This window comes from Sus scrofa, chromosome 6 (assembly GCF_054392235.1).
Source record: "Sus scrofa isolate SSC_HxYL_T2T_F1_AM1 chromosome 6, Sscrofa_HxYL_maternal_Yorkshire_Landrace_v2.0, whole genome shotgun sequence".
Classification (NCBI taxonomy): Eukaryota; Metazoa; Chordata; class Mammalia; order Artiodactyla; family Suidae; genus Sus; species Sus scrofa.
In genome coordinates this window covers 77,287,029-77,393,146 of record NC_139388.1, presented here as the reverse complement: position 1 = coordinate 77,393,146, position 106,118 = coordinate 77,287,029, and the positions used below count along the sequence as shown (strand labels likewise).

General features: G+C 45.9%; 6 protein-coding genes and 2 pseudogenes across 6 annotated transcripts; 4 read left to right on the top strand and 4 right to left on the bottom strand.

The window, feature by feature from the left end:
* Window positions 1–17,629: 17,629 nt before the first annotated feature.
* Window positions 17,630–20,761, bottom strand: LOC100516915 (PRAME family member 15-like). Its single transcript, XM_021097595.2, has 3 exons — window positions 20,460–20,761; window positions 19,455–20,027; window positions 17,630–18,200 (listed from the first exon to the last, which is right to left on the bottom strand). The coding sequence occupies exons 1-3, from the start codon at window positions 20,753–20,755 to the stop codon at window positions 17,630–17,632; spliced, it is 1,440 nt and encodes a 479-aa protein (XP_020953254.2). The 5' UTR covers window positions 20,756–20,761.
* A 14,255-nt stretch (window positions 20,762–35,016) lies between these two features.
* On the top strand, window positions 35,017–38,306 carry LOC100624852 (melanoma antigen preferentially expressed in tumors-like). Its single transcript, XM_021097596.2, has 3 exons — window positions 35,017–35,438; window positions 35,890–36,456; window positions 37,454–38,306. The coding sequence occupies exons 1-3, from the start codon at window positions 35,152–35,154 to the stop codon at window positions 38,010–38,012; spliced, it is 1,413 nt and encodes a 470-aa protein (XP_020953255.2). The 5' UTR covers window positions 35,017–35,151; the 3' UTR covers window positions 38,013–38,306.
* Window positions 38,307–42,003: 3,697 nt separating this feature from the next.
* On the top strand, window positions 42,004–44,643 carry LOC100737881 (PRAME family member 12). Its single transcript, XM_005665016.3, has 3 exons — window positions 42,004–42,300; window positions 42,712–43,284; window positions 44,070–44,643. The coding sequence occupies exons 1-3, from the start codon at window positions 42,014–42,016 to the stop codon at window positions 44,641–44,643; spliced, it is 1,434 nt and encodes a 477-aa protein (XP_005665073.3). The 5' UTR covers window positions 42,004–42,013.
* An 8,143-nt stretch (window positions 44,644–52,786) lies between these two features.
* LOC100517287 (PRAME family member 27-like) lies at window positions 52,787–56,012 on the bottom strand. Its single transcript, XM_084965694.1, has 3 exons — window positions 55,705–56,012; window positions 54,345–54,923; window positions 52,787–53,360 (listed from the first exon to the last, which is right to left on the bottom strand). Exons 1-3 carry the CDS (start codon window positions 55,989–55,991, stop codon window positions 52,787–52,789), a joined length of 1,440 nt encoding a protein of 479 aa, XP_084821820.1. The 5' UTR covers window positions 55,992–56,012.
* An 8,788-nt stretch (window positions 56,013–64,800) lies between these two features.
* Window positions 64,801–67,661, bottom strand: LOC100517659 (PRAME family member 6-like). The gene is made up of 3 exons (XM_005665019.3): window positions 67,375–67,661; window positions 66,357–66,923; window positions 64,801–65,359 (listed from the first exon to the last, which is right to left on the bottom strand). Exons 1-3 carry the CDS (start codon window positions 67,659–67,661, stop codon window positions 64,801–64,803), a joined length of 1,413 nt encoding a protein of 470 aa, XP_005665076.3.
* Window positions 67,662–80,264: 12,603 nt separating this feature from the next.
* On the top strand, window positions 80,265–84,847 carry LOC100517830 (melanoma antigen preferentially expressed in tumors-like). Its single transcript, XM_003127616.3, has 4 exons — window positions 80,265–80,354; window positions 81,360–81,708; window positions 82,141–82,713; window positions 83,969–84,847. The coding sequence occupies exons 2-4, from the start codon at window positions 81,413–81,415 to the stop codon at window positions 84,537–84,539; spliced, it is 1,440 nt and encodes a 479-aa protein (XP_003127664.3). The 5' UTR covers window positions 80,265–80,354; window positions 81,360–81,412; the 3' UTR covers window positions 84,540–84,847.
* A 7,566-nt stretch (window positions 84,848–92,413) lies between these two features.
* LOC100737973 (PRAME family member 27 pseudogene) lies at window positions 92,414–95,244 on the top strand (annotated as a pseudogene).
* Window positions 95,245–99,838: 4,594 nt separating this feature from the next.
* On the bottom strand, window positions 99,839–102,883 carry LOC100737926 (PRAME family member 27 pseudogene; annotated as a pseudogene).
* Window positions 102,884–106,118: the final 3,235 nt, after the last annotated feature.

Here is a 106,118-nt window from a genome sequence, read left to right as displayed (position 1 = left end):
GGGAGCATTCTGTGAAGCCACACAGCCTCCACCCTCAGTTCCCACAGTTAACCAGGCTGGTAAAGGTTAAGGGGATATCCATGAAATGAATGCCATTTGCATAAACTAATTATTTTAAGTGTCAAGAAATAAAATTCCAAACAATCGGATGTTTTTCCATGAAAAAGAATATCTGCTTGGTTAAGACATTTAAAAATTATGTGACCAAACCACAAAACAAAATATAGGGGATAAGACAAAATTATGCTTAGAGGCAAAATCAAAATATTAAATCAGCTAATCTGAAAAAAATTAATTAAAACTTCCCCCTTCTACCTCAAGCTGCATGCCACCATTCAAGACCAACTGACCATGCCTAAGATAGGGGGCTCTTTGCTGAGGTGGGTGACTCACCAGCTTTGATGTGGTTGGCGGGGTGCCCAGATCAGATCTCAGACCAGGTGGAGGATCCAGGAGGTCCTTCTGGAGTCTGAAGATTCTGCATCAGGTTGTTGGTCACTGAGGTTTTTATAGACCTTTCTAATCACATCTTCCTGATTTCCAATGGCTAACTTCCAATCATAAGTGACACCTGATTAGATTCTGGGAGGTCCATCGGGTTAGTCCTGATTGGATCACTGTGTCACAAGAAGAATTGATTAAGTCAGATATTCTTTTAGGAAAGGGAAGAATGGGGGAGGGGTGGGGGGGAAATCAAAGACTTTTTTTTTTTTTTTTGTCTTTGCCTTTTCTAGGGCCTCTCCTGCAGCATATGGAGGCTCCCAGGCTAGGGGTCGAATCGGAGCTGTAGCCAGCGGCCTACGCCACAGCCACAGCAACTCGGGGATCTGAGCTGTGTCTGCAACCTACGCCACAGGTCATGGCAACGCTGGATCCTTAACCCGCTGAGCAAGGCCAGGGATCGAACCTGCAACCTCATGATTCCTAGTCAGATTCATTAACCACTGCACCACGACGGGAACTCCAAAGACTCATTCTTTGATTCACTTCACAAACATGGGTTGACTTTTGCTAATAGAGACAGTTATAGTCATGAATGTGAGACAGTGACGAGAGTATGTATGCCTTTGTGATACTGAACAAGAAACGAAACACTTGAGACCATCATTGTTGGGAGTCTTTGGCCATATCAGAATTATCTAGATGTCCCAGAATGAAAACAGTTTCATGAAGACAGTGGCGTTGTTCCCAAAGGGAACAAAATATATGTCCCTGTATCAGCTTGTCCCTTAGGTGTTACGTTGGAAGCGTAAGAGATCGTGAGCCTATCCAGGCAGCAAGGGAAGTGCTTTTGGGGCTGTGGTTGGTTTTCCAGCCTTAAGCCCCGCCTTCTCTAAAGGTGGACAGGACAAAATCACCATGTAAGCCTGGGGGCCTGGCAGTGTGCAGCTGGGCATTCATAAAGGGACCCCGTGTAAAACATAGCGCTTTTCCCTCCATGGGCTGGAGGGAGATTGAAAGATTATTCTCTGAGTCTTTCTCTGGAAATTAAATTAAATTAAAAGGCAGTGACTAAGAGGATACAGTGTCTTTTTTTTTGTCTTTTTTAGGGCCGCACCCGAGGCGTAAGAAATACCCAGGCAAGGGGTCAGAGTTGCAGAACCGGCTAACGCCACAGCCATAGTGATGCCAGATCCAAGCTGTGTCTTCATCTTATATCACAACTCTCGGCAATGCTGGATCCCTAGCCCACTGAGCGAGGCCAGCCATCGGACCCTATCTTGGATACTAGCTGGGTTTGCTACCACTGAACCATAGTGTCATCTCTGAGGGTGTTTCCTCCCAGAAAATTAGGGTCAGCACAGCAAACTGGCATAAAAAGATGAACTCTGGGGAGTTCCCGTCGTGGCACAGTGGTTAACGAATCTGACTAGGAACCATAAGGTTGCGGGTTCGATCCCTGGCCTTGCTCAGTGGGTTAAGGATCCAGTGTTGCCGTGAGCTGTGGTGTAGGTTGCAGACGCAGCTCGGATTCCGAGTTGCTGTGGCTGTGGTGTAGGCTGGCAGCTACAGCTCCGATTCGACCCCTAGCCTGGGAACCTCCATATGCCATGAGAACAGCCCAAGAAATGGCAAAAAGATTAAAAAAAAAAAAAAAAGGCAAACTCTGAGAATGTGATCAGAGCGAGAGGTGTGAGCCCTGGGAGATCAGGCATTTCCAAGACTGAGAGCCACTGAGGGTGGGCAGCGAGGGTTCTTTGGGAACTTGGATGCAGGGGAGAAATCAATATGCTCGGTCACAAGGAACTCTGTCCTCAAGGGCAGCTGCTAAGAAGAGATAGTTTCTTTTAGGTTTTCTCCCCACTGAGGACACTTCCCTGATGGAAAATAGCCCCACCCCTTTTCCAGGGGCCTTGAGAGATGAACCCTTATCCTGTTGGCACCTTTCCAGATATATTTTGGTAATTACTGTTTCCTCAAACCTAGGTAGCTTCGACACGGATTCTGATCAAGTGCATGTCATCAGGCACAGAAATAAAATTCTGGGAGTTCCCGTCGTGGCGCAGTGGTTAACGAATCTGACTAGGAACCATGAGGTTGCGGGTTCGGTCCCTGGCCTTGCTCAGTGGGTTAACGACCCGGCGTTGCCGTGAGCTGTGGTGTAGGTTGCAGACGCGGCTCAGATCCTGCGTTGCTGTGGCTCTGGCGTAGGCTGGTGGCTACAGCTCCGATTGGACCCCTAGCCTGGGAACCTCCATATGCCACGGGAGCAGCCCAAGAAATAGCAACAGCAACAACAACAACAACAAAAGACAAAAAGACAAAAGACAAAAAGACAAAAAAAAAAAAAAAGAAATAAAATTCTGTTGTTCTCTTCATACAAAGCTCTATTTGCAAATACCAACACCTTTCCAGCACTGAATGCATGTGATGCTTAAAGAATCTGCCGTGTTCCAGGATGACTCCCACCTTAGTCTGCATCACACGGAGATTCCTTGGAAGTTTCAGGACACAAAGAAACAATACCCTCCCTCCATTCCCAGAGTTTTCTATGTCCTCCCATGAAATAGGGTGCCCAAATGACTGTTATTTAGCACCGGCCACCAAGCCCAGGATTCTTGGACAGGGGTTCTCCATCTTGGTATCTTTTCTGAATCCTCTCTCATTACATTTCTACCATGTGTGTAGAGGACTTTTACATAAAGTTGGGTTAAATCGGATTACAATAATTGACTTTTTTCTTCTTTTCTTTTTTTGTTGTTTTTTAGGGATGCCCTTGCAGCATATGGAAGTTCCCGGGCTAGGGGTCTAATTGGAGCTGCCGTTGCTGGCCTACGCCACAGACATAGGAGCGCTGGATCTGAGCCATGTCTGTGACCTACACCACAGCTCAGGGTAACACCAGCTCTTTTAACCCACTAAACGAGGCGAGGGATTGAAACCGCGTCCTCATGGATACTAGTCGGGTTCTTAACCTGCTGAGCCACAATGGGAACTCCATATACTAATAGACTTTTTAAAAAGCTGCAATGGACTGCTCTTATGAACAACAGTAATCACAATCGTCTCTGTTTATTGAACAGCTGGTGAGCAATGGTGCCGGCGCTTTTTATTGCTAGTTCAGATAAACTTCAGAGAAAAGCTAGAGGTCACTGCTATTTTCCTCATTTTTAGCCTGGTGGACCTGAGTCCCTGCCCGGTCAAGGAATTTGCCACTTCCATGCAATGAATAATTGGTAGGTCCCGTTCGTTCAAGGCATCAGAAAGAAACCTGAGTTGTCAGACAATCCAAATATAGGAAAGGACTGAGAGAGATTCACCTGGATTTAGTGGAAAAGGAGAGATTGCAAAATCTAAGCTGGGGATATTTCCATGGCATCCTAGCCTCTATGAGAACCAAAAATAAATAAATAAATAAATAAAAAGAAAAGAAAATACAAAAAAGAAACAATTATTTTATTTTTTTTACCAAAAATAAAGTTTTATTTTTTTAATTTAAAAACAACTTTATTGAAGAAAAATTTACACCCATTAAAATGCGTTCATCTTAAGTATGTATTTTGATAGGTTTTTGACAATGGTATATGCCCATGAAACTATCACCACAATTAAGCTCTGGAACATTAAGAAACCATTGTTTTAGAGTGGCAAGTAGTACCTAATTCTTTGAAGGAAGCTCTAGGGATGATTTGGAAGGATACAAAGTTGGGCCTCTCTGGACATTTGGGAATTCACGACCAAAGTGTGGGGGGTTGGTGGCTGGAAAATTCCTAGGAGGAGATATCAGTTCTTGGGGGATTCCGGCTGCGCTAATGTAACCGGATTCTTACTGAAGTCAGCCCAGCGTGATCAGATACCAAGAGTGAGGACTGAAGGATGTTGATTGGATACCACGGGATATCAGGTATCCTAGGTGGGAAATCTTGTGAAACTGACTAATCAGGTCTCCTGCTAAAACTGGACTTTATAAGAATGTGCACAGATGGGCAGAAGGTCCTGGTGCCTGACTAGAGTTTGGTCAGTATTTATTCATTTTACTTTTTAGGGCCACACCCACGGCATATGGAGGTTCCCAGGCTAGGGGTCTCATCGGAGCTACAGCTGCCAGCCTATATCACAGCCACAGCAACGCCAGATCCAAGCCAAGTCTGTGACCTACACCACAGCTCATGGCAACACTGGATCCTTAACCCACTGAGCAAGGCCTGGGATCGAACCTGCAACCTCAGGGTTCCCAGTCGGATTCATTTCCACTATGCTGCGATGGGAACTCCTGGTCAGTATTTAAATGATGTCCCCTGAACTAATGAATAGAAGCCCAAAGCCTGTGTCTCTATAACTGGAATTTCATCCCCAACAGCCCTGGGTCTCACTGTGCACATTCCCTGAGGCCACCCTGGAACTCCTCCTACCCACGTTCTCAGGACAGAGTCCTGCAGACCTTGCACATGGGGATCGGGCTCATGGGGAGGGCTGGGATGCTGCAAGCTTGTCCCCAGGGATGTCTCAGCTCCCCAGATACCCGTCTTCCACTCCTATTAGCCTCACTGGCCCTCTGTGTGGTGTTCTGGTGCCACTTTCCTCTCCAGCAGCCCCTCATATCAAGCCTTGGCCCATGGAAGAGATGGGCAGCAGGAAGGAGGTGACCCAGAGTCCAGGACCCAGAAGGTTCCTTGATAACTGACCCAGACTCAGCCCAGCATCCTCTCTGCACCGATGTGGATGCTGGTCTGATGGGAGGTCCCAGAGAAGTGCTTTAGGTCCATCCTGACCTACGGCATTCCTGTTCCAGCTCCATTTCCATAATCCAGTGAGTAGGCACCGTCCCGTAAGGGACTCAGACTTTCCTCAGTCTAACACTCTCAGTCTTCTCCTAAACTTTTTCTCTTGAAGCTCTTTCCTCAAATCCACTCTCCTTTCCTCTCTCACCTGGCTTCCTCCAAGCCTCACCTTTTTTTCATCTGCCCTGATAATCTTATATCTCCAGCCACCAGAGGGCACTGTGAGCCTAGAATTAGCTGCAGTGCTGGGTCCCAGAAAGCAAATCCGAGGGATGGCTTGGTATTGAACCTGAGGGAAGCCAGGGAGAGGAGGCTGGGAGGGTAGGGAGGGACTGCCCAGGCAGGGGCTTGACTGGGGACCCCTGGAAGTTTGTTAGGAAGGTGGAGACATAACTTGATGGGTGTTTTCCTGTCCCCCTGGCTACTGTTGGACTGTGTTCTGGGGGAATTAACAAAGAATCAGGAACTCCAGCAAGAGACCCTTGGTTGCTCCTCGAGGCAGATACTGGCTTGCATTTGCGTGGTCCTGGGGCCAGCTTTGGGGACACTAGGAGACAGAAGAAGCAGCACTTTGCTCTCAGAGTGAAGGTGAGGTATGAAGTTAAGACAGCGATTGATGGACTTTCTAGAGCCTGGTCTTTACTTCCTGAGACTGGGAGGATGGGAAAGGAGCAGGTATGGAAATAGAAAGTATGGAGTCAGTTGGGCCATGTTAGACTTCAGGAGATTACATGGGTGTTTGGGGGGGGAGTAAAAAACTAATGCTGGCAATATAATTCTGTTTATATAAAATCACATGTATTCTTTTTTTTTTGGTCTTTTTGCTATTTCTTGGGCCACTCCTGCGGCATATGGAGGTTCCCAGGCTAGGGGTTGAATCGGAGCTGTAGCCACCAGCCTACGCCAGAGCCACAGCAACACGGGATCCGAGCCGCGTCTGCAACCTACACCACAGCTCACGGCAACGCCAGATCGTTAACCCACTGAGCAAGGCCAAGGATCGAATCCGCAACCTCATGGTTCCTAGTCGGATTTGTTAACCACTGCGCCACGACGGGAACTCCAAAATCACATGTATTCTTATTCAAGACCTATTTGCAAATGCCTCCCATGCACTTTATGTTTTTTACCTGGAGGTGCAGAATTGGATACAAGAGGCCTGGCAATTTTAAAGCCAGACATACTGACCAAGGTCAGTCCGGAAAAGCAAAGTTTTTCTTCTGGTATCGTCAGAGTCATTGTGGGTCAGGAAAGAATGCCATGCAGGATTCTTTTCCCATATCAGAGCCTACAGGGTGGCAGCCCAAAAGCCAAATGTGCCCCCAGAGACATGTTTTAGAACAAAGTTTTGACAAATATCATTTGTGGCCAGAGGTTAAAATCAAGTTTTATATTACAGTTTACTCTCCAATATCCCTGAGGAAAAATATTAAAAGAAAAATGTAGCAACACCAAACTCACATCTTTAAAGGGCATCACTGGGCATGATCGGAGAAGTAGCTTCCCTGAGGCAGGGTCCCATGACCTCAAGGTCTCCTTGGTCCCTGCCTGCAATTCTTTGCTCTCTCGCTGCCTGACCCTGGGTTCTGTGAGGTTCATGCATCGAATAAGAAGATGCCCAGACAATTTCACCTGAGTCTGAGACAGAAGGAAACCTTTCACCCCTTCCTTCAGGGGTCAAAGCGTAGGAAGACCCCAAGATGGGATTTGGACCCCAGCTTCCACAGTCAAAGCGTCACATTTTGGCAGAGGAAGCGGCCGACAGGTTATTGGACTCTGCTTCACATCTGGGTTGTCCCCTGTGTCCTTGGCTGCGCAGGCCTGTTGTCTTCGAGTGTCTAACAACAGCCAAGGCCATTTTTGGAGGATTTCTTCTGCAGCAAGTTCTGGGCTCAGAGTTTGTATCCGGGTTAGAGATCATCAAGGTACCCATTCAAAACAGAGGAAGAGATAGATACAGAGAGGAACAGAAATGTCTTCAAGAAGAGTTATAACTGGTGGAGCCAGAATCCTGTGGCACGTCCGTCAGCGCTCTTGACTGCGCCGTGCTATCCCAGCACCTGGCACAGAGCTGCTCACTGTAACCTTTGTAATAAAATTCTGGAGTCACTGGCTTCTTTCTTGCTGGAAGACCTGAGAGAGGATCTGGTCCAGATATCTACTTCCTTGTTTTAACAGCAGTATCTATTATTCCAAATAAATTGCACCAGTGTAGGGAGGGCGGGGCCAGATGGCAGAGGCGTAGGACATGGAGCGTAATTTCTCTAGTGAACACACCAGAGATACCTCTGCATGTGGAGCGGTTCTCATGGACCATCTACTGAACGCTGTCGGAAGATCTCTGATTTCCAAAAGGGCAAGACAGCTGAGTAGGACAAAAGAAAAAAACAAACAGAGAGAGAGAGAGAGACAGAGAGAGAGAGAGAGAGAGAGAGGAAGGAATCAGGACAGGACGGCACCCCTGGGAGGGAGCTGTGAAAGGGGAAAGGTCACCATACACCAGGAAGGCCCCTCACTGGCAGAGACCAGGGGGGACAGAGGGGACCTTCGAAGCCTTGGGGGGGGGCGCTGCAGCTGCCCATTTGCAGAGGGTAAACTGGAGAGAGTCCTGCTAAGTCAGTTGGTACCACTGCCCTGCACACCCCAGCCAGAGACACTGGAGCAGCAAGGTGGGCGGGACTGGACGCTGAGGCTTGGGCTTTGGAGGTTGGATCAGAGGAGAGGACTGGGGGTAGCTGTGAGGAGACAACGTGAGGGAGCTAGGGTGGGGTGCACCATAATCCAGAAAGACCAGGAGGAAGGCTGGGCCTGCCGGAGAGGCACGGTGCCATTGCTGGGGGGCAAGGCTTGAGAGGGGAGGGGTGGGACCATTGCAGATGCTCCTTTGCCCTGAGCCGGCTCTCAGGACTCAGAGCAGTGCTTGCATGAGTTCTCTCAGTGGGTGCTGGCCACTGCGGTCGTCATGCACTTCAGAGGCGGGAAGAGACCTCTGCCTCCACTGAGGGTCTTCTCAGGAGCAGGTGACAGTCACTGCTCCTTCCTGCTTGGGAACGCACGAGGCCCATTGCTTCCACTGCCCCCAAGGGGCTGGGACTGCGATCAGAGCAGGCGTCAACCCCTTCCCGCCCCTTTCCAGCAGCTCCCTGCTGCTGCTTGCAGGAGACCTCTCTGCTCCTACCAGAAAATGACTAAAACTTATCAATGAATTTGGTAAAGTGGCAGAACACAAAATTAGTACACAGAATTCTGTTGCATACCTGGAATTCCCGTTGTGGTTCCATGGAAAGGAACCTGACTAGTATCCATGAGAATGCAGGTTCCAGCCCTGGCCTTGATCAGTGGATTAGTGATCCAGCATTGTCCCCAAGCTGTGGTGTAGGTGGCAGACAAGGTTCGGATCCCGTGTTGCTGTGGCTGTGGCTTAGGCTGGCAGCTGCAGCTCTGATTTAACCCCTAGTCTGGGAACTTCCACATGCTGCGAGTGCAGCCCTACGAAGAAAAAAAAAAAAAGAAAGAAAGAAAGATGAAAAAAAAGGAAAGAAATCCGTTGCATTCTTATACACTAATAATGAAAGATTAGGAAGAGCTATTAAGGAAATAATCTCATTTACTATCCTATCGAAGGGAATAAAATACCCAGGAATAAACCTACCTAAAGAGGCAAAAGACCTCTATTCTGAAAACTGCAAGACACTGATGAAGAAAATCAAAGATGACAAAAGCAGATGGAAAGATATACCACGCTCTTGGCCTGGAAGAATCACCTTTCTCAAAATAACTATACTACCCAAGGCAATCTACACATGCAGCACAATCCCTGTCAAAATATCAATGGCATTTTTTCACAGAACTAAAAGAAAACGTTTTACAATCTTAGGGAAACACAAAAAAGTCCCCAAATAGCAAAAGCAATCCTGAGAAAGAAAAATGGAGCTGGAGGAATCAGGCTCCCTGACTTCAGACTATACTGCAAAGCTCCAGTCATGATACGGGCACAAAACCAGAAATATATCAACTGTGGACCAGCATAGAAAACCCAAAAATAAACCCATGCACCTATGGTCAATTAATCTGTGACAAAGGAGGCAAGAATATACGATGGAGAAAAGACAGACTCTTTAATAAATGGTGCTGGGAAAACCGGACAGTTACATATAAAAGAATGAAAAGGTCTTTAAGACCTGCCCTTAAGTGAAAAAAAAAAAAAAAAGAAGAAGAAGCAAGATGATCAAAAACACACTAAGACACTTTTATCTTATTTTATTTTTTTTTTGGTTTTTAGGGCCGCACCCGAGGCATGAGTAAGGTCCCAGGCTAAGGGTCACATCTGAGCTGTAGCTGGCCTATGACACAGCCACAGCAATGTCTGAGGCGCATCTGCAACCTACACCACAGCTCACAGCAATGCTGGATCCTTAACCCACTGAGCAAAGCCGGGGATCGAACCATGTCCTTATGGATTCTAGTCAGGTTCGTTGCTTCTAAGCCATGATGGAAACTCCCGAAACATTTTCAGTAAGGGAAGATCAACCATGTATTTATTTCTGTGTGCCTGTATGAATGTGTAGAGAGTCAGAGAGATGTCTGGAAAATTCACCAAACTGAGCCCTCTGAGGACCGTCTGGGAGGAGGAGGAAGTTCAGTAGATACACTTGTTCTGTCTGTGTCATTGGAATGTCATCTTGTACCACTTGGGTGACACCAAAAAAAGGATTGAAAACAAACGAACCTGTCTTTCATGTACATTTATGTACAAATATATTGACCACAAGTGCTGTTTCTTCCATATCAACTTACTTATGTCATAGATAAACAGCAAATGTTGATTTCACACAAATTTGGATTTCAATGAAAAGAATCACTTGTCTATAAACTGATGATAAAGATTTCCACACTCCTTGCAGGTTTTTTTTTGGCGGTTGATGTTGTTTTCAAATTTTTTTATTAAGAGTTCCTGTCATGGAGTTCCTGTCAGTGGAGCAGCAGAAACGTGTCCGACTGGGAACCATGAGGTTGCGGGTTCGATCCCTGGCCTCACTCAGCGGGTCAAGGATCCGGCGTTGCCATGAGCCGTGGCGTAGGTGGAAGACCCGGCTCAGATCCTGTGTTGCTGTGGCTGTCCTGTAGGCCGGCGGCCGTTGCTCCAATGGGACCCCTAGCCTGGGAACCTCCTATGCTGAGGGCATGGCTCTAAGAAGCAAAAAAAAAAAAAGGGGTTCCTGTTATGGATCAGTGGTAACAACCTGACTAGTCTCTATGAGGACTAGGGATTTGATCCCTGGCCTTGCTCAGTGGGTTAAGGATCCAGTGTTGCCGTGAGCTTAGCTCTAGTTCACAGACATGGCTTAGATCTGGCATTGCTGTGGCTGTGGTGTAGGCTGGCAGCTGCAGCTTCACTTCAGTCCCTCGCCTGGGAAACTCCATGTGCCTTGGGTGCGGCCCTAGAAAGACAAAAATAAATAAATAAATAAATAAACAAACAAACAAATAAAATAAAAAAGCATTACTAGGAGTTCCTGTTGTGGCTCAGTTGAAACGAATCTGACTAGTATCCATGAAGATGCTGGTTCAATCCCTGGCCTCGGTCAGTGGGTTAAGCATCCTGTGTTGCTGTGGCTGTGGTGTAGGCGGGCAGCCGCAGCTCTGATTCGACCCCTAGCCTGGGAACTTCCATATGCCATGGGTGCGGCCCTTAAAAAAAATAAATGAAAATTCCAAACAGATGTTTTTCATTAAGAAGTATATCTAGTTGGTTAAGATATTTAAAAATGGCAAAAATGAACGTGAAGACCCCTCCAAAAGTGCAGATCCAAATGCTTGGGACTAGGGCAAAACAAACACCTTAAATCCATTCATCTGAAAAGGAAGGAAAATGAAAAATCTCCCTGCCATCCCTAGCTGCATGCTCTCATTCGAGACCAGCGGACCACTGGTAAGATCAAGGGGTCCTTAACTGAGACTAACTTACCCACTCTGGCGTGGTTGGCAGGGTGTTCAGACCTCAGGTCCGGTGGAGAACCAGGCAGCGACTCCAGAGCGAGAAACTTCTGCATCTCTTCTTTGGTCCCTGAGGCTTTTGTACACCTTTCTAATCATATCATCTGCCTTTCCGACTGCTATCTTCCAATCAGAAAACTATACCTAATTAGAGTCTAGACCGTCCACCAGGTTAATTCTAATTGGATATTTGTCTTTCTTCATATGAGTTGATTGAATCAGACAATCATTCAAGAAAGAGAAGGAATGGCGGGGGCGGGGCAAGGAGTCATTCCTGGATTCACTCCTGAACATTATGGAGTTTTCCTAATATGAACAGTTCTGCCCTGGGGGTGAGACGGGACGGCTTTTTTTTCTTCCTGACAAGAGATGGAAAAGAAAGAAGGAAGGAAGGAAGGAAAAGAAAACCAAAGCATTATGTTGGGGGATCTTTAATCAGATCAAAATAATCAGAATCTCCCAGAACTAAAACAGCTTCCTGAAGACACTGTTTTCTTTCTCCCCCAACATGGATACAGAGGAGTCCTTGTATCAAGTTGCCACTTCAGTGTCCTGTTGGCGACACAGCAGATCCTGAGCCCATTCAGGCAGCAAGGGAAATGCAACCCGGGGGGTGGGGGGTCCTCCAGGCTTGAGTCATGGCTCCTCTGAAGGAGGTCAGGGTTGAAATCCCCATGAAGAGTAAGGATGGGGGCTGGGCAGTGCAGAGCTGGCCATTCTTAAAAGGACCTTGCGAAGGACCCAAACTTTCCATAAAACCACAAAATATGTTTTTTTCCCCCAATTTGGTAAGATGGAGATTAAAAGACTTTTTTTTCTAGATGCAATTAAGAAATTCCTAAAATGGAGTTCCCGTCGTGGCGCAGTGGTTAACGAATCCGACTAGGAACCATAAGGTTGCGGGTTCAGTCCCTGCCCTTGCTCAGTGGGTTAACGATCCGGCATTGCCGTGAGCTGTGGTGTAGGTTGCAGACGCGGCTCAGATCCTGCGTTGCTGTGGCTCTGGCGTAGGCCAGTGGCTACAGCTCCGATTAGACCCCTAGCCTGGGAACCTCCATATGCCGCGGGAGCGGCCCAAAGAAATAGCATAAAGAACCAAAAAAAAAAAAAAAAAAAAAGAAATTCCTAAAATGGAATAACTGGAGTTCTCATTGTGGCTCAGCAGTAACGAACCTGTTTAGTACTCATGATGACTCAGGTTTGATCCCTGGCCTTGCTCAGTGGGTCAGGGGTCAGGCATTGCCGTGAGCTATGGTGTAGGTCACAGATGCGGCTCTGATCTGGCATTGCTGTGGCTGTGGTATAGGCCAGCCACTGTAGCTCTGATTGGACCCCTAACCTGGGAATTGCCATATGCCTCGGGTGCAGCCCTAAAAAAAAAAAAAGAACTTGGAGAGAGAGTTGAAATAACCCTGATCAGTCACACATAATCTTGCCTTTGTACTGGCAGCTGCTATCAGGAGATATTTTGTTCTAGCCTCTTCCCACAGAGGATGCTTCCCCAAAGGCCATTAGCCCCAGCCATTTTCCAGGGGCCTTGGGAACCCAACCTTAATCCCACTGGCCCCTTTCCAATTATATCTTGATAATCCATTTCCCCAAACTTAGCTAAATTCAATACAGAATCTGATCAAGGTGCTGCCATTAGGCACAGAAATAAAATTCTCTTCTCCCCATCTTCCCTAGGGTTTGTCATCTCTTGCCTTTTTGTTCATAATCCTTCTAAAAGGTGTGAGGTGATGTCTCACTGAGGTTTCGAATTGCATCTGCCTGATGAGTGATGTTGAGCATCTTTTCATGCACTTGTTGACCATCTACATGTCTTCTTTGCCAGGATAATGTTTAATGTGAACCCCGAGGTCAGAAACATATAGTGACCTTCAACTAGACAGAAGGGAGAAAAATTCAGGATGCAGATAAACCTGCACTGTTGTTTTTTTGCAGGTTGAATCAAACCTGGGATCCGGGGTGGAGGTTCGGCTCTCACTCTGGAAACCTCTCAACCTTGAGACCTACTAGAATAAGTTCATCACTTATTTCATACCCAAGCCTAACAGCCAGCACAGTGGTACGTGAACTGGCCAGCTGTGCTGCCTTTTCTCTAGCATGGTTTACGCTTGGAACACAGGGTGCCCCCCAGAACACCACCAAAAACCCCTCGTCAAGAGACGTGACAAGGGTCCTGGAAAGTAAATGATGTTCCCCGAACTTATGAGTGAAGGAAAGCAGGTATGTTTTCAGCAAAAACGGGTTTGGAGAATGGACATGCATTTTGTTAAGGGGCAAAAAGGTGATTTGGTGCTAAAGTTCATTGTATGTGGAGAGGAAAGAAAAGTGGTAGAAGGTTTGTAAAAAGGGAGCCCTGAGAGAGGAGTTTTATGCAAAGTCCGGTTGTACCGGTATTTCTTTTTATCAGGTAAATGAAGATTGTTGTTGAGGGTGGGCAGGTGCTGGTCTGTATTTTATTTTTCTCTCTGTGTTAAGAGAAGAAAGTTTTCTTGGACTGTTGAACTACTTTTGACAAAAACAATTGTGAATTTCTTTGCCGTCTAATGATCTGTCTTTGCAAAAAATCTTTTGTTGTCACTCTCTTTGAATTTGTAAATATTGTTTCACAGCGACCTATGATTGTATTTGACCACGTGTTTTAAACCTTTGGATGTCTTTGAAAACCTTCCCCACTTCAAACTCTAAACAAAATTCTTTTGACCTCCGGCTACCTTTGAGGTTCTTCCAGCAGCCGCTGAAACATCCCAAAGAGAGATATTAAGTTTATTTAGTGATGTTAACTTACAAGGAAACTGTCAAATAAGCGGAGGTTAAATCTTCTTGGGTTACACTGTGTGGGTGAATTTCATTAATATAGGTATTCCAAAATTTGTATGGATTCCAAAATCTGATATATCCTGGTATAATGCTATCAGTCCTAATTCTAGTCCTTATCTTAAAATTTTGTATGTGGAGTTCCCGTCGTGGTGTAGCGGAGACTAATCCGACTAGGAACCATGAGGTTGCAGGTTCGATCCCTGGCCCCACTCAGCGGGTTAAGGATCTGATGTTGCCATGAGCTGTGGTGTGGTTCACAGACTCGGCTTGGATCTGGCGTTGCTGTGGCTGTGGTGTAGGCCGGCAGCTGTAGCTCCAATTTGGCCCCTAGCCTGGGAACCTCCAAATGCCTCGGATTTGTTTCCGCTATGCCACAGTGGGAACTCCTAATATTTGTTTTAAAGACTCTATTCTATTGAGGCTCCAAACAGAGTTCAACGGTTTTTTGGGAAATATCCACATGTATTCTGTAAAAGTACTAAATTTTCTTTGTAAGTTTATTTTATTTTTAAATTTTTACTGAAATATAGTTGATTTACAATGTTGTGTTAATTCCTGCTATTCAGCAAAAAGGTTCAGTTACACATACATATTTTATTTTATATATTTTTCCAGCACAGTTTATTATGCATATTGATATAGTACCCTGTGCCATTCAGAAACTATGTACTTTATAATTAAAAAAGAATAATACCCTCTATATTTATATAACACAGGACAATTATACATCATCGATTAGCATGTATGCATTACAGCCGCAGATTTTTTAATACTGAATGAATTTTATTACATTTATAGGTATACAGAAATCATCACAACCAAATTTTATAGCATTTACATCCCAAACCCTCAGTTTATCCCACCACCCTGTCTCCTTTGGTAACCATAAGTTTTTCAAAGTCTGTGAGTCAGTATCTGTTTTGCAAAGAAGTTCATTGTGTCCTTTTTTTAGATTCCACATGTAAGTAACAGCATTTGATGTTGGTGTCTCATTGTCTGACTGACTTTACTTAGCATGATAATTTCTAGGTCCATCCATGTTGCTGCAAGTGCCGTTATTTCTTTCCTTTTAATGGCTGAGTAATATTCCCTTGTGTATGTGTACTGAATCTTCTTGATCCACTCCTCTGTCGATGGACATTTAGGTTGTTTCCATATCTTGGCTATTGTATATACCTATAGTAGAGGTGCAGATTTTTAAGAATGCCGAACACTGCAGACCTGCATACAAAACGTCTTTTTTTTTAAGTCAGTGAATTTTACAGAACTTCTTTATATGCTTGGGTCTGATCTACCAGTTGTTGGCCTAGAAGTCCTGAAGCTCAGAAGGTCTATCACTAGAGATGAACGGAATCATTCATAAACCTTCCAGTTGCCCTTCCTGAGCTGACCGTGAAAGCAGCTTCGGTATATTACAATTCATTGGGGACCTCAGGTAAATATCGGGTCCTTCCTTCTTTCCTTCCTGTAGCAGGAAGAGGAGAAGCCTGAGGAATGAAGAATCCTGGAGACGTCTGCTATGAGGGGAAAAGAAGGAAAAGGCCCACGTGTTGAGCTCGAACTGCATGCCAGGTCCAGTGCCAAGCCCTCACCCTGCATTGTCTCGTTGACCCCATAGGAACCCCATATGCTGTGTTGCGTCCTTACCCACACTGCATGGGGAAGCTCTGCCTCTTGCCTGGGGTGCCCACACCCACTATCCACTCCATGCCTGAGCAGCACCAGCCTCTGGGTCCTCAGCAAGGAGCCTTCCTTCGAGTGCTCTTTGTCTGTGGTCGTTGCGATGATGAACTTCCTGTGACATTGACTGTGAGTGTTTCTGAGATGGTGTTTCTGGAAGAGATAGTTAGCATTTGAGTCCATCCACTGAGTGGGGAGAGCTGCCCTTGCCAGTGTGGGTGGCGTCACCCAATACCTTGGGGGCCTGAGTGGAAGAAGACTGCATGCACTCTCCCTCTTTCTCTTCTTGCCCATGAACAGTGGAGCTTCTGGCTCTTGAGACTTGAGATGGTGCAACTTCCACCAGTGGTGTCATTGTTCTCAGGCTTTTGGCCTTGGATTTGGAGTTGCATCATCAGCTCCCCTGGTTTTCCACCCTCAGTCTCAGTCAGAGCTATACATCTAACTTTGCTGGTTCTCTCGCTTGTAAGTGGCGGACTTTGGAATTCATCATCCTCTGGAACTGTGCAAGGCCACTCCCCTCAAAATTCCTAATGCATATACATGCTGCTATGTTCATGATAAAATACGCTAGACTAGTTTTCCCCGATAGGGAGAGATAGCCAATGATATGGGAGTGATGTCAATCTCTCCATGACATGACCTACCACCACAAAGGCTCTAACTCCTGACGTGGTGAGGAAATGCTAGGGAGTTCCTGTTGTGCCTCAGGGGCAATGAACCCAACTAGTATCCATGAGGAAGTGGGTTCGATTCCAGGCCTGGCTTAGTGGCTTAGGGATCCATCACTGCTCTGAGCTCTGTTATAGGTTGCACATACATCTCCAATCTGGCAATGCTGTGGCTGTGGTTGTGCCTGGCAGCTACAACTTCAATTCAACTCCTGGCCCGGGATCTTCCATATGCCTTGAGTGTGGCCCTAAAAAGATGAAAGAAAGAGAGAGAGAGAGAGAGAGAGAGAGAGAGAAAGAAAGAAAGAAAGAAAGAAAGAAAGAAAGAAAGAAAGAAAGAAAGAGAAAGAAAAATGCTAAAACCCTGTGACATGCTTGTACTGTTTTATAGTCTGCTTCAAAGGAATTTGGATGTCTTTGCTCATCACAATTCAAGAAAACACTACCCACTTCCATGGGTTGGTGAGGACAAGAGGCTCTGGCTCTTCTGTAGTGTGGTGGCCCCTTCTAGACCTGGGGAGTTCTCCTTGTGTAGTGACACCCTTGCCCAAAACACTCAAAGGCCAGGAACTGAGACTAATGGACCCAGGTGGAGGACCCAGGTGGAGAACCACAAGCAATGCTCATGTTCAGCGTCATGGCCTGAGTCAGCAGCGAGGGCCCTGCTTTTGTTTAAAGGTCTTCTTTCAAATGTCTCTTTGGCCACCAAGGATGTTCCCCTGACTGTGTACAATCACTCACTGAACAGCCACAGAAATAAGAAAAACGGTAAAAGATGCCCAAGACAGAACAGAGAACTGATGGGAAGAGTAGAGTTTCAGATCATAGACAATTCAGTGCATTTTGTCATTCATCAGTAACTAGAGGTGCCTAAGGTGTGAGCAGACAAAACAGGGTAATATATCAAGGAGAACACCAGTCCATGTGCACAAAGACTCTTTATTTGTGACCATTTCTTTACAAACCTCCACCCAGAGATAACTCCCACATGCGTGTGTCAATCCCAAATTTCTCTCCAGAAATTTAGATTCCCATGGCTGACCCTATAAACCCATGTGCCTGAAAGTCCCATCAACTCCCAGAATCCTGCACCCCTGCTAGACCTCCTCTCCTTTCCCCATTCACATTGAGCAGGTTGCTGAAGCCATGAGTCTGTGTTCCCTTCGCGATGCACCCATGTCCTAGATTTCAGTTTTCAAGTGTCCAGAAGACAGCTTTGGACGGAGGCACCGATTAGGCAGGTGTATAACAGTGGTAGAGAAAGGGCTCCTCATGATAGAACGTCTTATTGCCCCAGCGAGGACACGGGCTGGAGCTGAGCCAGATGGTCCTGGGACCGCCAAAGCCCCTCATCATCTCAATCAGCTGCGCCTTCAGCTGGGCAAGTCTCCCCAGGTGGAGGGCTCCACCGGAGCTGAAACTCTCCCGAGGGGCAGGATAAAACTCTTCCTTTAAACTGGACAGCCTGGCGGTGTGACTCAGCAGCTTCTCCATGATGGCCATGGAGAGGAGGTTCCCACACAGGCTGATGGTCCTGAGCTGGGAGCAGCGGCTCAGGGCAGGCAGGATGGCCTCCAGCTGGGAGTCCATGATCCCACACTGCTCTAAATTCAGTTCCTCGAGGTTGGATGCAACTTCCTCCAGCAGAACTTGGAGATCAGGAGTAAATTGGGTCAGCGTGATGCCACTCAGATCCAGGCCTTTGAGCCGGCTGATGTGTGGCCACTGGGACAGATGGGTCAAGTCTGATTCTGTTAGCTGGCAGTTAGTTATTATGAGGTTGTCCAAGGGGTTCCTCAGGCTCCTGGGGAGAAAACAAGCAATGGGTCTGAGAAACCAGTGTGGTAAGAGAGCTAAACTTGAAGAGACGAGTCTTTCGAACTGTCTTATGAAGATCAACACCCAGAATTCCTAGTCTCATTTTAGGCCGAGTTTTTCACCGTCCCTGTGTGGTTGGGTCAAGCTTACAGTATCTTGAAAACGCTACTCAGTAGCTAAGCAGAGTAAAACCTATTGCGCTTCGTTACAGTGATGAATGAAGAGAAGGGAATGGGCAAGAACATGGGCAGAGGAAAGCCTGACACCGAGTCTCGATCGAGTGTGGGCATCACTGAATTTTCCTATTAGGAGACAGAACATAAAATCCTTCAACTCAGGCTTCTTTCAGCCCATGCTCGTGCCCCAGGCACCTGTATGTCTAGGCCAGATGAGACGGGTGGGAGACATGGACAGAGAATCAAAGTGGGCAAGGTCCCACATCAACTGGAGGGGCCAGTCTGCAGGGGCCCACATCCATCCCTGCATCCTCTGCAAACCACTTACTACTTTTGATTTTTTGCTTTTTAGGGCCCCACCTGCGGCATAATGGAAGTTCCCAGGCTAGGGGTCCAATCGGAGCTACAGCTACTGGCCTACACTAGAACTGCGACAACGCCAGATCTGCTCTGTGCCTGTGACCTACACCATAGCTCACGGCAACACCGGATCCTTAACACACTGAGGAAGGCCAGGGATTGGACCGGCATCCTCACACATACTAGTTGGACTTGTTTCCGCTGAGCCCGGCCGACAAGAACTCCTACTTAGTCACTTTTGAATAGCCTGTTGCCTCCTGCTCCATGACCATCATCCCAGCATCATCCATTTCGTACCTATTCACTACCTTACCAGGAGCACGTTAACAACCATGTACAGATGGGGTAATTCGACAGAGGCTTGTTATGTAAACAAAAATGGTGAGCACAGCACCTCCTTTTAGAAAAATTCCTGTCTGATGGTTTTCCACCTTCAATGCCCCCTGTTTTCCTAAGTACTCTGAACGACATCGCTTCCTGAAGAAAAAAATCTCATACTCACACCCTCACTAGATTCAGCCCCCCACCACCTGTACCTTCCTCGTATGATGCCCTGCTCCAGAACCTCTATCCAAGTTTGTCTGCCTGCCTTGATTTCGGTGGTTGCGGGAGAGCACAGCTCAGAAGCGACCAGCAATGGAGATGGTGCATTTGACATATTAGTGTTCTGCTCACTGTTACTCGGCCAGTGGTGCCACCCTCACCTGAGCATCTGGTCCAGGTGACCTTTGAGGAAGACGGGGGAGTCCATATAGAGATCCCGGAGGTGGTGCAGCCTGAGGAACTGAGAGGTAAATTGGACAACATGCTGCTGCTCCTTCTCCTCAAGGGCGGACCTATGGATGTGGGAGAGATAGAGTCTCTGCACATTGATCATCTGGCCCAGGAGAGGAGCAAACGCGGCCAGAGTGGACAGCTGCCAGGTGCAGTTCACTTGCACCTCCTGGATACAGTCCAGCTGCACCTGAGCCAGGACCTTCATAATATTTTCCATGGGCATTGCAGAGATCTTCAGCTTCTTACAGCACAGGTGTATGGAAATTTTCCTCCGTTCCACCCAGCTGAGGAGATAGGTGGTGAAGTGATCCAGGGTCCTTTTCTTCAGGCAAAGATCTATGAACATATCCAAAGGGGCCACCGGCTGCTTTGTCCTTGACCTGACCTCAGCCACTGGTGCCACTTGTGATCTTGAGTAGATGTCATCACTGGATTCAGACCACATGATCCAGAAGTTCTGGCCAGTGCTCCGTAAATCCAGCACTTGCAGATTGCAGCCTCTGTGGGGAAAAAGGAGGTTGGTGGGGATGCGCTAAAATGCACACAGGATGAAGCCACAGCCTCAGAATTTGACAGCCTACTGCCCGTCTGTGCTGCTGCTACTGCACAGCTTGAGGTCAGGAGCTGCCTTGCCCTCTCCTTCTCTCTTGCCTCACTTTCCTCCATCTCCCTCTGCCCTTCCTGGGTCTCCCTTGCTGGCACCTCTAAGCCTTCCTGGGAGGAGGAGGGGGGGCTTGTTCTTTCAGGTCCCCTTCATCTCAGGCACCCCTGTGTGTCCAGAAGCTATTTCCCACAGTGAGCCAGCGACTCTGAGCTTCTTCATGGCATCATCAGATCCCTCTGGCCCACCCCTTGATCATCCACCTTCCCTCAGTGCCCTTGTCTCCTCTTGGATGCCCAGAACCCTACCAGGCTCCCTGGATCAGACTCACCTGGGGCGAACCTTCTGGGCCAGCAGAACATCAACCCCTTCCAGCACGGCTTGTATGGGCCTCCCGACCCTAACACGAGCCATGTCTCTCAGGCCCCCGAGAGGCAGGCGGACGAAGGGCCAGGCTTGCACCATGGCCTTCAGGGTCTGGCTGCGTCTCCTGTAGAAGGCCTTCATGAACAGTGCTGGGAAGAGCTCCCTGGGCAGAGAGTCCAGAGCAGAGATGGCCAAGGCTTCGTTCCTCAGCAGGCTGCTTTCTGCCAGGTCCAGGAGCCTCGGCGGGGTCCTCACGTTCATCCTCACTTGGCTCCAAATGGGATCCTGCAGAAACTGCCAGGGAGCAAGGGGGCCGTTTCAGACCAAGCATGAGCACGTGGTCTCCCCACCCCTCGGAGGAACCTATTCAGAGCCAAGGTCACTGCTCTTGCGGGGGTGGAAATGCCCTATTTACCCCCGCCGGTCCCCCCCAATTCCACTCTGGGCTCAGTGGACACAAAGCTCTAACTCCCTACTGGATCGAAAACATGCATCTCACTAGTTCCGATGGGGAAGAACGGCGACCACAAACCCATTAAGTTCCATCCCCTGCTGTACTGAATTCATGTCCACTGGGAAGATGGTACCAAGAGGACTGAAGGCTGACCCCAGTCTTTCCTTGGAAAAGCCTTTTGGGTTATCACTTAGAGCCCCAAACTGGGGGAATAGGACCATTTCGTGGATCAGCACAACCCACATTGTCAATTGCTGCAGTTACCTGGCTAGTAAAGATTAAGGAGAGAGCCCTAAAAGGAGTGTCACTTATGCACCAAATAAGTATTTTATTTTTGTTTAATTAATTCATTTATTTACTTAGTTTTGTTCTTTTTAAGGGCGCAGCTGTGGCAGATGGAAATTCCCAGGCTAGGGGTCCAATCAGAGCTACAGCTGCCTGCCTATACCACAGCCACAGCAATGCCACATCCGAGCTGCCTCTGGGACCTACACCACAGCTCTCCACAGCTCTCCGCAACACTGGATCCTTAACCCACTGAGCAAGGCCAGGGATCAAACTTGAGTCCTTATGGTTTTTGTTACCTCTGAGCCATGACAGGAACTACCTAGACAAGTACCAAATAAGTATTTTAAATGTCTAGAAATAAAATCCAAAACAGACACATTTCATTAAGAATATCTCCTTGGTTCGGACAGTGAAAATTGATGAAAGCCAAAGCACAAACCAAAATATTATGGGATTCAGACAATACCAAAATATAAACCTTTTCAGATGAACCTGTGGTGTAGGTTCATCTGAAAAGATATAATCATTTAATCCGCCCCCTCCTGAGTTACGTGCCACCATTCAACCCCAGCTGACCATAGGGAAGAAGAGGGTGCACCTTTCTGAGCTTGGGAACTTACTATGCCGATGCCTTCAGAGTGCTCGGGTCTCAGACCCATGGAGATAACTGGAGAACAAAACCGGTAACTCCAGAGCCAAAAGATTCTGCATTTCTTCTTTGGTGCCTGAGGTTTTATAGACCTTTCTAATCATATCATCCCTCTTTGCATCTGCTAACATCCAATCAGAAAGGGACACCTGATTAGATTCCAGATTGCTGATCAGATTAATTCTGATTGGATCCTTTTTTTTTTTTTTTTTTCTCTCAGATCACTTGGTTGAATGAGGTATCCCTCCAAGAAAGAGAAAGAATGATGGAGGCAGGAGGATCAAGATTGCATTCGTCCATTTACTCCAGGAACATTGATTGGATTCTACCAATAGGGGCAGTTATATTCCTGGGTGTGACCGGTAAAGAGATAATTGGTTTCTGACTTTAGATCAAAGGGGGGAAAAAAAAAAAAAAAGGAAAAAGAAAAAGAAAGAAAAGAAAAGAAAAAGAAATCATCACTGTTTGGGGATCTTTGGACACATCAAAATATCAACATGTCCCTGAATAAGACGTCCCCATTGTGTCTCTGCTGTACAGAAACCAACTAGTATCCATGAGGACATGGGTTCAGTCCCTGGCCTCGCTCAGTGGGTTAAGCATTTGGCATTGATGTTGAGCTGTGGTGTAGGCTGGCAGCTGCAGCTCCAATTCGACCCCTAACCTGGGATCTTCCCTATGCCACAGCTGCAGCCATAGAAAGAAGGAGAAAAAAAGAGGGCTCCTTCCGATTTAAGAAAGGATTAAAAAAAAAAAAAATGTCCTTGAATTTAAACAGCTTCCTGAAGACAGTGTTGTTTTTCCCAAAGGGGGAAAAAAAAAATACATCCCTGTATCAACTTGTCACTTAGGTGTTATGTCAGACATGTAGGAGACCGCAAGTCTATGCAGGCAGTAAGGGAAGCGCTTTTGGGGTATGTGCTTAAATTTGCAGCCTTAAGCCCAGCCTCCTCCTCCAAAGGTGGGCAGGTCAAAATCACCATGAGAAGTAAGGGCAAGGGCTGAGCAGTTTGGAGCTGCGCCTTCCTAAAGGGACCACATGAGTGATGGTAATAATGTAAATTAAGGGTTTTTTTCTTTTTTTTCCTTAGGAAAGAGAGATTTAAAGCTATTTCTCTGGGGAGTATTTAGATATTATTACAAGAGAGTGGCTAAGGGTGTTTCCTCCCCAAAAGGTGGGCTCAGCCCAGCATTCTGGTATAAAAAGACTTAATCGGAGAATGTGAGCAGAGGGAAATGTGTGAGCCCTGAGAAATCAGATTTTCAAGACCGAGAGCCACTGAGGGTGGGCGATGCAGGCTCTTTGGGAACTTGGAGCCAGAGAGCAAGTGCACGTGGGTCAGTCACACCTAACCCTGTCATCCAGACAGAAGACACTTTCTTCAATGTCTTTCCTATCGAGGACACTTTCCAGATGGCACATGGTCCCAGCCTATCTCCAGGTGCTTTGACAGCTGAAACGTTATCCCACTGGCTCCTTTCCAAGTGTATTTTGAGAGTTACCGTTTCCTCCAAATTAAGTTCAACACAGATTCTGATCAAGGGGACACCGAGAGACACAGAAATAAAATTCTGCTTTTCCCTTCATATCAAGCACTGTTCACAAATACTGTTGTCCCAATATCGGTGGCCTCTCTACACCGATGCCACCAAATAGCAACATGGAGAGAGAGTTGGAGGAAACAAAAAGGGGCTTCACCTGCCAGGCAAAGATGGGAAGACAGCAGGCTAGTGCCTCAAGGACTGTGCCTCCCTCCCCCCATCCTTAGAGGGGGTAGTGAGGAGTCTTAGTGTTTGAGGAGCAGGGCATGATCAGCTCCTGGGCGTTTTCCTGATTGGTGGGGGGTGAGCAGATTGGGAGGCGTCGTCCTCAACTTTCTGGTTCCAATCAGTCTGGGGTCCTCGTGCTTGTGGGCAGCACACAGTTGACTTCTTCCACCCAGTGGGGGCTTCAGCACCTGCAAAACTGCTCCAAGGACCTGGCTGAGAATATTATCTATAGTCTTTGAAGAAGAACTAACTAAAGGTCCTTAACTTTGCCAAATGGCTAAACTATCATTATTCTGCCTTGCTTGACTGTTTTCCTTTTCCTCTGTTTTTCTCACTCCTTTGATTAAGTTGATTCTTCGACTAAATTTTTTTTCTCTAGATAAAAAGGCAGGTGGAGGACATGAGTGGGGTCCCACTCTGGGAAGGCCTCACAGGGTCCTGCTCGGTTACAAAATCAATGCCTTTCCAGCACTAAATTCAGAAGCTATATTTGGTTTTTAAGGATTTGCCAATTCAAGGGCTGACTCCCACCCTGGGTGCACCAGGCGGAAATTCTCCTGAAGCTTGAGGCCACAAAAAAAGAAGGACCCTCTTTCCAAATCCAGTAACTTCTCATTTGCTCCCCACCCCCCATTAATTGAGTGCCCAGACAATTCTGATATAGCACTGGCTGTCAAGCTGCCAAGGAGAGGATTCTTTGAAGAGTCCTTCTTGGGAATGTTCCACAAGATTATTCTCAGCACACTTCTGCCCAGAGAGTAAATCACCTTTGTGAAGATAGGGTTAAGCTGGATTCTGCTCAATGGACATTTTAACTCCCAGGCCACCAAGCCCTCTCTCCCCTTTTTTCTTTATGATGCCCCCCCCACCCACGGCATATGGATGGTTCCAGGCTAGGGACTGAACCAGAGGTGCAGCTGAGGCCTATGCCACAGCCACAGCAACACCAAATCTGAGCACATCTTTGACCTATTTTTTACCTTGTGGCAGCACCAGATCCTTAATCCACTGAGTGAGGCCAGGGGTCTAACCCATATCCTCATGGAGACTGCACTGGATTCTTAACCTGCTGAGCCACAGCAGGAAATTGTGGGAAATTGTGGGATGTCCACAGTGGGATTCCACCAATTTAATTAATGACTGCAATTCAGTGAGATGAGTAACAATGATAATCACAAACTTCTCTGTGTATTAAACACAAGCTGAGTGTTAGCAAAAAGGGCTTTCAGCTTTTCACTATTGAGAATGAGGTTATCTGTGGGTTTGTCATATGTGGCCTTTATTATGTTGATGTAGTTTCCCTCTGAGTCCACATTTGAAGAGTTTATCTTAAATTGGTGTTAAATTTTGTTAAAAGCCTTTTCTGCAGCTATTGAGTGGATCAAATGGTTTTCATTCATCAATTTTTAACTCTTTATTACTTTATTTATTCATTTAGTTTTTGTCTTTTTCTAGGGCCATACCCATGACACATGGAGGGTCCCAAGCTACAGGTCTAATCGGAGTTGTAGCCGCCTGCCCACACCAGAGCCACAGCAACACCAGATCCTTAACCCACTTTGTGAGGCCAGGGATGGAACATGCATCCTCATAGTTACTAACAGGGTTCCTTATCACTGAGCTGCAATGGGAACTCCCTTGATCAATCTTGGAAGATTGTTCCTTCCTAAGAGTTTATCCATTTCTTCTAAAGTATCCATTTCCTTGGCATTTTGCCGCTTGTACTAGTCTCTTATGATCCTTTGTATGTCCATGGTGTCATTTGTTAACTATTCCTTTTTTCGTATCCAATTTTACTGACTTTTTCCTGCTCCCCTTGTTTTCCAGATGATTCTGACTAAAGGCTTATCAATTTTCTCAATCTTTTCAAAGATCCAGCTTTTAGTTTCCTTGATATTTTCTTTATTTTCTTCCTCTTTATTTCATTTATTTCTGCTCTGATCTTTAGAATGTCTTTCCTTCCATAAGTAGGGGTTTTGTTCTTTTCCTCTCCTTGCTTTGGGTGTAAGGTTAAGTTGTTTATTTGAGATTTTTCTTATTTTCTGAGGTAAGCTTGTATTACTATAAACTTCCATCTTACAACTGTTTTGTTGTGTTCCACAAGTTATGGATTTAGGTGTTTTTTTTTTCTTGATTTCCTCTTTAATTTCTTCAGTGATCTATTGGTTGTTTAGTAGCATATTGTTTAGTCTTCACATATTTGTGTTTCTTGCAGGTTTTTTTCTTGTGTTTTTCATGGTTAGATAAATTCCATTGTCCAAATACATTAGAGTTTATCCATTTATTCACTTACTGAAGAGCATCTGGGCTGCTTCCAGTTTTTGGCAACTTTGAAAAAAAACCTGTTACCAGCATCTGTGTGCATGTTTTTATGGGGACATAGATTTCAATGCATTTGCGTAGATACCAAGGAGGGAGAGTGACTTTAGAGGGGGCTGGTCTCCAGGGCCTCCCACCAGCTGGCACCGCTAGGAAGACTGAAGATTCATTGTCCTCCTCTGCAGCCCAGGAGAGGTGGCCTTCCTGCACTCCTGGGTGCCTCTACGCATCCAGAAGTGGACACCGGGGTTACTCATATTGTACAAAATAGCGCAGTAGAATTTGAGGAGAATTCCTTGATTCCTGATGACCCTGGGGGGAGAGTGTCCCAGCATTATAGACAGGTTCCAGGTTCCAAAAGGGGTGATGTTTGTGGGCTGCCAAGAGAGGGGGCTACTCTGTCAGCTCACACTGGGAGAAGAATTGGACACACAGAAATATTCTAAACTCCTGACCAAGGACCTCAGAGCAGATGATTTGGATTCTCCCTTGGGATCCAGTGACTAGAGAAGGGGGTCAGGACATCCCCTGGATGGATTCAGTGGGCTGCTCAGACTGGGCAGCAAAGGAGGTCATGAGAACAGGTGAGCAGGACAGGGGAGAAGTGACAAATTCAGGCTTCTCACCAGACCCTGGGAGTTGTGCTGGGCTGAGAACTGGGTGGGGAGGATGGACCTCTGTGCCAATGTGCTCCCTTGATGCCCAGTGTGCCCCCAAGAAAGTAGGTCCTATGTGGATGTGATAGAGAAATTCCCCTTGTCTCAGGGGGATGGGAGATCACTGAGCTTTTATAATTTCTAGAACATTCCAACACTTTGAACCCTGCGACCTCTCTGGTTCTCATGGAAGCTGGGATCCCATAGAGACACCTCCAGCTGAGTCCCTCACCTGAGGGAATCTACCAATTATTCCCTGCATGGAAGTGGGCAGGTTTCTCCCCAAGATCAGACCCAAGTCCACCAGGCGAAACATGGGGACAGAGCAGTGAGCTTTACGTTTTGTGGGAAGGGTATTTGACGTAGGGAGTGAAAAGTGCTGACACTTTTGTTCACTGAGTTTATGCTCAATAAACAGATATTTATGAATATCATGTGACTTATATCTCTCTACTGAAGCTCATTTATAAAAGCGATAGATGCCACAGGAGTTTAAAAAGTCTACTGAGATTGAAAGAAATGGAAAGATGTGCTATGCTCATGGATTGGAAGAATTAAAATTGTTCAAATGGCCATGCTACCCAAAGCAATCTACAGATTTAATGCAAAACCTATCAAATCGCCCATGACATTTTTCTCAGAAATAGAGCAAGTAATCCAAAAATTTATATGGAGCCATAAAAGATCCAGATGCCAGATGCCTGAGGGTGGGGAAACGCCAGGAGACATAACGCTCCCAGACTGCATACAATGCTACACAGCTACAGTAATCTACATCATGTGTGTTTATACAAAAACAAAAATACAAATCAACAGGAGACTAGGAAGCCCAGAAGGAAACCCAGACCCCTGAGGTCAATTAGACTTCAACAGAGGAGGCAAGAACATAAAATGGGAAAACGAGAGCCTCTTCAGCAAGCGTACATGGGAAAACTGGACAGCTGCATGTTAGTCAATGAAACTCGAACACACCCTCACACCATGCACGAAAAGAAACTCCAAATGGCATAAAGCCTTAAACATAAGGCATGATACCATAAAACTTCTGGAAGAGAACATAGGCAAAATATTCTCTGACATCAACCGTACAAATGTTTTAAGGAAAGTCTCCCACGGCAAGAAAAAGAAAAAGAAAAACAAACGAATGGTACCTATTCAAGCTTATAAGCTTTTGCACACAAAATAAACTATTAAAAAGAAAGAAAGGAGTTCCTGTTTTGGTGGAGCAGAAACGAATCCGATTAGGAACCATGAGGCTGGGGGTTCCATCCCTGGTCTTGCTCAGTGGGTTAAGGATCCGGTGTTGCTGTGAGCTGTGGGGTAGGTCACAGACACGGCTTGGATCTGGCGTTGCTGTGGCTGTGGTATAGGCCAGCAGCTACAGCTCCAATTAGACCCCTAGCCTGGGAACCTCCATATGCTGCAGGTGCGGTCCTCAAAAGACAAAAGACAAAAATAAAACAAAATAAAAATAAAATAAAAAAGAAAGAAAATATAATCTACAGTATGAAAGAAAATACAAACATTGCTTCAAATAGGGGCTTTATCTACAAAATATACACACAACTCATACACCTCAACAACAACAACAAAAAACAAACAACCCAATTGATAAATGGTGAGAAGACTTAAATAGACATTTCATCCACTTGTGGATGGCCAATAGGCACATGAAAAGATACTCAAAACCACTACTTACTGGAGAAATGGATCAGAACTACAAAGGCATCACCTCACACCAGTCAGAATGGCCATCATTAACGAGACTACAAATAACAAATGCTGGAGAGGGTGCGGAGAAAAGGAAACCCTCCTACACTGTCGGTGGGAATGTGAATTGCTACAGCCACTGTGGAAAGCGGTAGGAATATTCCTCAGAAAACTAAACATAGAACTGCCATATGATCCAGAAATCCCACTCCTGGACATCTATCTGGGCAAAACTACCATTCAAGAAGATAATGCACACCTATATTCACTGCAGCACAATTCACAATATTCAAGACATGGAAAGAACCTAAATATTCATTGACAGACGAGTGGATTAAGAAGATGGGGTACAAATAGACAATGGCATACTAATCAGCCACCAAAATCGAAAAAATAAAGACATTCAGAGCAACGTGGATGCATCTAGAGATTATCATACTAAATGAAGTATGTCAGAAAAGGCTAGTACCCTATGATATCATTGATACGTGGAATCTAAAATATGACACAAATGAACCTATCTATGATACAGCAATAGACTTTTGGATGTAGAGAACAGACCTGTGGTTGCCAAGGGGGTTGGGGAGAGAGTGGGATGGCCTGGGAGTTTGTGGTTAGTAGATGCAAACAATTACATTCAGAATGGATAACCAACAAGCTCCTCCTATAAAGCAGAGGGAACCAGAGCCATCTCCTGGGATAGACCACGATAGAAAATAATATTTTATAAAAAGGACATATATATATATGACTGGGTCACATTGCTTAATTGCTGTATGGAAGAAATCATCACAGGTTTTTCTGTTTTTGTTTTTGTTTTTTGTTTTTTGTTTTTGCTTTTTTAGGGCCGTATTTCTGGCATATGGGCATATGGAAGTTCCCAGGCTAGGGGTTTAATCAGATCTGCAGCTGCTGGCCTACACCACAGCCATAGCAATGCAGGATCCAAGCAGTGTCTGTAGACTACACCACAGCTCACAGCAATGCCAGATCCTTAACCCACTGAGCGAGGCCAAGGGTTGAACCCACCTCCTTGTGGATTTTAGTCAGATTCATTTCTGCTGTGCCACAATGGGAACTTCCTAACACAGCATTTTAAATCAACCATATGTTATTTTAAAATAAATAACATAAAATTTTAAAAAATTAATAAAATAAAAATCCACTGAGTATAATCCAGCTTAACTCAATTTTTTTTTTTTTTTGGTCTTTTTTCCTTTTCTGGAGCCACTCCCACAGCATATCGAAGTTCCCAGGCTAGGGGTAGAATCGGAGCTGTAGCCGCCGGCTTACTCCACAGCCACAGCAATGAGGGATCTGAGTCTCGTCTGCAACCTACACCACAGCTCACAACAACTCTGGATCCTTAACCCACTGAGCGAGGCCAGGGATCGAACCTGCAACCTCATGGTTCCTAGTCAGATTTGTTAACTACTGAGCCATGACGGGAACTCCCCATCCTTACTCTTTATTGTGATTTTGACCTGGCTTCCTTTAGTGAAACCTTAACTTAAGCCTGGAGGACCAGCCACATGTCCAGTTGCATCTCCTGTACTCCCTGAAGAGGCTCATTATCTGCTGTTTCTGATATAACACCTGACAGCTTGATAGAGATGAGTTTATTTTATTTCCTTTGGGAATGACACAGCTATCTTTTTGAAGCTGTTTTAATTCTGGGACATTTTGATTGTTTTGATCTTTCCAAAGATGTCCCAACAATGAATGATTTCAAGTTTTTTTTTCTCTCAATGTCAAGAATCAATCCCTCTCTTCCCCTTCTCACGACTATGGATCTAACTGTTCCAATTAATAAAACTGAATCCACGTTTGTGGAGTAAATCAGTGAATGACTCCTTGACTAATGCTCCCCCCCCATTTTCTCTCTTTCAAGAATGAATAAAATAAATTAGTGTAACCACTGTGGAAAACAGTATGAAGAGTCCTCAGAAACTAAAAATAGAATTATCATTTGATGCAAAAATCCCACTCCTGGGCTTCTATCCAGAGGAAACCATGACTCAAAAAGATGCATGTATTCCAATATTCACTGTAGCACTATAAACCATAGCCAAGTCATGGAATCAACCTAAATGCCCAATGACAGAGGAGTGGATAAAGAAGATGTAGTACATATACACAATGGAATATTAGTGAGGCATAAAAAGGAAAGAAATAATGGCATTTGCAGCAACATGGATGGACCTAGAAATTATCATGCTAAGTGAAGTTAGTCAGACAGTGAGACACCAACATCTATGCTCACTTACATGTGTAATATAAAAAAAGGATACAGGAGTTCCCGTCGTGGCGCAGTGGTTAACGAATCCGACTAGGAACCATGAGGTTGCAGGTTCGGTCCCTGCCCTTGCTCAGTGGGTCGACGATCCGGCGTTGCCGTGAGCTGTGGTGTAGGTTGCAGACGCGGCTCGGATCCTGCGTTGCTGTGGCTCAGGTGTAGGCCAGTGGCTACAGCTCCGATTCGACCCCTAGCCTGGGAACCTCCATATGCAGTGGGAGTGGCCCAAGAAACAGCAAAAAAAAAAAAAAAAAAAAAAAAGACAATTAAAATAAAATAAAATAAAATATTTGCTAAAACAAATAAATAAATAAATAAAAATAAATAAAAATTAAAAAAGGATGCAATTTTTTCTTCTTTGCAGGACAGATGCTCACTCATAGACTTTGAAAAACTTATGGTTTCCAACCTGGACAGCTGCATGCAAATCAGTGAAACTAGAACACACCCTCACACCATGCACAAAAATAAACTCAAAATGGCTTAAAGACTTAAATATAAGACAAGACACCATCAAACTTCCGGAAAAGAACATAGGCAAAACTTTCTCTGACATAAACCTTACAAATATTTTCTCAGGTCAGTCTCCCAAAGCAACAGAAATAATAGCAAAAATAAACCAATGAGAACTAATCAAACTGACAAGCTTTTGCATAGCAAAGGAAACCGAAAAGAAAACAAAAAGACAACTTATAGAATGGGAGAAAATCCTTTCAAATGATGCAACTGACAAGGGCTTAATCTCTAAAATATACAAACAACTTATACAACTCAACAGCAAAAAAGCCAACAACCCAATGGAAAAATGGGCAAGACGCGGGAATAGACATTTCTCCAAGGAAGATATACAGATGGCCAACAAGCACATGAAAAAATGCTCAGCATCCCTGATTGTTAGAGAAATGCAAATCAAAACCACCATGAGGAGTTCCCCTCGTGGCGCAGGGGAAAAAAACCAACTAGTAACCATGAGGTTTCGGGTTCCATCCCTGGCCTCGCTTAGAGGGTTAAGGATCCGGTGTTGCTGTGAGCTGTGGTGTAGGTCGCAGACGGGGCTCGGATCTGGCATTACTGTGGCTCTGGTGTAGGCTGGCATTACTGTGGCTCTGGTGTAGGCTGGCAGCAACAGCTCTGATTAGACCCCTAGCAGGCGAACCTCCGTATGCCGTGGGAGTGACCCTAGAAAAGGCTAATAGACCAAAAAAAAGACTACCATGAGATACCACCTCACACCAGTCAGAATGGCCATCATTAATAAGTCCACAAATAACAAATGCTGGAGGGGGTGTGGAGAAAAGGGAACCCTCCTGCACTGATTGTGGGAATGTAAGCTGGTACAACTACTACGGAGAACAGTATGGAGGTACCTTAGAAAACTATATATAGAACTACCACATGATCCAGCAACCCCACTCTTGGGCATATAGCCGGACAAAACATTCCTTAAAAAAGACACATGCACCCACATGTTCACTGCAGCTCTATTCACAATAGCCAAGACATGGACACAACCTAAATGTCCATCGACAGATGATTGAATTAGGAAGATGTGGTATGTACACACAATGAAACACTCAGCCATACAAAAGAACAAAATAATGCCATTTGCAGCAGCATGGATGGAACTAGAGACTCACATACTGAGTGAAGTAAGTCAGAAAGAGAAATACAAATACCATATGACGTCACTCATACCTGGAATCTAATATATGGCAGAAATGAATCTTTCCACAGAAAAGAAACTCATGGACTTGGAGAACAGACTTGTGGTTGCCAAGGGGAAGAGGGAGGGAGTGAGATGGATGGGGACCTTGGGACTAATAGATGCAGACTCTTGGCTTTGGAATGGACAAGCAGTGGGATCCTGCTGTGTAGCACTGGGAACTATGTCTGGTCCCTTTGATGGAGCATGATAATGTGAGAAAAAAGAATGTATACATGTATGTGTAACTGGGTCACCATGTTGTACAGTAGAAAAGAAAAAATGTATTGGGGAAATAACAATTGATTACAATAAAAAAAGAAAAGAAAAGAAAAAGAAAAACTTTTGTATTCCAAAGGAGACAGTTTGGGGGTGGGGGATGGTCTGGGGGTTTGGGATGGAAATGCTATAAAACTGGGTTGTGATGATCAATGTACAGCTATAAATGTAATATAATTCATTGAGTTAAAAAAAAGAATGATTATTTGATTCGATCAAATCATCTGGACAGAAACAAAGATCCAATCTGGAATAACCTAATCGTTGATCTGGAATCCAATCAGGTAGCACCTTCTTTTTTTTTATAATTTTTTTTTATTTTCCCACTGTACAGCAAGGGGGTCAGGTTATCCTTACATGTATACATTACAATTACATTTTTCCCCCACCCTTTCTTCTGTTGCAACATGAGTATCTAGACAAAGTTCTCAATGCTATTCAGTAGGATCTCCTTCTAAATCTATTCTAAGTTGTGTCTGATAAGCCCAAGCTCCCGATCCCTCCCATTCCCTCCCCCTCCCATCAGGCAGCCACAAGTCTCTTCTCCAAGTCCATGATTTTCTTTTCTGAGGAGATGTTCATTTGTGCTGGATATTAGATTCCAGTTATAAGTGATATCATATGGTATTTGTCTTTGTCTTTCTGGCTCATTTCGCTCAGTATGAGATTCTCTAGCTCCATCCATGTTGCTGCAAATGGCATTATGTCATTCTTTTTTATGGCTGAGTAGTATTCCATTGTGTATATATACCACATCTTCCGAATCCAATCATCTGTCATGGACATTTGGGTTGTTTCCATGTCCTGGCTCTTGTGAATAGAGGTAGCACCTTCTGATTGGAGGTTAGTAGCTGGTAAGGGAGATGATGTGATCAGAAAGCTCTATAAAAGCCTCAGGCAGCAAAGGAAAGAGGCAGACACTTCTTCCTCTGGAGTCACTGTCTGGGTTCTCCACCTGGCCTGAGCTCCGAGTACTCCACGACCACATCCCAGCTGGTGAGTTACTGACCTCAACTAAAGACAACCTCAGTCTATCTAGGTCAGCAGGTCTTGAATGGTGGCCTGCAGTTCAGGATGGCAGGGAGATTTTCCATTTTCAATCTTTTCAGATGTACAGTTATAAAATTTTGGGTTTGCCTCTAAATGTAATTTCACCTTAATTTCAAACATTTTTTTTTTTGGTCTTTTGTCTCTTTTGGGCCTCAAGCATGACATATGGAGTTTCCCAGTCTAGGGGTCTAATCGGAGCTGTAGCTGCCAGCCTACGCCAGAGCCACAGTAAGGCCATCTGAGCCGCATCTGTGACCTACACCGCAGCTCACGGCAACACCAGATCCTTAACCCATTGAGAGAGGCCAGGGGTCGAACCTGCAACCTCATGGTTCCTAGGTGGATTTATTTCCCCTGGGCCAAGACTGGAACTCCTTAATCTCAAGCATTTTGGTGTGTATTTTGCTTTATATCATTTTTAAATATCTTAGACAATTAGATTTTATTTTTAGAGAAAAACATCTGTCTGGAATTTTACTTCTTTTTGATTTCCTTTCTTTCTTTCTTTTTTTTCCTTCTGTTTTCTTTTTTGGCTGGCCCACAGCATATGGAATTCCTAGCCAGGCATCAAATCTGACCTAGAGTTGCGACCTGCAAGGTCACTTAACCCAATGTGCCAGGCCAGGGGTCTAACCCACATCACTGCCACTGCAAAGCACTATCAATCCTGATGCTCCACAGTGGGAACTCCAAGAATCTTATATCTTGACATTAAAAATATTTAGTTTTGTGGGAGTTCCCGTCATGGCTCAGCGGTAATGAATCTGACTAGGTTCCATGAGGTTGTGGGTTCGATCTTTGGCCTTGCTTGCTGGTCGGGGATCCAGCGTTACTGTGAGCTGGGGTGTAGTTCGCAGACTCGCTTGCATCCCGCATTGCTGTGGTTATGGTACAAGCTGGCAGCTGCAGCTCTGATTCAACCCCTAGCCTGGGAACTTCCATATGTCGAAAGTATGGCATATGGAAGTTAGATTTTTTGCTAAAAAGAAAAAAAAACTCAGTTTGTGCAAATGACAATCATTTTAGGACTATTTCCTTAATCTTTCCCACCCCTGTTAAGTGTGGGAGCTTAGAATGGGGGCTGTGTTGTGCTATTTGTTGCGCCTGTTCCCACAGTTTTGTGCTCCATGGGATGGTCACAAACTTTTCTCCAAAAAGATTGGGCTCGGCCTTCAGGCTTGTGGGACCCACTTCCCAGTGCAACATAATGAAGTGACACAGTGATGGGAAAGGGATGGATTAGTGGTTGGGTTTCTTCCTCCTTAGTACATGTGAGAAGCTTGTTCTGGTGCCCACAGGGGCGGAGCTATGACTTTGTGCCCAGAGTGAAATTCGGATAAATCGAGGCCCTGCCAGAGCCGTGACTGTGTCTCTGAGGTGGGTCGCCTGAAGGGTGGGGAGACAGATGAAAGTATTCGTGCTTGACCTCCTGAAGATGCCTTGTCTGTCAGCTTCCACAGGATTCCTTTAGCAGAAGAGCCAAGATGAGTGTCTGGAACCCTCTGAGACTGCGGGACCTGGCAGGAATGAGCCTGCTAAAGGACGAGGCTTTGGCCATCACTGCTCTGGAGTATCTGCCCACGGAGCTCTTCCCCCCACTGTTCATGGAGGCCTTCTATGGGAGTCACAGGGAGACCCTGAAGGCCATGGTGCAAGCCTGGCCCTTTGGCCGCCTGCCCCTGGGAGGCCTGATGCAATTTCCTCATGCAAGAGCCTTACAAGCTGTGCTGGATGGGCTGGATGTCCTGCTTGCCCAGAGGGTTCACCCCAGGTGAGTCTGATCCAGGCAGCGTAGTAGGATCCTGGCATCCCTGAAGTGACTGCAGGGAGAGTGGGTGGTAATGGCAGGGAACAGAGGCTACTGACGGCACCAGGGAAGAAGTACAGAGCCTTGGCCATTCCTGAGTCACATGGGAAAGGCTTTCCAGAAGTATAGGCGTGCCTGAGATGCAGAAGAACTTGAAAAAGAACATGTCTCAGGCTCTCCTCAGGGATGCTTCCAAGCACTAGGGGTAGAGAACCCAGAAGGATGGAAGGGAAGAGGAGGTGGAGGGAGGCAAGGCAGAGAGGGGAGAAGAGGGCGAGGCAGCAGGTGATATCAGGGCTGTGGAGTAGGAGCACAGGTGGGAAGTCTGAGTGTTGCCTAAATTCTGAGGCTGTGCTTTCACCCAGTGTGGATTAATGAATCCATCCCAACCAACCCATCTGCTGTTTCCCCGCAGGAGGTGCAAACTGCGGGTGCTGGATTTGAGGAATACTAGCCATGACTTCTGGAGCATGTGGTCTGGAGCCAGGGCCCCCATGTGCTCAAGGATGCTGAAGGCACCGGTGGCTGAGGACAGGTCAAGGGCAGAGCATCCCTTGGCCCCCATGGAAATATTCATTGATCTCTGCCTCAGTGAGAAGACCCTGGATGGATTCCTCTCTTACTTCATGAGCTGGGTGGAAGAGAGACTACTCTCAATACACCTGTGCTGTAAGAAGCTGAGGGTGCTTTCAATGGACAAGAAAAACATTCAGGTTCTGCGTATGGTGCGGCTGGACTGTATCCAGGAGGTGGAAGTGAGTTGCACCTGGCCGCTGTCCACCCTGGCCACGTTTGCCCCTCTCCTGGGTCAGATGAGCAACATGCAGAGGCTTCTTGTCTCTCGTGTCCACGTATCTGCGCCTGAGGAGCAGGAGCAGCATTGCCTCCAGTTTACCTCTCAGTTCCTCAGGCTGCAGCACCTCCGGGATCTCCATCTGGAAGCTCCCTCCTTCCTTGAAGGCCGCCTGGACCAGATGCTCAGGTGAGAGTGGCACCGCTGGCCAAATCACAGTGAACACAGCACTAGAATGCCAAAGGCACTGGCTCCCTTGCAGCTCTGTCCCGAAGTGTTTGACCACATAGCCACAAAATCAAGGGAAAAGCACAAACTTGGGTGGAGGCTCTGGAAAGGGATACCATGCGCGGAAGTTACAGGCCAGGGGCTGGGATTCAGTGGAAGGGTGTGTGGGAAGTGGGACTTATGGCGCAGAGGACTTAGGAAAGTAGGTAAGTGAAAGGAGTGTTGCAGAGGGAAAACCGCATCCGACCTGAGCATTTCTCAAGGGAAGGTCTGTGCTCACCCCTTCTGGGACCACAGTGAGCTTCTCTCAAATTCCTCATCTGTCAAATGTCCACTTGTGCTGGAGATAAATGCCTAATACCTGGGAAATGCAGGATTCTGGAGATGGTGGGGTGGGATAGGCAGCACAAAGGGTATTCAGATGTGCTAGGTGGTTGCTGATGAAGCGGGATGGGCGAGAGCTCCTGCAGCCTGGCCATCCCAGCAGGTGGTGGTATAGGATCTTGTGTCTCTGCAGGTCACCCACCAGCCTTACCCGGCCTGAGATATGGCCTTCTGGGGCCAAGCATGGGCTGAAGGAAACCTGAGTTGAAGACATTTCATGTTTTGTTTCAGTGTTGAAATTCAGTGGTGTCCACACTTGATTGAGGCAAGGTGCCAGGCTCCCCTCTGAGAATGTTTTAGGTATTCCATTGACTTCACAGTCAGAGGCACATTGAATAAGTTTTACTCTGCTTATTGATGATTTTAAAAAAAAGCTTTCAAGGCTCTATGAACCCGACCCAGCCACACCCGAACGTGAAAGGACTCAGGCTCAAGTAGGACTGGGAATTCTAGGTACTGATTGGTATCAGATGGATGGTCAGATCAGTCTTGACCTTAGGCAAATCATGTTCCCCACCTCGAGGTCACCTTCAACACCTGTTTCCCAGAAATAATTCTTCTGCTTTGTCCCCAGGTGCCTGATGAGTCCCTTGGAGAACCTGGCAATAACCAACTGCCTGCTTACAGAATCAGACGTGACCCACCTGTCCCAGTGCCCCAGCATCAGTCAGCTAAAGGGCCTGGATCTGAGTGGCATCACCCTGACCGACTTCAGTCCTTATATCCTGCAGGTTCTGCTGGAGAAAGTTGCATCCACCCTGCAGGAACTGTACTTGGAGAAGTGTGGGATCGTGGACCCCCAGCTGGAGGCCATCCTGCCTGCCCTGAGCCACTGCTCAGCGCTCACCTCCTTCAGCGTGAGGGGGAACCTCCTCTCCCTGGCCATCATGCAGAAGGTGCTGGGCTGCACCACACGACTGCCCGGTTTATGCCAAGAGCTCTACCCTCCCCCTCGGGAGAGTTACAGCTCTCTGGGTACCCTTCTTCCAGGGAGACTCGCCCAGGTTCGGGCTGAGTTGTTAGAGAGCCTGAGAGCCTTAGGACGACCCAGGACCATCTGGATTAGCTACAGCCCCTGTCCTCACTGTGGAAATGACGCATTCAAACATGCAGAGCGCATTGTGTACAGCTGAAGGCCCCATGCCAGTTGGTTGTCTCCATGCAAAGATTTCCTCTGTTCACTTTGAAGATGAAATCTAGGACATAATTCCATCAAGAAGGGCAAACACCTTCAATGTGAATGGCAAAATGAAATGTGGTCCAGCAGGAGTGCAGGATTGCAGAGGATAATGTGATTTGGGGAATTGATGGGACTTAAGAGGACTTGCATGGAAATCCTTAACATCAGCTTATAGCCAAATATTATTTTCCCTGAAATGCATATTTTTTTTTTACCAATAACATAACTAAATTGTATATGGAAGAAATGGCAGTTATGTTTAATTTGTACATGTATATTGTACATGAAAGTGTAAATGGCAGGACCCTACGGTTCCTTTCAGGACAGATCTCCCCATGTTCTCTGCCTGCCTCTTTTTTGTAGAAGCACTTTCACCCCTGTGGCTGTCCCCCAGTTCTAAAGAATGAATTTAATCAGAAAATATGAGAAGGAGTTCCCATGATGGCTCAGCATGGATCCAGGTTTGCCTTGAGGTATGGTATATATAGGTCACAGATGCAGCTCAATTCTGGTGTTGCTGTGTCTGTGGCATAGGCTGGCAGTTGTAGCTCAGATCTGACTCCTCGCCCAGGAACTTCCATGTGCCTCTGGTGCAGGCCTGAAAGAAAGGAAGGAAGGAAGGAAGAATGAACAAACGAACGAAAGAGAGAAAGAAAGAAAACATGACAAAAATACAGAAACAAAGGGAAACTGTCAAGCAAGACAAAATAACTATCATTTAGCCCTCACCTGCAGTAGCGTGTTTACCTGGAGCCAGGTGATGGGGAGAACATCACACAGGCTCAGATCAGGCATCCATTCCATAGATACTGACAGAGCAAGTACTGCCCAGGTGTCATACCTTATTGTAGCACACGGAGACATCACAGCAGCAAAGGGAGGAATTCCTGTCTTGGGGGAATTGATATCTGGGGGCGGGGGTGTACACAGAGAAGACCCCATTAATGAAAAAGTGACCAAAGATCCAGTAAATACCATCACATTGGACTGGGGTATGTAGTACGAAGAAAGAAAACGGGTAACAGAGGGGTTCCCATTGTGGCACGGCAGAAACGAATCCGACTAGGAACCATGAGGTTGCGGGTACGATCCCTGGCCTCGCTCAGTGGGTTAAGGAACCTGTGTGGCTGTGGCTGTGGTGTAGGCCAGCAGCTATAGCTCTAATTCGACCCCTAGCCTGGGAGCCTCCACATGCCATGGGTGTGGCCCTAAAAAGACAAAAGACAAAGAAAAGAAAAGAGAAAAGAAAAGAAAAGAAAAGAAAAGAAAAGAAAAGAAAAGAAAAGAAAAAGCGGGTAACAGAGAAAGTGAGGTGGGTATGTTGAATCTCTTTTTGGTGGATTGACAAGCGACAGTCTTTCTCCAGGAGATTGCTGAGTTGAGAAAGAGGGGGCCATGAAGGAATTGGGGCGGCAGGGGTGGTGGTGGGGGGGGAGAGCATTCCAGAGGAGGCAATAGCAAGTGAAAAATCTGCAAGCTGCTCCCCCTACCATGTGCCACTGCTTTAACTCCTGTAAATCTTTTTATGCCTGATTCCAACTTTCTGGGAAGAAACACCCTCAAGACACCATCTCCTCTGAGCCACTCCCTTTTAATTTCTTCATACCACCCAAAGAAATGTCTAAATCTCCCTCTTTCCCAAGAGGGAAAAAATCTCCGATTTGACATTGCTGAGATTACCCATGTGGTCCCTTAGGAATGCCTAGCTGCACACTGCCCAGCCTCCGCCCCACTTCTCTTGGTGATTTTGACCTGTCCACCTTCAGAAAAGGTGGGGCTTAAGGTTGGAAAAACAATTACACCCCACAATCACTTCCCTGCTGCCTGGCTAGGCTCACTATCTCTTATGTTTCCGACATAACACCTAAGTGACAAGTTGATACAGAGGCAATTTTCTTTTTTTTTTTTTTTTTTTTTTTTTTGTCTTTTTGTCTTTTTTGTTGTTGTTGTTGTTGTTGTTGCTGCTATTTCTTGGGCCGCTCCCGCGGCACATGGAGGTTCCCAGGCTAGGGGTTGAATCGGAGCTGGAGGTTCCCAGGCTAGGGGTTGAATCAGAGCTGTAGCCACCGGCCTACGCCAGAGCCACAGCAACGCGGGATCCGAGCCGCGTCTGCAAGCTACACCACAGCTCACGGCAACGCCGGGTCGTTAACCCACTGAGCAAGGGCAGGGACCGAACCCGCAACCTCATGGTTCCTAGTCGGATTCATTAACCACTGCGCCACGACGGGAACTCCCCAGAGGCAATTTTCATTCGTTTTCTTGGGGAACACCACCGCTCTCTTCAAGCTGTTGTTTTAATTCCGTGATATTTTGACAATTAATGTGGCCAAAGATGCCTAACAAGGATGTTTTCAATTTCTTTTTTCTTTTCTAATGTCAGGAACCAATAATCCCTTCCCTATCTCACACCCCCAGAATATAACTGTCCTGGTTGGAAGAATTCAATCAGTGTTTGTGGAGTGAATCCATGAATGCCTTTGTGATTCTCCCTCCATCATGCTTTCCTCTTTCCTGAATGGATATCTGATTCAATCAAGTCATCTGGAGGGAAATGAAGATCCAATCAGGATTAACCCGATGGGCCTCTGGAATCTAATCTGGTATCCCTGATTGGAATTTAGAAGATGCAAATAAGGATGATTTGATTAGAAAGGTCTATAAAAGCCCAAGTCACCAAAGAAAAGATGCAAAATCTTCTGGCTTTGGAGTTACTGGCTGCAAGTTTGAGGTCTGAGCACCAACCACTTTAGAGTAGTGAGGTAACAAGCGCAATTAAGGACACTCTCTTCTTTTTTTCTTTTTCGGGCTGGACTTGAGGCAGATGGAAGTCCCAGGCTAGGGGTCGAATCGGAGCTACAGCTGCTGGTCTAAGCCACAGCCACACTAGCACTAGATCTGAGCCGCCTCTGCAACGTACACCACAGCTCATAGCAAGATGGATCCTTAACCCACTGAGCGAGGCCAGGGATCAAACCTGCTACTTCATGGATACTAGCGATTTGCTACCTCTGAGTGACAACAGGAAATTCCAAGAATACTCTCTTCTTGTAATCAGCTGGTCTTAAATGGTGGTATGTGGCTCAGGATGGCAAGGGGAGTTTTTTTTTTCTAATTATTTCTTTTCAGATGAACAGATTTAAGGTTTTGGTTGTGCCTCAAAGTGTAGGTTTGCCTGAATCTCAAACATTTTTTGTGCTTTGGTTTACCTCATTTTTCAATGTCTTAGCCAAGCAGGCCTTCTTAATGAAAAACATGTTTCAAATTTTATTTCTTGACATTTAAAAGACTTATTTTTGGAGTGTCCGTGGTAGCTCAGTGGATTAAGAACCTGACATAGTGTCTGTGAGGATGAGCTTTGATCCCTGGCCTCACAAAGGCTGGCAGCTACAGGACTAATTGGATCCCTAACCTGGGGACTTCCTTATGCTGCCAGCACAGCCAAAAAAAAAACCTTATTTTGAGCACAAATGGCCTTCATTTTAGGGGTATATCCTTAAACTTTACCAGCGAGGTTAACTGCAGTAACCGATAATATAGACAATGCTGTCTCCTTTGTCATTCTAATTCCAATATATATAGGGCTTTAAATAATGGTCTGGAAGTCTTCCCCAAAGAAAGATTGGAGTCAGCCTTGAGCCTTCTTGGTACCCACTTCCCAAAGGGACACGAATTCAGCAAAGTAGTAGAAAGAATTATACGGATAGACTTTATTCACTATTGGTACGTGTGAGAGGCTGCTACAAATCTAGCAGGGAATTACAGCTTTGTGCCCGATGAGCCCAGAGTGGAATTGGGGCTAAACGAGGCACTTCAACACACTGCTAAGCAATGACCCTGGCAATGACTGGGTTCCTCTGAGGGATAGGGAGACAGGGTATTCTAAAGCTGGCCCTAATTGATTGCCCTTTTTCCTGGCAGCTTCCAGAGGATTCCTTTAGGAGCAGAATCACGATGAGTGTCCAGACCCCACGGAAACTCCTCGACCTGGCAGGAACCAGCCTGCTGAGGGAAGAGGCTTTGGCCATTTCTGTTCTGGAGGATCTGCCCACGGAGCTCTTCCCACCACTGTTCATGGAGGCCTTTGATGGGAGACACATCGAGACCCTGAAGGCCATGGTGCAAGTCTGGCCCTTTGTCCGCCTGCCTCTGGGGGGCCTGATAGACATGCCTTATATGGGGCCCTTACAGGCAGTGCTGGAGGGCATTGACCTCCTACTTGCCCAGAAAGTTCGCCCCAGGTGAGTCTGGTCCGGGGAGCCTGCTGGGGTTTGGGCATCCTCGAGGAGATAATTGTGTTGAGGGAAAGTGGATGGACAAGGGATGGACCAGAGGGTTCTGACGAGGCCAGTGAAGAAACTCAGAGGCCTTGGCTCACGGCGGGAAATACCTTCTGGAAGAGGAGGAGTGCCTGAGATGCACGGGGGCCTGAAAGAACATGCCCCAGTGAAGCTCAAGGTATTAAAAACTGAGACCCAGAAAGGATGGAGGTGCACATGGAAATGGAGGAGAGTGAGGCAAGAGGGAGGAAGGGGGCAAGGGTCAGGTGAAGTAAAAGCACAGGCAGGCACATCTGTGTCAAATTCTGAGGCTGCCTTCTCATTCTGTGTCACATTTTAATGCATCCTCACCTATCACCTCTTTGCCCGTAGGAGGTGCAAACTGCGAGTGCTGGATTTACGGGATACTGGCCAGAGCTTCTGGAACATGTGGTCTGGATCCAGCACTCAGGTGTCCCCAGACTCCCAGATGGCACCAGTGGCTGCGGACAGGTCAAGGACAAAGCGGTCCTTGGCTCCCTTGAAGGTGCTCATAGATCTTTCCCTGAAGAAAAGGACCCTGGATCCCTTCCTCACCTACCTCAGCAGATGGGTGGAGAGGAGAAAAGATTCCATACTCCTGTGCTGCAGGAAGCTGAGCATCTCTGCCATGCCCATGGAAAATATTATGAAGGTCCTGGCTCAGGTGCAGCTGGACTGTATCCAAGAGGTCCAAGTGAATTGCACTTGGAAGCTGTCCACCCTGGCCACGTTTGCTCCTCTCCTGGGCCAGATGACCAACGTGCAGAAACTGCTTCTGTCCCCCATCCTTATGTCTGCACTTGAGGAGCAGGAGCAGAAGCATGTTGTCCAAATTCTCTCTCAGTTCCTCAGGCTGCACCACCTCCGGGATCTCCATCTGGAATGTGCCTCCTTCCTCGAAGGCCACCTGGACCAGATGCTCAGGTGAGAGTGGACCAGGGGCTGGGGAACAGTGATCACAAACTGTCCACTGAGGAGGGAACACACCTCAGACTAGAGCACTTCTAAAAGAATCTCTCTGCTCACCAGGTTTGTGACCACAACAAGTGTGTCTCAGATTCCGTCTGTAAAAGTTGATGTTTTGCCCCAGATAGGACAATCACTGGATAAGAAATACGTGGTCCTGGAGAGGATGGTAAGGGAGCTGGGGCCAACAGGAGAATAACAAGTGGTAGAAGGTTGGCAGGTGATGCAGGGGTGTACGTGAGCCCCTGCAGACTGGCAACTCCAGCTGCTGCTGTGGGATCTTGTCCAGGTGGGTTCCTTAGGCACGTGACTCAGGAGCCCCACCTGGGCTGAGATCAGTGTATCTAGGGGCCAAGCGTGAATGGAAGGAACCTGAATCCAAAGCATATTTTGTCTTATCTCCCAATATTAATACTCGGTGATGCCCAGACTTGATTGAGATTTTGTGTGAGGCTCTCCTCTGAGCAGATTTCAGACATGCCAACATCTGCATTCATCCTCAAGCAAGTGGAGGATGTTGTACTCTGCTTGATGATGGGGAAAGAGAGTTTCAAGTCTCTGAGAGCATGACCCAGTCCCACAGGGAATGGGATGGGACTCAGCCTCAAATCAGATTGGGCATCGTGTGTGTTGACCTTCATCAGGTGGTCGGAACAACCTCAGCTTGGGGAAATGCTTGTCTCTTGCCTGGAGGTAACCCGGCACTCTGCTATCTAGGAACTAATGGCTTGGTTTGTCCCCAGGTGCCTGGATCACCCCTTGGACAACCTCTCGATCACCTACACCCTGCTTACGGAATCAGACATGACCCATCTGTCCCAGAGCTCAAACATCAGGCAGCTAAAAGGCTTGGATCTGAGTGGTGTCATGCTGGCCAAGTTTAGCCCTGAGCTCCTCCAAGTTCTGCTGGAGAAAGTTGCAGCCACCCTGCAGGAACTGGACTTAGATCTGTGTGGGATCACGGACTCCCAGTTTGAGGCCATCCTGCCAGCTCTGAGCCACTGCTCCCAGCTCAGGTACTTCAGCCTATGTGGGAACTTTCTCTCCATGGCCAACATGGAGAAGATATTGCGACATGTGGCACGGCTGCCCAATTTAAGTCATGAGTGGTATCCCGCCCCTCAGGAGAGTTACAGCCCTCAGGGAGTTCCCCTTGAAGGGAGACTTAAGGAGATCCAGGCTGAAGTGCTGGAGATTCTGAAAGACCTAGGACGTACCAGGACCATTCGGATCAGCCCCAGCCCCTGTCCCCACTATGGTGATGACATATGTGATCACTTGGAGCCCATCGTGTACTGCCCTGATACCCATGCCTAGGTGATTGCTGCTATCAAATGCTTTCTTCTGGGTGCTGGGAATCTGACATCAAGGACATCGGTCCATCTTGAAGGGGAAACAGACTGATGCTCCATGTGAATGGGAAAAAGGAAGGCCATTCAATATTGCAGGGGGAACAGTTGACCCTGGGATATGATGGGACTTTCAGGGATGTGTGTTTACAGAGTCAGAAATAGCCTATGAAAAAAAAACAAAACAAACAAACAAAAAAATAACCAAAAAAAAAAAACAAAAAAAACAAAAAAACGTTGCTGTGGCTCTGGTGTAGGCCGGCGGCTAGGGGTCCAATTAGACCCCTAGTCTGGGAACCTCCATATGCCACAGGAGCAGCCCAAGAAATTGCAAAAAGACAAAAAAATTTTAAAAATTAAAAAAAAAAAAAGAAATAGCCTATGTTATGGACGTGGATATGGGCTTGCGATCCATGTTTCAGTTATCCCTGGGTGGGTGTTTGTAATGTAATGGTTAGAAATAAAGAGACCCTCCGTGTAAAATACCTGCTGCCTTCTGTGATGTATGATTCTGTTTTCTCAGTTTATACTTCAGTGTTTACAGTTGCTGACATCAAAAAAAGTAATAATAATAAAAAAAAGGACACTACATCGTCTATGGCCTGCAATCTGCCCATTTCTGCAAGTTCTCTAATGTTTCTGGGGCATCTCTTACCTCCTTCCTTTTTTCTGTGGTTGGTCATTGGATTATCACACAATAGGGGACCATCCTCTGTGGCCAATGAGCTACTGGCGTGAGAAGCCTTGGTAGGGCCCTCACTGCTGGCTCGGGCCATGACCTTGGTCCTGAGCGTTCCTCATGATTGTCCTGGTGGCTCCATTACTGTTTCTGGCCTTTGTATGTTTCTGGCCTTTGTATGTTTAGCAAAGAACTTCAGAGAACAAGACAAGGCCCCCAGTTCTGGAAGGTGTTGTCCACAGTCTAGATAAACTTCATATTCTGGTTCTTACCACCTCTTGCCTATGATGGGTTGACAATTGTCCATCTTGAGTTAACCTTGTTGTGGCCAGTAAAGACACCCAAATTCCATCGCAAAATCCCAAAGTAGTACAGGCATTTAACATGGTTTTAATATTACTATACCACACTTAAAAATTATATCTGGAGCTCCTGTTGTGACTCAGCAGGTCAAGAACCCGAGTACTATCCATGAGGATGCAGGTTCTACCCGTGGCCTTATTCAGTGTGTTAAGGGTCTGCTGCTGCTGCAAGCTGCAGCATAGGTTGCAGATGCTGCTCAGATCCGGCATTGCTGTGGCTATGGCTGTGATGTAGGCTGGCAGCTGCAGCTCCGCTTTGACCCCTAGCTCCAGGAACTTCCATATGCCATAAGTTTGGCAATATGTATATAGGAATTCCTGTTGTGGTGCAGCAAAAATGAATCTGACTAGTATCCATGAAGATGCAAGTGTGATCCTTGGCCTTGCTCAGTGGGTTAAGGATACGGTGTTGCTGTGAGCTATGGTGTAGGTCGCAGATGCAGCTGGGATCCCTCAGTACTGTGGCTGTGGTGCAGGCTGGCGACTGTAGCTCTGATTCGACCCCTAGCCTGGGAACTTCCATATGTCACAATCACAGCCCTAAAAAAAGGGGAAAAAAAAAATCCTTGCTGTGGCCCAGGTTTCATTCCTGCCTAGGAACTTCTGAAGGCCATGGGTTTAGCAAAAAATTTTAAAAATATACAAAAGTTTTATGCTTTCAGGGAGGGGTTATGTCAATGAGGAATTGACATTATTATCATTACAACTCCTGTTTCTCATATCAGGGAAGACTTGTATATCATGTCTTGACATCAGCATGTCAGAAGGTACAATGTTATATATTGTATATACAATGTACCTGTTATGTATTGTATACAACTCATAGTTGGCCCACTCCATCCTCAGTTCAACACTCTCAGAATCAGCCAGCTACAGATGCTGTAGAACTCTGTTTACTGTGGAAAGGTATCTGTGGGTAAGCGAACCTGAGCAGTTCAATTGCATGTTGTTGGAGAGTTGCGTGTATGTGTAGAGACAGATATGCATTATTGGGAGAGGCCTGCACAGCTATAGAGGCTGGGGAGTCCCACATTCGGTTGTCTGGAAGCCAGAGAACTAGCAAAGCCAGTGGTGTAAGTCCAGCCACGTCTTAAGGCTGGAAAGCAGTGGAACTGAGGGTGTAGCTCCAAGTCAAAGCTGAAGACCTGAGAACCAGGGGACCACCGGTGTTCATCCAGGAGTCTCAAGGTCAAGAGTCAGAAGCTCCAATGGTCATGAGCAAGAAGAGAGAGGAGAGCATTTGCCCTACCTGTTCCATTCAGGCCCCCACAGGGTAGGACCAGGCCATTCCCATTGTCGAGTGTCTTCACCCAGTCTACTGATTCCAGTCTGATCTCTTCCAGAAATGCCCTTACAGATCCTCCCAGAATTAATGTGTGACCTGCTGTCCGGGCATGCCGTCCCACAGTGAGGCTGACACACCAAGTTTACCATCACAGTGGCCGTAAACAAAGCGCACGGAAATGGAGGCTCCCTGCTAAGGATCCAGATGCTGGGATCCTTGACTCGGAGGAGGGAAGGGACATGTGCTGACGGGATCTGAGGCAAGAGTGTCAGTTTCCCCTACAACGAGAATAGTGATGCACCCTCAGTTTAGGGAATTTTAATGGGATCCAATGAGATGACAGTGGTTGAAAGCTTGGCCCTGGAGCTAGCACAGAGTAAGTGCTCAAATAAAAGGACCTTTTTATTCTTTCCCCCCCTAGTGGACACAACCCTTATCTTCATCTCTCTAGCTTACCCTTGGGTCCTTATAACAGGGACGACAGCAAAACTCAGGACCTGAAATGAGACTCGGCTTTTTCATGGGGCCATCATTGAATCCTATTCGCCTAAGCTGCTCAAGCAGCCAGTGCAAGGAGCGGGTAGGGGCAACTGAATTCATCTCTAGTGATAGATATTCTGAGATATTCTGAGCCTCAGGTCTCCTAGGCCATCTGTTGATAGATCAGATCAGGGGATTTAAATTAATTTTGCAAGCAGGAGTATAATGTTCAGTATTTTAAAAATTTTGCTTTTTCATAAATGCTATTACAGTATAAATATTTTCTGCAGTGATTTATTGAAATATTAAAATACAAAATTTCTTTGAAAATTATAAACAGAATTAAAGTTATAAAGGTAATTAGTATTTAAATTTTTTAAAAATTATTTATTTATTTAAATTATTTTAAAAATTATACTGACTTTACAATATTGTGCCAATTTCTGCTGTACATCAAAGTGATCCATATATGTGTATATTCTTTTATATGTTCTTTTTCTCACATCATGCATATATATATGTTCTTTTTCTCATATCATCGGCCCTCATGTTTTATCCTAAGAGATTTTATATAGTTCCCTGTGCTATACAGTAGGCTCTAATTGTTTATCCATTCTAAATGTAATAGTTTGCATGGGATTAATAGGTAATTAGTATTTTTAAAGAATACATGGGAGGAAATTTATTGCTGGCCGGAGGTTAAACTTTAAGGATGTCACTGCTGTATTTTTGGGTTTGATCCCTAGGCTGGCGACTTCTGCATGCCTTGGAAAGGGCAAAAAAGAAATGTACATGAGTATTTTTTAAAATGTTTAACTTGGCTGGAGTTCCCGTCATGGCTCAGTGGTTAACGAATCCGACTACGAAACATGAGTTTGCAGGTTCGATCCCTGGCCTTGCTCAGTGGGTTAGGGATCCGGCGTTGCTGTGAGCTGTGGTGTAGGTTGCAGATGCGGCTTGGATCCCGCATTGCTGTGGCTGTGGCGTAGGCCGCTGGCTACAGCTCTGATTTGACCCCTAGCCTGGTAACCTCCATATGCCAAGGGAACGGCCCAAGAAATGGCAAAAAGACAAAAAAATAAAAAATAAAAAAATAAAACGTTTAACTTGGCTTAAAGGTCAATAAACAAGAACTGTTTTTTCTAATTTTTTTATTTTTTCTTTGTCTTTTTCTAGGGCTGTACCTGCGGCATATGGAGGTTCCCAGGCTAGGGGTCTAATTGGAGCTGCAGCCGCAAGCTTATGCCAGAGCTACCGCAAAGTCAGATCAGAGCTGCATCTTTGACCTACACCATAGCTCACAGCTACGCCAGATCCTTAAACTACTGAGCAAGGCCAGGGATCGAACCCAAATCCTCATGGTTCCCAGTTGGATTTGTTAACCACTGAGTCACAATGGGAAATCCAAGAAAAAAAATTTTTTTTAATATATAGAGCCCTATAATTTTAGAGCTGAAAGGCTTGCAATGATATTTTATAAAGCAGACTTTGCTTTTAAGAGCAGCTTTAGATTCACAGCAAAATAAGACAGAAAGTACGAAGAGTTTCCACCCAACTCCTAGAAATCAGGTGAGTGAGGACAGGGCACTTTGGATTGAGATTAGTCCTTGGAAGAGCATGTCCACTAACCAAAAATGAACAATCTCTGTTGAGAAATATGTCCTTCCTGAGCATTGCAGCCCAGAAAAGTCGCCTCTCAGCTCTGAGGAGCTTCTCCAAAGAGTTAAGGGAGGAGGCAGACATACAGACACCTTTGCTAAAAGAAAACAAAATTAGAAAAACATCAAAAGATTCCTGCCTGTGACAATACTGATACATCTCATGTTCATGATTTTCATGCCTTTCTATGTATGGAAAAATGCAAGAGTCTGGGCTTATTGAAGGCATTCCTTTGCTCTGCTTCCTAACTATTTTATTTTATTTTATTTTATTTTATTTAGAGTATAGTGGATTTACTATTGTGTCAATTTCTGCTGTACAGCATAGTGACCCAGTCATATGTATATATATATATATATATATATATATACACACACACACACACACACACATACATACATTCTTTTTCTCATACTATGTTCCATCATATTCTACTGTAGTAGATTGGATAGAGTCCCTTGTGCTATACAGTAGGACCTCATTGCTTAACCATTCTAAATGCAATGGGAGTCCCTGAAGAGACAATTGGTGTTGTGGCTGTGGTGTAGACTGGCAGGTGCAGCTCCGATTCGACCCCTAGCCTGGGAAGTTTCATATGCCTTGGGTGCGGGCCCCCACTGCGTAAAAAGAAAGAAAGAAGACACACACAGAAGTGTAGGAATGCCTAAGATGCAGGGGAACCTGAAAGAACATGCCCACATGTCCTCCCGGGAATGTTTAAAGGCACTAGAAGTGGAGAACAGGAAGGCTGGAAGGGGAAATGGAGCTGGAGGTAAGCAAGGCAGAGAGAGAAGAAGAGGGCAAGGGAGTACCCGATGTCAGGAATGTGACCATGTCGGGCATGTGACATAAAGGCACAGGTGGGCAGTCTGAGTGTTGCCTAAATTCTGAGACTGTGTTTTCATTCTGTGTTCAATGTGGATCTCAAAGCTGTTTTCATTCCATGTTCAATGTGGATCTTAAAGCATCCCAACTGATCTGCTCTCTCCCCATAAGAGGTGCAAACTGCGGATTTGAGGAATACTGGACAGTACTTCTGGAGCATGTGGTCAGGAGACAAGGACCACGTGTCCTCAAGCTCCCTGATGGCACCAGTGACTGAGGACAGTTCATGGAAAGAACAGCCCTTGGCTCCCTTGGAGGTGTTCTACTCCCCTTACTTCAGCTTTTTCCTTTTTTCCTTTCTGCATTTGGAGAGCTTGGTCTCTGCTACGTGGAAGGTGCACATATGGTGTACATTCGGCTGCCATTCAAATAGACTGGGATTCTGGCATTCCCATTGTAGCTGCCATTCAAATAGACTGGGATTCTGGCGTTCCCACTGTAGCTCAGTGGTTAACGAATCCGACTAAGAACCATGAGGTTGCAGGTTCAATCCCTGGCTTTGTCAGTGGGTTAAGGATCCAGCATTGCTGTGAGATGTGGTGCAGGTTGCAGACACGGCTCGGATGCCGCGATGCTGTGACTGTGGGGTGGGCTGGTAACTGCAGCTCTGATTGGACCCCTAGCCTGGGAACCTCCATATGCCGTGGGTGCAGCCCTAGAAAAGACCAAAAAAAAAAAAAATGAAAAAAACAAACAAACAAAAAACACCCAGACTGCAAACCTTTATTTATGGACTCAACTTCACTTCAATGGTTCTTACACATGCTAATCTTCATCTTTGTTCTCAGAAAATCTTTCCTCTTACTCTACCACCTACAACAAGTTGACAAAGTATATCTTTGTAAACAAAGATGAAGCATTTATCTTTTTTTTCTCTCTACCTGATCCCTCCAGAGTTTGGCTCCTGCTCTTAAATCCTCTGCGAACTTGCTGGTTTACTGTAACCAGATTACACCTCACTCTACAAATCATTCTTTAATTCGTTCTCTCTTGCTGTTTTCAAATTATTTATGCCTTGTGCCTCTCTCTGCTGTACTATGAACTGATTAATGTTACTAGTTTTATAACTTATATCTCATCTACTTTGTAAGATTGACTCCAGTATTACCCCATGTTCAACCAGGCTTCTGACCTAAATGATGACAGTTAAACATCTGGAGGCAATCAATAATGTCTATGACTCTACACAGAATATTTGCAATAGTGCAAGTCTACAAATGCGAAGAATAAGGGAACATATTTGCTGGATCATAATAGGCTGCTAAGACAGAAGAGCCAGGGAATTTTTAGTAAACAGTACTACGAGATCTGTAGTTGGTTGAATATGACGTTTTGGAACTGAGGATACAGATGTCTGACTATATGCTGTATACAACAGCTATTTTCTTATGAATCCTGATGTGCTGATGTCAAAACATGCTATACTACTCTACCCTAATAGGGAGGAGAAGGAGGCGTTAAGAGAATAAAGTGCATCTCTTATTGATAGCCTAGCTTACCTACGAAAGGTGTAATTTTTAAATGTGGTATAAAAACAGTAAAACCAGGAGTTCCCATCTTGGTGCAGCGGAAACGAATCTGACTAGGAACCATGAGGTTGCAGGTTCAATCTCTGGCCTCAGCTCAGTGGGTTAAGGATCCAGGGTTGCCATGAGCTGTGGTGTAGGTCGCAGACATGGCTCAGATCCTGCATTGCTGTGGCTCTGGCAGGCTGGCAGCAACAGCTCTGATTAGACCCCTAGCCTGGGAACCTCCATATGCCTCAGGTGCAGCCCTATAGACAAAAGACAAAAGACAAAAAAAAAAAAAAAAAAAAAAAGAACCAACAAAAAACAGTAAAGCCATTCATTCCTATATGATTTTATATGTTGATAAAAGGAACGTCCATGTGGCACAATGGAATGGATGGCGTCTTGAGAGCTCTGGGACACAGGTTCAATCCCTGGAACAGTGGGTTAAGGATCTGGCATTGCTGCAGCTGCGGTGTAGGTTGCAACTGTGTCTCGAACCTGATCCCTGGCCAGAAAACTCCATATGCTGCAGGGCAGCTGAAAAAAGAAGGGGAAAAAAAAAAAAAAGGACCGTGTCTGTCTTTGGCAGCCACAAGCAGATAAATTCAAAAAGGAACACATCCCACCCATGACATGCATGGGGTTGGGGAAGACGCACACAGTCTGGCTAAGCTCTCACAGTAATAGCTCATTGACTGTTGACCACTGTGTATATTCTTGTTGTTTGTATTAACCCACTGAACAGTCACAAAAATAAGTAAGACGTAAGATGTGACTCAGAAAAAAGAACTGTGGTAACAAAGAGTTTGGAATTGGAGACAAGTGTGTGTCTTTTTTTTTCCGCCATCAGTAACTAGAGATTCCTGAGATGTAAACACAGAAAACAAGATAATATGTTAAGGAGGACAGCAGTTCACTTACAAGAGGGTCTATTTATTTATGACCATTTCTCACAATCATCCATCTAAGGAAAACTCTAACCTGTGTCTCAAGTCTGAATCCCACTCCAAATTCCAAATATTTGGGGTTATGTTTCTGACTCTTATAGACAGGTGTCTCCAAAGGTTCCATCAAATCCCCAAGTCAACCTTCCCATCTGCATCCCTGCCCCCTGCTGGAGCCCATTTCCTTGTCATTCACCCTCAGCTGAAAGTCTAAACCATGGGTCTCGATTCCCTTTATGATGAGCCTACATCCAAGGTTTCACTCACCTAGCACCCAGAAGAAAAGCTTTTGATAGAAGCAACCAACTAGGTAAGGATAGTACAGCAGTGTATAATGGGCACTGAGTGATCACATGTGTCATTTCCACAGTGAGGACAGGGGCTGGAGCTAAGCCAGATGGTCCTGGGGCGTCCCAAGTCTCTCAGAATTTTCAACACCTCAACCTGAAGCTGGGCAAGTCTCTCTGGGTGGAGAACCCTGTGAGAGCTGTAACTCTCACGAGGGGCAGGATAAAGTTCTAGATCTAAAACAGGCAGCCCATCCGTATGATGCAGCAGCCTCTCTATGACAACCATGGAGAGGAGATTCCCACACAGGCTGAAGGACCTGAGCTCTGAGCAGCAGCTCAGGGCAGGCAGAATGGCTTCGAGTTGGGAGTCTCTGATCCCACACAGATCTAAGTCCAGTGTCTGCAGGGTGGCTGCCACTTTCTCCAGCAGAACACGAAGAGGCTCAAGATTAAATTCAGTCAGCATGACACCGCTTAGATCCAGGCCATGTAGCTGACAGATGTTTGGGCACTGGGACAGATGCATCACGTCTTCTTCCGTTAGCAGGCAGTGAGTTATTGAAAGGCTTTGCAAGGGGGTCTTCAGGCACCTGGGGAGAAACACAATTAGGTTTGGGAAGTTGGGGTACAGGTGAGAGACAAATGCAAGGTGAGAGACAAATGATTTGCCCAAAGCCAAAGTGGTTCTGATCATATGGTTTATCTGAGTCAATACCCAGAATGCCCAGTTGCATTTTAAGCTGAATCCTTTCACTTTTACTGTGTGATGGAGACAATTTCACAAATCTTTGAAAGTGCTCTCTTCTCATCGGTCAAGCAGAGTACAACATCCTTCACTTCCTAATGAAGACAATGGCATGTCTAGAACATGCTTGGAGGAGAGCCGAACACTGTCTCAATAAAGAATGAGCACTGTTGAAGTTAATGTTGGGAGGTGAGATTAAAAGATTCTTTCAATTCAGATTACTTTGGCCCCTATTTTGGACCTAGGTACCTGTATCTTCTTGAGTCTTTCAAGTGATGTGCTTAAAAACCTAACCTGAGCAAGATCCCACAAAATCAGCTGCCAGTCTACAGGGGCTCATTTTCATGCCTGCATCTTCTGCAAACCATCTACAACTTCTAAGTATCCTTTTGGTTCCAGCTCCCTTACCATCATCTCCAGAATCATGCCTTTGCCGTATGTTAATTTACTTTATCTGGAGCATAGAACAATCTTTTACAGACGGAGGCTTTAAGATAGGCACATTGTGTGTGGTCATAAACTTGGTAAGCACAGTTTTCTTTAGACAAACTGTGGTTTTTGTCTTCTCAATGCCCCTTCATTTACCAGTTCTCTGAAGACATCTGAACATGTCTTCCTAAAGAAGAAATCACGCACCCACCTCAGTACCCCCTAAATTACAGTTTCCAAGTATGGTGTCCTTTTCCAGAGCTTTGATCCCACTTTGTCCCACACCTTAATTTCTGTGCTTATGTGATACTGCACTGAGGGGTAAAGAAGCCAATGAGACAATACATTTGAGGCTCTATTATTGTGTTCACTATCCCTTAGCCAGTGATGCCACCCTCACCTGAGCATCTGGTTTAGGTGGCCTTCCAAAAAGGACGGAGATTCCATACAGAGGTCCTGGAGGTGGTGCAGCCTAAGGAACTGAGAGGTAAATTGAGCAACATGCTGCTGCTCTTGCTCCTGCTCCTCAAAAGGAGACACGTGGACGTGGGAGAGGAAGATTCTCTGAACATTGCGCATCTTGCTCAGATGAGGAGCGTGCAAAGCCAGGGTGGACAGCTGCCAGGTGCAATTCACTTCCAACTCCTGGACACAGTCCAGCTGCACCATACTCAGGATGTTCTTAATATTTTCCTTGGACATTGAAATAACCTTCAGCTTCTTACAGCACAGGTGGATAGACTCTTTCCTCTGTTCCACCCACCTGAGGAGGTAAGTGAGAAATTCATCCATGGTCCTCTTCGTGAAGTGAAGTTCTATGAACAACTCCAAGGGAGCCAAGGGCTGCTCTGTCCTTGACCTGTCCTCAGCCACTGGTGCCAGAGGTGAGCTGGAGCGCACATGGGCTCTGGCTCCAGACCACATTCTCCAGAAATTCTGGTCAGTATTCCTTAAATCCAGAATCTGTAGTTTGCATCTCCTATGGGGAAAAAGCAGATGGGCTGGGATGCTTTAAGATCCACACCGAGGAGTTCCCGTCGTGGCGCAGTGGTTAACGAGTCCGACTAGGAACCATGAGGTTGCGGGTTCGGTCCCTGCCCTTGCTCAGTGGGTTAAGGATCCGGTGTTGCCGTGAGCTGTGGTGTAGGTTGCAGACACGGCTCAGATCCTGCGTTGCTGTGGCTCTGGCGCAGGTGGGTGGCTACAGCTCCGATTGGACCCCTAACCTGGGAACCTCCATATGCCGTGGGAGCGGCCCAAAGAAATAGCAAAAAGACAAAAAATAAATAAATAAATAAATAAATAAAATAAAATAAAATAAAATAAGTAAAATGTATATTAAAAAAAAAAAGATCCACGCTGAACAAAACCACAGTCCCAGAATTGAGGCAACACTCTGACTTCCCACCTGTGCTTTTATTTACATCCCTGACATCATCTGCTGCCTTGTCAGCTTCTTCCCTCTTGGCCTCACTTCCTTTTATCTCCTTTTCCCCTTCCGTCTTTTCTGGTTCTCCACTGCTAGTACATTTCAGCATCATTGGAAGCAGGTCATGTTCTTTCAGGCTTCCGTCTTAGAGACTCCTACATTTCCAGAAGACATTTCCCAGAGTGAACTCTGCAGTGGCTGGAGCCTCTGAGCTTCTTCATTTGCACTATCAGAAGCCTCTGGTACACCCCTTGATCATTCAGTCTCCCTGACCCCAGCAGTATCTTTAGAAACACCTAGGACCCTACCAGGTTACCTAGATCAGACTCACCTAGGGCAATCCTTCTGGGCAAGCAGGATATCAAGTCCATCCAACACTGCTTGTAAGGTTCCTACATGAGGCTTCGGCATCAGGCCCCCCAGAGGCAGGCGGACAAAGGGCCAGGCTTGCACCATGGCCTTCAGGGTCTCCCTGTGATTCCCATAGAAGGCCTCCATGAACAGTGGGGGGAAGAGCTCCGTGGGCAGATACTCCAGAGCAGCGATGGCTGAGGCCTCGATCCTCAGCAAGCTTCTTGCTGCCAAGTCCAGCAGTCTGGGTGGTGTCTGGATACTCATCCTGACTCAGCTTCTGAAGGAATCCTGTGGAAACCTACAAGGGACAAGACCTCCTCCTCAGGCCAAACAGCCTTTGTTTTTCCTCACCCTTCAGAGGAACTAACTCAGGGTCAAAGTCACTGCTTTGGCAGTGGTGGAAGAGACTCAGTTTACCCAAATTCCACATTAGGTTCAGCGGGCACGAAACCACAGCTCTGCTGCTTCTGGCATTAGAACAAGCATCGCTCTAGTACACTTAAGAGGAAATATCCACCAGTAGCCTAGCCATTTCCATTTGCTTCTTTGCTTAATTATTTCCTAATGGGAAGTGGGTACCATGAGCCTGATAGCTGACCCCAATTTTTTTTTGGGGGGGTGGGATAAAATTCTCAGACCTTCACTTAATGACATAAAACTATGAAAATAAGAGCAGGGGGCACAGGGGCCAGCACAGCCTCCATCCTCAGCTACCACAGGTAACCTGACTGAAAAGGTTAAGGAGATAACCCTAAGACAATAGCCATTTGTGCACAAGATAAATATTTTAAAGGTTTTGTTGGTGGGGGGATTGTTTGTTTGTTTTTGCTTTTGAGGGCTGCACTGGCGGCACATGAAGGTTCTTAGGCCAGGGTCCAATCAGAGCTACAGCTGCCAGCCCACACCACAGCCACAGCAACACAGGATCCAAGTCTCATCTACAACCTACACCACAGCTCACGACACCGCTGGATCCTTCCTTCACCCCCTGAGCAACCTCATGGTTATTAGTCAGATTCATTTTCACTGCACCACAATGGGAACTCCAAAAACCAAATATTTTATTTATTTATTTATTTATTTATTTATTGGTCTTTTTTTTTTTGTCTTTTTGCTATTTCTTGGGCCGCTCCCACGGCATATGGAGGTTCCGAGGCTAGGGGTCCAATCGGAGCTGTAGCCACCCACCTACGCCAGAGCCACAGCAACGCGGGATCCGAGCCGCGTCTGCAACCTACACCACAGTCATAGCAATGCCAGATCCTTAACCCACTGAGCGAGGCCAGGGATTGAACCTGCAACCTCATGGTTCCTAGTCGGATTGTTTCTGCTGCGCCACAACAGGAACTCCCCAAACTAAATATTTTATCTTATTTGTCTTTTTGCTATTTCTTTGGGCCGCTCCCGCGGCATATGGAAGTTCCCAGGCTAGGGGTCTAATCAGAGCTGTAGCCCCCGGCCTATGCCAGAGCCACAGCAACGCAGGATCCGAGCCATGTCTGCAACCTACACCACAGCTCACGGCAACGCCGGATCCTTAACCCACTGAGCAAGGCCAGGGATCGAACCCACAACCTCATGGTTCCTAGTCAGATTCGTTAACCACTGCACCACGACGGGAACTCCCCCAAACTAAATATTTTAAATATCAAGAAATATAATTCCAAAGTTAGATTTTTTTTTCATTTAAAAAATCTGGTTAAGATATTTTAAAATGTTATAAATCAAAGTGTTGATAAAAATGTTTAGGATTAAGGCCAAACTGAACTTATAGACTAAACCAAAGCCTTAAATCTATTCTTTCTGAAAAGGAAGAACAAGGATGGCTCTCCAGGCCATCCCTAGCTGCATGCCATCATTCAAGACCAGCTTAACATAAATAAAATCATGGTGTCCTTAACAGATTGGTAACCTACCAGCTCTGATGTGGTTGGTGGGATGCTGAGACCTCAGACCTGGTGGGGAATCCAGGTGGTGACTCCAGAGGAAGAACAGTCTGCATCTTTTCTTTGCTGTCTGAGGATTTTATAGACCTTTCTAATCACACCCTCCCCCTTTCCAACTGCAAACTTCTAATCAGAAATCTATACCTAACTAGATTCCAGATGGTCCATCAGATTAATCCTGATCAGATTTTTGTCTTTCCTCAAATGAATTGATGGAATCAGATTCATTCAAGAAGGACAAAAATGGCCTGGGGTGGTGGAGGGGGGGTGCATAGGAGTCACAGCATTATTCTTGGATTCACTCCACAGGCATTAATTGAGTTTTGCTAATATGAGCAGTTGCATTCCTGGGTGTGAGACAGGTTAGGCTTAATTTGTTCCTGATGTGGGAGAAAGAAGGAAGGAAAGAAAGAGAAAAGAAGGAAGGAAGGAAGGAAGGAAGGAAGGAAGGAAGGAAGGAAGGAAGGAAGGAAGGAAGGGAGGGAGGGAGGGAGGGAGGGAGGGAGAGAGAAAAAGAAAGAAAGAAAGAAAGAAAGAAAGAGAGAAAGAAAGAGAGAAAGAAAGAAAGAAAAAGGAGGGTGTTCCTGTTGGGGTGCAGTGGGAATGAACCCAACCAGTATCCATGAGCATGCTGGTTTACTCACTGGGTTAAGGATCTGGCATTGCCATGAGCCGTGGTGTGGGTTGCAGATGCAGAATCGTATCCTGTGATTCTGTGGCTTGGTGTAGGCTGGCAGCTGTTAGCTCTGATTTGAACCCTAGCCTGGGAATTCCATATGCTGCAGGTGAAGCCCTGTTGCCGGAGGCCAGCTCCGGCGGCCAGGGAGTGTACACTTTTTCCCAAAGGAGAGGGGCGGATATCGGCTTTTGCAATGGAGACAGCCTCTTTGTCCCTTTTTTCAGGGCACTGTACTGCTCAAATTTTAATGGCAAAAGTGGTAGATTATACAGACAGTTTTTCACTACAGATTACATCATAGTGTTAAAAGTACATTGGTTAACTTTTACATGGTACAGCAGCTATACATCACGTTCTAACATCTTTGTCTTAACTAAATTTAGTGAGTACAATTTAAGGGCAATTAGGTACAATACATCATGTGGAAAGGAGGAGACCCAGTACAAATCATCCCATGGCCAGCAAGTCTCCACAAGTTGAAGAGGTCACGGACACAAGAATTGGGCATTCACAAATCTTGTTTTTAGACTGGGGCTTATCTTTAAAGCGTTATGGCAAGGAGACAGTGTAAGAAAATATAAACCAACTTAACTAGCTATCACTTAAAAGCTTCTATAACTCATAGCTAGGTGTCTTTTGATCAAGAGTAATATATGTTTAACTTCTATGATCCTCATTAAAATCCTAACTCTAAAGTTTACTGTATAACTAGTTAGTAGATCAACACTATGTTTTAATTAAGTTGGATTTAAATAGGGGAAAGTCCTTCAGGATGAAATTCTTCTTATATTATTGTCATAATTCTGTTAAATCACAAATCACCACAGGAAAATAAGAATGGAAAATAAGAATAATAAGCAAATAATCAGGAAAGACTGAGGAAAACTGAATAACAAATAAAACAACAGGATAGACTAGGTCACCTGAGAAACAATCCATGTTCTTCAGCGCAAACATGGAAATTGCTTTCCCAGGAAAGCCCCAATTCTTCCCCATAAACATCAAAATGAGAGCTGAAACCTGAGGCCTGCCCTCGGCTTTTACCGTTCAGGCAGGCTTTTTATCCTGACCAGAAGCCCACCTTCGGCATGGACCATTCAGGTGAGCTCCCTTCCTTGGTTAGGAACTTGCCTTCAGGTTTTTCTGCCATCAGGCAAGGTCCTTTTTTTTGAGTCCTTGCATCTCCTTGGCTCCCCGCAAAGCCCTAAAAAGAAAGAAAAAGTGGGGGGAGAGAGAAAGAAAGAGAGAGAGGGAGGGAGGGAGGAAGGAAGGAAGAATGGAAGAAAGGCAGGCAGGCAGGCAAAAAAGAAGAAAGGAACAAAGAACCAAAGGCATTATTGTTGGGAAATCTTTGGCCAGATGAAAATAATCAAAATGTCCCAGATTTAAAAGAGCTTCCTGAAGACAGCGATGTCTTTCCCAAAGGAAACCACACGAGTCCCTGCATGAAGTTCCCACTGAGTGTTATGTTGATAACATAGTAGCGCATGAGCCAATTCAGGGAGCAAGGAAATGACACTCCAGGCCCAAGTGAAAGTTTCTCTGAATGCGGTCAGGTTACAATCACACTGAGAAGTAAGGATGGGGCCTGGGGATAGTGCAGTGGGACATTCATAAAAGGACCCGGTGAATGACACAAACTAAAATTTTTCCCCCCTTTTTGGTAGTAAACAGATTAAAAGATTTTTCTCTGGGTGGAGTTTAGAAATTAAAAGGGAGTAACTAAGAGGAGACAGTGTAACCTTTGACCCCTTTCTTCCCAGAAAGATGGGATCGACTCTGCAAAGTGGTTTTAAAACACTAAATCTGAGAATGTTAGTACAGTAAGACACCCAGCCCTCAGGGGAATTCGGAACATTTCTGAGTTTGAGAGCCACTGAGGGTGGGTGCTCTGAGCTCTTTGGGAACTTGGAGCCAGAGGAGAAATAAAGGTGAGAGAATCACACATAAGCTGGTCCTCATATTGCCAGCTGCTGCCAGGAGATGCTTTCTTTAAGGCTTTTCCCAGAAGATGCTCCCCAGATGCCAATTAGCTCCAGCCATTTTCCAGGGGCCTTGGGAACCCAATCATAATCCCTTTCCAACAATAGTTAGTGTTCCCTCAAACTTAGATAAGTTCAAAACAGGATCTGATGAAAGCATGCCACTAGGCACAGAAATAAAATTCTTTTCTTCTCGTCATATTAAGCACAATTCACACGTTCCAACCCCTTTTCCTCCTTGCTCCTGTCAGATCATGAAGTATCTGTCCACAGCAGACACATTTCAGCTGCTCAGCCTGGGGCGCACCTGACTCCTGATTCGAAGGCAGTTTACTTCTTTGGGTGATGTTGGGAGCATACTGTCTAGATCTTGTGAAGGTATATCCTTTACTCTTTCTTGAGGGGACCTCTCTTGGGTTATATTGGTTTGAGTCATTATTATTAGGGTTTTGTTTTGTTTTGGTTTGGTTTTTTTTTTTTTGTCTTTTCTAGGGCCACACTCGTGGCATATGGAGAGGTTCCCAGGCTAGAGGTCTAATCGGAGATGTTGCTGCCGGCCTACACCACAGCCACAGCAACTCGGGATCCAAGCCACATCTGCGACCTATACCACAGCTCACGGCAACACCGGAACCTTAACCCACTGAACAAGGCCAGGGATCAAACCCACAACCTCATGTTTTGTAGTCGGATTCGTTAACCACTGCGCCACGATGGAAACTCCAAGAACTCCCTTTTCTTAAAGGCTACACCTGCAGCACATCCTGGGCCAGGTTCAAATCCGAACAGCTTACAGCATCGCCAGATCTTTAACCTACTGAGCCAGCTCAGAGATCAAACTGATACCCTCACAGAGACAACTCCGGGTCCTTAACCTGCTGAGCCACAATGAGAAATACAAGAAACCACATATTTTCAAACAAACAAAGAACTGGTTTTGGAAGCCATATTTTGGGTCTCAGTTTTACCTCAAGGTGTCTCACAGATGTTGATGAAGACATTAGGAAAATTAATGTTAATTAGGCTAACAGGGAAATAAGAAAAAATTTAAGGGAAATTCTAGAGACTTCTTCCTAACAAGTTGGGAATTTTGAGGGTTTTATCCCAAATATAAAAATCTTTAATTGTTATTAAGAAATGAAACAAGGAGTTCCTGTCGTGGCGCAGTGGTTAACGAATCCGACAAGGAACCATGAGGTTGCGGGTTCGGTCCCTGCCCTTGCTCAGTGGGTTAACGATCCGGCGTTGCCGTGAGTTGTGGTGTAGGTTGCAGACGCGGCTCGGATCCCGCGTTGCTGTGGCTCTGGTGTAGGCCGGTGGCTACGGCTCCGATTCGACCCCTAGCCTGGGAACCTCCATATGCCGCGGAAGCAGCCCAAGAGATAGCAACAACAGCAACAACAACAACAACAACAACAAAAGACAAAAGACAAAAAAAAAAAAAAGAAAAAAAGAAATGAAACAAGAGCGTTCCCATCATGGCTCAGTAGCAACGAACCCGGCTAGGATCCATGAGGATACAGGTTTGATCCCTGACCTCCCTTAGTGGGTTAAGGATCCTGCATTGCATAGAGCTATGGTGTAGGTTACTGACATGGCTTGGACCCCATGTTGCTGTGGCTGTGGTATAGGCTGGCAGCTATGGCTCCGATTCAACTCCTAGCCTGGGAACATTCATATGCTGCAGGTGTGGCCCTAAAAAAAAATACAAAAAAAAAATCAAAAAGGCTGCCCAGAATGATGCTAAAACATTAATTCTGTGTATGTCTGGAGGGTGATTAACTCTGGAATCAGAAGAGTGAAGACAGCTGCCCTAATCAAATATATGGGACATTGTCCAATCCCTTGGGGCCTGAATCAAACAAGCAGAGCAAAGTCCCTCCTTCTCTCCCTTCTTGCCCGTGGACATCAAAGCTTCTGGCTCTTGAGACTTAAGATTCTGGAATGACATCGCTGGTCCCCTGGTACTTAAGTCGTTGGCCACAGACTTGGAGTTACACCACCCGCTCACCAGTTTTCAGCCTTAAGCCTCAATGTGGCTTGTGCCCATGACTTTGCTGGTGCTCCAGGTTACAGATAGCAGACTGGAGGACTTTGCAGCCTCTGTTACCATGTAAGACTCTTTTCATAATACATCCCCTCTAATATATACCTAGGTATGCCAGTGACCCTGGAAACACTGGTTTGAAAGGCTCAAGTTCATTTATACACAGATATTTTCCAAGAGTAAATAGAGTTCTACAGGATCTTCGGTTGATGGAATCCAAGGAGATGGACCTGAGGATAGGGAGGGCAGAGTGTAAGTTACATGAGAATTTTTTTTTTTTTTGTCTTTTTGTCTTTTGTTGTTGTTGTTGTTGTTGTTGCTATTTCTTGGGCCACTCCTGCGGCATATGGAGGTTCCCAGGCTAGGGGTTGAATCAGAGCTGTAGCCACCGGCCTACGCCAGAGCCACAGCAACTCGGGATCCGAGCCGCGTCTGCAACCTACACCACAGCTCACGGCAACGCCAGATCGTTAACCCACTGAGCAAGGGCAGGGACCAAACCCGAAACCTCATGGTTCCTCGTCGGATTCGTTAACCACTGCGCCACGACGGGAACTCCTACATGAGAATTTTTGATGGAGCAGGGGGGAGCATCCCTAACTCACACATTGTCCAATCAGCTGTTCCCTATTGGTTACTCAGGAAAACTGAACAGTGTCTTACCACAGGCAAGGAGGCCGCATACACCCACAGTTCTTTTGTTATACATCCTTATTATGTGATGTCAAAAAGTACTATACTCACTTGAGGAAGAAAGGACGTGTTATGGAAATAATGTCAATCTCTCTTTCACATGGCCTACCCCTAAAAGGATATACTTTTTCATGTGACTGGAAATACTAAAATCATGTTCAATGCTTAAACTGTTTCAGTAATTCGCTAAAAGTTATTTTGGTGTCTTTATTGGCCAAAACTAGATTTCAAGAAGGAAGAGTACCTAACATTGATAGGCATGGGTTGGTTAGGATAAGAGTCTCCAGTTCACCAGCAGTATGAATGAAACCTTCCCAAACTAGGGGCTATGCTTTGGGCAGAGAAGCCCATTCCCGGCACACTCAAAGGCCAGGAACTGAGAAGGATGGACCCCCCATGAGAACCATGGGGATGCTCTTATCCAGGTTCATGGCCTGATGAGGCAGTGAGGACACAAGAGCTCTTCACCCCAGTGGCTCACTGGTCCTTGTGTTCCCCCTGCACTGTGCTTTAGCCCACAGAACAGCCACAGAAATAAGTAATGAGGTGACTCTCCATACAGAATAAAGAACTTATAGAAATGGTGAGTTTTCAGATCATGGATAACTCAGTGCCTTTGTTCTTTATTGCTAAAGAGAGATTCCTGAGAACACAGGATGATATACCATGGAGGACCCTGGTCAATTTATACAGTGTGTCACTTTAATTCTCACCTACCTTTCTTTCTTTTTCTTTCTTTCTTTCTTTCTTTTTCTTTCTTTCTTTCTTTCTTTCTTTCTTTCTTTCTTCTTTCTTTCTTTCTTTCTTTCTTTCTTTCTTTCTTTCTTTCTTTCTTTCTCTTTCTCTTTCTTTCTTTCTTTCTTTCTTTCTTTCTTTCTTTCTTTCTTTCTTTCTTTCTTTCACTTTTTAGGGCTGAAACCAAGCCTAATGGAGGTTCTCAGGCTAAGGGTCGGAGCTACAGCTACAAACCTACACCAATGCCACAGCAACGCGAGATCCAAGCCGAACCTGTGACCTACACCACAGCTCATGGCAACACCAGATCCTTAATCCACTGAGCTAGGCCAGGGATCAACCCTGCAACCTCATGGCTCCTAGTATGACTCATTTCCACTGTGCCACAAAGGGAACTCCCTCACCTTTTTTTTTACACCCCCCTATCCAGGAGTAATTCCAACATGTGTGTCTCAAGCTGGAATTTCCTTTCAGAAATTTATTTATTTATGTAGGTATGTATGTATTTGTTTATATTGGTCATTTTAGGACTGACCCGTGGCATATGGAAGTTCCCAGGCTGAGGGTTGAATTGGAGCTACAGCTGCCGGCCTATGCCACGGCCACAGCAAACCAGGACCTGAGCCTCGTTTGCAACCGACACCCAGCTCATGGCAACTTCAATCCTTAACACACTAGGCAAAGCCATGGATCAAATCTGCAACTTCATGATTCCTAGTCGGATTCATTTCCTCCGTGCCCCATGGGAACTCCCTCCCTCCAGAAATTTAGATTCATGTATCTGACTCTACAAAGCACATGTCCCTTTAAGTCCCATCAATTCCCCAAATCACATTATCCTCTGCAATCCTGCACTCCTGCTGGACCACATTTCATTTTGCCATTCACATTGAAGGTGTTTGCCCTTCTTGATGGAATTATGTCCTAGATTTCATCTTCAAAGTGAACAGAGGAAATCTTTGCATGGAGACAACCAACTGGCATGGGGCCTTCAGCTGTACACAATGCGCTCTGCATGTTTGAATGCGTCATTTCCACAGTGAGGACAGGGGCTGTAGCTAATCCAGATGGTCCTGGGTCGTCCTAAGGCTCTCAGGCTCTCTAACAACTCAGCCCGAACCTGGGCGAGTCTCCCTGGAAGAAGGGTACCCAGAGAGCTGTAACTCTCCCGAGGGGGAGGGTAGAGCTCTTGGCATAAACCGGGCAGTCGTGTGGTGCAGCCCAGCACCTTCTGCACGATGGCCATGGAGAGGAGGTTCCCCCTCACGCTGAAGGAGGTGAGCGCTGAGCACTGTCTCAGGGCAGGCAGGATGGCCTCCAGCTGGGGGTCCACGATCCCACACTTCTCCAAGTACAGTTCCTGCAGGGTGGATGCAACTTTCTCCAGCAGAACCTGCAGGATGTAAGGACTGAAGTGAGTCAGGGTGATGCCACTCAGATCCAGGCCCTTTAGCTGACTGATGCTGGGGCACTGGGACAGGTGGGTCACGTCTGATTCTGTAAGCAGGCAGTTGGTTATTGCCAGGTTCTCCAAGGGACTCATCAGGCACCTGGGGACAAAGCAGAAGAATTATTTCTGGGAAACAGGTGTTGAAGGTGACCTCGAGGTGGGGAACATGATTTGCCTAAGGTCAAGACTGATCTGACCATCCATCTGATACCAATCAATACCTAGAATTCCCAGTCCTACTTGAGCCTGAGTCCTTTCACGTTCAGGGTGTGGCTGGGTCGGGTTCATAGAGCCTTGAAAGCTTTTTTTTTAATCATCAATAAGCAGAGTAAAACTTATTCAATGTGCCTCTGACTGTGAAGTCAATGGAATACCTAAAACATTCTCAGAGGGGAGCCTGGCACCTTGCCTCAATCAAGTGTGGACACCACTGAATTTCAACACTGAAACAAAACATGAAATGTCTTCAACTCAGGTTTCCTTCAGCCCATGCTTGGCCCCAGAAGGCCATATCTCAGGCCGGGTAAGGCTGGTGGGTGACCTGCAGAGACACAAGATCCTATACCACCACCTGCTGGGATGGCCAGGCTGCAGGAGCTCTCGCCCATCCCGCTTCATCAGCAACCACCTAGCACATCTGAATACCCTTTGTGCTGCCTATCCCACCCCACCATCTCCAGAATCCTGCATTTCCCAGGTATTAGGCATTTATCTCCAGCACAAGTGGACATTTGACAGATGAGGAATTTGAGAGAAGCTCACTGTGGTCCCAGAAGGGGTGAGCACAGACCTTCCCTTGAGAAATGCTCAGGTCGGATGCGGTTTTCCCTCTGCAACACTCCTTTCACTTACCTACTTTCCTAAGTCCTCTGCGCCATAAGTCCCACTTCCCACACACCCTTCCACTGAATCCCAGCCCCTGGCCTGTAACTTCCGCGCATGGTATCCCTTTCCAGAGCCTCCACCCAAGTTTGTGCTTTTCCCTTGATTTTGTGGCTATGTGGTCAAACACTTCGGGACAGAGCTGCAAGAGAGCCAGTGCCTTTGGCATTCTAGTGCTGTGTTCACTGTGATTTGGCCAGCGGTGCCACTCTCACCTGAGCATCTGGTCCAGGCGGCCTTCAAGGAAGGAGGGAGCTTCCAGATGGAGATCCCGGAGGTGCTGCAGCCTGAGGAACTGAGAGGTAAACTGGAGGCAATGCTGCTCCTGCTCCTCAGGCGCAGATACGTGGACACGAGAGACAAGAAGCCTCTGCATGTTGCTCATCTGACCCAGGAGAGGGGCAAACGTGGCCAGGGTGGACAGCGGCCAGGTGCAACTCACTTCCACCTCCTGGATACAGTCCAGCCGCACCATACGCAGAACCTGAATGTTTTTCTTGTCCATTGAAAGCACCCTCAGCTTCTTACAGCACAGGTGTATTGAGAGTAGTCTCTCTTCCACCCAGCTCATGAAGTAAGAGAGGAATCCATCCAGGGTCTTCTCACTGAGGCAGAGATCAATGAATATTTCCATGGGGGCCAAGGGATGCTCTGCCCTTGACCTGTCCTCAGCCACCGGTGCCTTCAGCATCCTTGAGCACATGGGGGCCCTGGCTCCAGACCACATGCTCCAGAAGTCATGGCTAGTATTCCTCAAATCCAGCACCCGCAGTTTGCACCTCCTGCGGGGAAACAGCAGATGGGTTGGTTGGGATGGATTCATTAATCCACACTGGGTGAAAGCACAGCCTCAGAATTTAGGCAACACTCAGACTTCCCACCTGTGCTCCTACTCCATAGCCCTGATATCACCTGCTGCCTCGCCCTCTTCTCCCCTCTCTGCCTTGCCTCCCTCCACCTCCTTTTCCCTTCCATCCTTCTGGGTTCTCTACCCCTAGTGCTTGGAAGCATCCCTGAGGAGAGCCTGAGACATGTTCTTTTTCAAGTTCTTCTGCATCTCAGGCACGCCTATACTTCTGGAAAGCCTTTCCCGTGTGACTCAGGAATGGCCAAGGCTCTGTACTTCTTCCCTGGTGCCGTCAGTAGCCTCTGTTCCCTGCCATTACCACCCACTCTCCCTGCAGTCACTTCAGGGATGCCAGGATCCTACTACGCTGCCTGGATCAGACTCACCTGGGGTGAACCCTCTGGGCAAGCAGGACATCCAGCCCATCCAGCACGGCTTGTAAGGCTCTTGCATGAGGAAATTGCATCAGGCCTCCCAGGGGCAGGCGGCCAAAGGGCCAGGCTTGCACCATGGCCTTCAGGGTCTCCCTGTGACTCCCATAGAAGGCCTCCATGAACAGTGGGGGGAAGAGCTCCGTGGGCAGATACTCCAGAGCAGTGATGGCCAAAGCCTCGTCCTTTAGCAGGCTCATTCCTGCCAGGTCCCGCAGTCTCAGAGGGTTCCAGACACTCATCTTGGCTCTTCTGCTAAAGGAATCCTGTGGAAGCTGACAGACAAGGCATCTTCAGGAGGTCAAGCACGAATACTTTCATCTGTCTCCCCACCCTTCAGGGGACCCACCTCAGAGACACAGTCACGGCTCTGGTAGGGCCTCGTTTTATCCGAATTTCACTCTGGGCACAAAGTCATAGCTCCGCCCCTGTGGGCACCAGAACAAGCTTCTCACATGTACTAAGGAGGAAGAAACCCAACCACTAATCCATCCCTTTCCCATCACTGTGTCACTTCATTATGTTGCACTGGGAAGTGGGTCCCACAAGCCTGAAGGCCGAGCCCAATCTTTTTGGAGAAAAGTTTGTGACCATCCCATGGAGCACAAAACTGTGGGAACAGGCGCAACAAATAGCACAACACAGCCCCCATTCTAAGCTCCCACACTTAACAGGGGTGGGAAAGATTAAGGAAATAGTCCTAAAATGATTGTCATTTGCACAAACTGAGTTTTTTTTTTTTCTTTTTAGCAAAAAATCTAACTTCCATATGCCATACTTTCGACATATGGAAGTTCCCAGGCTAGGGGTTGAATCAGAGCTGCAGCTGCCAGCTTATACCATAACCACAGCAATGCGGGATGCAAGCGAGTCTGCGAACTACACCCCAGCTCACAGTAACGCTGGATCCCCGACCAGCAAGCAAGGCCAAAGATCGAACCCACAACCTCATGGAACCTAGTCAGATTCATTACCGCTGAGCCATGACGGGAACTCCCACAAAACTAAATATTTTTAATGTCAAGATATAAGATTCTTGGAGTTCCCACTGTGGAGCATCAGGATTGATAGTGCTTTGCAGTGGCAGTGATGTGGGTTAGACCCCTGGCCTGGCACATTGGGTTAAGTGACCTTGCAGGTCGCAACTCTAGGTCAGACTTGATGCCTGGCTAGGAATTCCATATGCTGTGGGCCAGCCAAAAAAGAAAACAGAAGGAAAAAAAAGAAAGAAAGAAAGGAAATCAAAAAGAAGTAAAATTCCAGACAGATGTTTTTCTCTAAAAATAAAATCTAATTGTCTAAGATATTTAAAAATGATATAAAGCAAAATACACAGCAAAATGCTTGAGATTAAGGAGTTCCAGTCTTGGCCCAGGGGAAATAAATCCACCTAGGAACCATGAGGTTGCAGGTTCGACCCCTGGCCTCTCTCAATGGGTTAAGGATCTGGTGTTGCCGTGAGCTGCGGTGTAGGTCACAGATGCGGCTCAGATGGCCTTACTGTGGCTCTGGCGTAGGCTGGCAGCTACAGCTCTGATTAGACCCCTAGACTGGGAAACTCCATATGTCATGCTTGAGGCCCAAAAGAGACAAAAGACCAAAAAAAAAAAAATATGTTTGAAATTAAGGTGAAACTACATTTAGAGGCAAACTCAAAATTTTATAACTGTACATCTGAAAAGATTGAAAATGGAAAATCTCCCTGCCATCCTGAACTGCAGGCCACCATTCAAGACCTGCTGACCTAGATAGACTGAGGTTGTCTTTAGTTGAGGTCAGTAACTCACCCGCTGGGATGTGGTCGTGGAGTGAATACTCAGAGCTCAGGCCAGGTGGAGAACCCAGACAGTGACTCCAGAGGAAGAAGTGTCTGCCTCTTTCCTTTGCTGCCTGAGGCTTTTATAGAGCTTTCTGATCATATCATCTCCCTTACCAGCTACTAACCTCCAATCAGAAGGTGCTACCTGATTGGATCCCAGGTCAACGATTAGGTTATTCCAGATTGGATCTTTGTTTCTGTCCAGATGACTTGATCGAACCAAATATACATTCTTTTTTTTAACTCAATGAATTATATTACATTTATAGCTGTACATTGATCATCACAACCCAGTTTTATAGCATTTCCATCCCAAACCCCCAGACCATCCCCCACTCCCAAACTGTCTCCTTTGGAATACAAAAGTTTTTCTTTTTCTTTTCTTTTCTTTTTTTATTGTAATCAATTGTTATTTCCCCAATACATTTTTTCTTTTCTACTGTACAACATGGTGACCCAGTTACACATACATGTATACATTCTTTTTTCTCACATTATCATGCTCCATCAAAGGGACCAGACATAGTTCCCAGTGCTACACAGCAGGATCCCACTGCTTGTCCATTCCAAAGCCAAGAGTCTGCATCTATTAGTCCCAAGGTCCCCATCCATCTCACTCCCTCCCTCTTCCCCTTGGCAACCACAAGTCTGTTCTCCAAGTCCATGAGTTTCTTTTCTGTGGAAAGATTCATTTCTGCCATATATTAGATTCCAGGTATAAGTGATGTCATATGGTATTTGTATTTCTCTTTCTGATTTACTTCACTCAGTATGTGAGTCTCTAGTTCCATCCATGTTGCTGCAAATGGCATTATTTTGTTCTTTTGTATGGCTGAGTGTTTCATTGTGTGTACATACCACATCTTCCAAATTCAATCATCTGTCGATGGACATTTAGGTTGTTTCCATGTCTTGGCTATTGTGAATAGAGCTGCAGTGAACATGTGGGTGCATGTGTCTTTTTTAAGGAAAGTTTTGTCCGGCTATATGCCCAAGAGTGGGGTTGCTGGATCATGTGGTAGTTCTATATATAGTTTTCTAAGGTACCTCCATACTGTTCTCCGTAGTAGTTGTACCAGCTTACATTCCCACAAACAGTGCAGGAGGGTTCCCTTTTCTCCACACCCCCTCCAGCATTTGTTATTTGTGGACTTATTAATGATGGCCATTCTGACTGGTGTGAGGTGGTATCTCATGGTAGTCTTTTTTTTTTTTTTGGTCTATTAGCCTTTTCTAGGGTCACTCCCACGGCACACGGAGGTTCGCCTGCTAGGGGTCTAATCAGAGCTGTTGCTGCCAGCCTACACCAGAGCCACAGTAATGCCAGATCCGAGCCCCGTCTGCGACCTACACCACAGCTCACGGCAACACCGGATCCTTAACCCTCTAAGCGAGGCCAGGGATGGAACCCGAAACCTCATGGTTACTAGTTGGATTTTTTCCCCTGCACCACGAGGGGAACTCCTCATGGTGGTTTTGATTTGCATTTCTCTAACAATCAGGGATGTTGAGCATTTTTTCATGTGCTTGTTGGCCATCTGTATATCTTCCTTGGAGAAATGTCTATTCCCGCGTCTTGCCCATTTTTCCATTGGGTTGTTGGCTTTTTTGCTGTTGAGTTGTATAAGTTGTTTGTATATTTTAGAGATTAAGCCCTTGTCAGTTGCATCATTTGAAAGGATTTTCTCCCATTCTATAAGTTGTCTTTTTGTTTTCTTTTCGGTTTCCTTTGCTATGCAAAAGCTTGTCAGTTTGATTAGTTCTCATTGGTTTATTTTTGCTATTATTTCTGTTGCTTTGGGAGACTGACCTGAGAAAATATTTGTAAGGTTTATGTCAGAGAAAGTTTTGCCTATGTTCTTTTCCGGAAGTTTGATGGTGTCTTGTCTTATATTTAAGTCTTTCAGCCATTTTGAGTTTATTTTTGTGCATGGTGTGAGGGTGTGTTCTAGTTTCATTGATTTGCATGCAGCTGTCCAGGTTGGAAACCATAAGTTTTTCAAAGTCTATGAGTGAGCATCTGTCCTGCAAAGAAGAAAAAATTGTATCCTTTTTTTATTTTTATTTATTTTTATTCTTTAATTTATTTTTTTAGCAAATATTTTATTTTATTTTATTTTAATTGTCTTTTTTTTTTTTTTTTTTTTGCTGTTTCTTGGGCCACTCCCACTGCATATGGAGGTTCCCAGCCTAGGGGTCGAATCGGAGCTGTAGCCACTGGCCTACGCCAGAGCCACAGCAACACAGGATCCGAGCCGCGTCTGCAACCTACACCACAGCTCACGGCAACGCCGGATCGTCGACCCACTGAGCAAGGGCAGGGACCGAACCTGCAACCTCATGATTTCTAGTCGGATTCCTTAACCACTGCGCCACGACGGCAACTCCTGGGTTGAGTTTAGAAATTAAAAAAGAGTGTCACAATGAAGAGAGTTGTTATCATATAAATTGTTTCCTGTCATGGGCATCCTCATTGTGATGCAGCAGAAATGAATCCGACTAGTATTCATGAGGATGAGGGTTCAATCCCTGGCCTTGCTCAGTGGGTCAGGAATCTGGCATTGCCATGAGCTGTGGGGTAAGTTGAAGATGCAGCTTGGATCCTGAGTTACTGTGGCTGTGATGTAGGCTGGCAGTTGCAGCTCTGATTTGACCCCTAGCCCGGGACCTTCTATATGCTTCAGGTGCAGCCCTAAAAAGACACACACACACACACACACACACACACACACACACACACACACACACACACACACACAAAAGATGTTTCCTGCCAGAAAGATGGGATCAGCATAGTAAACTGGATGGAAGCAAAGACTAAGTCTGAGAATGTTAGCAGAGAAAGAGGAGTGAGCCCCAGGAAGTGAGACATTCCCAAGACTGAGATTCCACGGAAGGTGGCCACTGTGGGCTCTTGGGGATCTTGAAGCCAGGGGAGAAATAAGGGTGAGTCCGTTGTATCTAGTCCTGTCCTTGTCCTGCCAGCTCCTGCCAGTAAACATTTTCCTTAGGTGCATCTCACAGAAGATGCTCCCAGTTGGCAATGTGCCCCACTCATGTTCCAAGGTTCTTGGCAGCAGAATCCTAATCCCACTGGCCCTTTCCGTATACATTTTGATGCTTATAATTTTCTGATAATTAGTTAAGTTCAATACAGATTCAAATCAAGGTGACACCATTAGGCACAGAAATAAGACTTTCTTTTTCTCCTCATATTAAGGATTGTTCACAAATACCAATACCTTTTCCTACAGAAATCAGAAGCTCTGTTTTGTGCTTAAGGGTCTGCCAGGAGTAGGGAGGTCTCCCACCCTGGTCTGCATCACACAAAGAATATTTGCAGTTTCAGGAAACAAGGAAAATCTGACCCTCCCTCCACTCCCAAGAACCCTCCTCGGGAGTTCCCGTCATGGGAGCTCCCGTCATGGCGCAGCAGAAAAGAATCCGATCAGGAACCATGAGGTTGTGGGTTCGATCTCTGGCCTCGCTCAGTGGGTTAAGGATCCAGTGTTGCCATGAGATGTGGTGTATGTTGCAGGTTCAGCTTGAATCTGGCATTGCTGTGGCTGTGGTGTAGGCCAGTGGCTATAGCTCCGATTAGACCCTTAGCCTGGGAACCACATGCCGCGAGTGCGGCCCTAAAAAAAGACAAAAGACAAAAAAAAAAAAAAAAAAAAAAAAAAAAAAAAAGAGAAGAAAGAATCCTCCATATCTTCTTCCCTCCATTCACTGTGATGTACAAGTAACTCAGTTATAAAACAGCCAACCAAAGATAGGTTTTCCAAAAGTGTTTGTTCTCCACTTGGCATCTTTCTGGAGATTTCTTTCACCAGATTCCTACCAAGGGTATCAAGAGACTTTGAACAAAATTGAGTTAAACTCGGAGTTCCCGTTGTCGCGCAATGGTTAACGAATCCGACTAGGAACCCTGGCCTTGCTCAGTGGGTTAAGGATCTGGCATTGCCGTGAGCTGTGGTGTAGGTCACAGACACGGCTTGGATCCCACGTTGCTGTGTCTGTGGCATAAGCCGGTGGCTACAGCTCCGATTCTACCCCTAGCCTGGGAACTTCCATATGCCGTGGGAGTGGCTCCAGAAAAGGAAAAAAGACCAAAAAAAAAAAAAAAATGAGTTAAGCTGGATTATACTCAGTGGATTTTTATTTTTTTTTATTTTTTTTAATTTTTAAAAATTTTATGTTATAACATATGGTTGATTTAAAATGCTGTGTTAGGAAGTTCCCATTGTGGCACAGCAGAAATGAATCTGACTAAAATCCACAAGGAGGTGGGTTCAACCCTTGGCCTCGCTCAGTGGGTTAAGGATCTGGCATTGCTGTGAGCTGTGGTGTAGTTTACAGACACTGCTTGGATCCTGCATTGCTATGGCTGTGGTGTAGGCCAGCAGCTGCAGATCTGATTAAACCCCTAGCCTGGGAACTTCCATATGCCCATATGCCAGAAATACGGCCCTAAAAAAGCAAAAAAAAAAAAAAAAAAAAAAAAACCACAATAAACAAAAACAAAAACAGAAAAACCTGTGATGATTTCTTCCATATAGCAATTAAGCAATGTGACCCAGTCATATATATATGTCCTTTTTATAAAATATTATTTTCTATCGTGGTCTATCCCAGGAGATGGCTCTGGTTCCCTCTGCTTTATAGGAGGAGATTGTTGGTTATCCATTCTGAATGTAATTGTTTGCATCTACTAACCACAAACTCCCAGGCCATCCCACTCTCTCCCCAACCCCCTTGGCAACCACAGGTCTGTTCTCTACACCCAAAAGTCTATTGCTGTATCATAGATAGGTTCATTTGTGTCATATTTTAGATTCCACGTATCAACGATATCATAGGGTACTAGCCTTTTCTGACATACTTCATTTAGTATGATAATCTCTAGATGCATCCACGTTGCTCTGAATGTCTTTATTTTTTCGATTTTGGTGGCTGATTAGTATGCCATTGTCTATTTGTACCCCATCTTCTTAATCCACTCGTCTGTCAATGAATATTTAGGTTCTTTCCATGTCTTGAATATTGTGAATTGTGCTGCAGTGAATATAGGTGTGCATTATCTTCTTGAATGGTAGTTTTGCCCAGATAGATGTCCAGGAGTGGGATTTCTGGATCATATGGCAGTTCTATGTTTAGTTTTCTGAGGAATATTCCTACCGTTTTCCACAGTGGCTGTAGCAATTCACATTCCCACCGACAGTGTAGGAGGGTTTCCTTTTCTCCTCACCCTCTCCAGCATTTGTTATTTGTAGTCTCGTTAATGATGGCCATTCTGACTGGTGTGAGGTGATGCCTTTGTAGTTCTGATCCATTTCTCCAGTAAGTAGTGGTTTTGAGTATCTTTTCATGTGCCTATTGGCCATCCACAAGTGGATGAAATGTCTATTTAAGTCTTCTCACCATTTATCAATTGGGTTGTTTGTTTTTTGTTGTTGTTGTTGAGGTGTATGAGTTGTGTGTATATTTTGTAGATAAAGCCCCTATTTGAAGCAATGTTTGTATTTTCTTTCATACTGTAGATTATATTTTCTTTCTTTTTTATTTTATTTTTATTTTGTTTTATTTTTGTCTTTTGTCTTTTGAGGACCGCACCTGCAGCATATGGAGGTTCCCAGGCTAGGGGTCTAATTGGAGCTGTAGCTGCTGGCCTATACCACAGCCACAGCAACGCCAGATCCAAGCCGTGTCTGTGACCTACCCCACAGCTCACAGCAACACCGGATCCTTAACCCACTGAGCAAGACCAGGGATGGAACCCCCAGCCTCATGGCTCCTAGTCGGATTCGTTTCTGCTCCACCAAAACAGGAACTCCTTTCTTTCTTTTTAATAGTTTATTTTGTGTGCAAAAGCTTATAAGCTTGAATAGGTACCATTCGTTTGTTTTTCTTTTTCTTTTTCTTGCCGTGGGAGACTTTCCTTAAAACATTTGTACGGTTGATGTCAGAGAATATTTTGCCTATGTTCTCTTCCAGAAGTTTTATGGTATCATGCCTTATGTTTAAGGCTTTATGCCATTTGGAGTTTCTTTTCGTGCATGGTGTGAGGGTGTGTTCGAGTTTCATTGACTAACATGCAGCTGTCCAGTTTTCCCATGTACGCTTGCTGAAGAGGCTCTCGTTTTCCCATTTTATGTTCTTGCCTCCTCTGTTGAAGTCTAATTGACCTCAGGGGTCTGGGTTTCCTTCTGGGCTTCCTAGTCTCCTGTTGATTTGTATTTTTGTTTTTGTATAAACACACATGATGTAGATTACTGTAGCTGTGTAGCATTGTATGCAGTCTGGGAGCGTTATGTCTCCTGGCGTTTCCCCACCCTCAGGCATCTGGCATCTGGATCTTTTATGGCTCCATATAAATTTTTGGATTACTTGCTCTATTTCTGAGAAAAATGTCATGGGCGATTTGATAGGTTTTGCATTAAATCGGTAGATTGCTTTGGGTAGCATGGCCATTTGAACAATTTTAATTCTTCCAATCCATGAGCATAGCACATCTTTCCATTTCTTTCAATCTCAGTAGACTTTTTAAACTCCTGTGACATCTATCGCTTTTATAAATGAGCTTCAGTAGAGAGATATAAGTCACATGATATTCATAAACATCTGTTTATTGAGCATAAACTCAGTGAACAAAAGTGTCAGCACTTTTCACTCCCTACGTCAAATACCCTTCCCACAAAACGTAAAGCTCACTGCTCTGTCCCCATGTTTCTCCTGGTGGACTTGGGTCTGATCTTGGGGAGAAACCTGCCCACTTCCATGCAGGGAATAATTGGTAGATTCCCTCAGGTGAGGGACTCAGCTGGAGGTGTTTCTATGGGATCCCAGCTTCCATGAGAACCAGAGAGGTCGCAGGGTTCAAAGTGTTGGAATGTTCTAGAAATTATTAAAGCTCAGTGATCTCCCATCCCCCTGAGACAAGGGGAATTTCTCTATCACATCCACATAGGACCTACTTTCTTGGGGGCACACTGGGCATCAAGGGAGCACATTGGCACAGAGGTCCATCCTCCCTACCCAGTTCTCAGCCCAGCACAACTCCCAGGGTCTGGTGAGAAGCCTGAATTTGTCACTTCTCCCCTGTCCTGCTCACCTGTTCTCATGACCTCCTTTGCTGCCCAGTCTGAGCAGCCCACTGAATCCCTCCAGGGGATGTCCTGACCCCCTTCTCTAGTCACTGGATCCCAAGGGAGAATCCAAATCGTCTGCTCTGAGGTCCTTGGTCAGGAGTTTAGAATATTTCTGTGTGTCCAATTCTTCTCCCAGTGTGAGCTGACAGGGTAGCCCCCTCTCTTGGCAGCCCACAAACATCACCCCTTTTGGAACCTGGAACCTGTCTATAATGCTGGGACACTCTCCCCCCAGGGTCATCAGGAATCAAGGAATTCTCCTCAAATTCTACTGCGCTATTTTGTACAATATGAGTAACCCCGGTGTCCACTTCTGGATGCGTAAAGGCACCCAGGAGTGCAGGAAGGCCACCTCTCCTGGGCTGCAGAGGAGGACAATGAATCTTCAGTCTTCCTAGTGGTGCCAGCTGGTGGGAGGCCCTGGAGACCAGCCCCCTCTAAAGTCACTCTCCCTCCTTGGTATCTACGCAAATGCATTGAAATCTATGTCCCCATAAAAACATGCACACAGACAGCTCAGTGGTAAGGAACCCTGTTAGTAACTATGAGGATGCATGTTCCATCCCTGGCCTCACAAAGTGGGTTAAGGATCTGGTGTTGCTGTGGCTCTGGCGTGGGCAGGCGGCTACAGCTCCGATTAGACCTGTAGCTTGGGAACCTCCTTGTGTCATGGGTATGGCCCTAGAAAAAGAGAAAAACTAAATGAATAAATAAAGTAATAAAGTGTTAAAAATTGATGAATGAAAACCATTTGATCCACTCAATAGCTGCAGAAAAGGCTTTTAACAAAATTTAACACCAATTTAAGATAAACTCTTCAAAAGTGGACTCAGAGGGAAACTACATCAACATAATAAAGGCCACATATGACAAACCCACAGATAACCTCATTCTCAATAGTGAAAAGCTGAAAGCCCTTTTTGCTAACACTCAGCTTGTGTTTAATACACAGAGAAGTTTGTGATTATCATTGTTACTCATCTCACTGAATTGCAGTCATTAATTAAATTGGTGGAATCCCACTGTGGACATCCCACAATTTCCCACAATTTCCTGCTGTGGCTCAGCAGGTTAAGAATCCAGTGCAGTCTCCATGAGGATATGGGTTAGACCCCTGGCCTCACTCAGTGGATTAAGGATCTGGTGCTGCCACAAGGTAAAAAATAGGTCAAAGATGTGCTCAGATTTGGTGTTGCTGTGGCTGTGGCATAGGCCTCAGCTGCACCTCTGGTTCAGTCCCTAGCCTGGAACCATCCATATGCCGTGGGTGGGGGGGCCATCATAAAGAAAAAAGGGGAGAGAGGGCTTGGTGGCCTGGGAGTTAAAATGTCCATTGAGCAGAATCAGCTTAACCCTATCTTCACAAAGGTGATTTACTCTCTGGGCAGAAGTGTGCTGAGAATAATCTTGTGGAACATTCCCAAGAAGGACTCTTCAAAGAATCCTCTCCTTGGCAGCTTGACAGCCAGTGCTATATCAGAATTGTCTGGGCACTCAATTAATGGGGGGTGGGGAGCAAATGAGAAGTTACTGGATTTGGAAAGAGGGTCCTTCTTTTTTTGTGGCCTCAAGCTTCAGGAGAATTTCCGCCTGGTGCACCCAGGGTGGGAGTCAGCCCTTGAATTGGCAAATCCTTAAAAACCAAATATAGCTTCTGAATTTAGTGCTGGAAAGGCATTGATTTTGTAACCGAGCAGGACCCTGTGAGGCCGTCCCAGAGTGGGACCCCACTTATGTCCTCCACCTGCCTTTTTATCTAGAGAAAAAAAATTTAGTCGAAGAATCAACTTAATCAAAGGAGTGAGAAAAACAGAGAAAAAGGAAAACAGTCAAGCAAGGCAGAATAATGATAGTTTAGCCATTTGGCAAAGTTAAGGACCTTTAGTTAGTTCTTCTTCAAAGACTATAGATAATATTCTCAGCCAGGTCCTTGGAGCAGTTTTGCAGGTGCTGAAGCCCCCACTGGGTGGAAGAAGTCAACTGTGTGCTGCCCACAAGCACGAGGACCCCAGACTGATTGGAACCAGAAAGTTGAGGACGACGCCTCCCAATCTGCTCACCCCCCACCAATCAGGAAAACGCCCAGGAGCTGATCATGCCCTGCTCCTCAAACACTAAGACTCCTCACTACCCCCTCTAAGGATGGGGGGAGGGAGGCACAGTCCTTGAGGCACTAGCCTGCTGTCTTCCCATCTTTGCCTGGCAGGTGAAGCCCCTTTTTGTTTCCTCCAACTCTCTCTCCATGTTTCTATTTGGTGGCATCGGTGTAGAGAGGCCACCGATATTGGGACAACAGTATTTGTGAACAGTGCTTGATATGAAGGGAAAAGCAGAATTTTATTTCTGTGTCTCTCGGTGTCCCCTTGATCAGAATCTGTGTTGAACCTAATTTGGAGGAAACGGTAACTCTCAAAATACACTTGGAAAGGAGCCAGTGGGATAACGTTTCAGCTGTCAAAGCACCTGGAGATAGGCTGGGACCATGTGCCATCTGGAAAGTGTCCTCGATAGGAAAGACATTGAAGAAAGTGTCTTCTATCCCTGGATGACAGGGTTAGGTGTGACTGACCCACGTGCACTTGCTCTCTGGCTCCAAGTTCCCAAAGAGCCTGCATCGCCCACCCTCAGTGGCTCTCGGTCTTGAAAATCTGATTTCTCAGGGCTCACACATTTCCCTCTGCTCACATTCTCCGATTAAGTCTTTTTATACCAGAATGCTGGGCTGAGCCCACCTTTTGGGGAGGAAACACCCTCGACAATGAAACTTAGCCACTCTCTTGTAATAATATCTAAATACTCCCCAGAGAAATAGCTTTAAATCTCTCTTTCCTAAGGAAAAAAAAGAAAAAAACCCTTAATTTACATTATTACCATCACTCATGTGGTCCCTTTAGGAAGGCGCAGCTCCAAACTGCTCAGCCCTTGCCCTTACTTCTCATGATGATTTTGACCTGCCTACCTTCGGAGGAGGAGGCTGGGCTTAAGGCTGCAAATTTAAGCACATACCCCAAAAGCGCTTCCCTTACTGCCTGCATATAGACTTGCGGTCTCCTACATGTCTGACATAACACCTAAGTGACAAGTTGATACAGGGATGTATTTTTTTTCCCCCCCTTTGGGAAAAACAACACTGTCTTCAGGAAGCTGTTTAAATTCAAGGACTTTTTTTTTTTTTAATCCTTTCTTAAATCGGAAGGAGCCCTCTTTTTTTTCTCCCTCCTTCTATGGCTGCACCTGTGGCATAGGGAAGATCCCAGGTTAGGGGTCGAATTGGAGCTGCAGCTGCCAGCCTACACCACAGCTCAACATCAATGCCAAATCAAACCCTTAACCCACTGAGCGAGGCCAGGGACTGAACCCATGTCCTCATGGATACTAGTTGGTTTCTGTACAGCAGAGACACAATGGGGACATCTTATTCAGGGACATGTTGATATTTTGATGTGTCCAAAGATCCTCAAACAGTGATGATTTCTTTTTCTTTTTCTTTTCTTTTCTTTTCTTTCTTTTTCCTTTTTTTTTTTTTTTTTTGTTTTTGTTTCCTTTGATCTAAAGTCAGAAACCAATTATCCCTTTACCGGTCACACCCAGGAATATAACTGCCCCTATTGGCAGAATCCAATCAATGTTCCTGGAGTAAATGGACGAATGCAATCCTGATCCTCCTGCCTCCATCATTCTTTCTCTTTCTTGGAGGGATACTTCATTCAACCAAGTGATCTGAGAGGAAAAAAAAAAAAAAAAGGATCCAATCAGAATTAATCTGATCAGCAATCTGGAATCTAATCAGGTGTCCCTTTCTGATTGGATGTTAGCAGATGCAAAGAGGGTTGATATGATTAGAAAGGTCTATAAAACCTCAGGCACCAAAGAAGAAATGCAGAATCTTTTGGCTCTGGAGTCACCGGTTTTGTTCTCCAGTTATCTCCATGGGTCTGAGACCCGAGCACTCTGAAGGCATCGGCATAGTAAGTTCCCAAGCTCAGAAAGGTGCACCCTCTTCTTCCCTGTGGTCAGCTGGTGTTGAATGGTGGCACGTAACTCAGGAGGGGGCGGATTAAATGATTATATCTTTTCAGATGAACCTACACCACAGGTTCATCTGAAAAGGTTTATATTTTGGTATTGTCTGAATCCCATAATATTTTGGTTTGTGCTTTGGCTTTCATCAATTTTCACTGTCCGAACCAAGGAGATATTCTTAATGAAATGTGTCTGTTTTGGATTTTATTTCTAGACATTTAAAATACTTATTTGGTACTTGTCTAGGTAGTTCCTGTCATGGCTCAGAGGTAACAAAAACAACTAGTATCCATAAGGACTCAAGTTTGATCCCTGGCCTTGCTCAGTGGGTTAAGGATCCAGTGTTGCAGAGAGCTGTGGCGTAGGTCCCAGAGGCAGCTGTAGCTCTGATTGGACCCCTAGCCTGGGAATTTCCATCTGCCACAGCTGTGCCCTTAAAAAGAACAAAACTAAGTAAATAAATGAATTAATTAAACAAAAATAAAATACTTATTTGGTGCATAAGTGACACTCCTTTTAGGGCTCTCGCCTTAATCTTTACCAGCCAGGTAACTGCAGTAATTGACAATGTGGGTTGTGCTGATCCACGAAATGGTCCTATTCCCCCAGTTTGGGGCTCTAAGTGATAACCCAAAAGGCTTTTCCAAGGAAAGACTGGGGTCAGCCTTCAGTCCTCTTGGTACCATCTTCCCAGTGGACATGAATTCAGTACAGCAGTGGATGGAACTTAATGGGTTTGTGGTCGCCGTTCTTCCCCATCAGAACTAGTGAGATGCATGTTTTCGATCCAGTAGGGAGTTAGAGCTTGTGTCCACTGAGCCCAGAGTGGAATTGGGGGGGCCGGCAGGGGTAAATAGGGCATTTCCACCCCCGCAAGAGCAGTGACCTTGGCTCTGAATAGGTTCCTCCGAGGGGTGGGGAGACCACGTGCTCATGCTTGGTCTGAAAAGGCCCCCTTGCTCCCTGGCAGTTTCTGCAGGATCCCATTTGGAGCTGAGTGAGGATGAACGTGAGGACCCCGCCGAGGCTCCTGGACCTGGCAGAAAGCAGCCTGCTGAGGAACGAAGCCTTGGCCATCTCTGCTCTGGACTCTCTGCCCAGGGAGCTCTTCCCAGCACTGTTCATGAAGGCCTTCTACAGGAGACGCAGCCAGACCCTGAAGGCCATGGTGCAAGCCTGGCCCTTCATCCGCCTGCCTCTCGGGGGCCTGAAAGACGTGGCTCGTGTTAGGGTCGGGAGGCCCATACAAGCCGTGCTGGAAGGGGTTGATGTTCTGCTGGCCCAGAAGGTTCGCCCCAGGTGAGTCTGATCCAGGGAGCCTGGTAGGGTTCTGGGCATCCAAGAGGAGACAAGGGCACTGAGGGAAGGCGGATGATCAAGGGGTGGGCCAGAGGGATCTGATGATGCCATGAAGAAGCTCAGAGTCGCTGGCTCACTGTGGGAAATAGCTTCTGGACACACAGGGGTGCCTGAGATGAAGGGGACCTGAAAGAACAAGCCCCCCCTCCTCCTCCCAGGAAGGCTTAGAGGTGCCAGCAAGGGAGACCCAGGAAGGGCAGAGGGAGATGGAGGAAAGTGAGGCAAGAGAGAAGGAGAGGGCAAGGCAGCTCCTGACCTCAAGCTGTGCAGTAGCAGCAGCACAGACGGGCAGTAGGCTGTCAAATTCTGAGGCTGTGGCTTCATCCTGTGTGCATTTTAGCGCATCCCCATCAACCTCCTTTTTCCCCACAGAGGCTGCAATCTGCAAGTGCTGGATTTACGGAGCACTGGCCAGAACTTCTGGATCATGTGGTCTGGATCCAGTGATGACGTCTACTCAAGATCACAAATGGCACCAGTGGCTGAGGTCAGGTCAAGGACAAAGCAGCCGGTGGCCCCTTTGGATGTGTTCATAGACCTTTGCCTGAAGAAAAGGACCCTGGATCACTTCACCACCTATCTCCTCAGCTGGGTGGAACGGAGGAAAATTTCCATACACCTGTGCTGTAAGAAGCTGAAGATCTCTGCAATGCCCATGGAAAATATTATGAAGGTCCTGGCTCAGGTGCAGCTGGACTGTATCCAGGAGGTGCAAGTGAACTGCACCTGGCAGCTGTCCACTCTGGCCGCGTTTGCTCCTCTCCTGGGCCAGATGATCAATGTGCAGAGACTCTATCTCTCCCACATCCATAGGTCCGCCCTTGAGGAGAAGGAGCAGCAGCATGTTGTCCAATTTACCTCTCAGTTCCTCAGGCTGCACCACCTCCGGGATCTCTATATGGACTCCCCCGTCTTCCTCAAAGGTCACCTGGACCAGATGCTCAGGTGAGGGTGGCACCACTGGCCGAGTAACAGTGAGCAGAACACTAATATGTCAAATGCACCATCTCCATTGCTGGTCTCTTCTGAGCTGTGCTCTCCCGCAACCACCGAAATCAAGGCAGGCAGACAATCTTGGATAGAGGTTCTGGAGCAGGGCATCATACGAGGAAGGTACAGGTGGTGGGGGGCTGAATCTAGTGAGGGTGTGAGTATTAGATTTTTTTCTTCAGGAAGTGATGTCGTTCAGAGTACTTAGGAAAACAGGGGGCATTGAAGGTGGAAAACCATCAGACAGGAATTTTTCTAAAAGGAGGTGCTGTGCTCACCGTTTTTGTTTACATAACAAGCCTCTGTCGAATTACCCCATCTGTACATGGTTGTTAATGTGCTCCTGGTAAGGTAGTGAATAGGTACGAAATGGATGATGCTGGGATGATGGTCATGGAGCAGGAGGCAACAGGCTATTCAAAAGTGACTAAGTAGGAGTTCTTGTCGGCCGGGCTCAGCGGAAACAAGTCCAACTAGTATGTGTGAGGATGCCGGTCCAATCCCTGGCCTTCCTCAGTGTGTTAAGGACCCGGTGTTGCCGTGAGCTATGGTGTAGGTCACAGGCACAGAGCAGATCTGGCGTTGTCGCAGTTCTAGTGTAGGCCAGTAGCTGTAGCTCCGATTGGACCCCTAGCCTGGGAACTTCCATTACGCCGCAGGTGGGGCCCTAAAAAGCAAAAAATCAAAAGTAGTAAGTGGTTTGCAGAGGATGCAGGGATGGATGTGGGCCCCTGCAGACTGGCCCCTCCAGTTGATGTGGGACCTTGCCCACTTTGATTCTCTGTCCATGTCTCCCACCCGTCTCATCTGGCCTAGACATACAGGTGCCTGGGGCACGAGCATGGGCTGAAAGAAGCCTGAGTTGAAGGATTTTATGCTCTGTCTCCTAATAGGAAAATTTAGTGATGCCCACACTCGATCGAGACTCGGTGTCAGGCTTTCCTCTGTGCATGTTCTTGCCCATTCCCTTCTCTTCATTCATCACTGTAACGAAGCGCAATAGGTTTTACTCTGCTTAGCTACTGAGTAGCGTTTTCAAGATACTGTAAGCTTGACCCAACCACACAGGGACGGTGAAAGGACTCGGCCTAAAATGAGACTAGGAATTCTGGGTGTTGATCTTCATAAGACAGTTCGAAAGACTCGTCTCTTCAAGTTTAGCTCTCTTACCACACTGGTTTCTCAGACCCATTGCTTGTTTTCTCCCCAGGAGCCTGAGGAACCCCTTGGACAACCTCATAATAACTAACTGCCAGCTAACAGAATCAGACTTGACCCATCTGTCCCAGTGGCCACACATCAGCCGGCTCAAAGGCCTGGATCTGAGTGGCATCATGCTGACCCAATTTACTCCTGATCTCCAAGTTCTGCTGGAGGAAGTTGCATCCAACCTCGAGGAACTGAATTTAGAGCAGTGTGGGATCATGGACTCCCAGCTGGAGGCCATCCTGCCTGCCCTGAGCCGCTGCTCCCAGCTCAGGACCATCAGCCTGTGTGGGAACCTCCTCTCCATGGCCATCATGGAGAAGCTGCTGGGTCACACCGCCAGGCTGTCCAGTTTAAAGGAAGAGTTTTATCCTGCCCCTCGGGAGAGTTTCAGCTCCGGTGGAGCCCTCCACCTGGGGAGACTTGCCCAGCTGAAGGCGCAGCTGATTGAGATGATGAGGGGCTTTGGCGGTCCCAGGACCATCTGGCTCAGCTCCAGCCCGTGTCCTCGCTGGGGCAATAAGACGTTCTATCATGAGGAGCCCTTTCTCTACCACTGTTATACACCTGCCTAATCGGTGCCTCCGTCCAAAGCTGTCTTCTGGACACTTGAAAACTGAAATCTACGACATGGGTGCATCGCGAAGGGAACACAGACTCATGGTTTCAGCGACCTGCTCAATGTGAATGGGGAAAGGAGAGGAGGTCTAGCAGGGGTGCAGGATTCTGGGAGTTGATGGGACTTTCAGGCACATGGGTTTATAGGGTCAGCAATGGGAATCTAAATTTCTGGAGAGAAATTTGGGATTGACACACGCATGTGGGAGTTATCTCTGGGTGGAGGTTTGTAAAGAAATGGTCACAAATAAAGAGTCTTTGTGCACATGGACTGGTGTTCTCCTTGATATATTACCCTGTTTTGTCTGCTCACACCTTAGGCACCTCTAGTTACTGATGAATGACAAGATGCACTGAATTGTCTATGATCTGAAACTCTACTCTTCCCATCAGTTCTCTGTTCTGTCTTGGGCATCTTTTACCGTTTTTCTTATTTCTGTGGCTGTTCAGTGAGTGATTGTATACAGTCAGGGGAACATCCTTGGTGGCCAAAGAGACATTTGAAAGAAGACCTTTAAACAAAAGCAGGGCCCTCGCTGCTGACTCAGGCCATGACGCTGAACATGAGCATTGCTTGTGGTTCTCCACCTGGGTCCATTAGTCTCAGTTCCTGGCCTTTGAGTGTTTTGGGCAAGGGTGTCACTACACAAGGAGAACCCCCAGGTCTAGAAGGGGCCACCACACTACAGAAGAGCCAGAGCCTCTTGTCCTCACCAACCCATGGAAGTGGGTAGTGTTTTCTTGAATTGTGATGAGCAAAGACATCCAAATTCCTTTGAAGCAGACTATAAAACAGTACAAGCATGTCACAGGGTTTTAGCATTTCTTTCTTTCATTCTTTCTTTCTTTGTTTCTTTCTTTGTTTCTTTCTTTCTTTCTTTCTCTTTCTTTCTTTCTTTCTTTTTCTTTCTTTCTTCTTTCTTTCTTTCTTTCTTTCTTTCTTTCTTTCTTTCTCTCTCTCTCTCTCTCTCTCTCTCTCTTTCTTTCATCTTTTTAGGGCCACACTCAAGGCATATGGAAGATCCCGGGCCAGGGGTTGAATTGAAGTTGTAGCTGCCAGCCACAACCACAGCCACAGCATTGCCAGATTGGAGATGTATGTGCAACCTATAACAGAGCTCAGAGCAGTGATGGATCCCTAAGCCACTAAGCCAGGCCTGGAATCGAACCCACTTCCTCATGGATACTAGTTGGGTTCATTGCCCCTGAGGCACAACAGGAACTCCCTAGCATTTCCTCACCATGTCAGGAGTTAGAGCCTTTGTGGTGGTAGGTCATGTCATGGAGAGATTGACATCACTCCCATATCATTGGCTATCTCTCCCTATCGGGGAAAACTAGTCTAGCGTATTTTATCATGAACATAGCAGCATGTATATGCATTAGGAATTTTGAGGGGAGTGGCCTTGCACAGTTCCAGAGGATGATGAATTCCAAAGTCCGCCACTTACAAGCGAGAGAACCAGCAAAGTTAGATGTATAGCTCTGACTGAGACTGAGGGTGGAAAACCAGGGGAGCTGATGATGCAACTCCAAATCCAAGGCCAAAAGCCTGAGAACAATGACACCACTGGTGGAAGTTGCACCATCTCAAGTCTCAAGAGCCAGAAGCTCCACTGTTCATGGGCAAGAAGAGAAAGAGGGAGAGTGCATGCAGTCTTCTTCCACTCAGGCCCCCAAGGTATTGGGTGACGCCACCCACACTAGCAAGGGCAGCTCTCCCCACTCAGTGGATGGACTCAAATGCTAACTATCTCTTCCAGAAACACCATCTCAGAAACACTCACAGTCAATGTCACAGGAAGTTCATCATCGCAGCGACCATAGACAAAGGGCACTCGAAGGAAGGCTCCTTGCTGAGGACCCAGAGGCTGGTGCTGCTCAGGCATGGAGTGGATAGTGGGTGTGGGCACCCCAGGCAAGAGGCAGAGCTTCCCCATGCAGTGTGGGTAAGGACGCAACACAGCATATGGGGTTCCTATGGGGTCAACGAGACAATGCAGGGTGAGGGCTTGGCACTGGACCTGGCGTGCATTTCGAGCTCAACACGTGGGCCTTTTCCTTCTTTTCCCCTCGTAGCAGACGTCTCCAGGATTCTTCATTCCTCAGGCTTCTCCTCTTCCTGCAACAGGAAGGAAAGAAGGAAGGACCCGATATTTACCTGAGGTCCCCAATGAATTGTAATATACCGAAGCTGCTTTCACGGTCAGCTCAGGAAGGGCAACTGGAAGGTTTATGAATGATTCCGTTCATCTCTAGTGATAGACCTTCTGAGCTTCAGGACTTCTAGGCCAACAACTGGTAGATCAGACCCAAGCATATAAAGAAGTTCTGTAAAATTCACTGACTTAAAAAAAAAGACGTTTTGTATGCAGGTCTGCAGTGTTCGGCATTCTTAAAAATCTGCACCTCTACTATAGGTATATACAATAGCCAAGATATGGAAACAACCTAAATGTCCATCGACAGAGGAGTGGATCAAGAAGATTCAGTACACATACACAAGGGAATATTACTCAGCCATTAAAAGGAAAGAAATAACGGCACTTGCAGCAACATGGATGGACCTAGAAATTATCATGCTAAGTAAAGTCAGTCAGACAATGAGACACCAACATCAAATGCTGTTACTTACATGTGGAATCTAAAAAAAGGACACAATGAACTTCTTTGCAAAACAGATACTGACTCACAGACTTTGAAAAACTTATGGTTACCAAAGGAGACAGGGTGGTGGGATAAACTGAGGGTTTGGGATGTAAATGCTATAAAATTTGGTTGTGATGATTTCTGTATACCTATAAATGTAATAAAATTCATTTAGTATTAAAAAATCTGCGGCTGTAATGCATACATGCTAATCGATGATGTATAATTGTCCTGTGTTATATAAATATAGAGGGTATTATTCTTTTTTAATTATAAAGTACATAGTTTCTGAATGGCACAGGGTACTATATCAATATGCATAATAAACTGTGCTGGAAAAATATATAAAATAAAATATGTGTGTGTAACTGAATCTTTTTGCTGAACAGCAGGAATTAACACAACATTGTAAATCAACTATATTTCAGTAAAAATTTAAAAATAAAATAAACTTACAAAGAAAATTTAGTACTTTTACAGAATACATGTGGATATTTCCCAAAAAACTGTTGAACTCTGTTTGGAGCCTCAATAGAATAGAGTCTTTAAAACAAATATTAGGAGTTCCCACTGTGGCATAGCGGAAACAAATCCGAGGCATTTGGAGGTTCCCAGGCTAGGGGCCAAATTGGAGCTACAGCTGCCGGCCTACACCACAGCCACAGCAACGCCAGATCCAAGCCGAGTCTGTGAACCACACCACAGCTCACGGCAACATCAGATTCTTAACCCGCTGAGTGGGGCCAGGGATCGAACCTGCAACCTCATGGTTCCTAGTCGGATTAGTCTCCGCTACACCACGACGGGAACTCCACATACAAAATTTTAAGATAAGGACTAGAATTAGGACTGATAGCATTATACCAGGATATATCAGATTTTGGAATCCATACAAATTTTGGAATACCTATATTAATGAAATTCACCCACACAGTGTAATCCAAGAAGATTTAACCTCCGCTTACTTGACAGTTTCCTTGTAAGTTAACATCACTAAATAAACTTAATATCTCTCTTTGGGATGTTTCAGCGGCTGCTGGAAGAACCTTAAAGGTAGCCGGAGGTCAAAAGAATTTTGTTTAGAGTTTGAAGTGGGGAAGGTTTTCAAAGACATCAAAAGGTTTAAAACACGTGGTCAAATACAATCATAGGTCGCTGTGAAACAATATTTACAAATTCAAAGAAAGTGACAACAAAAGATTTTTTGCAAAGACAGATCATTAGACGGCAAAGAAATTCACAATTGTTTTTGTCAAAAGTAGTTCAACAGTCCAAGAAAACTTTCTTCTCTTAACACAGAGAGAAAAATAAAATACAGACCAGCACCTGCCCACCCTCAACAACAATCTTCATTTACCTGATAAAAAGAAATACCGGTACAACCGGACTTTGCATAAAACTCCTCTTTCAGGGCTCCCTTTTTACAAACCTTCTACCACTTTCCGGGTTAGTTTATCCCCTATTTTCTTTCCTCTCCACATACAACGAACTTTAGCACCAAATCACCTTTTTGCCCCTTAACAAAATGCATGTCCATTCTCCAAACCCATTTTTGCTGAAAACACACCTGCTTTCCTTCACTCATAAGTTCGGGGAACATCATTTACTTTCCAGGACTCTTGTCACGTCTCTTGACGAGGGGTTTTTGGTGGTGTTCTGGGGGGCACCCTGTGTTCCAAGCGTAAACCATGCTAGAGAAAAGGCAGCACAGCTGGCCAGTTCACGTACCACTGTGCTGGCTGTTAGGCTTGGGTACGAAATAAGTGATGAACTTATTCTAGTAGGTCTCAAGGTTGAGAGGTTTCCAGAGCGAGAGCCGAACCTCCACCCTCGATCCCAGGTTTGATTAAACCTGCAAAAAAAACAGTGCAGGTTTATCTGCATCCTGAATTTTTCTCCCTTCTGTCTAGTTGAAGGTCACTGTATGTTTCTGACCTCGGGGTTCACATTAAACATTATCCTGGCAAAGAAGACATGTAGATGGTCAACAAGTGCATGAAAAGATGCTCAACATCACTCATCAGGCAGATGCAATTCGAAACCTCAGTGAGACATCACCTCACACCTTTTAGAAGGATTATGAACAAAAAGGCAAGAGATGACAAACCCTAGGGAAGATGGGGAGAAGAGAATTTTATTTCTGTGCCTAATGGCAGCACCTTGATCAGATTCCGTATTGAATTTAGCTAAGTTTGGGGAAATGGATTATCAAGATATAATTGGAAAGGGGCCAGTGGGATCAAGGTTGGGTTCCCAAGGCCCCTGGAAAATGGCTGGGGCTAATGGCCTTTGGGGAAGCATCCTCTGTGGGAAGAGGCTAGAACAAAATATCTCCTGATAGCAGCTGCCAGTACAAGGGCAAGATTAGGTGTGACTGATCAGGGTTATTTCAACCCTCTCTCCAAGTTTTTTTTTTTTTTTAGGGCTGCGCCCGAGGCATATGGCAGTTCCCAGGTTAGGGGTCCAATTGGAGCTACAGTGGCTGGCCTATACCACAGCCACAGCAATGCCAGATCAGAGCGGCATCTGTGACCTACACCATAGCTCACAGCAATGCCTGACCCTTGACCCACTGAGCAAGGCCAGGGATCAAACCTGAGTCATCACGAGTACTAGACAGGTTCGTTACTGCTGAGCCACAATGAGAACTCCAGTTATTCCATTTTAGGAATTTCTTAATTCCATCTAGAAAAAAAGTCTTCTAATCTCCATCTTACCAAATTGGGGGGAAAAAACATATTTTGTGGTTTTATGGAAAGTTTGGGTCCTTCGCAAGGTCCTTTTAAGAATGGTCAGCTCTGCACTGCCCAGCCCCCATCCTTACTCTTCATGGGGATTTCAACCCTGACCTCCTTCAGAGGAGCCATGACTCAAGCCTGGAGGACCCCCCACCCCCCGGGTTGCATTTCCCTTGCTGCCTGAATGGGCTCAGGATCTGCTGTGTCGTCAACAGGACACTGAAGTGGCAACTTGATACAAGGACTCCTCTGTATCCATGTTGGGGGAGAAAGAAAACAGCGTCTTCAGGAAGCTGTTTTAGTTCTGGGAGATTCTGATTATTTTGATCTGATTAAAGATCCCCCAACATAATGCTTTGGTTTTCTTTTCCTTCCTTCCTTCCTTCTTTCTTTTCCATCTCTTGTCAGGAAGAAAAAAAAGCCGTCCCGTCTCACCCCCAGGGCAGAACTGTTCATATTAGGAAAACTTCATAATGTTCAGGAGTGAATCCAGGAATGACTCCTTGCCCCGCCCCCGCCATTCCTTCTCTTTCTTGAATGATTGTCTGATTCAATCAACTCATATGAAGAAAGACAAATATCCAATTCGAATTAACCTGGTGGACGGTCTAGACTCTAATTAGGTATAGTTTTCTGATTGGAAGATAGCAGTCGGAAAGGCAGATGATATGATTAGAAAGGTGTACAAAAGCCTCAGGGACCAAAGAAGAGATGCAGAAGTTTCTCGCTCTGGAGTCGCTGCCTGGTTCTCCACCGGACCTGAGGTCTGAACACCCTGCCAACCACGCCAGAGTGGGTAAGTTAGTCTCAGTTAAGGACCCCTTGATCTTACCAGTGGTCCGCTGGTCTCGAAAGAGCATGCAGCTAGGGATGGCAGGGAGATTTTTCATTTTCCTTCCTTTTCAGATGAATGGGTTTAAGGTGTTTATTTTGTCCTAATCCCAAGCATTTTGATCTGCACTTATTTTTTTGATTTTCACATTGATTTTTATCATAAATTGATTTTCATCTAAATATCTTAACCAACTAGATATACTTCTTAATGAAAAACATCTGTTTGGAATTTTCATTCTTTTTATTTATTTATTTCTTTTTCTTTTTCTTTTCCTTTTTCTTTTTTTCTTTTTCTTTTTTTTTTTTTTTTTTTTTTTAGGGAGCACTCACAGCATAGGGAAGTTCCCAGGTTAGGGATCGAATAGGAGCTACAGTGGCTGGCCTACGCCACAGCGACAGCAATGCCAGATCCGAGCCACGTCTGTGACCTACACCACAGCTCACAGCAACGCCAAATTCTTAACCCACTGATTGAGGCCAGGGGTCGAACTTGAGTCCTCATGGATCCTAGTTGGGATTGTTACCACTGAGCCAGGATGAGAACTCCTGGCATTTTATTTCATGACATTTAAAATATTTCCTTTGTGCACAAATGGCATTCGTTTTGGAGGTATCTCCTTTATCTTTACCAGCCCGGTTAACTGTGGGAACTGATGATGGACGTGTGTTGGGTCACAGGATATTCCTCTAACCATAGTTTTAGGGACTAAGGTTTTGTTTTGTTTTGTTTGTCTTCTTAGGGCTGTACCTGTGGCATATGGAATTTCCCAGGCTAGGGAGTGAATTGGCGTTGTAGCCCCTGGCCTATGCCATTGCCACAGCCAAGCCAGATCAGGGCCAAGTCTGTGATCTACAACACAGCTCATGGCAACACCAGATCCTTAACCCCACTGAGTGAGGCCAGGGATCCAACCCACGTCCTCCTGGATACCAGTCAGGTTAGTTACTACTGATCCACGACCCAATCTCCTAGGGCATTAAGTTATGATCTGAGGGTTTCAACCAAAAAAAAAAAAAAAAAAAAAAAGAGAGAGAGAGAGAAACAGAAAGGAGAAGTTCCCGTCATGGCCCAGCAGTTAACAAGGAACCATGAGGTTGAGGGTTCAATCCCTGGCCTTGCTCAGTTCGTTAAAGATCCAGTGTTGTGGTGAGCTGTGGTGTAGTTCGCAGATGCGGCTCGGATCTCTCATTGCTGTGGTTGTGGCGTAGGCCAGTGGCTACAGCTCCAATTAGACTCCCAGCCTGGGAACCTCCATATGCCATGGGTGCGGCCCTGGAAAATAAAAAAAAAAAAAAAAAAAGAAGAGAGAGAGGTTCAGATCAGCTTTCAGGCTCATGGTTCTCACTTCCCTGCAGGACATAATTAAGCAAAGAGGAAGGAAGCGAAGAGGCTAGTCTATCCATCCTTTGTGGTACCAGAAGGGACAGAGATATGACTTTGTGTCCACCGAGCCAAGAATGGAATTTGGGTAAACGGAGGTTCTTCTACCACTTCCAGAGCAGTGACTTAGCCACTTGGTTGGTGCCCCTGAAGGGTGGGGATCCAGACTGAGATGTGTTCATGCTTGGTCTGACAAGTATGCCTTTTTCCCTGTGAATATTCACAGGATTCCTTTTGGAGCAGAATCAGGATGAGTGTCTGGAATCCACCCAGGCTCCTGGACCTGGCAGGAAAGATCTTGCTGAGGGATGAGGCCTCGGCCATCACTGCTCTCGAGTATCTGCCGGCCGAGCTCTTCCCCCCACTGTTCATTTTGGCCTTCTATGGTGCAAGCGTGGCCCTTTGTCCGCCTGCCTCTGAGGGGTCTGATGCAGATGCCTCACTGGGAGACTGTACAAGCAGTGCTGGATGGGCTTGATGTTCTGTTTGCCCAGAAAGTTCACCCCGGGTGAGTCTTATTCAGGTAGCCTGGTAGGGTCCTGAGCATCCTTAAAGAGACAGCTAGTGTCATAAGAGTGGATGACCAAGGACGGACCAGAGACTTCTGCTGATGCCAATGAAGAAGCTCAAGGACCTCGGCCATTGAGGAGTTCACCTTGGGAAATCCCTTCTGGAAGTGTATGGGTGCCTAAGGTGTAGGGGAGCATGAAAGAATACGACCTCCTTCTAGTGATGCTTAAAAGCACTAGATGTTTAGAAGCAGGAAGGATAGAAGGAGGAAAGGAGATGGAGGAAGGTGAGGTAGAGAGGGAAGAAGAGGGCAAGGCAGCAGGTGATGTCAGGAATGTGAAGTAAAATGTGGTCTAAATTCTAAGACCGGTTTCCTTCCATGTGGCTCCTAAACCATCCTAGCTAATCTGCTGTTTCACCACAGGAGATGCAGACTGCAGGTGTTGGATTTAAGGAATACTGGCCAGAACTTCTGGAGGATGTGGGCTGGATTCAATGCTCACGTCTACTCAAGCTCATCAATGGCACCAGTGGACAGTTCAAGGACAAAGCATCCCTTGGCTCTATTGGATGTGTTTCTAGAACTTTGCCTCAAGGAAAGGACCCTGGATCAATTCCTCATCTACCTCATAAGGTGGATGGAGAAGAGAAACAGTTATGTACACCTGTGCTGTAAGAGGCTGAAGATTATTTCAATGCCCATGGAAAATATTAAGAAGGTTCTGAATATGGTGGAGCTGGACTGTCTCCAGGAGGTGGAAGTGAGTTGCACCTGGCGGCTGTCCACCCTGCCATGTTTGCTCCTCTCCTGGGCCAGATGACTAATTTGCAGAGACTCGTTCTCTCCCATGTCCATGTGTCTACCTGTGAGGAGCGGGAGCAGCACGTCCTCCAATTTACCTCTCAGTTCCTCAGGCTGCACCACCTCCAGGATCTCTATATGGAATCTCCTTTCTTCCTCAAAGGCTGCCTGGACCAGATGCTCAGGTAAGAAGCCACCACTGGCCAACTAACGGTGAACACAAGAGAAGGTCAGATGCACTGGCTCTTTGCTGCTCAATCCTGAAGTGGGGTATCACATCACCACACACATCAAGATAGGGGCCCATCTGGCTCTGGAAAGGGACACCATACTAGGAAGGTATTCAGATCTAGTGATGGATGTTTTGTGATTTCTTCCTCCAGAAGAGTTATCTATCTATATTCAGATGACAGAGTAAAATATGTAAATGAAGAGGGTGTTGAGGAGGGGAAGTGACCTCCGACCTGAACATTTCTAAAGTGAAACTCTGTGCTCACTAGTTTACTGACCATAATGAGCCTGTCTCAAATTCCCAGTTTGTAAAATGTCAGATAAGGTGCAGATAAAGTAATTAATATTGGAAGATACATGATTCTGGAGATGTTAGCAGTGGAGCAGGAGCCAAAAGCTGACTAAAAAGTGGTAGATGGTTGGCAGATGATTCAGGGATATAATAGCCCCTGCAGAACTGCAACCCCAGGTGACGATGTGGAATCTTGTCCAGGTTGTTCTCCTAGCATGTCTCCCAGGACCCTCACCTGCCCTAAGATACAGGTACCTGGGGGCCGAGCATGGACTGAAGGAACCTGAGTTGAAAGCATTTTTTGTCTTGTCTCCCAATATTAAAATTCAGTGATGTCCACACTTGAATGAGACTCTGTGTCAGGCTCTCTTCCGAGCATGTTCCAGTGCATGCTATTATCTTCATTCCTCCTCAAACTGAAGTAGAGTTTGTTGTACTCTGCTTGACCAGTGAAGAAGGAGAGCTTTCTAGATTCTGTGAACTTGATCCAATCACACAGAGAAGGTGAAAAGTCTCAGGAAAAAATGAAACTGGGCATTCTGAGTATTGATCATTATCAGATGGTCAAAGTGACTTTGGCCTTCGGTTTGTCTTTCAGCTGTAGGTCACTTGTCACTCTAGTTTTTAAGACCTAATTGCTTATCTTCTCCACAGGTGTCTGAAGACCCCTTTGGACAACCTCATAATAACTCACTGCCTGCTAATTGAATCAGACCTGACCCATCTCTCTGAGTGCTTGAACATCAGTCAGCTAAAAGGCCTGGATCTGAGTGGCATCAAGCTGACCAACTTTAATCCTCAGCTTCTCCAAGTTCTGCTGGAGAAAGTTGTAGCCACCCTGCAGGAACTGGACTTAGATGAGTGTGGGATCATGGACTCCCATCTGGAGGCCATCCTGCCTGCCCTGAGCCACTGTTTCCAGCTCAGCTCCTTCAGCGTGTGTGGGAACCTTCTTTCCATGGTCATCACGGAGAAGTTGCTGCAATACACAGCAGAGCTGCCCCATTTAGGTCAAGAGCTATATCCTGCCCCACAGGAGTGTTACGGTGCTCAGGGAGCTTTCTGCCGAAGGAGACTTACCCAGCTTCAGGCAGAGCTGTTGGAGATTATGAGAGACCTAGGACAGCCCAGGACCATCTGGATTAGTTCCAGCCCCTGTCCTTATGGTGGGGATAACATATTCTACCATCCAGAGCCCCTGTTCCACTGTAACCCCTCTGCCTAGGTGGCTGCTTCTCTCAATAGCTTTCTTCTGGGCCCTTAGAATCTGACATCTAGGACACAGGTCCATCACGAAGGGAAAACAGGCCCATGGTTTCAGACATCGGCTCAATGCGAATGAGAAAAGGAGAGGTGATCCAGCAGCAGTGAGGGATTGCAGAGGAAATCCTGACTCTGGGAGTTGATGGGACTTTCAGGAACATGTGTTTATGGAGTTAAAAATATGAATCTAAATTTCTGGAGAGTAATCTGGATTTGAGACACACATGTTGGTCTTATCTGTGGCTGGATGGTTGTAAAGAAATGATCAGAAATAAAGACAACTCCCAATGTACCCCAACTGCTGCCCTCCATGATATATTAGTCTGCTTTCTCAATTTAAACCTCAGCAATCTCTTGTTTATGATGAAAAGGCACAAAGGGGAAGCTGAGTTATCTATGATCTGAAACCCTACTATTCCTGCCAGTTGTTTATTCTGTCTGGGGTGTCTCTTACCTCCTTACTTATTTCTGTGGCTGCTCAGTGGGTTAAGACCTACAAAGAGAAATATACTCAGTGACCAACAAACCATTGGAAAGTAGAGCTCTTGGCAGGGTCCTCAGTGCAGACTCAGACCATGACCCTCAACATGGGCTTTCCTCATGGTTCTCATGGTGGCTCCATTGGTCTCAGTTCTTGGACCTTGTGTGCACTGGGAGAGGGTTTCACTGCATAAGACAAGGCCTCTCGTATTGGAAGGGGTTGTCCACACTCCAAAGAAACCTCGGATTCTGGTCCTCACCAACCCACGACTGTCATGAATGGGTAATTGTCCATCCTGAAGTAATCCAGTTGTGGCCATTAAAGATGTACAAATTCCTTTTGGCAAAATGCTAAAATCATACAGGCATGGAACACGTTTTTAGTATTTTTCTCATGGGTTAAAAGTTATATCATTTGGGAGGACTAGTACATGTCAGTTAGGGATTGACTTTATTCCCATAATACCTCCTGACTCTCCTCATCACGGGAAATTAATGTAGAATGTTTTGACATTCGCATATCAGGATGTATAACAAAACACCTGCTAGGTACCTCATACAACTCAGTCTTCCCACCCTCTCCTCAATTTCATATCTTGGGATTCAACCAACTTCAGATGCTGTAGTGCTCTATTTACTACCAGAAAATGGCTGTGTGTAAGTGAACCCAAGCCCTTCAAACCCATGTTCCTGGTGTCACTTGAATATCTAGGTGTATATTGGGTGGGATTTATTATGGGAATGGGTGTGCACAGTTACAGAGGCTAAGAAGTCCCACAAACCACTGTCTGTAAGCTAGAGAAACAGTGAAGCTGGTGGTGTAATTCAAACCAAGGTTTAATGCTAAAAATCAGTGGGACTGACAGTTTTACACTAAGTCTGAGGCCAAAGGCCTGAGAACCAAAGGACCCATGATATTAGTTCAGAGTAGGAAAGCTCTAGTGCCACAAGTTTCAGTGTTCGTGGGCAAGAAGAGAAAGAAGGTAAATGTAGGATTTCTTTTTCCATTTAGGCCCCCAAAGGATCTTCCCTCAGTCTGTGGATTAAAATGCTAGCCTCGGAGTTCCCGTCGTGGCTCAGTGGTTAACGAATCCGACTAAGAACCATGAGGTTGCGGGTTCGGTCCCTGCCCTTGCTCAGTGGGTTAACGATCCGGCGTGCCGTGAGCTGTGATGTAGGTTGCAGATGCGGCTCGGATCCCGAGTTGCTGTGGCTCTGGTGTAGGCCAGTGGCTACAGCTCCGATTGGACTCCTGGCCTGGGAACCTCCATATGCCACGGAAGCGGCCCAAAGAAATAGCAAAAAGACAAAACAAATAAATATCCTGTGAACAGTGGGGAGCAGAGAAAGCTGATCTGCCAAGAAACAAGGGGTTTTCCTGCAGAGAGAAGAGACTGCACTGTAAGAGGGAAAGACTGAAAAACAGACTGACTAAAGAGGACTTAAAAAGAGAAGTAGTCAGAGAAAGAGTTTGATAAGTAGAACATATAGAGCAAGCAAGACTGAGTTCTATGAGAATGATGAAATAAAATTCCGATTTAAAAAATAAATAAATAAAAAATAAAATAAAATGCTAGTCTCTTCAAAAAACATCCTCCCAGGCACACCCCATATTGTTTTACTGGTTATCTGGGCATCCCTTCACCCAGCTGACTCATAAAATTAACCATCACAGTGGCTCTAAATAAAAGGTACCCACATGAAGTCTCCCTGTTAAGGAATCCGAGGCTAGTGTTGTGGGCTCAGGAGAGGAATGAGCATATAAGGGTGAAAGGACTTTAGGCAATAGCCTCCTTTTCTCATAAAATGAAGATAATAATGCATAATCATGTTATGGGATCTTAGCAGGATTCAATGTGATGTTGCTTATTGATGGCTTGGCAACAGACCTGGCATAGAGTAAGAGCTTAGCAATGGGGTTTTTTCCTTCTTTTATTATCTCTATCCCTCCAGTTTATCATCTATTCCTTACAACACCAAGGAGAGCAGAATCCAGGATGTGGAATGGGACCCAGCTTATAGCCTGTAGCCACCAATGAATCCTGATTCACCCAGGGTGCTTTAGCCAGTTCAGAGAAGGGGATGGGAAGGGCATAGAAAGAGAGTGGATTCATCTCTACTGATTATTTCATAAACATTCTGAGACTCAGACTTGCGGGCACCTGCTAGTAGATTAGACCAGAGGCTATAAATTAGTTTTGCAAGTAGGACTATATAGTTTAGTATTTTTCAAAAAGTCTGCTGTTATGTAAAGGACAGTTGAGTAAATAATGCACTGTGATTTATACAAATGATAAAGATATTAAAATTTTAATTATAAAGATAATTTAGTACTTTTGAAGATTTTTTTTTTTTTTTTTTTGTCTTTTAGGACTGCGCCCAAGGCATATGGAGGTTCCCAGGCTAGGGATTGAATCGGCGCTGTGGCCGCTAGCCTACGCCAGAGCCACAGCAACACGGGATCTGAGCTGAGTCTGCGACCTATACCACAGCTCACAGCAACACCAGATATTTAACCCCCTGGGCGAGGCCAGAGATCAAACCCACATACTAATGGATGCTAGTCAGGTTCATTAACCGCTGAGCTGTATAGATACAGCTGAATCTTGAACAACTCATGACGGAACTGTTCAGGTTCCCTTAAAGGCAGATTTTTAAAATATTAGATATAGTTCTACACCATCAATAGTTGATTGCATCCATGGATGTGAAACTGAGGACCGGGAGGGATCACTGTGAGATATATGTTTTGTAATAGGTATTTTGTTATATATCCTGAAATGGAAGTCAAAACATGCCATACTAGCCTTCCCTGATAGGAAGATAGGAGGTATAATGGGATTAATATCAATCTCTTAATGGCAACATCTAGCATCCCCAAAAGATGCAATTATTAAAACATATACAAAAGTGCTAAAAGCAGTGTACATGCCTGGGAGATTTTAGTATTTTGCTAAAATGAATTTGGATGTCTTTACTGGCCACAACCAGAGTAATAGAAAAAGGACCACTACCCACCCATGACAGGCATGCATGGGTGAAGACCTGAGTCTGCAGCTAATCTGCAGTGTAGACAACGTCATCTTGAACTGGGGGTCTCGTCTTGTGCCTTGGAATCCTTTCTCAGCACACACAAAGCCAGAAACTGTGACTAATGGACCCACCATGAGAACCATAAGGAATGCTTGTGTACAGGGTCATGGCCTGAGTCAGCACTGAGGGCCCTGCCAAGATCTCTTCATTCCAGTGGTTCACTGAACACAGAGTAAGTTCTACTTTATGGGTATTAATCCACTGGACAGCCACAAGAACGAGTAAAGGGGGGAAGACACCACCTGGAAAGAAAAAAGAACTGATGGCAATGGTAGTATTTCAGATCATAGACAGCTCGGTGCCTTTTTTTTTTTTTTTTGGTGTCTCAACAGTAGCCGGGAGTTCCCATCATGGCATAGTGGTTAATGAATCCAACTAGGAACCATGAGGTTGCAGGTTCGATCCCTGGCCTCGCTCAGTGGGTTAAGGATCCGGCGTTGCCATGAGCTGTGGTGTAGATTGCAGATGCAGGTCGGATCCCTCGTTGCTGTGGCTCTGGTGTAGGCTGGCAGCTACAGCTCTGATTATACCCCTAGCCTGGGAATCTCCATATACCAGCAGGAGCAGCCCTAGAAAAGGCCAAAAAAAAAGGAAAAAAAAAAAAGTAGCTGGGGATTCCTGAGGTATAAACTGAGAAAACAAATTAGATCATGGAAGGCAGAAGTCTTTTTACACTGAGGGTCTCTTTATTCCTGACTATGTTTTTTATAACCATCCACAGAGGGATAATTCCAACATGTGTGTCTCAAGTCCATACCGCCCCCCAATGTAATTTAGGTTCATCTTGGTGATTCTAGAGGACACATGTTCCCCAAAGTAACATCAATGCCCCAAGTGAACATTTCCTCCTGCAATTCCGCACCCCCTCTGGATCACCTTAAGTTTTCCCATTCACACTGAGAAGATGTCTGAAACAATGGGTCACTGTGCCCTCAAGATGCAACTGGGCTTTTAGTGCCCAAGTTCCCAGAAGAAAGCTTTTGTTAGAGACGAGGCGGGCGTTTATTACAGTGGTATGTAACAAGCTCCATGTGATAGAATGTATCATCACCACAGTGAAGACAGGGGCTGGAGCTAAGCCAGATGATCCTGGGTCGTCCTAAAGTTCTCATAATCTCAATCAACTCAGCCTTAAGCTTAGCAAGTCTTCCCACGTGGAGAGTTCCCTGAGAGCCATAACTCTCCTGAGGGGCAGGATAAAACTCTTCAGCTAAGCTGGGCAGCCCATCAGTATGGCACAGCAGCTTCTCAATGATGGCCATAGAGAGAGGGTTCCCACGAATACTGAAGGAGCTGAGCTGGGAGCAGTGGCTCAGGGCAGGCAGGATGGCTTCCAGTTGGGAGTCCATGATCCCACACTCATCTAAGCCAAGCTCCTGGATGGTGGCTGCAACATTCTCCAGCAGATCTTTGAGGAGCTTGGGATTAAAGTTGGTCAGCTTGATGCCACTCAGATCCAGACTCTTTAGCTGACTGATGTTGGGGCACTGGGACAGATATGTCAAGTCTGACTCCATAAGCAGGAAGTGAGTTATTGAGAGGGTGTCCAAGGGGGTCTTCAGGCACCTAGGGAGAAATCAAAGAATTACTTCTGGGAAAGTGGGGTGGCAGGTGACCTCAAGTTGGGAAAGAAGTGATTTTCCCAAGACCAAGGTCATTCTGACCCTGTGATGAAGATCAATACTCAGGATACTCAGTCTCACTTTAGCCTGAGTCTTTTCACCTGCATTGTGTGACTGGGTCAAGTTTACCAAGTCTAGAAAGCTCTCTTTCCTCATCTGTCAAGCAGGGTACAACATACTCCACTTCCTAATGGGGATAAATGAAAATAATGGAATATCTGGAACATGTTCAGAGGAGAGTCTGACCCCTGTGGACATCATGGGTGGACATCACTGAATTTTCACATAGGAAAGAAATCAAGGCAAAAAATGCTCTCAGCCCAGGCTTTCTTCAGCTCATTGCTTGGGCCCAACGTTTTGTCAACTCTGGGTCAGATAAGGAACCTGGATAACATGAATAATTAACCAGCCTGGGCAAGATCCCACAAGATCCTGGCTAAGGTCACCAGTCTGCAGGGGTTGACTTACATCCCTGCATCATCTGCAAACCACCCATCACTTTTTAGTATCCTTGGGTTCCAGCTCTCTTACCATCATTTCCAGAATCATGCATTTCCCACGTATTAATTACCTTATCTGTAGCAGAAAACAATATTTAATGGACAGGAATTTTGAGACAGACTGATTGTCACAAAGGCAGTGAGCACAGAGCTCCTCTTTAGAAATACTCGGGTCTGAGGTGGTTTCCCCTCGTCAATGCCCTCTTTTCTCACTTAGTTTTAGTCACCTGAATGAACACAGGCATCTCGAAGAAGAAACAGAAGAAACGGACAAACCCTCCCTCAGGACATATGAATCCCCCGATCTATAGCTTCCTAGCATGAGTCTCTCTATCCCACTTTGTCTCTCTAATTTGATTTGTGCAGTTATGTGATACCACACATCAGGTCAGAGCAGCAAAGGAAAGAGTTCATCTGACATTCTAGTGTTGTGTTCATTGTAAAGGGGCCAGTGGTGCCATCCTCACCTGAGCATCTGGTCCAGGCGACCTTGGAGGAAGGAGGGAGTTTCCAGGTAGAGATCCCGGAGGTGGTGCAGCCTGAGGAACTGAGAGGTAAATTGGTCCATCTGCTGCTGCTGCTCCTCCTGCTCCTCCGAGGGAGACACGTGAAGAGGGGAGAAGAGGAGCCTCTGCACATTGCTCATCTGACCCAGGAAAGGAGCAAACTTGGCGAGGGTGGCCAGCTGCCACGTGCAGTTCACTTGCACCTCCTGGAGACAGTCCAGTGGCATCATACTCAGAAACTGCACAGTGCTTTCTATGGGCATTGACTCAATCTTCAGCTTCTTACAGCACAGGTGTATTGAATCTTTTCTTCTCGCCACCCACAGGAGGAGGTAGAGGAGGCATTCATCCATGGCTGCTTCACTGAGGCAAAGCTCTATGAACACTTCCAAGGGAGCCATGGCATGTTCTTTCCTTGAACTGTCCTCAGTCACTGGTGCCATCAGGGAGCCTGAGGACACGTGGTCCTTGTCTCCTGACCACATGCTCCAGAAGTACTGTCCAGTATTCCTCAAATCCAGCACCCGCAGTTTGCACCTCCTATGGGGAGAGAGCAGATCAGTTGGGATGCTTTAAGATCCACATTGAACATGGAATGAAAACAGCTTTGAGATCCACATTGAACACAGAATGAAAGCACAGTCTCAGAATTTAGGCAACACTCAGACTGCCCACCTGTGCCTTTATGTCACATGCCCGACATGGTCACATTCCTGACATCGGGTACTCCCTTGCCCTCTTCTTCTCTCTCTGCCTTGCTTACCTCCAGCTCCATTTCCCCTTCCAGCCTTCCTGTTCTCCACTTCTAGTGCCTTTAAACATTCCCGGGAGGACATGCGGGCATGTTCTTTCAGGTTCCCCTACATCTTAGGCATTCCTACACTTCTGTGTGTGTCTTCTTTCTTTCTTTTTTTTTTGGGGGGGGGGGCTGCACCTGAGGCATGTGAAAGTTCCCAGGCTAGCTGCCTGTCTATGCCACAACACCACCAACTGTCTCTTCAGGGACTCTCGGGACCCTACTAGGCTACCTGAATCAGACTCACCTGGGGTGAACCTTCTGGGCAAGCAAGGCATTAAGCCCATCCAGCACTGCTTTTAAAGTTCCCATGTGAGGCACATTCATCAGGCCCCCCAGTGGCAGGCGGACAAAGGGCCAGGCTTGCACCATGGCTGTCAGTGTCTCCCTGTGTCTTCCATAGAAGGCCTCCATGAACAGTGGTGGGAAGAGCTCCGTGGGTAGAAACTCCAGTGCAGCGATGGCTGAGGCCTCATCTCTCAGCAGATTCATTCCAGCCAGTTCCAGGAGTCTGAGTGGGGTCTGGACATTCATCCTGACTCTCTCGCTAAGGGAATCCTGTGGAAACTACCTGGGAATAAGGCATCTTTCTCAGGCCAAGCATTGAGCATACCTTAGTCTGCCTCCCCCCCCCCCATTCAGAGGAACCAAATCAGGACCAAGGTCATGGAGAGTAGAAGAGCATCCTCATTTTGCTCCAATTAAATTCGGAGCTCAGTGGGTACAAAGCCATAACTTTGCTTCTTCTGGCACCAGAACAGGCATCTCACATGTACCAAGGAAGAAGAACAGCAACCACTAGGCTCTTCATTTCCTTTCACTGTTTTGCCAAATCATATCCCACTGGGAAGGGGATGCCAAGAAGCCTGAAAGCTGACCCCATCTTTCCTGGGGGAAATCTTTCAATCCATTATTTAGGGCCATAACTATGGGAGTTGGAATGTCATGTAGACCAACAAACCCTGCATCCTCACTTACCATAGGTAACCTGATAAAGAAGATACCTCAAATGAAGGCCATATATGCACAAAGGAAATATTTTAAATTTCTAGAAATGAAATTCCAGGAGTTCCCATGTGGCACTGTGGAGATGAATCAAACTAATAACAATGAAGTTGCAGGTTTGATCTCTGGCTTTGGTCAGTGGTAATGGGATCCAGTGTTGCCGTGAGCTGTGGTGTAGGTCACAGACATGGCTCAGATCCTACATTGCTGTGGCTGTGGCTGTGGCTGTGATCTGTAGCTTTTATCAACCCCTAGTCTGGAAACCTCCATATGCCACGTGTGTGGTCCTAAAGGCAAAAAAAAAAAAAAAAAAAAAAGGGAGAGAGAGAGAGAGAAAAGAAACAAAATTCCAAACAGGGAGATTATTTTCATTAAAAAGAATATGTGATTGATTAAGACATTTAACAATGAAGTAAGCGAGTACACAAATCAATATGTTGGGGCTTAAGGCAAAACTAAATTTATAGGCAAAACCAAAGCCTTAAATCTGTTTATCTGAAAAGAAAGACTCTTGCTTCCATCTTGAGTTGAATGCCACCATTCAAGACCCACCCATGGGTAAGATGAGGGTGTCCTTAACTGAAGCCAATAATTTACCAGTTCTGATGAGGTGCGCAGGGTGCTCAGACCTCAGATCTGGTGGAGAGCCCAGGCAGTGACTCCAGAGGGAGAAGTTTCTGAATCTCTTCCTTGGTGCCTGAGGGTTTTATAGACTTTTCTAAACACTTCTTCTCCCTTTCCAACTACTAATGTCCAATCAGAAAGTGATACCTGATTAGATCCTCGACTATCCTGGGGGGGGGGGGGGGTTAATCCTGATTGGATTTTTGTCTTCAGATGAATTGACTGAATCAGAAAGAATAGGGAGAAAGGAGGGCATCAAGGCATTGTCCACTGAAGCTCTCCACAAACCTTCATTCAGTTTCACTAATAGTTGTAGCCCTGGGTATTAGATAGGGAAGGGTTTAATCTGTTCCTGTGGTTAGAAATAAAAACAAAAACATAATACCCAAGGCAATCTACAGATTCAGTGAAATCCCTATCAAATTACCAGGGGTATTCTTCACAGAACTAGAACAGTATATTTTAAAATTTGCATGGAAACACAAGAGACCCCAAATAGCAAAAGCAATATCGAAAAAGAAAAACAGAAATGGAGGCATCAAGCTCCCTGACCTCAGACAAAACTGCAAAGCTACAGTTATCAAAACAATATGGTACTGGCACAAAAACAGAAATATGTATCAATGGAACAGGATAGAAAGCCCAGAAATAAACCCAAGCACCTATGGTCGACTAATCTATGACAAAGGAGGCAAGAACATACAGTAGAAAAAAAGTCTCTTCAGTAACTGGTGCTGGGAAAACTGGACAGCTACTTGTCAAAGAATATTAAAAGTCTTTAACATCATACACAAAAATAAACCCTAAATGGGTTAAAGACCTAAATATAAGGCCAGATACTATACAATTCCTTGAGGAAAACATAGACAGAATGCTCTTTGACATAAATCACTGTAGCATCTTTTTTGATTCACTCCCTAGAATAATGACAATAAAGACATAAATAAACCAGTGGGACCTAGTTAAACCCAAAAGCCTTTGCACAGCAAAAGAAGCCACTGGGGGGAAAAAAAGGTAACCCACAGAATGGGAGAAAATCTTTGTAAATGATGCGACAATCAAGGGCCTCATCTCCAAAATATACAAACAGGTCATACAACTCGACAGCAAAAAATCAAACAACCAAATTGAAAAATGAGCAGAAGACCTAGTCATTTCTCCAAAGAAAACATACAGATGGCCAAATGCTCAACATCACTAATGACTGAGAAATGCAAATCAAAACTACAATGAGGTACCACCTCACTCCAGTCAGAATGGCCATCATTAACAAGTCAACAAATAACAAATGCTGGAGAGGGTGTGGAAAAAATGGTACCCTCCTTCACTGTTGGTGGGAATGTAAATTGGTACAACCACTGTGGAAAACAGGATGGAGGTACCTCAGAATATAGAATTACCATATGATCCAGCAACCCCATTCCTGGGCATATATCCAGATAAAACTTTCACTGAAAAAGATACAGGCACCCATTATGCTCATCACAGCGCTATTCATAATAGCCAAGGCATGGAAACAACCTAAATGTCCATTTACAGATGAATGGATTAAGAAGATGTGGTACATATATACAATAGAATAGTACTCACCCATTGAAAATACAAACTAACCCACCATTTGTAGCAACCTGGGTGGAACTAGAGATTCTAATACCAAGTGAAGTAAGCCAGAAAAAGAAAGACAAATACCATATCACTTATTTGTAGACTCTAAAATATGGTAAAAATGACCTCTACAAAATAGAAACAGATCATGGCCGAGCAGAACAGACCTGTGGTTCAGGTGGTGGGAGTGGGGAAAGGGAGTGGGTTTGGGGTTTTGTTGTTGTTGTTGTTTGCCATTTCTTGGGCCGCTCCTGCGGCATATGGAGGTTCCCAGGCTAGGGGTCGAATTGGAGCTCTAGCGACAGGGGGCCTATGCCAGAGCCACACCAATGAGGGATCCGAGCCGTGTCTGCAACTTACACCACAGCTCACTGGCAACTCCAGATCCTTAACCCACTGAGCAAGGCCAGGGATCAAACCCGAAACCTCAGGGTTCCTAGTCGGATTCGTTAACCACTGAGCCACAACGGGAACTCCGGGTTTGGGGTTTTGGATGCAAACTGTTACGTTTGGAATGGATGGGCAATGGGGCCCTACTGTACAGCCCAGGGAACTATGTGTGACTGGGTCACTTTGCTGTACAACAGAACTTGAAGAAACATTGT

Coding starts and splice junctions, on each gene's coding strand:
- LOC100517830 (XM_003127616.3), top strand. CDS start 81,413: ATGAACGTGAGGACCCCGCCGAGGCTCCTGGACCTGGCAGAAAGCAGC. Junction 81,709..82,140: donor GCCCAGAAGGTTCGCCCCAG/GTGAGTCTGATC, acceptor TTTTCCCCACAG/AGGCTGCAATCTGCAAGTGC. Junction 82,714..83,968: donor CACCTGGACCAGATGCTCAG/GTGAGGGTGGCA, acceptor TTTTCTCCCCAG/GAGCCTGAGGAACCCCTTGG.
- LOC100624852 (XM_021097596.2), top strand. CDS start 35,152: ATGAGTGTCTGGAACCCTCTGAGACTGCGGGACCTGGCAGGAATGAGC. Junction 35,439..35,889: donor GCCCAGAGGGTTCACCCCAG/GTGAGTCTGATC, acceptor GTTTCCCCGCAG/GAGGTGCAAACTGCGGGTGC. Junction 36,457..37,453: donor CGCCTGGACCAGATGCTCAG/GTGAGAGTGGCA, acceptor CTTTGTCCCCAG/GTGCCTGATGAGTCCCTTGG.
- LOC100517659 (XM_005665019.3), bottom strand. CDS start 67,661: ATGAGTGTCTGGAACCCTCTGAGACTGCGGGACCTGGCAGGAATGAGC. Junction 66,924..67,374: donor GCCCAGAGGGTTCACCCCAG/GTGAGTCTGATC, acceptor GTTTCCCCGCAG/GAGGTGCAAACTGCGGGTGC. Junction 65,360..66,356: donor CGCCTGGACCAGATGCTCAG/GTGAGAGTGGCA, acceptor CTTTGTCCCCAG/GTGCCTGATGAGTCCCTTGG.
- LOC100517287 (XM_084965694.1), bottom strand. CDS start 55,991: ATGAGTATCCAGACACCACCCAGACTGCTGGACTTGGCAGCAAGAAGC. Junction 54,924..55,704: donor GCCCAGAAGGATTGCCCTAG/GTGAGTCTGATC, acceptor TTTTCCCCATAG/GAGATGCAAACTACAGATTC. Junction 53,361..54,344: donor CACCTAAACCAGATGCTCAG/GTGAGGGTGGCA, acceptor GTTTCTCCCCAG/GTGCCTGAAGACCCCCTTGC.
- LOC100737881 (XM_005665016.3), top strand. CDS start 42,014: ATGAGTGTCCAGACCCCACGGAAACTCCTCGACCTGGCAGGAACCAGC. Junction 42,301..42,711: donor GCCCAGAAAGTTCGCCCCAG/GTGAGTCTGGTC, acceptor CTTTGCCCGTAG/GAGGTGCAAACTGCGAGTGC. Junction 43,285..44,069: donor CACCTGGACCAGATGCTCAG/GTGAGAGTGGAC, acceptor GTTTGTCCCCAG/GTGCCTGGATCACCCCTTGG.
- LOC100516915 (XM_021097595.2), bottom strand. CDS start 20,755: ATGAACGTGAGGACCCCGCCGAGGCTCCTGGACCTGGCAGAAAGCAGC. Junction 20,028..20,459: donor GCCCAGAAGGTTCGCCCCAG/GTGAGTCTGATC, acceptor TTTTCCCCACAG/AGGCTGCAATCTGCAAGTGC. Junction 18,201..19,454: donor CACCTGGACCAGATGCTCAG/GTGAGGGTGGCA, acceptor TTTTCTCCCCAG/GAGCCTGAGGAACCCCTTGG.